The sequence below is a fragment of the Sceloporus occidentalis genome, unplaced genomic scaffold, assembly GCF_023333645.1.
Source record: "Sceloporus occidentalis isolate IW3139 unplaced genomic scaffold, rSceOcc1.0.p SCAF_4, whole genome shotgun sequence".
NCBI classification, from domain to species: domain Eukaryota; kingdom Metazoa; phylum Chordata; class Lepidosauria; order Squamata; family Phrynosomatidae; genus Sceloporus; species Sceloporus occidentalis.
In genome coordinates this window covers 99,056,101-99,177,996 of record NW_028316984.1, presented here as the reverse complement: position 1 = coordinate 99,177,996, position 121,896 = coordinate 99,056,101, and the positions used below count along the sequence as shown (strand labels likewise).

At 39.5% G+C, this 121,896-nt stretch overlaps 3 protein-coding genes across 9 annotated transcripts; 1 reads left to right on the top strand and 2 right to left on the bottom strand.

Annotated features, from left to right (window-relative positions):
* Positions 1-17,090: 17,090 nt before the first annotated feature.
* Positions 17,091-40,286, bottom strand: SAAL1 (serum amyloid A like 1). 3 transcript variants are annotated; one of them, XM_089521041.1, is made up of 13 exons: positions 40,189-40,286; positions 38,499-38,663; positions 37,006-37,122; positions 35,167-35,250; positions 33,402-33,481; positions 30,175-30,234; positions 29,660-29,775; positions 26,034-26,217; positions 23,356-23,441; positions 22,067-22,255; positions 20,720-20,916; positions 19,213-19,305; positions 17,091-18,273 (listed from the first exon to the last, which is right to left on the bottom strand). In XM_089521041.1, exons 2-13 carry the CDS (start codon positions 38,622-38,624, stop codon positions 18,181-18,183), a joined length of 1,425 nt encoding a protein of 474 aa, XP_089377167.1. In that variant the 5' UTR covers positions 38,625-38,663; positions 40,189-40,286; the 3' UTR covers positions 17,091-18,180. The 3 variants fall into 3 exon arrangements, with proteins under 3 accessions (XP_089377167.1, XP_089377164.1, XP_089377166.1); XM_089521038.1 differs by having other exon boundaries at positions 40,112-40,282; XM_089521040.1 differs by lacking the exon at positions 40,189-40,286 and adding an exon at positions 39,890-40,104.
* A 3,890-nt stretch (positions 40,287-44,176) lies between these two features.
* HPS5 (HPS5 biogenesis of lysosomal organelles complex 2 subunit 2) lies at positions 44,177-87,129 on the bottom strand. 3 transcript variants are annotated; one of them, XR_016280922.1, is made up of 24 exons: positions 86,972-87,129; positions 79,234-79,396; positions 77,398-77,508; positions 76,508-76,572; positions 74,138-74,330; positions 73,887-74,020; positions 71,973-72,188; positions 70,126-70,197; positions 68,465-68,553; positions 67,976-68,154; positions 67,327-67,485; positions 66,428-66,587; positions 64,884-65,007; positions 61,925-62,074; positions 60,281-60,352; positions 57,871-58,493; positions 56,454-56,574; positions 54,176-54,331; positions 53,682-53,801; positions 51,574-51,687; positions 50,655-50,761; positions 47,563-47,848; positions 47,087-47,220; positions 44,177-46,918 (listed from the first exon to the last, which is right to left on the bottom strand). XR_016280922.1 is itself a non-coding variant. In XM_089521034.1 (23 exons), exons 2-23 carry the CDS (start codon positions 79,366-79,368, stop codon positions 46,858-46,860), a joined length of 3,447 nt encoding a protein of 1,148 aa, XP_089377160.1. In that variant the 5' UTR covers positions 79,369-79,396; positions 86,607-86,723; the 3' UTR covers positions 44,177-46,857. The 3 variants fall into 3 exon arrangements, 1 of the variants encoding a protein (XP_089377160.1); XR_016280921.1 differs by lacking the exon at positions 86,972-87,129 and adding an exon at positions 86,607-86,723; XM_089521034.1 differs by lacking the exons at positions 47,087-47,220; positions 86,972-87,129 and adding an exon at positions 86,607-86,723.
* On the top strand, positions 86,872-115,020 carry GTF2H1 (general transcription factor IIH subunit 1). Of its 3 annotated transcripts, none has more exons than XM_089521037.1 (16): positions 86,872-86,942; positions 87,078-87,160; positions 94,428-94,596; positions 95,882-96,074; positions 97,650-97,812; positions 99,440-99,533; positions 100,855-101,004; positions 102,134-102,213; positions 103,821-103,951; positions 105,930-106,017; positions 106,119-106,207; positions 108,201-108,318; positions 109,513-109,603; positions 109,932-110,047; positions 110,708-110,800; positions 111,732-115,020. In XM_089521037.1, the coding sequence occupies exons 3-16, from the start codon at positions 94,443-94,445 to the stop codon at positions 111,816-111,818; spliced, it is 1,647 nt and encodes a 548-aa protein (XP_089377163.1). In that variant the 5' UTR covers positions 86,872-86,942; positions 87,078-87,160; positions 94,428-94,442; the 3' UTR covers positions 111,819-115,020. The 3 variants fall into 3 exon arrangements, with proteins under 3 accessions (XP_089377163.1, XP_089377162.1, XP_089377161.1); XM_089521036.1 differs by lacking the exon at positions 87,078-87,160 and adding an exon at positions 87,225-87,456 and having other exon boundaries at positions 86,885-86,942; XM_089521035.1 differs by lacking the exons at positions 86,872-86,942; positions 87,078-87,160 and having other exon boundaries at positions 94,422-94,596.
* The last annotated feature ends 6,876 nt before the right edge of the window (positions 115,021-121,896 follow it).

The window sequence follows — 121,896 nt, the reverse complement described above, 5'->3', positions numbered from 1 at the left end:
CTATGTAAACCCACTGGGTGACCTTGGGCAAGTCACACTCTCTCAGCCTCAGAGGATGGCAATAGCCATGCTTTTCTTAGCAAACTCTTAAAGTTGTGATAAGTCACAAACAACTTGAAGGTACAACAACTATATAGCATTGCAATATATTTTTAAAAAAAATAACTATTATTTATAAACTGATGTAGCTATCACTGATGTTTTATTAGCATTACGAACAGTTTAAAAATAAGTATTGCTACAAATCAGTAAAGTGAGGAAGAATCAGTATCCTAAATAGCTTAAGCACATTTAGGATATAGTATTAATGACAAAATCCATTTATTTTTCAATATCATAGTTTAGGAAAACAAGCAGGCAGAGTTGTGGAAATATTGATTCTTTTCATATTGTATTGGACTAATAAGTATTGTGATCATAGAAATATTCATTGTTTTACATTGCATTTTTATTTATTATAATGGATTTAGTTGTATGTATGTATTTTCTTCAGTCTAGATTTGCAATACCAAGAATTTTTTATTTGGTAACCAGAAAATGGTACTACAACCCAAAATGTAAAAAGCATCATTAAGACACAAGTATGAGAATAGAAGGAAGGGAGATTCTTGTGAGACTTTGACAAAGGTCAGAGTTTGAATATGAACTCATTAATTTTGTTCCATTCTTCTTGCAGTTTTCCTGGCAACAGATGTTAATTTCTTCTTGTGTGATTTAACTTGTCATAAGAGTTAGACAAGCTTTGTAATGGGACAGTTAGCATCAAAGCAAAGCTTCCTCAGATGTGACACATAATACAATCCAGGCAACTAATTAGGGGGATTCTGCTTTTCTTTTCAAGATGGGGAAAATCTGATGTCAGTGAACGCCTGTGTACTCTTTTCAAAGAACAGGCCATGGAGAATGATAGCCTGCTAAGCACAAGGAAAGAAAAGGGCTGAGGCACAAGCAGTGGCGTCATTGGAGAGAGGTTCGGACCACACCAGGTGACATCTCAGAGAAGAGGTGACACCTGGTTGAGCCCGCTTCCCCTTTGATGAAGAAAGGGTGAATGTGCACCCTTCCCAACTGCTCCATTGCCAGACTTTCTCCCTAGGGAAGAAGCCCAGCAATGGAGCAGTAGGAGGGGCGAATGTGCATACTTCCCTGGTGACACCATCCACACCAGGTGACACCTTAGCTAGTGATGCCACTGGGTACAAGGTGAAGTTATTGTCAGGAAGAGGCTGGGTTGCATAAGATTGTACAATGAACTGATTGCACTGAGGCAAAGTTGGGAAGCAAGCATCTATCCAGGTGTTGTTTGACTGCAACTCCCAGAATTCCTCACTATTGTCAATACCAACTAGGACAGACGGGCACTGCAGTCCAAGAGACACAGAATTCCCACTCCTGATCTAAGGCAACCATAGTCAAAATGGTGCTCCAGAGGTTTTGTACTAGAAAGTATACCAGATCCAGCCAACATGACTAATTGTGGGGGACTAGGGGAGTTACAGTCTAAAGCAGTGGTTTTCAAACTTTGGTCCCTCAGATGTTTAGGACCCCAGCTACCAAAATTCCTGATTATTGGCCAACCTGACTAGGGCTTCTGGTTTTTAGGTTAAATGCACAAACTAGGACAATGTGTGAACTGATCCCTAATGTCTCTGCAAAGTGGAACAAATTTCACTTTCTATTCATGTTACAGCTAGGGTACATCCACAACTATAGCAGTTTGCTATTACTTTAACTTCTATGGCTTCAACATATGGAATCCTGGGATCTGTAGTTTGGTGATGGGTACCTAAAAATCTCTGCTGTAGTTCAAGGGAGCGTGCTAGAGTTCTCTAGTGGGAAGTCTCACCAAACTATGACTCCTATCATTCCATAGCAAGGAGCCATGCAATTAAAGTGCTCTAATTGTGGAGTGTGGATACACAACCAGTTACCTATTTTCCTGTCCATAGCAGTATGAAACCAACTCCCTCCCCTGACTCACTGTTCAGCCACCACAGCCCTCCCCAAACATTTACAGTCGGTCCTCCTTATACGCGGATTTGCCATGCGCGGATTTGAGCATACGCGCATGGCAAATCCGGAAGTTGTCACGCGCCGCCATTGGGGACAACTTCCCTCCCTCCCCTCTCCTCCCCCCAACTCTTTCCTTCCCTCCCTCCCTCCCTCCCTCCCTCCTTACCTTTTTGTCGCCGGTGCCGCGTCGCTGCTGCTGCCGCCGCCACCTCAGCCGGAGCCGGGGGGAAGGCCGGGTGGGGGTTTTGGAGGCCAAGAAGCCTCCAGCCTGCCACCCGGCCCTTCTGCGGTGGCGGCAGCAGCGGAGCACCAGCGCCAAAGGCCTCTTCGGCCCCCACTCCGCCACCGCCGCCGCCAGCACCTCTGTACAAGGGCAGGGTGGTGGTCTGGAGGCCTCTTGGTCTCCAGTCCGCCACTCAGCCCCTGCATCGAGGTGCAGGCGCCGGCGGTGGAGAGGGGGCCGAAGAGGCCTCTGGCGCTCGGCCTCCTCCTCCTCCTCTCCACGGCGCCGCCACCGCTGCCAGGAGAAAGGCTCCAGGAACAGCACCCGGCCTTTCCCCTGGCAGTAGCCGCAGAGGGGAGGCCTCTGGCGCTGGAGGAAAGAGTTGGGGGGAGGAGAGGGGAGGGAGGGAAGTTGTCCCCAATGGGACTTGAGCATACGCGGATTTTGGTATACGCGGGGGGGTCCGAAACGGATCCCCCGCGTATACCAAGGACGCACTGTAATAGCTAGTGGAGAGGATTGGAGAAATATCTGGCTATGCTTCCATAGCCAGATGCAAACCAATGACTTCATCTGCTAAGATTTGCTGGGGTCCTCTAGAGGCCTCATTGGCTGACATAATCATTCTGAGTCTGTGCATGGCAATCCACCAGTCACTGAATGGCTGTGGGACTTAGCATTTCACAGTGAAATGGTTTTTCCTGGGTAGGGCTTTGGTTGCTGCAGAGGGAGAAACACTAGTTGTTGAAACAAGCAAGACATATAGGCGGGTTACAGACTGCCATTTAGTACGTAATGAATACGTACTAGGGTTAGGAAGGGGCGGTGCTTCTGCACCCCCCTAACCCTAGTACGTATTCCATACGTACAACATGGCAGCGCCCCTTCCACATGGGGGCCGCCATGTTTACGTATCGGACGCTGTGCGTCCGTACGTGTCGTGGCGTCTATGACGTCGCGAGTCCGTCCCTGGCGCCTTGCGACGTCATAGAGGCGCCGCTTAAAGAAGCTCCATTTTGGAGCTTCTTTTTTGCTCCGCAAGGGAGCCGCGCGGTGTGGCTGCGGCGGCTCCCTTACGGAGCAAACGGCAGCGGCGGCAGACCGCCTCAAAGCAGCAGTCTATAACCCGCCATAGAGGCATATATTAGGCTTATGCTTGTGTGTGCTGCTAACAGGGTGCTGGCCATGTATGTTTGGAGATTTACTGAGCTGGCTTTAATGTGTTCCTGTGCACCATCCTCCACCACTTGTCACACTGCACCTGGACGTCATATTTCCTTCATTATTCCTGCCTGACAGGACAACAAAAAGCCAGGCAGACGTTATTCATAGCTTCTTTGTCATCTCAGAGACACAGGAAAGGGACTCAACTATGCAAGGACAGGCGGGCTTTGTTTGATTTTAATTAACTCTACGCCTTTCAGATGTGAGTAAATCCCAAAGCCAGGGCAGCCAAGCTAATAATATTATGAAAGCTTTCTTTTCCGTACCTAAGGGAAATCAACATTGGGCTATACTGTAACAGACATGTGGCTACCTGCATTCAAAGAGTAATTTCAGGCAAGACTTTTTATCACACCATCATCTTGCTTCATTGACTGGATTTTCCAGGAGTGTCAAATGGTGATGCTCTACTTTTCAACTTCCTTTGTTTTCCCTTTGTATCTTCCATCTTTTACTTACTCAAGAAAATCAGCAAAGGAGGGGGAAAAACACAGAATAGCTCCATGGTGCATTCTAATTATTAGTGAGAGGGGCTCTCCATCTGGAAATACTGTGTTTTAGCAAGCATTGTTACCTTTTACAAACCTCCCAGTCTTAAAATCCCCAGTTTTCTCTCTCACTCCCACCATGATCACAGGCCTATCTTCTGAGGACCTATGAGAGCAGCTTCTTGGTGGCTGCTCCCAGGCTGTGGAATTCCCTTCCATGGGAGACTAGGTTGTCCCCATCTTTGCTCTCCTTATGCCAGCAGGAAAAGACCTTTTTGTAACTGATATTTAATTCATTTCAGATGTCATGCTGGAGAAGAGTGCTGAGGATACTGTGGAAGGCCAAAGAAACCACAAATAGGTCCTCAAACAGATAAAGCCTGAACTCTTCTTGTAGGCTAAGATTATGAAACAGACTGTCATACTTTGGCCACAGCATGAGAAGACAGGACTCACTAGAAAAAACAATAATGCTAGGTGGAAGGTGGTAGGAAGAGAAGAAGAAGACCACATGCCAGATGGTTAGACTAGATCAAGGAGACCATGTCCCTGAGCCTGTAGGGTGGTTGAGGACGGGTGGTGGTGGTGGCAATGTCTCATATGCAGAGTCACCATGGGTTGAAGTCTACTTGTGGGCAGCTAACAACAACAGGAACAATTTAATATTGAATTGTTACAGGGAAGCTTTTTAATGGGAGAAGGGAGGGTTTTTAACTTTACTGTTATATTTTCAAATGATTAAATACATTTAAAATTTTAACAGTGTTTTAATGTGATTACACATTCAGTTGTGTTTTTATCAGGTTTTAGCATATCTTGTTTTTAGCCTTTTCTAAGCCACCTTGGTTCTCATTCTGGAAGATATATATTAAATACACTTGTCCCTCCATATTCGCTAGGGTTAGGGGAACAAGACCCCCGTGAATATGGAAAAACTGCAAATAACAAAAACATGGGTTTTACCTGAGAAGACACCTCTCTAGGAAACTCTAGGTCCTCCAGTGCAACTCTGTGGTCAATGTCCAACATACACTGACCGTAGAATGGCACTGGAGTAGATACAAATGGTCTTTCAGAGCAACTTTTAGTTAAAGTTGACCACAGAGTTGCACTGGAGGACTTAGACAGTCCTAGAGAGAACATATTAATGAAATCTGTGAATAATCAAATCCGCAAATATCAAAGCCGCAAATATGGAGGGATGACTGTAAATATATAAATGAATGGTTTTCATTAATTAGATGTTAGTGTCCCTTAGCTAGTCCATTGGCTAGGCTTTTCATCGATTCCCATACATTTTGACATTAAACCTGCAAGAGGAAATGCTTAATGTCTCTCACCTATCACACTGCCTTTCTGTAGTAGCTCATCTATGTCTCACAAGTGTGTTATGATCCCAAAGTTCTATGCTCTTTCCCCTTCCCTTCCCATCAATTAAGGCTCAAAACAGATGGGCTGAAAAACACGGTTTCCAGCTGTGTAGTGTTTAGATGATGCATGCTCTGAACACAGAGGGAAATAGTGCCAGACCCATATTTTCCTCAAAGAACCAGGCCAAAAAGGAGCGGCAAAATACCACTCCTTTTGCCAGCCTGGTTCAAAACCATGGTGGCAGCCTGGGTCAGGGCTGGGTGCATGTGGTTGCTGCAGCCCCAGCGCAAACCATGCCATGAACCATGTTTTTTGACCCATTTGATCATATTTCATAAATATAATTCTGGCCTTCTAACTATATTAAACCCCAAGATCTTCTGTACCTATTTATTAATCCTAAACCAATATATTTTGGCCTTTCTACAATTCCGTCATAAGTAATCAAAAGTGCTAACATGATTTCTATGCCTCCAGGAAACATTTCTTACACCTTTGTAAATTTTGGCTAATTTTTCTGGGGTTAAGAGTACCATTTGTACGTCCTTTTGTAGAAATTTACTTTCAAATTATAAGAATATGTAAATTTCAAGCCCTTACTCCAAATATATTCCCACTGTTTCAAATAGATACTATAGCCCATATTTCTCACCCAGCTAATCATACTATTTAATTTGCTATCTTTCCATATTAAATCTGAACATTTTCAAATTTTTACCAATTAAATGATTATCATTCACGCATTCTACTTTCTCAAATTCTGACATTTCCCCTTCAGTTAGTCTTAAAAATCCTCCTTCCCTCCCCCTTCTCCTTCTCCATCCTGCCCTACATCATTTTGCCAACTCAGCTCTGCTCCTTCTCCTAGAGCACCCCATGAAGTGCATCCCATGAAATAGGGGAGGGGGTAAATATTCAAAAGTTTTACTTTACATGACAACCTCAGCAAGAATATGTTATGCGCAAAAATGAAAAATATGAGAGATTCCATCAGAAGATGATTGGCTGTACAGACTATACAATGTGTATGAAATGGAGAGATTAACTATCTTCCCATGTGGAAAAAAAAACCCATTGAATTAACATAGAAATGATTGGAAATGTGTATTAAAGATTTGGGGAAAGAAACGGACTATCCATAAGATTAAAGGTCTAAAATATCGATATAGGCGTAATTTTTAAATGGAATGTTTTTTATTTTTTCAATTTTATCTATTTATGTTTACCGTATATACTCAACTATAAGTCAACCTCATGTATAAGTTGAGGTCAAGTTTTGGGGCCAAAATTATGGATTTTGCCATGACCCATGAATAGGTCGAGGGTAAAACTTAGAGTCTCTTTCAGTGTGTGTATGTGTGCATATGGCAAGAGATGCTCTCATTTAGGCTTTTTGCTTCATTGTTTCATCTTTCATTTCAGACACACAGGTAAGAGAAGGACTCTTAAACAAACAGCAATATCAGTAAATCACCAAGGATTCTTTCTGCTTGGCTCCAGAGAGAAATGAACTCCTCTCTGCACCGAATGAGGAAATCTGAAAGAGATGCTATTACCTTACCATACTACCCATAGTGACCCATAAATAAGTTAACCTGGGATTTGGGGGGTCAATTTTGGGCATACATTTTTAGACTTATAGACGAGTATATACGGTACCTTGTGTTTACTCTGTGAATAATAATCTTTATTAGGTTTTACATAATCACTATATAGAAATACATTTTCCATAAATATATATATGCTTGATTCTTCGTTTTTATCTTGTTTCACTTCCTGTCTTCAACAGAATTTCTTTGGGTTCTTCTTGAATCCAACTGTTTCTTGTCCGGTTTCCAATACAATAATAGAAAGAATGAAAAGTAAATACCAAAATTAACATCTATCAATCACTTTCCCTTTCTAATTGTACTCCTACCTGTATTCTCCACAATCTATTTTCATAAACATCTCATAACCTTGATCTCGTTCTACATATATTTTCACAATTCTGGTCTTCACATATCTCCTCTATTTACTTCATGTATTTACTGCAAACCAGCCTTTGTCTAAACACCATCTTTTCTCTAGGAATGTCGTTATTTGTGTCCATTCATTTTCAATCCTATCTCTTTTCTTATCCTCTATAACACATGAGAGTATATCAAGTTTCCTTATTTCATTTAATTTCCATAGCCATTCGTCTACCCTCAGTTTCTCCCTTGATTTTCAATATTTAGCTATAATCAATCTCGCTAATGTTATCATGTATAAGAAGATTCTCCACAATCTACTCTCATCCTCTTTCTTTAAAAAAAAAGTCATATTTAGTAAATATATTTCTGGCTTCTTCTTATAACTTATTCCAAATATTTGTTGTATTATACCATGTATCTCATTCCAATATTCTTTCACCTTTTCACACTTCCACCACATATGTACCATTGATCCTTTTTCTTTTTGACAGTTCCAACATGTATCTGATTCCAATTTCAACATTTTTTTTAATCTGGCAGGTGTATAATACCATCTATTGTGTTTACAAGGCCCCTGTTATACTGGATCACTTTGAGTTTGTTAGTACCGAGGAAGTGGACAAGATCCTTCGAAGTGTTAGGAAGACGACATGCTCTCTCGATCCCTGTCCTTCATGGCTGGCAGCTCGGGGGGAGATGCGGTGTTAACTTTGTTGCACCGCATAATCAATACATCTCTAAGAGAGGGACAGTTTCCATCCAAATTAAAATTAGCAGTGGTTAAACCCCTGCTAAAAAAAACCCTCCTTAGACCCCCTGATTCACAACAACTACCGTCCTATATCGCTGCTGCCTTTTTTGGGGAAGGTGATCGAGAGAGTGGTCGCCTTCCAGCTTCAATTGATCTTGGATGACACTGATTTTCTGGACCCATTTCAAACCGGCTTCCGGGCGGGCTATGGAGTTGAGACTGCCATGGTCGCCTTAGTTGCTGATCTCCGTCTGGGCATGGACAGAGGAAGCGTGTCCCTGTTAGTGCTTTTGGACATCTCAGCGGCTTTCGATACCATTGACCATGGTATCCTTCTGGAACGCCTGAGGGAGTTAGGCATCGGGGGCACTGCGCTCCAGTGGTTCCGATCCTACCTCTCGGGTAGATTCCAGATGGTGCAGCTGGGGGACGTCTGCTCCAATAAGAGGGCCCTTACATCTGGTGTCCCTCAAGGAGCTATTCTGTCCCCCATGCTATTCAACATTTACATGAAACCGCTGGGAGAGATCATACGGAGTAACGGGGCGCGGTCAACAGTCCGAGAGTTCGAAGTTACCAGGGGCGGGAGACAAAGAATGGTCAAGAGATGGTCCGAGGTCAAAAGTGAAAGTGATTTCGATTGCAAGCTAAAGCGAGTGAAGTTCCCTGAAGCAGCTAGCGCAGCAGAAAAAAGGAACTGGGGAGAGAGCAGGAAGGCAGGGGCCTTATAACGGGTGGGCGGAGTTACCGCCAAAAAGTTTCTATATGTTGCAAAGTAAACTTCCAGAAGTTTCTGAACAGCACTGCACAGGCGCAGTGAAACCCATTTGTATGATTCGCAGAGACCACGAAGAAGAATCAACATTTACATGAAACTGCTGGGAGAGATCATCCGGAGACACGGGGCACGGTGTTATCAGTACGCTGATGACACCCAAATCTGCTTCCCTGTGTCTCCGACTGATGCAGTAACTAAGGATGGCATCTCTTCTCTAAATGCCTGCTTGGAGTCGGTAATGGGCTGGATGAGGGAAAACAAACTCAGTGTGAATCCAGGGAAAACGGAAGTACTGGTGATAGGTTCCTCGGTTCCGGGTGGTGAGATCTGTCACCCAGTCCTGAATGGGGTCACGCTCCCTTTGAAGGACTCGGTGCGTAGCTTGGGAGTGCTCCTTGACTTGTCGCTCCAGTTGTCATCTCAGGTGGATGCGACGGTCAGGAGTGCTTGTTATCAGCTCCAACTGATACGCCAGCTGCGTCCCTACCTGGACCATAGGGACCTTGAAACTGTTGTACATGCTCTGGTAACCTCTCGACTGGATTTCTGCAACGTGCTCTACATGGGGCAACCCTTGTACCAAACCCGGAAGCTACAGTTGGTGCAGAATATGACAGCAAGATTGGTCGCTGGTAGCTCCAGGCCTGACCATATAACACCTATTTTGAAAGATCTTCATTGGCTGCCTATTCGCTTCCGGGCTCAATACAAGGTGTTGGTTTTGACCTATAAAGCCCTAAATGGCTTGGGCCCAGGGTACTTGGAGGACCGCCTCTCCCCATACAATCCGCCCCGCACACTCAGAACAACAGGGATGAAACTGTGGGAGGTCCCTAAGACACGCCATGTGAGGACCTCACAGAGGGCTTTTTCTATCGCTGCCCCCAAACTTTGGAACAATCTCCCTGTCGAGCTCCGTTCCACCACGTCCTTAGTTCTTTTCAAAAAGAACTTGAAAACATATTTATTTCTCCAAGCCTTTCCACCATAATCACTTTATTCTTTGCCCCTCTATCAACGACCCTGGATTGTGTACCTCACCTGCCCTTGTACTTCTACTTGATTGTTGTTCTTTTTTAATGCTGTTTTTAACTTTTTATCGATATGCTTTTATCTGTATTGTAAGCCGCCTTGATCAAAATATTGGAAAGGCGGGATATAAATAAAATTTATTATTATTATTATTATTATTATTATTTACTTTTAGAAAATTGCTATTCACTTGATCCAGATTTAACAAGATAACTTTGGACATATAAGAACTCTTAAAAAGAATTTGAGAAGATAATAAAACATCTTTTTTTTTCCTTTTTTTTTAAATGGTAGTAAAACAATGCAATTATACTGGTTTTGAAAGATAAGATAGCAAGCAAACTAGAAAACAAGGATTAACAGTGAAGAGAAAGTAACTTTTAAATATTTGTTCATTTTTTTACTTTTATATTGGTTCCTATGTTGCATGATTATAATTTCTCGTTGTAAATGTTTAAAATGTTTAGTGTATATTTTTATTTATGTTAATAAAATCAAAATGTAGACTAAAACCATCAACTCTGCTCCACCTCAAAGAGCATCCCATGAAGTACACCCCAGGAAGTAGGAAGCAGGTGGAAGCTGGCTCTTATAGGCATTGGGTTGTTGTTGTTGTTGTTGTTGTGTGCTTTCAAGTCATTTCTGACTTATTGTGACCCTAAGGCCATACCCCTATCATGGGTTTTCCTTGGCAAGTTTCTTCAGAAGGGGTTTGCCATTGCCACTTCCAGTCATCTAAGGTCCAAATCACATTGCAGAAATAATCCAATTTGAGACCACTTTAACTGCCCTGCTTCAATGCTAGGGAATTCTGGGAACTGTAGTTTTGTGAGACATTTAGCCTTCTCTGGGAAAGAGCTCTGATGCCACAACAAACAATGGCGTTTTACAGACCACCCAAAAGGGCGGTCTGCCGCCACCCTTGTTTGCTGCGCGAGGGAACCGCAGCAGACAAACCATGCGGTTCCCCGGCGCAGCAAAAAGAAGCCGCAAAAAGCGGCTTCTTTTTCCGGTGCCCTTGTGACACCACAAGGCGCCAATGGCACCCTTGTGGCATCACAAGGGCGCTGAGATGTGCGGACGCTAGGCGTCCATCACGTCAAAATGGCAGTGCCCATCTGTATAGGGCGCCGCCATTTTGATGCCCTCATTACATGCGAGGGGCAAGGCGCATAACGACGGCGCCTGATTGGGGCTGTCTGGAACGCGCCTATAATTCCCAAGATTAGCTAGTACTGAGTCAGGGCAATTAAAGAGGTCTCAAAATGAATTATTTCTGCAGTGTGTTTGGACCTAAAACTCCCTAAAATGCCAGCATCCAAAGGCTTCAGGCAGCCCTGGCTTTCCTTGCTCTGGCAGGTGCTGCTGTCTCAGAGTGAGCAAAAATGGGAAGAATCTGAGGACTTCAGAGGAGGACCAGGCTCTTTCAGAGAAAGCTGAATGTTAGGAGATTCAAAAAAGGCTGAAAGTGTAAAAACCAGGTGATTCACTATGGTGTAGTGATGGCGACCAAATTGAAGGGCTTTAAAAACAGATCAGACATTTGTTGGAGGATATGAATTACTAGCTTGATGGCTACCTCACAGTATCTCCTGCATGGTTGTGCAAGAAAGCTGTTGAATTCATGTTCAACTAGCAGGTTTCATACAGGCATCTAATTAGCCTTTGACTGAACAGGATATGCTTGAGTTTTCTGTGGGATTTTCAGGCTATGTGGCCATGTTCTGGAAGAGTTTATCTCTGATGTTTTGTCTGCATCTGTGGCTGGCATCTTCAGAGGGGTGGTGACATGGAAGTGGTGGGGTATATATTTGTGTGACTCTTGTTTGGGAAGAAATGATTTACATGTTAATCTGTGTGTTGGTCTGTCGCTGAATGGCAAGGCCTCAGGGTGGGAGGATAGCCGAGGTGGAGGTGTACAATCCATTGTCCACAGGGAAACCCCCTGCCCCTGGGTAGTGTTCATTTGCATGTACTGTGTTTTGATTTTGGCGTTCTTCAGGACTGGTAACCAAACTTTGTTTACTTTCAGCATTTCTTCTTTCCTGTTGAAGTTGTCTAGATGCTTGTGGATTTCAATGGCCTCCCTCTGCATTCTGACCTGGAAGTTGTTGACATGGTCCAAAATTTCAGTGTGTTCAAACAGCATTTTATGCCCAGGCTGGTTTATGACGTGTTCTGCTACTGCCGATTTTTCTGGCTGGCTCAGTCTGTAGTCTCTTTTGTGTTCTTTCATTCATGTTTGAACACTGCATTTAGTGGTCCCTATGTAGACCTGCCCACAGTTGCATGGTATGCGGTAAACTCCTGTGGCAGTGAGAGGACACATGGCAGTGAGAAGGATATGCCTTTGGTCTGATCCAGCATTTCTCATCTCATATTCTTTTTTCCCCAGTGGGATGGGGTAGATGGGGCCAGGTTTGATAGTGAAGATGCCAGTTTCCGGAAGCCACAACCCTTCTAATGACCTATGTGCCCAAATCCTCCCTTAGAAATTGATAGCCCTAAAGTTCTTGTCGCAGATCTGCCTGTCTGCCTGCTGAGATTTCTTTAGAAATCATATCCAATGTGATTGTTTCTAAAAGATTCCATGGTGTGAAATGCAGGTGAATTTGACGTCATGAGCTGTTGAAGATTTCACGCAAAGCTGCATCTACAATGTGGAGCAACCTGGACTTCCTTGTACATTTCATTCCCATCCTATTGACAGTAGATACGGAAATTGTTCTAGGATGACAGAATTAATTAAAATAATTGGCAAAAACATTTCCCCTTCAAGGGGGATGGCAGATGGCCCGTTAAACCTACCACTACCTCTCTACATGGGTTGTTAAAAATGGCCTGCATGGCAACAAAAATAATATTGATACAAGCTCATTAGTCAAAGGGCTGCCTGTACCATGATAGAATCACTGCAACAGAAAGCAATTTGCTCACTTGTGGGTTCTTATGAAACTATCTCAGTATAAGCAGAAAATCCTACGCTTTATACACCAGCAAGATGATAAAAATACATAAGAATAAACGCAGGTCTGTGCTATCTAAATGCAATGCAAATAGTCTACTGTTGTGGCAACGTTACTCTTTTTTTTTTTTTTTTTGCACAAGACAGAATGAACCTAACTGTGACTCCAAACCTGTTCCTTGCATGAACTGAAGGGCACCAAAACCCATCCCATAGCTCCACAGGGACTGAATAATTGTATGAAGATACCTTTATCCTACCCTACCAAGTGTATTTAAAATAGCTTGGCCCAGCCACTGAGATTAAATTTAAATGCAACCAAAATTGGATGAAAACATGTGAGGCAGAGAAGCTATGGTGGAGCAAGAGAGCAAAGGGGCTTCTCTTTGCGAATGTCCACAAGATCCAATGGGCCTTCAGCATTTCATTCTCACCAGCTTTGCTCTGGTGCTAGTATACATATTTTCATTGTCCATATTTCTGTCACTGTTTGTAGAAATCATGATACCCATGAGATGGGGAAGGGCTATAACTCAATAATAATAATAATAATAATAATAATAATAATAATAATAATAATAATAGATTTCGCTCAGTAAACCCCATGCTCTGAAGGTCTCCAGTTCAACCGCTTCCATCTCTAGTCAAAATGATCTCAAGTTCCAGGCCTGGGAAAAGTATTTGCTTAAAACCCCCAATGAGCTGCTCAGTAGATAAGATAAGAAATCAGATATTATGAATTCCCAATTCTTTAATTCCAGAGGAAAATGTGGACTCATTCCACTCTCAGGTTAGTTTCAGGCTCCCCCAAATGTTTGCTATTGCTCTATCATTTTCTGATGCTTGATAATGTGAGATTGCAGCCTGAAATAGTGTACAGATAGTTTCGCAATGACAGTTGGACAACTGTTAGAATCCTGTTAGTATTCTACCAGATAGTGTTTGTAGTGTAGTATAGTAGTTGGGGGATGATGGGGCTTTAGCTGCAGTAGAAGAGTAGATAGTGATGGTAGTGCATAGCAGGGCCAGGTGTCTTATCTAGTGGCCTTGAAGGCCTGGCTTTCCGAGCGCTCAGAGCTGGGAATGTGCTTTCACTTCTGTGGGAACCAGGAGGGGCTTCGCTTGGCGGGTTTCTGCTTGGGAGGGGATTTGGCTTTTGGGAATTCTGTTACTTTGTCTTTGGGAGGGTGTGGTCAGTCTCAGCTAAGAAGCTGAGTGAGGCACATGTCTGATTCTGGATCTATCAATAAAGTGCTGTTGATTGTATCAATCAAGCTGACTGGTTGATTGTCTGGGATTCTGGGTGCTAACTCTGACAGACAACCCCAACATATATACTCATACCTCCTGGAGAATGTCTTTTAGGTTAGAAAATACTTTAGAATGCAGAAAAGAAGGATGAACTGAAAAAAATTGACAGCAAAAGTTTATATTTAAACTACTCATATTTCCTTTTTACTTACAGTAACTTTTTAAAATCACACTTTTGAAGAGTGAGTAGCATGCTAGCTAGAGTCTATGCTAGAGCTCATTTTCTTAAAGTTTATTCCTGGATTTTTAAGGAACAGTATTTTACAAAACAGTAAGCTATTTCATTATTAGGATATAAATAGTTTAAATAAATCAGTACATACTTAAGAATGTAAGTATTGGTAATTCTTGTAATTATACTCCATTATCTTTATATTACAGACAGAATAGTCTGTTATCCACTATTCTGTGAAGTGTACTTGGTCTGCAAAAAATTAGCTTTACACTGCAAAAGTAATCTTTATATGGCACTATTTGAAAAGTGTTTGATACCTTTATTATCTTTTTACTTCACAATGACCAGGAAAAGGAGAGTCCTGTTATTTCAATTTTGTATACAAAAACCTAGAGTGTAAGAGGGTGAGTTGTACACCTAGCTGTAGCTATCTTGACCCTAAATGACACTTTGGAGTTAAAAATACTGAAAAAGCTGTGTAAAATTCTTTATGAGAGTAAGAAATATACAAATATAAATGCTTTCTCAGACAGTTTAGATTATTTTGTGCTGACTCTTGACAGCATACACAGGAAAGAAACTTCAGTTCCCTGTGGGCGCATCCTTCTCTCAGGAGACCAATATCATTTTAAACAAAATTATACCATGTCAGTTTTACTTAACTTATGGCTGGTTAGCTCAAAACAAGGTAAAATTCTACCTGACAAGGCCAAGATGCACAGTAACTCAAAGGGTTTTTCAATCCTAATCTTCCAGTTCTTTCTGTGGTCTTGTATTTGAGAATGTGTATCACATCATGGAGAAATGATTCTGACTTCAGGTAAAAAAGCAACCTTCTCTGCCAGTTCAGTCTTGCATGGAAACCACATGATTTTTAAATCATCATCAGCTGAATACACTGGGTGCAATTCTTAGGAAGGCTTTATGCTAACTAGACCAAGGCATAATCTCCCATATATACATGAATATTACTAAAACTTCAATCATGTTCCATTAAAATTAGTTAAGTTATTGTGCCTTTGAATTCTGTAGATTGAATGCATGAGAGTTACAAAGACACAGAAATGACATTCTTGCCAAATACTACTAACTTATCTTGTTTCCAGTTAGCAGTAACTAACTGTGCATATAAATGTTGCCTCACACATTGTAAACCACTTAGAGAATGCTTAGTTCAGTTTGAAGCAGTATAGAAATGTAGCTGCTATTGCTATAGTTTTCCCCACTTTTTTTTCTTTTTAATCTAGCCTTTTGCTGTGGGTAGATATTTTTAATCCATCCTATAAACTTTTCCCCCAATTTGTAGTTCTGTCAGAACGTGAAACATAAAATCCCAATTAACGGAATCAAAAGCTTTCTCCGCATCAATTGGAAACATCCCCAATTGTCTGTCATTATTTTTTTCGTAATATTCTATGCTATTCTGATATTCTCCCTCATTTGTCTTTTTGCCAAGAAGCCTGTCTGATCCTCATGAATTTTGTTAATCAATATTCCTTTCAGTCTAGCTGTCAAGATGGCTGTATAGATTTTATAACCTACATACATGAGGGAAATTGGTCTACAGTTCTCTATTTTGGGGGGATCTTTCCCTTCTTTGGGTATTAGGACTATGTCGGCTTGTTTCCACGTGTCTAGTATACCATCCTTTTGAATGCTGTTGAACACTTCTTTCAAGAAGTGTAATAATATGGTCTCTAATTTCTTACAGTATTCAACTTTTTTTTTTTTCTGGGAAGCTTTTGAAAGCACAGGATGCAAAGTGCATCTTTCTACTGCTGATGCATGACAACCATCTCTGACTTGCCACATTGTGCAGTCAGACACCACTGTAGTATACCAAGGCAGATCCCCTATCCACTAGCAAAGCTTGCTCTTGCAGTTCCATTAAAGATTTACTGGATCTTGAATCTTGGGTTTAATAAAATGTCCATCGAATTGCAAATGCTTTCTATCCATACCACATTGCTTTCAGTAGGACATGTACTTGGACATTTCATTTCCAGAATGGGAGTGGGGATGTGCTGCTCATTTAAAACACACTTCCAATATTAGCAGCAGTATACCTTTGTATATCAATTGCTGTGGAGTGCAATGTAAAGAATGCAGTTGCTCTTATGTCTTATTCACAGGCTTCCTATAGGCAACTGACTAGCTGCTGTGTCAAGAGGATGTTGGACTAAATAAACCTTCAGTCTGATTCAGCATGGCTCTTATGCGCAGTAGCAATGCAGTACAGAAAACGTATGCACTTGAATGCATAGAAGCTTCTTCACCTTGCTGCTCTCATTGAAGTAGAGCATGATTTATGCCATACTGTTTGGCAGTTTCAGTGTCTACGAGGGCCATGTAGCATATCTAATATTTCATGGTTACTTGGTAATGGATCAGTATACTTCCTTTGGCCTCCTCCATTTAGCAAAGTCCCATAAAAGGGGACTCTCTATCCTTGATGACATAATCACATAGCCAAAGTTGAACATGTGATACCATGTTATCATCATGCATTCTACATGATAAATGACAGATTATTTTCCTTGAAGCATATATAGTAGATCAACTGCTGGGAAGGGACAGGGATAAATGTCCTGAAACAAACCAACAGTGGTAGCAGTGCATTTGTGACACCCAGAAAGCTCTTTTCTATCCCAAAAACTCAGCACCATTGTCCCAAAATTCCAACATAAACTCTAAAAGATACTGCCAGATATCCAACCTACATTCAGATGACGTAACTGAAGAACATATTTTTCAACAACAGGCTTTTAGACACAACTATGAATCAACAAGAAAATCCAAATAAATCAAGTAGACAAATGCCAGCTTTTTTCTTTAGTACTACATATTGATACTACAGACTAATACAGCTATATCTTGAATTACATCAACAAGAGAGTTTATCAAATGTGACATAACACAGTTATACAAAATTATTTTATTGTGTTTAATAAAAACTATCATAAAACTAAATATACACACAAAACAGATATCAATACTTGTTTTAGTATTAAAATGCCTGTATGAAATCCAAATTTGTTTCCATTCACATATGGGAGTGACAAAAAAAATCCTTCTACCAGTATCCTATTTTATTATATGTGTCACTTTCCTGAAGGACCCTTTTCATCTTAAAAGGGAGCTTTGGGGGGACGTTCAGGGGGAGAGTTGTAGCATTAACATTCTGTGTACAAATGGAATAGTTGTTCCTAGCTGGATCCTGGTCATGGTATGATATTCTGAGCCCATTAATTTAAATCTCTTTCGCAGCTAAAATTCTATGACTAATGAGGCCTGCAAAAAGCAGCTCTTTGACCAGTTATAATTATAGCCCTTCAGAAAATTAAATACTAGTACACTATTTTGCATAATTCCCATTACCCATAGCCAGTGCTGAGGAATGCTGGGAATTACAATCCAACAACATATGAAGGGCTGTGCTTGGTCCACCAAACAGAGTGTTTGGTTCCCACTCATCTGTCATGTTCTGTCTTCTTTCTATGACAGAAACAAAAACTACTAGATTTCTTAACCAGTATTACTATTTATAGCTAATTCAACACTCTTCAAAAATATATGAAGCTATTTCATTGTTTCAGCAAGAACACTAAGATTCGCAACACTGATGGCTATTAACATATAAAACTATGTTTGTGTTGTCTTTTCATTTAAACTCATTCCATAAAAACAAATATTTCAGGTGCTTATTAGGTTGTCCTTTATGCCATTCTCCATCATTTCCATTCTTGTTTAATGAGGATTCTCATCTTATTTTCCTTGCTAACAATTTTAAGCAACAGAGGATTTAAATTTTTAAAAAAAAGTTTTCACATTACTTTCTTACACAGTAGTAAAAAATTCAAAATCTTCCAGCAAGAAAATATGGTATATGTGCTCCTATGTCTGTATTTTCAAGCTTGGGAAGTTGTTCTCTAAGCTGTCAGCAAGGGCCTGATCAACTTCATGCAGCACTACAAGAAAACTCTTTACCTGGAAATAAAATATTAGTGTCAACCAATTGAATCAGGTGAGACATAGGACTGAATCAAACTAATTAGTTCAACATCTTGAACAGATTAATGAAGCAACAAAACTGACTATTTATACCACTTGAAAAAGGGTAGCTGACTCTGCACTTGTTCATACTATCCATGTTATGGTTATATTTACTGCCTATTACTTTTTATTTCTTATGAAGTGTCCAATACTTTCAAAATGTTCCAGGTTTCTATCTTCACCAGCATCAATGAATACAAGTAATGAAAAACAAAGGCATGCTTCCTAAAATATTATTTTTGTGGCTGCCATGGAAATGTAAATATATACTATTTTAATTATGTAAAGAAAGAAAAAATATTTTCACGGGTTTGAAAACAATGAATACATATTTAAAATAATGTATTTTAAATAATACCTTGACTCTTGTTGCTTCACCAAAACATGCCTCCTGAACACTAAATGTGCTTGGCTTGTACAGGCACTGAAAGCAGTACAACTGAAATTCAAACACCATATAAACACCTTCATGCTGCCTGAACTTTCCTTTCAAAGGCACACAACCTATTTTAGGTACCCACAGAAATTTGGATTAAATTATATTAAACTTACTGTCACTGACTTTCTAGTGTATCTTAACAAGTTCAAGGTGTAGACTGCACTCCTTGCAATCATTCTTTGATAGCAACACTCCAATGCTTCAGCAGACAAAATAATTTAGGAAGCTGTGCACAAAGTGTCAAAGAGTGTACACAGCTTTCAGGAGATGGGAATGGATTTCACACGGTGGCGTTAATTTACCAGCCAAATTTTCAGCCACAGACTTCTGACTTTTCAGATAGTAAAGTATCATATGTATACCAGAGGAATTTCTCTCAGCCTATCTTACAGTAAAGTTAAAACTTAATAACTTATTTCAGAGGAAATACATACCGAAGATAAATACTCAGGGAGGAGGTTTTGAAATACACAGGAACATTTCTCTTCATTCAAATGGCCCTGTTTGAGCCCCTCCAGTATGTTTTCCTGAAAACATCATCAAACCATTAACTCAACAAATATTAGTCCAATAAACATAGCTCAAGTTTGTTTTTGTTTTTTTTTAAAAAAAACATTATTAGTTTACTTAGTACCCAAGTGAATAAAAGACTATGGTCCAAAACACACTGCAGAAATAATCCAGTTTGAGACAGCTTTAACTTTCTTGGCTCAATGTTAGAGAATTCTAGGAACTGTAGTTTTGTGAGACATTTAGCCTTCTCTGTCAGAGAGCTCTAGTGCCGCAATAAACTACAATTCCCAGGATTCCCTAGCACTGAGCCAGGTCAGTTAAAGTGGTCTCAACCTAGATTATTTTTGCAGTGTTTTGGACCTATGTCTATATAGGACTATATACAGGTACAGGTACAGATTGAGTCTTCCTTATGGAAATTCAACATATTCTAAAGTCCAAAATTATCCACATGGATGACTAAGATAGCGACACTTGCTTTCTGAAGATTCAATATACATAAATTTTGGTTCATGCACAAAATTATGAATAATAAAGCTATCTTCATAGTATGTGTATAAAGTGTATGTGAAACATAAATTAATTTTGTGTTTAGACATGGATCCCATCTCCAAGTTATTTCATTATAAACAGGCAAATATTCCAAAATCTTAAAAAATCCAAAATCCAAAACACTTCTAGTCCTAAGCATTTCAGATAAAGGATACTCAACCTGTTATAAAATACTGACAAGTGAGCTCAAGAGTCAGAGGACAAATGCAAACCCATATGCTCCAGTGGAAAGAAAGCTACCTGGAACTTCAAAGCACTAAGCCTAAATGCTTTAATATTAGCAATAATAACTCTGTATCTGAACATCCATACCCAAGTTTCTAATAATGGAGAAAGCCCTGTTTCTCTGTAAGGTTCATGTATGCCTCAACCTCCTCTTGAAAACATTGAAAACTTTGATCAGGCACAGGAGTGTTAAGCAACTGCCTTGTTTGGCCTACAAGATATCTTAGACCAGAATGGAGAAATCAGCATTTAAATATGAGGATAAATATACATTCGCTTTCACTCAAAATAAATTCAAGTATTTAATGAAAAGAATTCAGTCAACAAAGGTATTAACGTTCTGAAGTACCCTGCTGTCTACTACCTATTGTAACTTAACATTCTAATCAGACTCTGGAGTCACTCAGTACAGATTGTGATACTTTAAATACAAGCTGGTCACACACAGAGGACACTGGCCATCATTTTTTTTTTTTTTTTGGTGGCAAAACAATCTTGTGAATTATGCACATCTGATGAACTCCATTTCCCACATCTTTCAAAAAACAACTTTTCTATTATTGAAAATGATTGCAGCAGTCTTTACACTACATAGAAAACCAGTACTGAAACAAAATATTTTCTGCATACACACATTCATATGATTTTTACCTTTGACATTTCCAGAAGCATAGTGGAGAGTAACTCACAACAGATGTCCTTCACGATTTTTAAATGGCAATCTTCCTCAGCTATTCCCAACTTTTCAGGCTCCTCTGATTTGGATTTGTTTAAGTTGACTCCAGATCTCTTTACACATTCATCCATGTTTCGTAAGACTCTTATCAAGCTATCAATCAGAGGCATATCTGACATGAAAATAAGTTTTACAAAAAGTTATGGATGAACATATTTTGAATGATTTTCTCCAGAAGCAAAGAGGTTTTGACATTTAATGGAGAAATAAAATCAATCTTTCCACTGTTTTTGTGGGTTTTTCAGATTATGTGGCCATGTTCTAGAAGAATTTATTCCTGATGTTTCGCCGGCATTTGTGGCTGGCATCTTCAGATCTTTCCACTGTTTAGGCAACTCAAGCAATCATCTGCAGTAAATGATCAGGCCTTGAAAGGCACCCTACAGCAAAGGAACATAACCCACAAAAGGGAGAGAGGAGTCCAGCCAGCATGGAACTTACAAATATATGTAAGTCACAGTTAGGATTCCAACACAGACCTGACTACAAGGAGATTAGCATATTCTATTATTATAATTATGTATTATGTATTATTATTATTATTATGTTTATGTTTATGTTTATTTATATCCCTCCCTTCTCCCAAAGCTGGGACTCAGGGCAGCTTACAACATTAGAAAACACCATATAGTTAAAAACATACAGAAATATTATATTAAAATAGAATATTCTAGGAATGTAACTTATAAATAATTTGATTCACAAAGGAAGCAATGAGTAATTCTAGCAATTACTGCAGAGTTTTCAAAGACTATTCAGTATGAGACTAATTCTGCACATCTGCACAAGGTAGTTCTGCACAGGAAACATAATTTTCTGTGCAAGAAATGTCACTGCTTCTCAAAAAAATAATATTTCTGCAAAGTAGTATTTTCTGTGCAGCAAATGCTGTATCTGGATACCTATTCCGTATGAATTTCACATGTGTATGGGGTGGTATTTGCATATAAAGCATTTTCTACACAGATACCAGCATTTTCTATGTAGAAAATAATATTTCTGCACAAAAATACTATATGTGAATTTTGCAGAGATTATCATCAAGTCCAGGATTCCCCTTGCTAGAGTTTCCCAACACTTGAGAAAAATGTTTTTTACCACTTTTAAAACATTTTAATATTCTTTCTATCTCTAGCATATTCCTCATTTTTCTCATTTATTACTACTGTGACCTATATTATAATTTGAAAAGTTGTTTTCTCTATAAAAATTTTCAGTTATCTGAAAAGTTTCATTCTTTTGATAAGAAAAACCATACTTGCTTTTTTGTATCTTGACAAATTCTTGTTTAGTCTGTGAAGAAAAGATGGCGGATAAAACAGACAATATAGAAGCCAACACAGTCTTCTGTTCTTGAACAATAATTGATGGATCATCTGGCTGGCAGATTTCAGAACAAAACAGATCACACAACAAACTCCAAGTTTCTTTTCCACTATCAGGAGACTGTACTTGAGAAGAAGAAGAAAAAGGAAAAAGTCATTCAATACACAGAACTTCCTAATATTTTGCTGAACAAGCCCTTGGAACTTCATAGAATTGGAAGAGACTACAAGGGCCATCCAGTCCAACCCCCCTACCATGCAGGAACTCTCAATCAAAGCATTCCCGACAAATGGTCATCCACCCTCTCTCTGCTTAAAGACCTCCAAGGAAGGAGACTCCACATTCTCCGAGGGAGTGTGTTCCACTGTCGAACAGCCCTTACTGTCAGGAAGTTCCTCCTAATGTTGAGGTGGAATCTCTTTTCCTGAAGCTCGCATCCATTGTTCTGGGTCCTGTTCTCTGGAGCAGCAGAAAACAAGCTTGCTCCCTCCTCAATATAACATCCCTTCAAATATTTAAACAGGGCTATCATATCACCTCTTAACCTTCTCTTCTCCAGGCTAAACATCCCCAGCTCCCTAAATCATTCCTCACAGGGCATGGTTTCCAGACCCTTCACCATTTTAGTCACCCTCCTTTGGACATACTCCAGTTTCTCAACATCCCTTTTGAATTGTGGTGCCCAGAACTGAACACAGTATTCCAGGTGAGGCCTGACCAAAGCAGAATAGAGTTTTACTATTACTTCCCTTGATCTATACACTATACTTCTATTGATGCAGACTAAAATTGCATTGGCCTTCCTTCTCATCCTTCCTGCTGCTCTCTGAAAATTGACTCTAGAGAGTGGTCTTGGTTGTTGTTGTTGTGTACCTTCAAGCTGTTTCCAATTTATAGCAATCCTAAACTAAACCTATCATGAGGTTTTCTTGGCAAAACTGATTCAGAGAGGGCTTGCCATTGTCTTCCTCTGAGACTGAGAGAGTATGATTTTCTCAAGGTCAGCCAGTGGGGATTTGAACCACTGTCTCCTAGAGTCCTAGTCCTAGTCCAAAACTCAAACAATTACATCACACTGCCTATCAGAGTGAGTTCTAGCCTAGTATAAATGTGTCTGGAAGCACACCGGGTCTACAGTTCTGCTGGATTCTTCTAAACCACCACAAAAGTCCACCACTGGATGTGGGCAATATTGTCACAATAAACTGTATTTCAGAAATCTTACCAATTGCTTGAATGCCTTCATCCACAGTCGTGAGGAGCTGTAGGATATGCATGTAAACATCAAGTCCTTCGGAATGTTTCTCTGACCTGCAGTATAGAATTATTATTATTATTATTATTATTATTATTATTATTTATTTATATAGCACTGTAGATTTACTCAGCGCTGTACATACAAACAATAAAATCGATAAAAATGAAATCTGCCAATTGCGTACATTCCTCAAAATACATATAAAACAATAGATAATAATACAAAATAGAATTAGATAAAAAAGCAGACATCAAATTTAAAAAATCAAATATCAAATCAAATATCAGATCTCAGATAACAATCAGATAAACTATCACACAATGCCTGGGAATGCTTTCCTGAACAATATAGTCTTCAATTCAGTTTTGAAACTGGTTAAAGAAGTGATGACCCTTGCTTGTGGGGGAAGGAGGTTCCAGGAGTGAGAAGAAGCAAGTGAGAAGGGGTGAATCCGGGACGGGGCAGTAGAAATCCTAGGCTGGGACAGCAGACCTTGACTACCAGAATGGAGGATACGAGTGGGAACGTGAGGAGAAAGAAGTTCAGATAAATAAGGAGAGGCCAGCCCATGCAGGGCTTTAAAAGTCAACAACAAGAGCTTATACAGAAGGGGAAGGGAAACCAGTGAAGGGATGATAATAGTGGAGAAATATAGTCAAAGCAGCGGGCAGATGTAATAATGCATGCAGCTGAATGCTGGGCAAAAATCAACAGATGGAAGTGAGAGAGAGGAAGCCCTGCCAGAAAGAGGTTACAATAATGTAATCGTGATACCACTAGGGCATGGACCAGGGTCTTGGCAGTAAAGGCTGAGAGAAATGGATGGATTTTAGAATTATTGTAGAGAAAGAATCTACAGGCCTTGGCTGTGGCCTGGATCTGGGGATACACAACACAGAGGAATAAAAAATAAAACCAAGACTACGGGCACCTGGACTGGTAAAAAAGAAATGTCATCAACAGAAACAGAAAAGAAGTATTGAAGAGTAGACGGGTGGAAAAACAAGAAGCTCTGTTTTTGGACATATTGAGCTTCAAGCGTTGATGCCACATCTACAGAGAGACAGCTGTAAGACAAGATGAAAGTTGCTGTTCAAGTCCTGGAGAAAGGTCAGGGGTGGAAAGATACAGCTGAGTGTCATCGGTGTACAAATGATAGGGAAAGCCAAAAGAACTAATGAGCTTTCCTACAATGTGTAGAGAGAAAACAAAAAGGGACCCAAAACAGAGCCCTGGGGAACTCCAACAGATAACGGAACAGAAGACGAAGCTTGACCATCCATGACCACTGCAAAAGATCTATCTGACAAATAAGTTCTAAACCAGTCAAGAACAGAGTCCGAGAACCTAAGGTCAGAAAGTATATCAACTAGAAGACAGTGATCAACAGTGTCAAAGGCTGTTATAAATGCTGTTTAGAAATGGAGTATTTAAAAAGTATTTATTAAAATATTTCTACCTGATGGGTAGAATGGGCTACATTCAAAAATTGTTCTTAAGGCTTCACTTCCAGTAATATTAAAAGAAGATAGCTTTGTTGGAGCTCTTTTATTTTCTGAACAAATTTCACCTGCCACGTTAAGCACAAGTCTACAGAAAAGAAGCATATTGCTTATATTATTACAAACATCCATTGTACATGGTGTACAATCAGGATGAAGGAAGAATATGGACTTATGATACAATATCATCTAGGCCAGTGGTAGTCTGGTAGCCAGAGCTATTGGCTGCTAGTTTTCAGTAGGATTCAAGGAAAGAAAGAAAGTCTTACAGTCAGTGCGCACAAATATGGTACTGATCCATGGCACACTGGGGGGAAACACCAGATAGTTTAAGAAGCAATAATCAAGTCTATGTTGTGCTATATTCCAAATGGTAGTTCAAGTAGTCCCTATGACAGGAAAACGAGCAGCATTATTTCTTTCTTTACATTACTTGATACTTGAGTAATTTTGCTGTGAGCAGAAAAAACAAGCAAGCAAGAATAGTTTGCCTTCAAGCAGAAAATTCAACAAAGATTAGTCTCCAACTTGGATAGGCAGCTCAAGATTCCTAGAATAGAAAGGAGCTGAAGAACCAATAAGGTAATGAAAGTCACAGCAAGATTTGTTGAGCAGCTCTTTCCAAAGACTAACTTTCCTTTTAAGCTTCTTCAGAAACACTGTTGATACCTGCAAGTATAAGGAGAACCAAATGTCTGCTACTAAAATGATCCTATTATATTTAACAGAACTTTTGTTTTCCTTTCCTAGGAATTGGTATGGTGGGAGCTTCAAATATTGGCTTTTCACAACCACCTTCTCAAAAGGAAAAAAAACACAGTATGATGTTGTTCAATCAGAAAGTACAATCAGAGTGATGCAGGTTAAATCCCCAGTCAGCTATGAGACTTATTAGTCAATCCTGGGCCAGTCAACCTACCTCAAGCTGCAAAAAGGGGAGTCATGTACACTGCTCTGAAATTCTGGGGGAAATGATAGAATTAAAGTATATTATGTGGCAGAAAAGTATGTGAATTAATATTGTTGACCCAATTTTTTTGTTTGATTTTGTTAAAATAAATTAAGATTAGAAGTTACAATACAAAAATCAAGAGCTGCAATACAATGTTGTGTATACACATACATATGAGGATATTTACATACCTAATTTGTTTTGTAGCTTCAAGCAGACAAGGCACAATCTTAATAACTTGATTTTCATTGGACGAATCATCCACAGGCTGTGTCACTGACCACTGAGAACCTTTTTTAATCCAGTCTAACATTAGTTCTTCATCTAAGTCAAACAATTTATCGACCACCTCACCTATTTTCACCAGCAGTTCCACTGCAACAAAGATTAACCATAATTTAAGTATTTATGAATTTACAAATTCATTCCTTCTAACTTTTTAAAAATTAAACAACATAAACCTCAGAACTGGATCACGGAGTCCGTGGCCAATTCCCAAGCAAGTTATGCAGCCGCAAATCCATTGATGATGATGTTACCAGCATTGGTGCCTTAAAATCCTAAATGTGGATGACTTTTCTTTTGATGATCCTATGCAGAGTGCCTGATGGGATACCTGACACAGAGTTCTCCATCACTGCAAGACGGACAGGTCATGTAGGCTATTGAAACATAGATCAAAGAGGCCCAGATAGGAGTTGCCAACAGAAAAGGGTCATTCACACCTTTGAGGCAGATTTATGGCCAGGATGCTTTGCCAAGCCAGAACCATTCTCACCTTGAAGACTTCTATAGATCAAGCAATCTTTAATATGTAGATTTGGCTTTGCTTTGAAATGTGGAAACAACTCTTTGCCTGAGGCAAGATTTTGCCTATTTAAGGTCCCTCAAATCTTTTGTCTATGTTCTGTCTTAGAGTCCAGGCAGACTTCATGTTGGTCTGAGTTCTGATATAGTTCCAATCCACTCCCCCTCCATTTTGTTGGACATTGTTAACTTCATTGCACTACCTCATTCATCGACAGCTTGGACTATCATTCTCATTTCTTGACAGTCTAATGTACATTGGTGCATTAGTTTTTATCCTCCAAACTTGGCTACAATAGTCATAAGATGGTTTATGCTCTCTTTCATTTGTTTTGAATATTGGCATCACCAATATTGCTGTTTCTGCCATTGTATATTTTTCATGTTCTGTTCGCTTTCATTTGCTGAAATGTATATTGCATACATTCTCATGACAACCATTGCTTAATGTACATGTATTCAGGGTGATTGTATGTGTGAATGAGTTCCAGAGAAGTTTAGTACTGGCCTTCTAAGTAAAATACTCACCTAATGTCATAACCCTTCCTCTAATATTGTCACCCCAAAATTTTACAGACAAAGGTTTAATTGAAATAGCTTCGTTCTCACAGAGACTGTTCGAACTGCGTATTTCAAAAGGGGGGGGGGGAGAAATGATAGGCATTGATCTACACCTTTTTAATATATCTAAATAATAATCTCTGACCTGCATGTTGATATCAAAAAGTGCATCTTGACTTGAATAGCTATATGGCCCTCGCATGTGATCTAAAAGAACAGGTTCCCACTGAAACAAGGGGAAGCCATGAGTTTTGATATGTAAACAAATTTCCTTTCCCAGCTTTGATGAGATCATGCAAGGAGCTGCTAAGTGCTATCAGGGAAGTGTCTTAAGGAAATGTCTCTCTTTGTGATTGAGGGGGAACCATTTGAATCAAAGGAATGGCATTTGCATAGCCATTTGGGACCCTACTCTGGCAGAAACATTTGGGTTAGATCAAAACATTTGGTTAAGATGTGAAATACACTTCAAACAGTTTCCTTTGATTGCCCTTTGTCTAGAGACCCTTAAAAAAGTCTCCTAAATTTAGGAATGTGCTGCTACCAGCCACTGGCTGCTGCCAGCCACATTCGCTGCTACTAGCCACTCTCACTGCTGGCAGCCAACAGCTATGTCAGTTTGAAGTCAGAGTCTCTCTCTATGACTTGTCTGCTAAACCTTACATATTACGCAGACCTTCAGACCCACACAAAAATTGGACTTCCCAAGATAGAACCTCTACATCAGGTGAGTATTTCCATTAGAAAGCCTAATATCTATCCCACATTTACTACGTTATTTCCTGAGTCTGGTATGAATGTATGTGTGTATGTGCTTGTGTGTTTGAATCCCTGTTTCCAATAAAAAAGACATTGATTGTACTTAGAGCTTCTGCCTCATTTCTGGATTTCTAGTACCTGGTATACAGATCAAAGGGGCGATCCCTGAGGTGTAGTAACAGGCCTCCTCTCCTGACCTTGAGCTAATTAAATTCCCCATTGATAATTTGGTCACTGTTCACTGTTAAAATGATGATGATGATGATGATTATACACTCCCTAGCACCCACACCCCTAAATATAGTATGACAATGTTCCCAATATTGGGTCTCCAGCTGCTGTGAGAGTTCAAGTCTCCTAATAGTTACAGATGATGGGATTTGCAGTCTCAACATCTGGGGAGCCACATCTGGGAACCACTGCTGTATGGTGAGCTAGGTCAAATTAAGCATAATAAAGTTCTGGTAACTTCCATCTTGAATGCTGAAGCCTATAACATAAGCTTTAATGAAGATTTTTAAGATACAGATGTTCAGATGTCATCAGAAAGTAAATTTTAAGATATCCTGCATATACTATGGATTCTTTAAAATAAATAGGGAGAGGGAGAGAATTGGGATTGCAAAGCACTAGTGTATGTTCATCTTTATGTTGGGCTGGCTGCATCATTTCACAAATTTAGTATAATGCATGTACACTGGGCCCTTGGTATCTGCTGGGGCTTGATTCCGGGACCCACTGTAGATACTAAAATCCATGGATGCTCAAGTCCCATTAAATACAATGGACAGTAAAATGGTGTCCCTTATATTCAATGCAAAATCATGGTTTGTTTTTCAGAATTTATATATTTTTAAAATATTTTTAAGCCATGAATGCTTGAATCCGTGGATATGGAGGGCTGACTGTATATCCTCCAAATGTAAATAAAAGTAAGCCCACAAATCCAGATTTGTGGTACCTATTAGGTTTACACAGAATGTGATCCTATTAGCGCAACATAGAGGAATCCCCATTGGTTTAACAGTAACCTGTCTCAAATCTCCCACATCTTTAGTACCCAAACACAGGTGTCATGCCGTATAAGGAAAAAAAACAGATCTTAGCTAAACTTTACTGACATTCCTCCATATGCAGGTTCTATGCCTGTGTACAGTTGGCTCTTATGATACACGGGCTTTCCATCCACAGACTAGAGCATCCATGGACAGACCTGCCTCATTCTCCCCAATGGCAGCAAGTGCACGCAATCCTGTTGGCATGGCTGCATGCCTGGTCCGACATCATTATAGACAATGGGACTTGAGATCCTGCCGTTTATGGCATCCGTGGAGGGAGAGTCAAGAACAGAAACCCCCAGACACTCATGGATACAACAGGCTGGCTGTACATATCAAAAAGAGGATCAATCATAATGACGGTGGGCGGGGGGCAACATAAAGACAGTTGCAATTGTTGCAATGTCTCCAAAGTGTTCTGAATCACTTTCATCATGGGGATTTTTTATATATTCCTTTTAAAAAAGCTTGGTACAAAATGTTGTTAAAAATATTTTCAAAATTCCTCTGATACAGACCATTTCACAGATACTGGGAAATCACTGGAACCTCTATTTTGAGAAACAATTGTACCTCTTTCCTTATATTCCTAAGACTGACAAGATTGTAACTTAAGCTGTTTGACAGCCTACCATTTGTAGAACTAGACATAATAAAGCAGGTACAATCATACACCAATGGATTTTCTCGAATTCTTTTCACCCAAATATCAGCCACTTCAGATTGGCAGAGGCAAGTCAGCAGTAACCTAAAGAGAAAATGGAAGTAAACACATAAGTTAAAATAAAAGTAAATTAGACTGCCAATTATATAGAATTAAGAATAAATACTACTGTAGTAAACATATGTCTGGGAGGATGTATGCAAGATTGCACTATTATTTTTCTACACAGAAATGAAGAATAAGCATATTAGAAACACAATGAAAATAAAAATCTGGCACATAAAGATTCAATTTAATTCAAATATGAAATTTAAATAATGGCAAAGAACCTTCAGAATTACATCATACTGAATTCAATAATATTTTCTTCCAAAAACATAATCACATGCTGCTCTAACGTCTTGTCTTCATATGCATTAACACACTACACAGAATAGTATTTTATTTCCAAACATTTTAGTTGCTGATGAAAAACAAGCTTACCTGCTTGTTTCTAGCAGGGTTGGAGAATCAGAATCACATAAACGCTGCAGCACCATCTGTCTGGAAAAGCAACAGTACACTGTAGAGGTCAGCCACAAACTTACGAACATTGAGTCACCATGGATTAATTTCCAATCATGATTTCTGAATCTTTGTCCAACCACATACCATCATCTCCTGAATAGCTATCTGAACTTTACAATGAAAAAATACTATATCAAGCAAGTACAGTAGTGGACCATTTGTTACTACAATCACTAAAGTCAATTGTAATTCATAGATAAGGAATACCAACCTAGAACTCTGATTCCAAGCTCCTGGTTGTGCACAGATTTGCTATACAGTCGGCCCTTCTTATACACGGATTTTTTATACACGGATTCAAGCATACACGGTTTGAAAATGTTCCCAAAAAGTATAAATTTACCTTGATGTTCCATTTTTTATTAGGGACACCATTTTGCTATGTCATTATATTTAATGGGACTTGAGCATACACGGATTTTGTTATACACGGGGGATCTTGGAACCAAACCCCAGCGTATAACAAGGGTCCACTGTATAACTTTTGCTGACAGCACTAAGTACAGAATGCCTACATTCATTTGTAAGAAGAGCCTGAATGAGAGTAGATGTTTTGCCACTACTTTCTAATTCTACACCAACAACTAGCTGGAGAATAGCAATTACAAGTTTGTTGCCTGTTTCAAGTCTGTACTGGATACATGAGTCAAAATCTGCCTCAAAAAGAGGCACATTTTTGACTGTGCAGTAAATAGGGGGAGAGAGACATTTGAACTCCACAGTGCTGAAGAAGGCAGTCAGTTAGTGACTGTCAATGGCCTACAATGCCTCTGAAAGACTATATCTGAAAGACATAAGAAGGTGTCGTAAACAGTGTTAGACCACTGGACCATCCAGAGCATGGTTGCGTAAGTGTGTGAGCCAATATTCTGTTCCAAGATCCCTTCAGGAACCACACTGACCATAAAAAAAAAACCCAAATACTCCCTAAAAGTGACAAAAATGTCTACTTCTCATTTTGAAAAATTGCTTTATTTTTTGCTGTCGAGTAACACAGTGTGTCCCTGCAATCTGTTTAAAAGATCAGTTGGTGCTCCTGGGTACATCAAGGGAGGCAATTCAATTTTTTTTCTCTAACAGAAAAGGAACAATCCAGGTAGCATGGAGGGGTTGAGGGCTGCAAAAACAGTCTGAGAGGGCCACATACAGTCCCAGGGCCATACTTTGTGTGTTCCAATCTAGAGCTATACTGTCAACACTGTCTGGCAGCAGCTCTCCGGGTTTTACACAGCAGTCTTTTCCAGCCCCATATAGAGATGCTGAAGACTGAACCTGGGGCTTTCTGCAAAGCATGAGATCTGCCACTAAGCTACTGTTCAGGATGGAAGGGAAGTGCTTTAAGATGAGATATTAGAGAGACAACTGGAAACAATTCCAATGAGATAGAAAAGGGGGTTGCACTAGATGGCTGTTGGAATCCCAACTCTATGATTATACCTTAATATTACTATATTAAACATATAATACAATCAACATTTAACTACCTCACGACTGAAAAATCTCAGCTTTCGGCTAATATTTAAAGGTTATCACCTTTAAGCCCTACATGGCTTGGGCCTGAGTTACTTGCGGGAACACCTCTCCCTACATAATCTGCCCGGCACTTTCAGAAAGAATGTGTTAGAACATCAATCAACCAGGCTTATATCGAACTCCCAGAGAGCCTTTACAGCAGCTGCTCCGAAACTGTGGAATGGTCTTCCGGAAGAGATCCGTCTTGTTACCTCCTTGGAGGCATTTAAGAGAGCACTTAAAATGGATCTCTTCCAGCAAGCTTACCCACCTGACCTTATATAAGAGATATTTCCCATCCCCCGATTGTTGTATAACTCTATTGTACTGCCACTTGATGATGAGTTAGTTTTAATATTAATTGTTATTCTATTTTATCGATTTGTTTTATGTATATTTTAGTGAACTGTAATGCCGCCTTGATCCATCTCGGAAAGGTGGAAAATATAAATAAACTATTATTATATTAATAATATCCACCTTAATCTTGCACTATAACATGAGTTATCCACTCATATGGAAACCCAAAAATCATGCAATTTCTTCTTTACTTAAGAATTTATAAATACCTCTTTTTTGCCTTCCATATACCCTCTTGGTATTCCTTCAAATATTAACTTTATATAAGCTACTTGGACATTTTCTCCCAGTCCTGCCCCATCTCCTCCCTCCATCTTACTATATTCTTCTTCTCTTCCTTCTTTTTAAACTTGAATCCTATTTTCCCCTCATTGCTCTCTTGTCCTCCTTCAGACAAACACTTTTAAACAATTCATTATTTCTTCACTACTTAAGAAATTCTCTCAGTGTCTCTTAGTTCTTCCTACTTCCTTTTGTCCCTGTCCCAAATGTTTTATAATACAAGATCTAGAGCGTGTCCAGAGGAAGGCAACCAAAATGGTGAAGGATCTGGAAACCATGCCTTATAAGAGACTTAGGGAGCTGGGTATGTTTAGCCTGAAGAAGAGACAGTTAAGAGGTGATATGATAGCCCTGTTTAAGTATTTGAAGGCGTGTCATATTGAGGGTGGAGCAAGCATGTTTTCTGCTGCTCCAAAGAATAGGACCTGGAGTAATGGATTCAAACTACAGGAAAAGAGATTCCACCTAAATATTAGGAAGAACTTCCTGACAGTAAATGTTGTTCGCCAGTGGAACACACTCCCTCGGAGTGTGGTGGAGTCTCCTTCTTTGCAGATCTTTAAACAGAGTCTGGATGGCCATCTGTTGAGGATGCTTTGATTGACAGTTCCTGCATGGCAGGGGTTGGACTAGATGGCCCTTGAGGTCTCTTCCAACATGATTCTATTATTCTAGATTTATCTATTATTTTTTTCAATTACTCTCAACTGCTTACATTCTGGCACTGAGCTCAGAAACACCAACGAAACTGTTCAAACTTAAACCAAACCCCTCCCCTTGTTACTTTGCCTCTCCTTGTCTGGTTTTTACCCTAACACAGAGGTCATGTGCATCAGTAGCACCTTAATAGCAGAAAGAGTTGATGCTGGGGACTGGAAGAGCTGCAATGTTTAATCCACATTTATTATTTCGTATGTCATTTTTATTTTATTTTATTTTATTTATTTTTTGTAAATAACAAGAATCCAGGAACAGAATGTATCACTTACCCAAGGTTCTCATCATTACTAATAGACATGCATACTTCTTGGCAACAGGCCATGTTACCCAATATTCCAACACAGATTTCCTGAAACACCAAATATAGTATAGTTATTAAATACATTAAATACATAATAAAGCTGCTTAAAATCAGCACAAAATTGTGTAGGATGGCGAAAAAAGGACAGTGAAAACAAAATATTATCCCTAGTGATATAATGAATTCCCTGGGTTCCTGATGTTCTGGGGAACTTTTCAGCAGCCAGAGTCAGTAAGATGGTTGACAATGTTTATTACATTGGTTATGAATATAGTCTGAATCTCCCGATTCAGATGTTAATGGAAATACAGAGCTGGTTAGCATCAGCATGCTAATAATACCTTGCTCAAATCAACTAATGACTGGTCTGAACTGTTTTGTATAGACTTTAAATACCGTGGAGAAAAGAATACCCAATGGCACCCTACTATTCAACTCTCAGGAGACCAAGTCAGAGGCATTGAATGTTATTCTCTGAATCTCACAGTGTAAGTGAAAGGCAAATGACCACAGATTGGTACTCCTAGATCCTGAACACAGTCCAGGAAGATACAGTGATCAATGCTATCAAAAGACAATTAGAAATGAAACAGAATTAACAAAGTCACACTCCTGTTCATCTCTTAAAGAAGAACATCCACTAGCAGCAACTAAGGCGAATTGTCTCCCAAAGGTGGACCTAAAGCCAGTCTTGGAATGAGTCAAGATAATCAGTTTCAACCAAGAATGGCTAAAGCTGAATCATCAGCACTCTCTTGACCAACCTGCCTCAAAAAGAACATTTTTGACTGTGTAGTTAATAGGAAGAGAGAGACATTTGAACTCCACTGTGCTGAAGAAGGCAGTCAGTAGTGACTGTCAGTGGCCTACCATGACTCTAAAAGACTGTATCTGAAAGACATACAAACCTGCAAGGGTCGTAAGATCTATAGAGGAAGGTGTTCTCTCAGTCCTGCCACCATCACATGCTCGCTTGGTTGAGGACAGAAGAGAGAGCCTTCTCTGTGGCTGCTCCTTCCCTCCAGAAAGCCCTTCCACAGAAAACTAGCATAGCACCTTTCCTTGCACTGGCAGGCAAAGTTGTTTTTATTAAAGCAGGCTTTTAACATATCATCATGGCTTTTATACAGGGGATGTGCTCTAGTTATGTTTTTAACTTTTGTATTTTTAATTTAATTTTATATTGTTTTTAGCTAGATGGTTTTAATTTTTATATTTTTATTGCTAAAATTTTTAAATGATTTTATCTGTGAACCATTTTGGGTCCCTTTCTGAAAGAAGGGCAGCACAGAAATGAAATAAATAAAATAAAAAATGCCTCATCCCGGTACAGTTGGACTATGGCCAACAAATGTTATTGAAACTTCAGAAATACAGGCGCCTCTCCTAACTTGTGGGTCTGAGATCCGTGACCTTAAATATCCGCAGAGGGGCAACCTGCACTATTTCTAATGGTGTGCGCACCCAGCACATGCACCCGGGCCGCACGCATGGGATGCACCTCATTCAAGCCTATGAGGCTTGAATAAGCGCGAGCCTCCATTTTTGCAAGGGTTCTGGAATGGATCAAACTCTATTAGATCCTAATGATATACTTTCATTTCATGTTTTTTCCCAGCATAGCAAAATCCTAGCACCTTAATTATCAAATTTTTCCATTCTGACTTGTATCTCAAAGAACAAAGCACAAAGCATTATTAACAAATAGGGTATCTATTCATAACAATACTTACAGTAAGTCGAGGACACTTAGACTTGGCAAATACACCCATAAATATATCAGGGGCGTTAAACTCTTGTAGAAATAAAGCCACATCCTGAAAACAGGAAAGTTTTATGTATTAATGATAATTGTAGAAGAAAGGGGAAATAAGAGTGTTTGGGTTTTTTTAATAGCTTTTTTGTTCAGATTCAAGTAACATCTGAATTTATAGTATGCATTTTTTCCATTCTTATTTATCTAGTAGAGAATAAAACTTGTCATTTCAGGGTTTGTTTGCTTGCATTGCTTGCTACATCTTTACTTCTCAAGTGAATGATTGCTGACAACTAAGTACAAGTTTCCATGATAAAAAACATTTCATTCAGTTTTCATGTACTGTATATACTCAACTATAAGTCAACCTCATGTATAAATTGAGGGCAAGTTTTGGAGCCAAAACTATGGATTTTGACATGACCCATGGATAGGTCGAGTGTAAAACTTGGAGGCTCCTTCAGTGTGTGTATGTGAGCAGCAAGAGGGAAGCAGTAATCAATACAAGGCTTCAGTGTTTCAGCCTTCACTCCTGAGACAGCGAAGCGAGGGAGTGGGAGAGGGACTGTTAAACAAATAGCAATCAATCAAACAAGCACCAAGGACTCTATCTGCTTGGCTCAGGACAAAAAGAAACTGCATGGGGAAATCTGAATGAGCTGCTATCACATTACCATACTGACCCATAAATAAGTTGACCTAGGATTTTGGGGTCAAATTTGGGTAATGCATTTTTAGACTTATAGATCTGTATATATGGTAAATTGTTGCAAGATGTAAGATATTATGAAAGTGTGAGGGCCTAAAAAGCTTAAAGACATCACATCCTATCTGATCTTCATGGGCTCTTCACAACTTGACAAGTGACTTGAAGGCATATACACATACATGTCCCTTCAGGACTCCTGTCACATTATGACAACCCCCTGAATTTTTCATAGGGTTTTTTAGACAATGAATACTTAGAAATGGTTTTTCTAATGTTCAGTGCATAACTTAGACCACCAGATATTTCTTGGCAGTCTCCCAACCAAGTACTAACCATGGCTGACCCTGCTTAGCTTCCAAGATTGGACAGAATACGATACCTTTAGGGCAGTGGTTCCCAAACTTTGGTCCTCCACATATTTTGGACTTCAGCTCCCACAATTCCTGACTGTTCACCAAGCTAGCTGGGGCTACTGGAAGCCGGAGTCCAAAACACCTGGAGGACCAAAGTCTGAGAATCACTGATTTAGGGTATTTAGCCTGTTGAAGGCACATGAACACATTAAGAAAGCGTAAGATATCCAATACGATTCTAGACATTCTCATAAAAATCCCACCTGCTGTGAAATGGCTCCATAATTCACAAGTGATTTCTGGCAGATAAAATATTTTCTCATAAAATAATAATAATAATAATAATAATAATAATAATAATAGGTTTTATTTATATACCGCCCAATCACTGGGAATCCGAGCGGTATATAATGACTCATGATATGAACTCTCCATTACTAAAATAATTGCAATAATTCTTCTAACATATCAAACTGAAGTATATCAAATTCAGCATATCATAGTCAATATCCAAAATTCTTCACCTGGCCTTTTTTTCTAAAAATAGAGTATCAAAAATTCAAGTCACTTTAGTGTGACAGCATTACCAAAGACTAACAAGAAAGTGATAACGAGAGTACCATAACACAGATTATACATTTTAGCAACTGAGCTCTCTTTGTAGCAACCATATAACTATGTATGATTCTTCTCTTTGACAAGCTTATTTCTAGGTAATTTCAACATTTTACAAAAACAGCAAAATGGGTAATACCTTATCCATTGACATATCCCATACTTTGCAAATGACATTCTCCATATCTTTTTCTAACTCTACCTCTTCTTCCACGTTGTTTAACTCAGAAGCATCATCCTTCTGGGGAGTGAGAAACTTGGAGAGAAGTAAAAATACAAATTGATAAAGGAACCAAAGTAAACTAATGGCATTAATGTTGTGATCCTATGAACTTTTATGAGGAAACAAACCCTATTGAACTCAATAAGACATTTTACAATAGCAAGAGCAACAATAGTTTGGGACTGGGGAAAAGAAGTCTTAACCCTGTTCTAGCTGGCCCATTCAAAATAACACGAAAAGAACTTTGCTCCCAATGGGATATTAAGTACTATTTCCATCCCAGTATTAACTAGTACTGGCAAAATGCCCCTTTGTTTTATTGCACTTATAACCCACAATCAGGTTATTACTAAATTTAAAAAATTAAACCAAGCACACATTAAAGCAGGGGTGGGACTTTGGCCCTGTGCAGCCCCTACTTTTGTTACCCCTAGCCCCTGAGGAGACCCTCAAAGACCCAGCCACCCATTTATTAAAAATCAGGTGGAAAATCACCTCCTAAAGTACCACGATTTGCTTCTCACTAACACAAGCCACCAAAACCAGCTGATTTTAAACAGAAACTAAATGAAGAATAATATTACATCACTTGTAAGTAAACTAAAATGTATCCTTGAGACCCAGCAGGAGAATCATGGGGTGAAAACTAATTCATGTAGCAGCTGTCCACCATTCATCACAGTGTACAGAAAGCATACATAAAGCAATATAACACACAAGACATTTCTATATTTTCAGCTGCATTTATATCAGCATGGCCCAACCGAGAAACCCCCTGTACAGCTCAATAATCCCATTTACAGACTTACTCACAAATTAATATACCTAGGATTGCAACATTTAATAACTACAAACTACAGCAAGAAATTAGTGGCATGGACAAGCATAGTACATATTTGAAAATGTAGCCTTCAACACCATAATAAAGCAAATTCAAAATCAGGAATGCAAACATAGGAAAAATTTACCTTCTGAGAAAACATTATTTTTTTCCATGCCTTGCATTTACATTTTATATATTTTACACATGCACACAGAATTGTTTGAATAGCATCTAAAACTGCCAAAGGGAATCACAATAATATACTGTTTGGCAATATATTATTAGCCATCCTCACGTCTACTTTGGCACTGCTGAGTTTCATGTCACAAAATTCCCATCAGCTCTACACAGTATGTAGGGAGATCATGCAACACCTTTGAGACTGAGAGAAAGAAGTTGGCAGCATGAGCTTTTTGCCTATGAGGAAGTAGACTGAAGACTAGGAAAGCTCATGGTGCCAACTTCTTTCTTTCAGTTAGTCTCAAAGGTGCTGCAAGATCTCTCTACATATTGATTCTACAGACTAACACGCCTATATCTTTGAATTCTGCTCTACACAGGCAGACAACCAATGCATGTAGCTTACTTCAATTAGTTTTGTAAGGACACTGAACAGCCAGTGCTTGCTATAAACGGTATTTCCAATGGAATCTCCAGCAACTATTGCCTCTTCTTCTGAATCACTGGAAGGGGGTGATGGATTCCTGTCCATAGCTGAGTAATCTACTCCAATTGTCCGACCACTGGATTCCTAAAATCAGAACAAGAACTGATAATTTAGATTACTAAAGGCACATCCCCACCACTGCTTCTTCCTCAAAAACAGCCTGTTTATAAAATGGGATGACTTTAGTTTAGTTGCCAACAGATGCAGACATGTGGTCCAAAACACACTGCAGAAATAACCCAGTTTGAGACTGCTTTACCTGCCCTGGCTCAATGCTAGAGAATTTGGGGAACTGGTTTGTGAGACATTTAGCCTCCTCTGACAGACAGCTCTAGTGCCACAATAAACTGCAATTCCCAGGATTCCCTAGCACTGAGCCAGGGCAAGTTGAAGCAGTGTCAAACTGGATTATTTCTGTAGTGTGTTTTGGACCCTATGTCTGCATCTGTTGGCAACTAAACTAAAGCAAGACTTTAAGCCAGTGGTCCTCAAGCTGAGCTCTTTAAGGGGCTTTGGAGTTCAGCTCCCAGAATCCCAGACTCATGGCCAACATGGCTGAGGCTTCTGGGGGCTGAAGTCCAAAATCTCTTAAAGGGCACAGTTTGGGGAGCACTGCTTTACCCCCTTTGCAGGATAATTCTTCGCAGGGTTGTTTCATTCAGTCAGATATGAGAACATAGGAATGTCAAAGCAAGTTGTGGGAAAAACTGTATGTGATAAAGCAAACCTATGGTCATTTGGGGGATTTAGAACGCCAGATTCCTATAAAACACTTCAATACATTTTAAACTGATTCAAGTTGTAATCCATTACACTATAGTTTTTAAAAGGCGAAAGATTTATACGATCCGAAGAGAAACCTTTTAAAAGGATTAGACTTGGTTAAGCTACGGGAGTTCAAATTAGCGAAGAAGAAGTAGTCTAGGTAGACAACATACTTGCAAACAAAGGCTAGCAAGGAGAGCAAAGGTAATGGGTTCGAGAAAAGGTAATATAAGTATGAAGATAAGACACTGAGGAGAATGACAAGCAAAAGTACGCGTTTCCTATAAATATTGTGATGTAAGGAAGTATCTCAAGGGGGTTATGGAAACAAAACAGACAGACGAAGCTACTATATAGCAATGCTGTTGCTTCTTACTGTATGGAATTTATGCCATTAATAAATATTATTTGACATATTTATATATATATATAATTTAAAAAGGTTTGCAGAACCCTCAGTTTTGCAGGGCTAGGAAAACAGCAGTAAGATCAGGAGTATAGAAGACGCATTGGGTCTACACTTTGAGTTTAAGCAGAAACTTCACTTTTGAATATGAATATCAAAGTGCCGCCGCCCAATGCAAGGGGGTCCTGGGATCTGTAGTTCTGAGACACTCAGCCTTCTCTCCCAGGAAGCCCACAAACTACAGCCTGTTTTGTTTTATATCCCGCCTTTCTCCCAAAGTGGGGCCCAAGGCGGGTAGCAACATATATAAAAACACAACGATTAAAACTGTCAAAAACATCGACGTATTTAGAAAAACTACAAATATGATGAACTCTGAAGCCTGCGAAGCTCCCCGGGATCCCCAGCGCAGCCAGGGCAGTTAAAGCGGCCTCAAACCGGGTTATGTCTGCAGCAGTGCGGAAGCAGAGGGTGGAGTCCGGCAGGGCCCTTCTCGCCGCTTCCTGCTTCCTGGAGAGGCGGCCCCGCTCCCGCTCCCGCTCTGGCCTAGGAAGGGGCGGCCTCGCCTGGTCACAGCGCCTCCCAGGCAGCCCTTTCCAAGCGGAGAGAGAGAGGGAGGGAGAGGAAATCCCGGGCCACGCAGCGCCTCCAGCGGAAGCCGCCGCCATTGCAGCCCCTCAGAGGCGCCCTCAGCAGGCCTCGCCCCAAGGCGGCCTCCATGGGCACAGGCACCCTGCCTGGAGGAGGAGGAGGAGGAGGGTGTTGTTGTTGTTGGCTATGGGTCTTCACAGTAGTATCCCTTGCCTATATATGCCTTCAGGATACACACACATATATAAATGTATATATACAGACACCTTCACTATATGTATGTATGTGTGTGTGTATACACACACACACACACACACATATATAAACACTATATGTACACTCATCCCACCATATTTGCGACTTTGATATTTGTGGATTTGATTATTCACGGATTTTATTAATATGTTCTCTCTAGGAATATCTAGGTCCTCCAGTGCAATTCTATGGTCAACTTTTACCAATAATTGCACTGAAAGACCTAGAGATTCCTAGAGAGACTACTCTACTAGGGCTTTGTAGCTCCTCCAGTGCAGTTCTATGGTCAGTGTCTGTCGGACATTGACCACAGAATTGCCCTGGAGGACCTAGAGATTCCTAGAGAGGGATCCTCTAAGGTAAAAATATGGTGTTTTTGTTATTTGAGGTTTTTTCATATTCTCGGGGGTCTTGTGCCACTAACCCTAGCGAATATGGAGGGACAAGTGCATACACACACACACACACACACATATATATATATACAGACACTCCTATACTATATATGTGTGTGTGTATACATCCACAAATATAGACATATGTATACGCACACACATATACAGACATTTTCACTATATATGTCTATACACACACACACATATAAACACTTCACTATATATATGCATACACATACAAACATATATAGACACAACTTCACTATATGTATATACACACACAAACATATATACTGACACACCTGTATATACGTATGTATATATATATATATATATATATGTATATACACACACACAAACAGACTCAACTTCACACAAATATACACACACAAACATATGGACACAACTTCACTATATGTAAACACACACATAAACATATATACAGATACACCTTCACTATGTGTTTGTGTGTATATATACAAACATACATAGGCACAACTTCACTATATGTATACACACACACCTTCACTATATATGTGTGTGCGCACATATATAGACAAATATCCACATGCACACTTTCAGGATACACACACGCCTATGCGTAAACACGCGCTTTCACCATATATATATATTTTATTTATATTTCCCGCTTCTCCCAAGGATCGAAGCAGGATTACATCATTAAAAATACAATACTAATACAAATGTGACTATAAAATACTAATACTGAATTACAACATTCCTATTAGTTCCTTAAAGTATCTAATCATAAAATAATCCTATAATCATTGTCAAGGGTGGAGCATTTATCATAGTCTTATATAGAATCAGGTGGATCCATCTTAAGTGCCTTCTTAAAAGCATCTAAGGTGGTAATAAGACATGTAATACATACACACACACCACATACACACACATATGTACAGGGTGACCAGATGTCCTAACCTCAAGGGAGGACAAAGCACCACAAAATGTAGGACATGACCAAACAAAGGCTAAAAATAATCATATAAATGCAAATTTAAGCTTTTGAGTCCTGCTCAAAATGGAGAAATTCCTCCTGGGCGGAAGGATGAAATGTAGGACATGTCCTTGAAAAGTTGGACATCACACACACTTCATAGGGTTTTCATAGGCAAGGTAGTTAATGGGAGAGGAAAACCCTATGAAATTCATGAGGTCTCCAATGTGTGTGTACACACTTAGCATTTGTGTGTTTACAGATTATACAAATGTCTCTGGGAGAGCATTTAATATATAAAAAGAGGGTAAGTGAGCAACCAGGATAGAAAATGAGGGATTCTTTGTTCATGTATTTTAGAATGATTAAATGAAATGGCCATTTAAAAAGCAGTCTTCTATTTATAAGGCTAATGAGGGTGTTTCGGAGCGGGCATGCACGTCCTTCTCCCTGCGACTGCGTGTCCTTACGCAAGAGGTCCCATGCCAGTGAGCCTCAATCGGTACGTAGATTTGGGTTCAAAACCGGTCTGTGTGGTCTACATTGTTGCCTCTTTTCCTCTCACCTTTTCTGAGAACGACTCTAGCAGTACCTTGTCAGAAACATTCACAATCCCCTCTCCAGGCTGGCTCTGCAACTCCAAACCCTTGGCCTCCTCTCACTCCCCTTGCTCCTTTCCCCCTCAAGATCCCTCACTGGGTCAGGTACTTGGGCCTCAAGGTGACCCCTATGTGGGAACCTCAGTGGCTACACTTCCACTACGTGGAAGTACTTTGCAAAATCAGGTGGCCTTTAGGTCATTTTTCTGCATGTCACAGAATAGTAATTCACTGTCCTATACTATATCACTGAGTGAGAAAAATACACATACACAAGTCATTCCATTTTCAATGTAGTTCTTTAAAACGTCACAAAAAGTGCATCAGTCTGGGAATGTAAATTTCAGTAGGAAAAATGTTTTGCATTTTCCGAACAAAACAAACCGAAGGGTTCTAACAAAAAATGTAAATAGCCAGGATAAATAGAAGAATAACTGAACCCTGGAGCAAAAAAACAAACAATATTATTTCTAAAAGGGTATAAATACCCCACTGAGAAGTCTGAAAATGCAAAGGCTCAATATATAATACTAAAAATTTCAAAATTCAAAGCCAGAGTAACTAAACCCTGGAAGAAAAAAGCCAGTAAAATATCAAAAATGGGTACAAACAGACCCCTTTAAAATTATGCAAATGCAGAAAATAAACTGCTAAACAATGTGACTGCACTCAATTCAAATGTAGCAATTTGTGAGTGCAGTCACATTGTGTGAACTGAGGAGGTGATATATTAGTTATATTTTGAATGTTGGCAGGCCACTGAGGAAGACGATAGTCGAAACGTGCCTGGCCTTGAGTTTTTAATACTACAGCAGTATTATTCCAGGGTTTCGTTACTCTGGCTTTGAATTTTGAAATGTTTAGTATCATTATATATTGAGTCTTTGCATTTTCAGACTTCTCAGTGGGGTATTTATACCCTTTTAGAAATAATTTTAAAGGGGTCTGTTTGTACCCATTTTTGATATTTTACTGGCTTTTTTCTTCCAGGGTTTAGTTACTCTGGCTTTGAATTTTGAAATTTTTAGTATTATATATTGAGCCTTTGCATTTTCAGACTTCTCAGTGGGGTATTTATACCCTTTTAGAAATAATATTGTTTGTGTTTTTGCTCCAGGGTTCAGTTATTCTTCTATTTATCCTGGCTATTTACATTTTTTGTTAGAACCCTTTGGTTTGGTTTGTTTTAGTTTTATATCTTGTGGTTTTTTGGTTTGTAGGGACTTCGGTTGGTTTGTTGCATTTTCTGAACTTCGTCTGGATTCACACTATTCTGAATAACAGTTTTGTTCACTATGCAAGTGATCAAGAATGCAGAGTTTTTAGAGCACAGCCTATAATCTTAGACTTGATGCTACAGTCTCCTTAGCAGCAGAAACTCTGCAATAAAAGCAGCAAATCAAGTCTGGTAAAATATTTCTCTCTCTCAATCTATATTTGAGGCAGCGGCAATTGTCTAAGTCTCTTTGGGAAAATATTTGGGGGGCAAGGGATGTTGGACGCATATTTGAAAATAGTGGTTTTAGTTTCAAAAATTCTCACAGCACAGATAGAACTTACTTTGTTTTGTCTGTCATATACTAACACAAATACACTATATTATTAAAAAAATCAAACAAGCGATGGGTAATATATATTAACTTTATTTAATATCAGGTTAGTGAAAACTATAACCAAAGGTATTTGGTTACAGGCAATATTTTAAAGCTACTTTTTAATATGAACAGTGTCTACAAAAGCATATTATTTGCACAGAAATCAATTAAAGATGTAGCAAAATACAAAAGAAAACTTTTAACTGTTCCACATCTGCACAAAATTATATACCACATCCTGTTTGAAAAATATTCCATGAACTTAGTTTGTACATTTCTATCAGTCCTAAACTGCAAGACTTTCTCTCAAAACAAGTGTGAGGTAGTAAGCAATCATTTACACAACAGAGCCCAGATTCAAGAAACAATATGATGAGTCTACTCACAGTACGATTTCTGAAACCCCCGTTTCTGGAAATAGCCTGCAGAATGTCAATGAAACCCATTCTATATGGCAGATAGGACTCTTTGGATGTTAGCTTAGAAAAATGAGACCTCAAAAAGAAGGCAAATAATCCAATGCTTTGCAAAGCATGAAAAATTAGAACTTCTAAGTACCCTTCTAATAAAACAGTTAACCTGAGGATACAAGAGCATGTAAAATGAAGAGAGGAAGAAATGGAAGCCAGAAGTTGTTATACCCAGTTGTTTTTGGAGGAACTGAGGTTATGGGGGCTCCCTGGTCCTCTCCAAACCCAAACCTTCCTAGAAGCATCCAGGAGTCAGAGCTTTGTCATCCCCAATTGTAGCTGGTGCTGGAGGGGACATCAGACTCCCAAAAAGAGATAGGAAGCAGTCTACAGGTCCTATTTTATTCACCTCACTTTAAATGAAAAGCTCTACTTAATAAGCACAATGGTGAATGATTTATCACACACACCCCAAAGACACTAGTAACCACTCTTTACGGTCCCTGAAAAGCTGGGGCCTTCCAACCTATTAAGTGGAGCTTTTTGAAAAAGACACTGGGGCCTGCTTCCAGAAGGAAGAACAGAGAAGCGACTTTACAAGCACAGAAATAATCTGTACCTTCTTCACACCCAAGCCATTATTAAAAGTAAAATCTCAATTAAAAAATCCTACAGACTGAAAACCAAATCATATAATATTCTGATTTCAACAGCCAATGATAACCTTAACAGAGTCTTAAGTGGGCTTCAAAAGTACATAATGGCCAAAGGAAACAAAAATTGTGTAATGCAACTATAAAACGAGAAGACAGCACCAGCATGAAAGCAGTAGCATTCGAGTCTGAGACTGCAATGCTATCCCTGCAAGCAATCCTATGTAGTTTGAGACTGCAATCCTTTGCATGCATAGTTTGGGCATCAGCACCACTGAACAGTAGAACCCACTCTTGAGTAATTGTGCAGAGAATAATACTGTCATTTTAGCAGGACATAAACAAGACATAAAGCAAAAGATTCCGTACTCTCACCCACACCAAATGCTTTACGATGTTTTTAGTGGATTGTTTATGTAATGGGGTAGGGAATTAATCTGCTGTAACACACAAAAATGGTACCAACCGTTTAGAATGCTAAAAAGTTCGTTTCTAATATATGCAAATACAGACAGCTCTTCGTATCCAGGGGACTTCTGTTCTGGATCCCCCTGTATCAAAATCCGCAGGACCTCATGTCCCATAGATCCCAATGGCAGTACAGCAATAAGCATGTGCCACCCCTGGGGAGAACGGAGCGGGCCCATTTGCATACTCCAATCTGCAGATGGCAAGCCTGCAGAAGAGGAGAGCCATCTGTACTGCCTGTATCTGTATTAAACTACTGACATAATCATTTCAGATTCTGAAGTGCTGTGTGTCATTGGAGGGCTGTGTATACATCTGTCCATCTGTTTGTGCATCTGAATGTGGAAGATTAGATATTTAACATCCTTCCATGGTTAACTGAATGAACAATGCATCAAATCAACAGCTAATGTTACCAGTCTTCAATTTAATTTAAAATGCAGTCCTTTTCAGTCTATGTAATGTAAATGTAAAGGCTTATGCAGTTACATACATTCATCTCTGTATAATAAATGGTGAATTGCTTAAAAGCTGGCAGAGGTTTTCCATATTTTTGATGATCATCAGAATTTCAAATGTCTCCATTCCAGATCTCCCACTCGCCTGTGTGGTTGGCAAAATTCGCAGGACCTCAAATCACATTCTTCCCAATGGCAGTGCAGCCCCATGCACATGCCTTCATTGAGAAGAACAGCATAGGGCCATCTGTGGATACTCCAATCCCCAGATGGCAACCCCACAGGACAGGAGAGCCAACCAACTGTAGCAGTAACCCTACTAAACTGGCAGCAATATCATTTAGCATTTTTAATAATGTATGTCAGAATTCAATGGTGTCATTTTGCAAACCTCTGCACTGCCCAAAAATGTGCTTCAGATGGTTTCCCAGTTCTACACAGCTGATCTCGAAGGTGCATAGGGAGGTAGGCAGAATCTTCCTTTTGAGTTTCCTTGATAGTACTGCTTTCATTTATGGAAGTACGGCACTGGTGCCAATGGCCTCCTGATTTCAGTGGCATACATCCTAACAATATATATCTGGTAGAAAAAGGAATTTTATTGCTTTCGGTTTTGAAAGTCTGACACAATTCACCTTTTACTAGAAAGAAAGGACCTTTCTTGGGAATGGTCCAGTACAGGAAGAACATAGTTTTTTATTAGTGTATTCCAGAACTGTTTGCTATGCTTGCTGAGACCATAAGAATCGGTCACATCTTTCCAGCATGGACTGAATCAGGGCTCTGCAACAGAAGTGAAGGAAAGAACAGAAGGGAAGAGGTAAATAAATAAATATACTGAAAACATACAGAGTTAAACTTTAATAGCACATCATTTCAACAAGCTGACTGACTTGTATTCATGACAAATTTGTCTGCAGATTATCGTTTGTCAGTTCATTAGATGTGTACCTGTCTGCTCCTTTAATGCAGTGAGTTAGAAGGAACAGGTGCACTGCAGTGTGAATTATTCCAACGCACTGAGGTGAAGTAATTGTCTCCCTGTGCTGCCCCCAAGGATCTGTACTTCATCCTGATTTCTGACCCTGATTACAGTAAACAATGACTTGTACAAATCACCAAAATTTAAATGAAATGTGGATGCAGAATATAACTTACCATTAACTACAATTAGAAACTTAATCACAAGGGGAAAAGTATGCAAGTCTGAAATTCATATCTGATTATGCATGTTAAATCATGGCTTAGTATTGGAATGGGAATGATGCAGCTCTCAAGATGCTTGATTGTAATGTTTCATTTAGTTATATGGCTAAGGCTGCTGGGACTTGCAGCCCAACAACAATTGTAAGGTTACACGAATCCCATTCCTGGCTTAATATTATGTCTAGAGACAGCCAAGGAGAGATCCTTCCCACAAGACTTACCTCTGCCTCTTTTCAGCCATTCTTAGTATCTCACAGATCTTGGCAAATCTTTCAGATAATTCATCCATCAGGCCACATTCTTGCAAGAGCTGCAAAGCACTATCTGGGCCACTTAATCTGGCCAACAGGAGAGCCACATTTTCAACAGTAACAGAAGTTGACCAGTCTGGAGTACCGCTGTTAGAAGTGCCACCATTTTGCATAACAGGCTGGAAGACACTACTGTGGTGATTCTTTATAAGGCAAAGAAGGAACTTCCATTCTTCCACTGTCTCTGGAATTGCCCCTAAATATAGGAATAAGTGATAAAGAGTACCATTAACAGTTTAAAAAATCCGATTATACATTATCAAGACATTTTTATGCTATGAACGTTAAAGTAACTTGATTGCCACATTTATAGGTACCATTAGCGTTCTGAATAACATGATTCTCTCTTTCTATGTTCTGACCTACTTAACAGATTAAACAGATTTTAGTAAATTTTATACTTTCAAGGCAGAATTTGTAGTCACCCTGCTGTACACAGTACTATAGCTATGTATAAATACTAATCATGAACTTTTATTGCACACTAGAGACTACCCCCTCCCCAAAAAGAGAGAGGGGGAGCTGTCTAGCACAAGCATGCTTGCAGAGCTGGCTTCAGTCTATGGACTACACTGTAAAACCCTGAGCTGGGATGTTAAAACTCTTAATGAGATTATACATGAGAGTTTGAGACTGTATAGATTTTTTTTTTTTACTAGTCAAGCATAGTTTGATACTAGTAGACTTTGTTGCTCATTCTGGGTGCTTTCTTTAGCTACTTGTGATATGACCTCCCTTAGTCACGGAAACCTGAGCAATTAAGGCTGTAGTATTATAAATACTGAGTTCAATGACAAATAGATCTGACTAACTCAACAGGATTTACTTCTGAACAAACCTAACAAAAATAATTGAAGATATTCTGGTTAACACAAACAAGCAAACACTACAAGAACTAAAGCAAAAGAAATACTCACTGCATATATTTAAAATTAGTTGAAATGTTCCCAGTACTGCCCAGTAGTTACTATCCCAAAAGGGATTCCTTCATGTTTCCTGTTTTCTTGCTCCCCTTCCCCACTTTTTAAATCTCAGCAATCTCACCAGCAGTACTTCAGAGAGACCTCTCCAGTTTCTACATCTATCATTTACTTCATGCATCTTAGGAAGAACATCTTAGCCTTTTCCTGTTGCCTTATCATTTCTCATGGCTCAAGAATCTTAGGAGTGGTGCCTGCAAGAACAGGCTCCTGTTTTCTCACCCTTTTAAAAATAATTTTTGATTAATCATGGCACACACACACACCTTTTTTTGTTTTGTTTCTAGGAAGCTCCATTTTTGGTATTTTGATTTCAAACTGGGCACCAACAAAAACATGGTCAAATTCTAACATATCTACTGCAATGTTCCAATGAATTATGGCTGTCACAGAAGTGTTACTATAGCTCTCATATTTTGATCACATTAATCCCTTGTCAATACTTGCTTCTCTGTCAAAACCTTACATTTTGAATGTACTCTTCTTACATTACACTGTGTCTGAGGAAGTGACAGTTCATAATGAATGTATCTGAAAGAACACAAATCACATATAGGGAAGGGTATAATGGAAAGTAGCCAGCATTTAACGCAGACAGATGGAGAGGGAACAGTAGAGCAAGACCACATTTTGGGTTAAAAATAACACATAAATGCACTGGAAGTGTGTAAATGTGAGATAATGGGGAGGACAAAAAAAGCTTACATCAATAGTATGCATTAAAATGCTCTGTTGTGGTGGTGGTGGTGGTGAGCCTTTAAATCATTTCTGATGTATGGTGACCTTAAGGTGAACCTATCACAGGGTTTTCTTGGCATGATTTCTTCAGAGGTGTTTTGCCATTGCCTCCCTCTGAGGCTGAGACAGTGTGACTTGCCCAAGGTCTCTGAGAGTCTTAGTCCAACACACAAACTACACCATGCTGGCTCTCTTGGGTCTGACTCACAGCAAAACTCTCTCTTAGATACACTGGGAAACACAAATCTTTGAAAAAATTGATATTTGTTTAAGGAAGAAATCTTGTGTTCTGTGGGAGGGCTACTAAGGAGACATGGGCTAATGTAGATCTCTGTTCCTGCCACAGGGTTCTGCATGTGGAGATCCTCCCTAAATAACTATGGTGGTACTGCTGTGATCCTGCCAGTAGCATGGCCAAAAGTATGTGGATTCTTTGGTCTCCTTGTTTCCATGGCAAGCAGAATGTGAGAACTTGATACCCTAAAAACTAGTGCAATAAATATCTCCCATTAAAGACGATGGGTGAAGAAAAGAAAAATACAATTTCTGGCCATTTCCTGTTGGGGGGGGGGGGGGGGAGACTCTACTTGGCCTAAAATGGCACAGGGTACTAAAACCATGGCAAAAATGCCACCCACTGTCCTCAGAGGGCATTGAGGGACGTTTAGGGGGAAAAAAGAAAGAAAGAAAGAAAGAAAGAAAGAAAGAAAGAAAGAAAGAAAGAAGCTTTCCCCCCCCAGTGGCATTGCATGTAAGGGTTCAGACCCACAAGATCTCGGGGGGGGGGGGGATATGCAGCCAACTTGCTTCTCACAATTGTCTATCCCTGCCATAGATGTTAAAATCCTAGCCAAAACTGCACATTTTATTGTTTGCAGTGCAGTGGGCCCTTTGCTTTTTGGAATTTATATATTTTTAAAAACATTTTCAATCTGTGAATGCTTGAATCCACGGATAAAAAAATCTGTGGCTACAGAGGGCAAACTGTATTTATGTACAGCATTATTACATTTAAGTGTTGTTACAGAAAAACATGACCAGTAAATTATAATTTGTTTAGTTTTGTATATTTAACTACTACCAGAAATGGTAGTAGTCAATATCTACAATATCTACAATGAATATCTACATTATAAATCACTGGATTATATTTATCATTACAATAGGATTTTCTTTATGTTTAACTATTTTATGATGATAGAAATATTTAAAAAGTACATACCAAAACTAGTTTTTCCTAACAAAGTGGAATTCCACTCAAGAATGAAGTCAAGCTATACTAACCATGTTCTCTATCCAATAGGTTCATATCATCCAAATGCACAATATTAGTAAGTGCTTCAGTTCTTCTATTCAGTTCCAAACAGAGAGACAGATATCCAGACCAGAAACTACAACAAGATTGTAAGAGATATCCACAAATCAAAATGAACATATAAATATATTTTGCGTAACTACAGCCTTGTCCACATTTCAGAGTGCCACAAATTTCATGGGGGGGGGGGACCACTTCCTCTTAGATTCTTGTATACTCATTCAGAATTCATATCAGAGAGCATGCCCTATTATAAATTGCCAAGTGCAGGGGAGTACCAAAGTACAGAAAGGGTGTGTCACTAATTTCTGATTCTCAAATGCATGTCACCAAACACTAAAGTGTGTCAAGAGCCTCCAACCACGTTATGTTAAAAAATTAGTTTAAATTTCTTATAAGCCATCTTAGGACCCATGTCAGGAGAAAGATAGGTTATAATATAGATTGGTATCTTAGCAGTAATCAGGTTCCACAGTACTTCCAAGTGGGTCAAGGCTGCAATTCTAACAATGACTAACTTAACGTTATACTGGGGACAAGGACACTGCCTATGAAGATGGGGTGCAGAAAGAGGGGGTGCATAAGCTTTCAAAACAACAACAGTGACTGTAGCTTCAACACTATTCATTATTGCTACTAAATCATATAAATTCCAGCATATGAGAGAGAAAATCTGAAATCTCTGAGGCATATTAAGTATGTACTCCACTGAGCAATCCACTGGCAGTTGAAACACATAAAAACAGAGCATATTTATTTTGTGTAGCTGAACTACGTATATGATCAGACTAGACTACTGCAAACAGAAACAAACAAAGAAGAAAATATGCCTTTGCAATAATGAAATTTTAGCAAAAACAGCTCTTTTACTTAGAATTTTTACATTACCCATAACTTTTGCATATGTCAGATATCTTCTCTTTTGTTATAATGTCAGTTGGAAGTTTAAGTAACAATAAAATCAGTTGGTTATATCCCCAAGTAAATAAATGTGAACGTGGCCTGAAAAAATTAAAGACAAAGGTTAGAGAAATTAATTTTTAAGCCTTGCCTCAAGAAAGTTTTATCAACAGTGTAGGTCTATTTCAATTTTAATCCAACCCACCACTGAAATTATTAAAGATATTTCATACAATAATACCCAAATTAAGTAACCAAAATATAATAATAATATAATAATAATAATAATAATAATAATAATAATAATTTTTATTTCTATCTTCCCGCTTCTCCCAATGGATCGAAGCGGGATTACAACAAGGTTAAAATTACAATTACAATGCAGCAGCATTAGTTATTGCACCATTAAAACCACAGTAAAAAATAAAAACATAAAAGCATAAGAATCTAAAAACATTAACATCAATCAATCAAGGGGTCAGCTGATCTCGTTCCATAGTAGTGATCTTCATAGGAGGTCAGGAGGATAAGCATGGCGGAAAAGCTCTGTCTTTACCACCTTCTTAAAGGTTTCTAAAGATGTAACAAGGCGGGTCTCCTCTGGGAGTCCATTCCAAAGTCTAGGGGCAGCTATGCTGAATGCCTTTAGGGAAGTAGAAACATGTTTGGATGATGGCATCTCCAACAAATTCTTCCCACTTGTTCCCACTTGTTCTTATCTGAAGTGGGATAAGTGACAAAGCCAGTAAGATTGAGAAGGACAAAAAGGAAGTTTTCAAAAGAAAATCATGAAATAATTGTTTTTTAAAAAGCAAGTTGGTGAATTACCCACCAAAGCTATCCTAATCAATTACAGAATGAGTTCCAGTTTGCATCTTCAAGAGGCTTCTGACCCAACTGAGAACACTGCTAACAGAACAGAAGAACAGATTCTCTGTTCTCTTGCAGCCCCTTATAGCTCCCCTCTAAATTTGCTCCAGAGGGTTGAGGTACCCTCCAGAACAGCTGGGGCATTTTAGCACTAAACACTGTAGAGGGAGGGGGAAATCAGTGAAAATGACCCCCTTTCTAACAAATAGGGATATTCTGAAACAACACTGCATAGCAAATTCCCCCTTCAAGAATGAAAATGTGGAAGCCAACTTTAAGCTGCAGTTATCCTTAGCAACCAAAAAAAGGAATTCATGTATTCATGCTTTCCATTCTTAGTCAAGATCACCATCAACTGCTGTTCAAGTGTTTACTGCAGTTTATAACACCTTGCACTTCATGTAGTTTTGACCAATGTGTAACAGTTTTGTACCAAGATGAGAAGGAAGGAAGTGGATTCCAAACAAAAATAGGAAAAACTGGCAAGCATGGAAAGGGAGTCATGATCAGGGCAAAGAGTAGGCATCAAGGTCTTGCGAGTTCTTAAAGAGGAACTGCAGGACAATATCTCACTGCCAAGAATGTAGTCTCAAGCCATCACTAGTGTGGAGTTCCATTCAGCAGACATACTCCACTCTAATGGGGCAGCAAGATTTTCACTGGCTATTAAACTTCCTAAGATAACAGGACGGCACCAGTTAACATGTGGTTATGGGATCTGTGACAGATTCCGTCACTGGAGGGTAGCCTGCTTTCTTAGAGCTCTAATAGTAGCAAAAGTACAGCCTGCTTACTCAAACATGTAAAAAAATATTTTAGTTGGCCTTTAAAAATTACCCACTGAACTATTCTGTTTTAACTGCTGCACTATTTTATAACTACCATTATTATTGCTATTGTAAATGTAGGAAGCTACTATGGAACTTTGGTGAATAATGGTATAGAAATATTTTAAAATAAAATTGTTGTTTAAAACATACCCCCAAATTTAGACTGTATGCCAGTCAGCACAGCTGCCAATTTGCATATAACATAAAGCTATGGATAACTGTGGCTTCTGGTGGATTTTCCCACTAATTGAAAGAGGAGAATGAAGCAACAACAAAAAGAGGCTGCAAGAACCTTGTGTATTATTCTAGTTTAGTCAAACTAAGCCACTCACAAATTAAGAAATCTTCAGGAGTAGACATACAGTTAGAAACAAGTCTGGGTAATGCAATTCATACCATGGATTTCCTTGGCTATCCATTGTACTTGCTTTCTGTGGAGCATCATGAGAAACTGCTAAACATAACCAATCTAATTGTAATGATTCAGGATGCAGAAGAGATCTAAGGAAAGACAACCTAGGAAGAGATTATTTCCAGATGTTACAAATCTGAAATGCATGTGAAATGGCAGAAAAAAACAGATGCAAAACACACAGCTGAGATTAATTTTGGTTTACATCTAACAAAATATAGCATATATGAATATAATCTAAGCAGTGCTTTATCTAATGTAATTCTAATCAAAAAGTAGGAAACAAAACAGAGACAAATGTTGGATGTCTACTTATATATCTGTAAAATTGTTATAGAGTTGCTAATGAGCTAGTCCACAAGCTATTTCTTGGTAAAAATGTAACATAACATTTAATTAGGAAGGGGCAAATAAACATCTTTATTCTGCATCCCTCCCTTCACCACCCTTCTCCAGAGTAAGAGAGCAAAATATGTACCTTTCATCTTCTGGCTTTGATTTGACTAGACTATCTAAATAAGCTAGAAAATGTTCAGGCTTGTTTTTACAAATTTGCTTGATGTCTGAAGGCAAAATAGAGGGATAGAACTTGATCAGAGGCCTCAGAGCAGTTTCTCCAAATTTTTCATAAAGCCTATACAGAACAGCAGATGACAGAGAAAACACAAATGTTTAAAACACAATTCTTCTCGTATCCACTTCATTTTATTTATGTATTTATTAATTAAAATATTTATATCCTACCCTTTATCCAAAGATCTCAGGGTGGCTTATAATAAAATACACTTAAAACAATAATTACAAACTTTTATATGACTAAAATATATTAAATAGTTTTTTCAATTTAAAAACAAGCATCTTAAAACAAAATAAAACAATCTTGAATAATATGACTATAAAACACATGCAGCTTGGATAAAATCAGTTTGGCCTGAAATCTTTCATAAACTAAGGTTTTAACTTGGTGCCAAAATGATTCTAATGTTAGGGCCAATCAGGCCTCCACAAGGAGGGAATTCCACAACTGGGGAGCCATCACAGAAAAGGCCCTCTTCCATGTCTTCCAACCATGTGATTTCCCCACAGATGAAACATGGAATAGGGCTACATCAGAAGATATCAATTCTTGGACAGGCAAAGAGAGAGGCACTCCCTCAAGTATTGGGCTCCCAGGCCATTTAGGGCTTTACATATTACCACCAGCACCTTGAATCCAGACAGAAAATGTATTGGCAGCCAGTGCAAGTCCTTCAAAAGAGGTATTATATAGTATGTGAATGGAATCAGTAAGCAGTCTAGCTGCTGCTTTTTGCACTGGGTGCAATTTTCAAGATCTTCAAGGGCAAACCCATGTACAATGCATTGCAGTAATCTAATCAGGTTACCAATACAAGGACTACTGTGGCTATGTTATCGCTGTTGAGGAAGGGCCACAGCAGGAAGACCACTGAAACCTGGCTCCAAGCACTCTGAACAACCAAGTCTATCTAGACCTCCAAGTGATAGGGCAGTAGTTGTCAAATGCCTCTGGATCCAAAGAAGTCCTCTTTATGAGAGGCTGCACTACAACCTCCTTCATGGCAGCAGGCATCTCCTCCTGACACAGTGAGGCATTTACCACCCCTTGCACCCACCTAATCAATCCATGTCTGTTAGATCTTAAGATCTATGGGATCTACAGCCCTGGATTAGAATCTTAGGAGTGAATGCATAACTAGCTCTTTCCAGTTCATCATTCCATAGTGAGACCGAGGCCTCAACAGACTCATCAGACCTGTCTACAAGTAGATCCCCCAGAACATTCAGGAATATTTCAGATTCCATAAGTCTGTGGGGGTGGACTATCTTAAGCAGTTCTCTATCCCTGCAGGGAAGGTCTGATAATGCCAAACCAAATGTTAGAAGGAAGTGACATGACCATGAAAATTGCGTTGTTGTACACCCACCACCAAAAACAGATCATCCTCCATCCACCCAACAGCAAAAAAATAAGTCTAAGGTATATCCTGCCACATGTCAGACCTAGGATGTACTGAGACAGCTCCATGGTTGTCATGGTAGCCATGAAATCCTGAGCAGGTCATGTCAGAATAACCTCAGCATGAACTCCAACACCACCTCCAAGATCATCTCAGCCAGATCAGACAGGAATGTTACTGGGCAGCGGGTGGGGAGTAAACCAGCAGTATCCCCATTCTATCTCTTTGGCCCAGCATAAGCTACAAATACTCAAAGTCAGTACTAGAACAGATAGACTTCCTGCTGACAGAAGAGTGAGAGAATCATTATGGGTGACAGCAATCTGCCCCCTCCCAATCTGGGCTGATGTTGCACTGTGTACCCAGGTGGACAAAGCTGGAACAAGCTGAAACCATCAAGCTCAACCACTCAGGTCTCTCTAATGTATGCTATTTCCAAATATACTATCAATTCACACAGTAAAATGAAATTAATTGCACTAATATAATAGCAAAGTTTATTACAGCAACAGTGAGGCTTGTTTGAATCTAAATACTATGAGAATTGAAAAAAAATGGTGTGCTGGTGAAGACATTCATTCCTATGCATTCAACACAAACAAAGATAGAAAACTTGCAGCTCTGTGCAAGTGAGCCTAGAAAACAAATAAAGAATCCCCTTATAGACACTGCTATGCATGTGCAAGGTAAAAATGTTATAGTGGGATGGGATTTTTTTCCTAACTCAATTGTCTAAAACGAAATACAATGTATTCAAATAGATCAGAAGATATATACCTTTGGGCATGTGCCAGCAATACAGGAGCATCCCAGGGGCCCAGATCAACTACCAATTTCAGTGTTTTAAACATATCTCCATTTTCCAGTGACATAGTGACTGGGCTAGTCAGAGTCAGTTCTGAAACCAATAACTGCATGTCACAAACCACTGTCTTTAAAAATAGCATTAAACAAACAAGAAAAATGTTACACCAATTTAAGACACCAAACTGCAAGGGTCCTAAGGGGAAGGCTTTCTCGCGGTCCCGCCACATCACAGCCTCGCTTGGTGAGGACACGAGAGTGCCTTCTCAATGGCTGCTCCCCCGCACTGGAATGCCCTTCCACAGGAAGCTGTGCTACACTGCCCCCTTCCCTGCTTGCCTTTTGCCAGCAGGCAAAGACAGGCTTTTAACGTATAATCATGCTAGGGAGGCTTTTATACAGGGTGCTTTAGTTATGTGAAGTCAAAGGCTTTCATGGCCGGCATACATAGTTTTCTGTGGTTTTGGGGGGCTATGTGACCATGTTCTAGAAGAGTTTATTCCTGATGTTTCGCCTGCATCTGTGGCTGGCATCTTCAGAGAACATTTTAGTTATGTTTTTATAAGTTTTGTATGTTTTTGTAATTTTATCCTGTTTTTTAGCTAGTTTATTTTAATTACCTTTTACATTTTTGTTGTGAGGTTTTTAAATGGTTTTATTTGTGAGCTGCCTTGGGTCCCTTTCTGGGAGAAAGGCAGCATAGAAATGAAATAAATGTAACAAGACGTAAACTGAGAAATTTAGTTCAAAACCAGATGGTATTCATCAAAAAAATGAAAGTCTGCCAGTAAATTAATAGTTTATATAAATTTGATTTAATTTTTACTTATTTTTATGCACTGGAATTAGATAAACTGTTTTAGCTGCACCAACATTCTAACTGGGAGCAAGAACCAGATTTTAAATCTATACAACCATGTATCCATTTTAAGATGCTGTCTTAACGTGTTTCAAGAGACTAAAAAGATAGTTTTGATTCAGTGCTTAGAAATCTCTTTAGTCATCTATTTTGTAGAAAGCATATGAAAACATCCAGTAATCCAATCTGTATCTCTATTGTACCATTTGGAACAATCACAGTTTTCCCCAAAGAACTGTGAATTTTATTCTTAATGGATAAGAGTTCAATGTGAAAAGTTGTAAGCCATGACTGGAAACTATATTTTCTAGAACTCCCTGAATACTGAATGTTAAAAACTAGTTTACAATTAGAGATGTTTCTCTCTGGAAATATTGTTGGAAAATGAACAGTTACTTTGCATGTTGCTTTAAAGCATGCCCTGCATTCCAAGATAATTTATAGAATCTTCTGAATATTCTCAATGATTTTTTCCTTCAAAAACACCTGTAGCACTTCATTAAGTTTAAAGATGAACAATAAATTCCTTGCCTTTTAGCCCTTCCATATATGTTTCCCAAACTTTGGGATGCTCACTGTGACAGGTTAAAATACAGTTCTTCAGCCTTTCCAAATCCAGAAGAAAAAAATAATCTTTTATGAACCTACAAGCCAACACACAGGAAGCTTCTGGCTGCACACACTGTTCATCAATTATTTGTGAGCTCTCATACAGGTTTAATTCAAAACATAAGGTTGTAAGTTCTACCAGATCTTTCTGAATGTTTTGAGCAATGAAGCATGGGGAAGAAATCTTAAAAAACTGGTTGAACGCCATCTCTGACCCAGTAGTTTCTTCACATAGTATTCCATCAGTCTGAGTGCTACTAACTGGCTCAGCATTTTCTTCCAAAATCTCTCCCAGTTCTTTAGGTACATCATTGGTTTCATAGTTTGTTCCTGAGAGCTGTTCCTGCTCCTGATCTACACGTTCATTACAGTGATTTGATTCTTTAACTTGCAAAGGCACCTCTCTGTGTATTTTTGATGAGCCATTATCTAAAATGGTAGCTGCATTGAATCTAAACGCTTCTTCTAAAAATGGAATCCACTCCAGCAGAACTGCCCTCAAGAAATGTGGTTGTAGCAAGACCAATGGATCTTGGAGTCTGATTCTGTTTGAAGGGGAAAAAAACAAGTTCAATATCAGAACAAAGGTACCAACAATGCATAAGCATAAGATATAGAGGTGAAGCAGAATGGCAGCCAGGAGCAATCGCCGACTGCTCCAGCCACGATCAGTCTGCAATTGCCAGGGACTACAGCAACTGGAAGGCCCACTCTCAAAGCAGGCTGCCACAATGGCCCCAAACGGGCTTCTGGCAAGAAGTGGATTTTTGCCACTCCTTTTGCGGGTGGCCTTGGGCCACCTTAGGCAGCCTTGGAGAAGCTTCTGGCCGTGTCAGGGGCATGTGTCATCTGCACACCATGTTCCTGAGGTGGCTGGAAGCTGCTCCTTTTGGCCTGTCTGTTTCGGGCCTGAGTTAACAGTACAGCTTTCCATAAACTTTTAGCTCAACTAAAGACAACTGTCATTCAAGGCTCAATATTCTTTCTTATGCAGGCTTTTTGAATATTTATGCAATTTTATGCTACTTGCTGATGTGGAACTTCAGTACATGTGCTCCTAGGACTGCAATCCTTAATTACTTTTATTAATCTTTTGGGTAGAATCCTGCCTACCAGTGGCACATGACCAATGCATAGTGGATTCCTATAGATTGCTTTGCTTTCTTTCTAAATAAATGAAAGGAGTGCTGTTTGGAAGAAAGGATGGGTTACACAAGGATGGACATCTTATCTAGGTGTGGGGACTGCACATTACCTTAATTGGTTTTAATTTTTTTTTATTTACTGAATAATCTCCCATGCATTTTCTATGGGATATGGGGGGGGGGGGGGTTGCAAGGTACGTGACCTCTAGCCTGTTTTCAACCAAGGAGATAACCTTTTTTTCCTGAATGAAATCACTTATGGTTTTGAAGAAAGCACTCCCACGTCTCAAAGAATTTTTGGAGGTAACCATTCCAGTAAAATAGCCACCAGAACATCTAGAGTTAAATGGGCAACTGCAACAGGTCTGAGGAACAACTCTATGGCCCTGGAATACTCCCAGAGGCATAATTCCCCCCCCCCCTCAAAATTCTGCTTAAAACAATGCTGGAAGTGGCTGGAAAATTTGTTTCCTGTTTTGAAGAATTGGTAGTATTAATGTGAAAAAAGTGTCCAACATGACTGGAAGAGAGGATTTTTCAGAAAAATGTTTTAAGAATTGGAAAACATGAACTATATAGAAGAAGCTGGGTGTCTGCATGTGACTGCTTGGCCAAACTTTGCTCACCTGTCATCTATGTTAATCCTCATACCCCCATCACATCAAAGTACAACAGTGCCTCATAGTCCACAACTATGACTTCCAAAAAAAAACTGTTTTAAAATCTATTACAGTGACATCTGGAAATGGCTGCACAGTATTACCCAGTAGAAAAATGTACTAAAAAGGGAACCCAGCATTTCTACCCAAGTAACACTGTTGGTGGAGGACAGAATACAAGAGTTGCTGAGTCCTCCTTCTAGTACAACTATTTGCCACAAAAAATGTCTACTCTATAGGACTGTGAAACCAACTGATATAGGGGGTGAAGGATGTTTGGGGCAGACCAGTGAAAACTACACCTTCTCCACACACTTCTCCAAAGAGAGCCTCATCTGGATCAGGACCCCTTCTGCAAATGGAAGGGAATGTCCCAGTATATTCTACAAACCCCAATATATCTGCAGCCCTATTTATGACAAACATTTTGCCCTCCCTCAAACCTGCTCCACCTGACATGGTTTTCCCCTCCCTAATCTCTTCATTTTATCCACAGAATATGTGAAATCTTACTGAAGTTTTACTTACAGAGTCTCTGCTGTTATTGCCTTCAGGTCTTTAAGCAGTTCTTCATCTGATGGCAGATTCTGCAGTTCAACTCTTAAAAGGTACAATGTTAATTTTAGTGAACAATGGGTAGACTGAAACAAAAACTTACAGGAAACTTCTGTAGAATCAAAAATATTCTACACATTAAACCAGGGAACCTCTTCTGTTCTCTCTCATTTTGCAGGCTTTACTCACTGAATTTTTAGCACCAGAAATATAGACTTTTGTAATCTCATCACAAAAACTAAGACTCTGAAATCTAAATAATGAGTTTGTAATTCTGTGTAATCATATTTCATTGCACCATTTGTCGATGGCCCAGTCACAGTCTTTTTGCTGTTGGTTTAAATTTGGTGCTACACACAATGTATTGTTGTGCATCCTGTATTCCAGTATCATTTCTAACAGGTTATTCAAGTGTCTCCGTTCCGTAAGTCACTCTTGCTGCTATTTCTGAACAATGTTTAAGACATGTATATGTACATAGTGGTTTTAAGATAACCAGGTTTGGAAAACTTGTTTTAAAAAATTGGATATATTTGTGAAATTTCGTAACAGGCAAGCGTTCCAAGGGCTGTAAGTGTAACTGTTCTTATATACTGTATATGGTGGAGTTTGTCTCCACGACATCTCATCAATACCAAAATCCATGGATGCACATGTCCCATTAAATACAGTGACACAGTAAAATGGTGTTCCTTACATAAAATGGCAAAATCAAGGATTGCTTTTTAGAATTTATATATATATATTTAAACTTTTCAAGCCAAGGGTGGTTGACTCTGTAGATACAGAATCCATGGATATAGAGGGCTGACTGTACTGTTATATTTTTCTAATAAACTATGTATCTTTGTTGTCCCTTTTTTTAAAAAAAAAATGTTCTTTGACAACTTTGAGTAAGCTAAAACATGATGGGCTTGCAGAACTACAGTATTGAGACACATCATTTTCTTTCAGGACTGTTTGCTGGATGCCTTGCAGTTAGTGATGTTTGATGCCTCTCAGCCAAGAAGGCTGTCAAGACTCTGACAGATCCTGCCATGAAAATAGCTGGTTTATATGCTGTTTGATTATTTATTTCTGGTTGCTGTTATATTACTGTGTATATTGTTATTGTCAATGTCCTATACAATTGTATACACATGGAAGCAGGGTTTTGCTGATAAAGTGAATGGGATTTGTGGTGCATGTGCAAAATGAAATAATGACAAAACTAAATAATAAACAGGTGTGTACAGGAAGCTAGTAGCGCCAGCATCCACCAAGGCCAGCGGTATGAGCAGCTTGAAACGGCTTAGGAGAGATGTGTGGGGAAAAGTTAGGAGGTGAATGGCTGTAAAAATGTTTTTGTCTGTGAACAAATGGGGGGAAAGGCACATTACTATGGGGCGGGCACATTACTATGTGGGTATCTAATTATTATGGTAGTTCTGTTTGCAGAAGTCATACTGCTAACTTCTTTGGTCACTGAAATAAAACTTGCTGTTAAAATACAGAAGACTGATTTACTTCCTGAAGGGAATGGGCAGTTGTTGACAAAGACACAGAATATGTTTCCTACCTCACCCTCCTACTGTAAGAAAAGGGTCTTAGCACAAGCTAAAATGAGCTTATACTCACTCTTCTTCCTGTGGCTGTGCTAGTATATTAACAGTCACTTCCGGCATTGCTTCTTCTTCATCCTTAATATCCTGTCTGATTCTATCTGGATTCACATGAGTACCAATCTTTTCAATCTTCTCTGTTGTCTTACGCACAAAACTAGAAACACTAAAAGTCAAATATAACAAGTATATGATCACCAGTAAGGACTAAATGTTATGCTGAGGCAGAAAAGGGTACTGTGTGAGACAAATTTGGATACATACAACAGACTGACAAGGTGGAAGACATGTACAATATGCAGAAAAATATACGGCATTATTCTCTTGGTAAGCACAAGCAGGTATTTTAGTGTAAGAGCAGTATCAATTTTAATTTCTGAAATCACAGCAAAACTGAAAAAGGTATAAATGTTCTATGGTTAAATGGTTTTGTACTCTTCATTAATGAATTGCTACATTTAAACACCTACAGCATAAATTGGAAAATTTGAATACTATTTATGATTTGTTACCTACTACCATAGCTGATAAAACAAAGCTCCAATCTTGAATGCATTACTTGAAAGTATATCCCATCAGTTCCAATGCAATTTCTTTCAATAGAATCAATAAACAATCAGAGTCATTCAATGTTAGATGCATTGCTTGTATACTGTTGTTATCAACATGTTAGACTTCTTAAAATTACAGTTGAACACACTATAATATTTAAATTCTCCCAAAAATGTCATAGCTATTGATCTCAGTGGGCAAAGTATGACCTGGGGTATATGCTGCCCAAAAGAATTTTTGGGTCCCTCATTTCCTTCAGACAGTTCTTTTTCTGGCAAAAATAAAAAATCAATTGTCTATTCTAGAAACCTCTAGGAGTAAAATGGATAGAAGCACCATTTTACTAAGGCCTTTTGAGGTTGCACACACACCCTGCACTGTTTAACATAATAAAATGCTATTTTTTTCCAATCAAGAAATGACCCAACTTCTGTTCACAGTTTTCATATTTTTTGGCAAACCATGTGGCCCAAGGCCCCTGCAACATAAATTGATTCACTATAGAATAATTAAAAATATTGTAGCACCTTTATTATGACTGACTGAAATGTCACAAAGAGTGAGCTTTCAAGTACTCAGAAGTAAATTTGGGATTTGCTGTTCAGTTAAAAGGGGAGGAAAGAAAAGGAATGAAATACCCCAACATCTGTACTTTGTAAGAGCTTCATAATGACATGTAGGGAGAAATCACTACACTATACTCTGCAGAGTGTCAGTTGCATGAAGTACTACAGGACCAAAAAAGAAATGGCTGTACCCCTTTTTAAAAATAACCAACAGTTATTTAGATCAGTATTCAGTTCAAATATCCAAATAACTGCTAACACATGTATTACCAATAACGAAACAGCCATTACTTTTCATCAGAGCAGCTGTTCTAGCTTTCTATTGAACAGGAACTGAAAAGGAATGATAATGTAGTATGTGTTAGACTGAACACTTACCTAAAGGCCACAGACTGTATATATACAAACAGAAATAGCCAATCATTGTTTTTACTTAGCTAGCTAGGGCTAAACATAGACCAGGGTGGAAGATGTAGGGCCTATGGACTTCAGGTGGCTCTTTGCAGAGCCCACTGCAATCCTTGGAACCCCCAACCATTACCTAAATTCTACAGTACCCCCTTAAAAGTTTTTTCAGTAACCACCCCCCAATTCATCCTCAGCAAAACAAACAAACAAAAAACTACATGATCCTGCTTCAAGGGCACTCCAAAACAGCAACTCCCAAAAGTCACCAGGAGTGATGCAATATCAGTTCCAGTTGCCCAAAATGGAGACCACAATGACATGGCCCTTTGGAGGAGTTCAGAGTGACATGATATGGTCCTCTGAGCCCACCCAATGCAAACCTACATATGAGATTAAACAATCTTCAGTTTATATAAGGCCACTCTTTTCTTATAGAAATCTAAGCTATTTCTGTCAATGCACACAAAGTGCTCCAGCCCTCACAATAGAACTCAAAATAACTATTGTGACCTCCATTGTGATGTTTCCCATTCTTTAGTTTTGAAATGCAGCATCCTTAGTGGCCTCAAAAGCAATTAAATTTTGTGTGCAAAATCTATATCTAAGTTCTTTATGTGGTATATCCATGTTATTTCAATATTGATTCTTTCTTGCCAAATGAGCAGGAATGACTTAAAGCTGGGTTGGGCAACAGTCAGGGACTGAGGGCTGAATTGGTCCCCTATGAGACCTTGGAGGGACTCCACAATGTCAATTTCTGGGTCATTTCCAGTTTTTAAAAAGGCATCTCTTGGGCCTTAAACAGCCCAGGGAGGCCTAAAAACATGGTAGAATTGCCCTCATGCACCACAGGAAGACATGGAGAACAAAAAAAAAAAAGGGGGGGGCTGTTCTTTGGGTCCTTCCATTTATGCCATTTCAAAACTGAATCTAGCATCCACCCCCCCCCCCCCCATGGCTTAAATATGAGAGTTGCTGCTCGGTTCTTTACTCAACAGTAAGTTTCCACTGGATTTAAAAATCATGTTTCAAGATACTCTTTTGACCCATGGCCCAAGAAATGTCTCCTGACTAGATAGCGCCATATACTTTCTTCCTTTCATTATCTATTCACCCTTCTTAAATTAGCAACATCTGGGGTTATATGGTCTTATGCTGATAACATATAGCATTACACAGAAGGTTAAATGAAGGTACACATTCTTTGCAGGTGCACTATCCAGATTTTAAAATTAGTGGCAAATAATAGGGGCCACGGGCAAAACTTATACTAGAGAAGATGACTTCTCATGCTGTTCTAACATGATGAGATTTCAGCCTCCTGCTAGTTAACTAGCTTCAAAGAGTGAAAGCTGGCTGAGGAAAACTTGGGGTGGATTAAAACCTCATGTGTTATGACTGGACAAAGGAGGTGGATGTAATGGATAAGGAATTCACACATGGTTTTACCTGTCCTTGACAGCCTGAAGAGAGACGAGAGGAGATGGGGAACGGAATGACAATGGAATACTGAATGGAAGAAAAGTCTCATTCCGATCAGTGTCGACCACCACAGAAGCATGAGATACATTGTCTAACAAATAAAATTAAAATTTTACAAAGTCATAACATGTAATGGTCTGACAAAAAAATGTTTAGAAATGGTCAGATGCCATGCTCTCCACTATATGCTTCTTTGCCCCCTGCAGGTTGAAAACCATGCAGCTGCAACTGCCAAAGACCAAGCAGTCCTAATTGCCACCTTCTCCAAACCACGAAGGAAGAGGATATATGTTCTGCACTCCATTGCTAAGGTGGCTAAGCAGTTTAGGAAAAATATCTGATTTTTCTTTTAGTTTATTTGTTTCAAAGCACCTAACAAAATGCAATATAGAAAACACTGCTCATAAACTGAATGCATACCTTTCATTTGAGGCTTAAGCAGCAATTAGGTAAGGTGCAAAATCTGAGAGCTTTTCAAAGGTAAATATAGTACAAAACAAGATATATTTTTGACTGATATCCTCATTATCATTAATAGTTTAGACTGAGCAACAGACCATTTCAATGATGAGTTAAGTGACAAGTCAAAAGTGAAAATGACGTACTTAAAATACACAAAGCTAATGTCAAGGTGTTGGTGGAATAAAAACATGGACAGAAAAACATTTGTATCTTTAAGCTATTGCTTCACTGTTGCAAAAGAACATATAAATGGAAGTGTGTTCTAAATTCATTCTTGGTCGTAAGCATATAGAATTGTATTCTTTCCACCAAACCATCCTTGAAGCCTACAATTTATTCAAACTGGAGACCTCAAGGGAAAAGATCAGGTTTGCAGAGAGACTTGTATTCTGTTGAAGAGGAAAATGATACCAATTTAAAAATGTTTGCTATGTATGTTAATAATAATAATAATAATAATAATAATATGTTTTATTTATAGACCGCTATTCCGAAATGATCATAAAAACAAAAGGGCTAATTCAAAGAAGAGAAGGGGCTATTCATTTTAAATGATAGCAGAAAGTAGGGCAAAATGAAGAGTACACGTCAAGTCACATATAGAGAAACGTGGAATACCAGACAGTTTGGTAACCCTCAGGCAAGGACTCTCTCTTTCAAATCATTAAATAAGGTACATATAAAATGAACTTTCTCTCCCTCACTGTCAATACCTACAAGTCTGCAGTGTGTTAGTAACTCAAGTACAAGAATAAGCTGCCCTCTTAAGGTCCAAAACACCATTACCATGCTACCATGGCAAGTCCGGAGATGTATTTCTAATTGTTGCTTGCCTGACTTAGCCTGAGAGGATCTGCTTGGCCAGGACTAAAGGGTGAACGCTGTTCTAAACTGAACTTGGGTTAAAAATAGGAAAAAATGTATACACTGATAGGAATATAACCTGAATGACAAAAAGGTAATTTTGACGACAACACAGAACATTAATGCATGCAAAAAATCAGGCATGTCAGCTCTTTACTAGGCCCATAGAAAAACATTTATATTACCTGGTTCCAAGTGCTCTTCCTCTTGGTGTGTGTGAAATTCTTTCAATCTTTCCTCTTCTGATAGGGTTTGGCTATGTAAGGAGCAAGTATCCTCATCAGACTGGCTGCCTCTTCGACTAATAACACGATAAATACCAGAATCTAATATGTTGAAACTTTCCTATTAAGAAATTAGAATGAAATCTTTGAAAGCCTTTCCTTTTAAACTCCTGTTTAACATGCAGTGTAAACCAAAAGCCTAAATCCAATTGTTATTCCGTTATACTCACTGAATCAACAGGATTTTCCTAAGTGTTGATTTGCCATCTAGTAAACTGATTTAGTGGGTCTAGCTATTGGCTTTAGGCCTTATGTTGTGAGTTAACCACTTTCAAGATTCACTGCATTCAGTAGAGTAGAATAAATGGGAATATTACACAGGTTAATAAATAGGAACTGTTTAGCAGCAAGAGCCACAGCATAGCCTTTGTAATTTCCACAACTTAAAAGTATGATGATACTCCAATATACATGTAATAGGAAAACAGGAGTGGATAAATGGAGAAGTTTAACCGCATGTCTTTTAGCTATATTTTTCAAATAGAATCCAATTTGCCAAGAGAAACCTCAGATTCCCAAATGATTTTAACTATAGGCAAAACATTTATTGTATTATGTCTCTCTGTAAACCAGTTATTGTGGCATCTAATCTGGATCGCATTAAAAGCATCCTGGAACAGACATTACAGTTCAAGTTAACAGCTTCCACTAGAAATAAATCTAATGCATTTAACAACCTTGAAACAAATGAACTACTGAAGCAGAGTCAGAAGATAGAACACTTTACCAAACAGATGAATAATGAAAATTTAGTCAATTCATTACCTTGCATTTAAGGGCTCATATAGAAATATGCTTACATGTGAAGAAATACTGCTCCTCCTACTACTGCATGCAGAATCTAGTGGCTCAAGTTTTGAGATCAGTTCTTCAAGCTGAGCAATGATATCACTTTGTGTTGAAAGATCCAACTGTGATTTCAAGTGTTCTAGCTTATCTACAGGAAGAGCTTTTCTTGCCTATTAATAAACAAAATGAAAGTTTGAAAATTACTAGGCTTCTAGTGTGTTAAAGCTATAGAAGAACATTAAATCAAACAAAAGCAGTTAGTTGTGATACCATGAGCCACAACAGTTGGCTCCAAAGATTAATTTAAAGAGACATATATAAAGAAAACCTCACTTCCACTTTTCTCCTTGCAGCTTTGCTGAACAATGTAGGATAGGTTGTCAAAGGCTACTGGGAAAAGGAAAACTGTGGCATTAAGGTGACTGCAACTCTACTTCACAGCACCCTGAACCCACCATATTGTTTCAAAAAGGCTCCTCAACCCACTATAGAGGTTCTCAGGGCTTGGGAGGAAGAAGGGAACTTAATTCTGTGAATTTCCTTCAGGTAAATTAACTTAGGATACGGATACATTTACATCATCAGATTAGTTCTTAGAACATGCTTTTGAGACAACTATTTAAACGGAAAAAAATAAAATTAAATATTAGTTTTGGTTACCCGACATAAGACAACAGTATTCTGGAAGAGACAGCAGATTCTCGCTGCAAGACTCCAGCAGCTTCGTCTAAGTAAACGTTCTATGCATTTTTCAACTGGCAGAAGAGAAAGGTGGGAGACTTTTCCACTGGTGTGCAAACAGAAGAGTTCATTTTTATGTATTGCAATATCTTGAACATCTAGATAAAACAGATGATCATTGATATAAGTCTGGATACAGATTCCAAACACAGCATATGATGCGTAATGTTTCATCAAAAAAGAAGTCCCAAATATTGCACGCTAGATTAGCGCAAGATTTTTCTGTACACATTTGTTGGACTGCATCCTTACAATCTGTAATAATTTTCAATTAAAATCAGTTTGAAATTTTTTCAGTTTTTCATTTTTCTCACATACCTACCTGATTATTAGTAATTTACCTAGCATTTCAAGACCATATAAAGCCAAATTTTAAGAGCAGACTTCTTTAGGTAAAATATGCTTTACCTTTAATTTCACTCCAGAGCAAAACTTGGACATTCTGGGGAAGAAAAATATATATGCCTCTTTCTGTCCATGTCACTACACAGTGATCACTGTAAAGAAAAATATCAGATAGAAAGATTACTTGAGGATCAAGAATGGTTTTGGATTTCTCATCTAACAAACTAATAGAGTAAAGAGATAGTGGTAAATTAATTTTAAATATATTTTTTCCAACAAACCTACAAAAATTTAAACTACCAAATCAAAAAGTCAAAGGGAGATCAACAGTCAAAATTATTGACTTTTTGGGTTGGTGGAATTTAATTGGTTGGGAAAAAAATCTTTTGAATTTATTTACAAAACGTTATCTTTACTTATTTCCTGACTCTGTTAGTTGTCACTTCCTTGAGTTAGGACTTTTATTTTCTTCTCTCTTCTTTTTTAGGGTTTAGCATGGTCAAACATAGTCTTTGGTTCTGAATACTAAAACAAAATGGAAAGACTCCCCATGCCGAAGAGAAGCCAGAGTTTCCCCTAAGGAAAGTTACAGGTGTGTAATGTGAGAACCAACCCTTACGTTTTCAGCCAAAACAGCATAGTCATATGATCATTTACCTTCTTATACGAATCATTACTCAGGCAAGAAATCATGTTTAATTGCCATCAAAGGATCACAATTTTCTGAAATTCTAACCAAAGTTAACAAAAATAGTTCTGTAATTAATGCCAGCATCACAAAGTCATCATAAGGACACTTGCATTCAAATCCCAGCCTAACTATGAAAGAGACAGCCCCAAAGTGACAGCTTATAGCCGCCCCTGAGAAAGCCGGGTGGGGGCCGCAGCAACTTCACTCCGCAGCCTCAATCCAACCAGCTTCTTCCCCCAATAGGAGTGAAAAAATCCACTCCTATTTGGGATGGAAAAAAGCTGCCACTTCGCTTCTGGAGCCGGCTTTTCACCACCTCCAGGGAGGCCATGCCCTCAAGTCATCCAGAAGCTGGCCAGCGTGTAAACACCAGCACAGCTTCCAGCCTAGCCAGCTACAAGCCGACTTTACCAGGCTGTCTGCCTAAGTAAATTTGGGCCAGTTGTTGCCACTGAGCCTAACCACCCTCACAGAGTTGTTGTGAAAATAAAAATCAAAGGGCCAAGACAGACCGCCTGAAAATGGAGGTCTGTGGGAGCCCTGTTTTAACTCTGGAGAGATGCTGCAGCCACCAAACTGTGCGATGTCCCACCAGAGTAAAAAGAACCCGGTTCTCCTGGATTCTTTTGGCAGCGCCCTAGTTACGTCGCAAGTGTGCCACTGGTGCACTCATGACATAAACGACGTACAGTGACATGCGGACACTGCACATCGTTTGCATAAAGATGGCGGCCTCCGTGTGGATAGGAGGCCGCCATTAGGCCGCCTCCCACACATACTAGGGTTCTGAAGTGTGCAGTTGCCACACGCTCCAGAACCCTAGTTTTGGCGGCAAGATGGCGCTTTTGGCCCTTCTGCCTCAGCCCAAAGACAAGAGAAATATGTATGCCTCCTTAAGATGCCTGGAAGGAAAGTGGAAAATAAGCATTATTATTTACTAAGTTTTGAATTAAACATGATTTGATACCCTGTCAATATTTTCAACTTCTATGTACATATTGTTGAACTAAAACATTTTTTTTTTCATATTTACCTCAAATAAAGCAGCCTGGGGAAAGCCAATGACTGAGGGGAACAGGCAGAAACAGTATACTCCAGATCCTCCCTTTAAAAAAAGAATTATTTTATAGGTGAATTAGGTTGGTTATTTTATGTATTAAATAAAACAATACTTGAGCTTTTTTAATTTAACTTATTAGTTTGAGTATTTGATAGTGTTTAATGCTTTGTATAGTTTCATTTTCAAACTCCTTGAGGGAGTGGAGAATATGTAGCATTCCAATTGCTGAATTTCAATTTCCATCAGTCCTAGCCAGCACAACTAGTGGTGATGAGTGCTGCAATTCACAGGCTCTCCAACTTATGGCATGAGAAGCACTGCTCCAATCTATGTGATGTGGGAGACTGACACTTTTTTTCGTAAATGCCAGATGGCTACAGCTGTTTCTTCATATCCTGAAAAGGTACTCTGGATGGCCAGCCAATGGCCCACAGACCAGTACCAGTCTAAGGACCACTAATTTGAGTAGCACTGTTGTATATCACAGCCCAATGGATTTTTAAAATCATCTTTTGTTTGTCAAAGAACATAAAAATATTTGTTTCCCACCCTTAAAACAGTTAAAATATGTTTCTCTAGTTAAGCACAGTGATTGTAACAGGAGCTTTATGATTTCATCTGTAAAAGAAATGCAATTTTCCATGAAACCTCATATAAAGATTTTATATGTAAGAGAAAGATTATGCACATATGTTTGTAAGCATCTGCAGAGCTCAGCATTAGAGTTAGGCCTGAAACACACGGGCAAAATCAAGTGCTTTCCAGGTGCTATGATAGTGTGGCATTCAAACAACGCAGACCCCAAAACACCCAGAAATTGCTCCAAGGCCCCCTATAGCAGTCTGAAGCTAGCTTGAAAAGGAGCAGCAAAAACCTGCTCCATGCAACATTTTTTCACTCTAACTGGTAGAGGAACCCAATCTCTGCATGTCTTCAAAGATATAGCCATACTAGTCTGTATGAGTATGCAAAAGAATCCTATAGCACCTTTTCAAACTTACTGAATGAAAGGAGTCTGCAGCATAAGCTTTTGTAGACCAAGTCTATTTCATCAAATGCAAGATACAAAACCTTATACAGTAGTCAGTCTCAAAGGTGCTACAAGATCACTTTCTGTACCTATCTGTATCTGTGCAATCTCATAGTTGTGAAAAAGAATGCCAACAGAAATAGAACTGACTCAGATCATATACACACCATCCTTCAGGAGACAAGAGTGTGAGAGAATGAATAGTTTCCGTATATACTCCACTATAAATTGACCTCTTGTATAAGTTGAGAGTAGGAGTTTTATGTGAACCGTGGATACATCAAGGGTAGAACTTAAGGGCATGTAAAAAAGGATGTAAAGGAGGCAGCCAGGTTGGGAAGAGGCTCAGGGGGGTGGGAGTGTGGGAGGAGAACACTACCCCTCCCTCCCTTCCCAGACTGACTGTCCCCCTCAGGAGGCAGCCAGACTGGGAAGACACCTGAGGAACAAGTCTATTACCGTATTGACCTGAGTATAATTTGAGCCAGGTTTTTTAGGTCAATTTTTGATATAATTTTTTTATTTATACATGAATATATATGGAATGTGTGATAGCTATGCTATTTGCTAATCAGAGTGCACTAACTAGGCTGCAGGCTTTCATGCACATTTGGCCCAAGTCCTCTTCTCCCACATATACACACACATAGCAGGAAAGGTTTCTTTTTCCCATAAGAAGAATCAGAAATGAGTTGAAAATTAATATGCAATAACTGATGTTAATTATTAACATTATATAATCAATTTGCTAGCCAGTAGAGCCAATTCCCTAGACAGCATAACCAAATACCTTAGAGTAACAATAGGGAGAGGTGGTGACGAAAGAAGCTGCTTGAACTGATGTGTACTTAGCACTTCCCCTTCGAAATTCACCTCCCACATCCGTGAACTGGGACGTGCACAATATATCAGTGACTGCTGGTTCCCACAAGTTCTTCCAACAGGGAAAAAACATGCTCCATATTCACCATCTCTCTCCTTATTTCCAATTTTCCAAAACTTTTCCCTGTTTAACAACAACAAAAATCAACATTTAACCTTATGAAACAAGCTGGATGAAGCTTTAAAAGATCTTCAAGTCTGCACAGAAAGAATACACAATTTAGCATAAATATACTGGACAGAACTATGGCATCATATTTCCTCATAAAATACCAAGTATGGGATTCAGGGACAGATAAGCAGAACTCTAACAAAATGAGATATTCCTGATTCCTCTCCCTCCCACCCCCGATAAAATTCTGCACACCCATGAATCACTCATGAAGATCCAAGAACCCACTGAACAACAAAGGGGGGGGGGGGCAGTCTGTGTTGAGGGGACAATAAGAAATCCGGTAGCGTTCCTGACTGATTTCAAACTGAGTCAAAGTGTGAGGGCCAAAGCAGGTTTTTTATAGAATCTTGAGGGAGCTGGGTGGATTTTCCATGAATTCAAGAAACAATGGGATCTCCACCTGGCTGATGGTTTTAGCTTCAGCGTTACAAAAGGAATATTTTTGGTTAATGTCAGTGACATTGATTTAATCAAGCAGTAATAAGTACAGGACAACCACAGGGAGCTTGGGATAGGATCACATTTGGGGAAGTACAATGGGGGTTAGCAGATTGGCTTAATGCTTTAGGCTGACAAACCTTTGTCTGTGACCTTCAAGAGGAAATGCACATGTCAGCGGGAGGAAAGCCATAAAGTTACAAGGGTCTTTTCCACATGCCCTCAGGTCTATGACCAGTCAGATGTTCACTTAAAAGGCACCTGACCATTCAAGATTCATGCTTATGGCCTCCCTCTAACTGCTATTATAATAAAATATAACAAAATATTTGTACGCCAAAATAATTCAGTGTATGCAGGATATGTTAACAAATTAATGTTGGCAACTGAAAAATGGCAGGTTCAAAGTAAGCAAACATTTATTCAGAAGCACCTACTATTTTTCTTCAAAAAGTGGTGACAATGAAAGCAACAAATTGGGGACAAGCATCTATTTTTTGGCATCAGTATCTTGAAATGGGGAAAACAATAAACTTACCTTTACCTATTAAAAGTTATATGATGTGACAGTTACAATATATGACAAGAAGCTCAGGAAAACCACTTTTTTGAGATCTAACGAATTGGAGGGGGAATTGAGGTAGTAAAACTTGTATTTTAAAACACTATAGAAAAATTTTGATGGCCTGGCTACCAAAAGGCAAGATACAATTTAATGCAGAATTGACCAATGTCAAAGAATGATGTGACAGAATTAGTACTATTTAAGATACAAAGAATTATAAAGCAGTCTTGCAGATGGTTTGTTTAATGTCTCCAGGTCTGTGGGGCATGCACACTCAATAATTTTTTCACTTTTTTTCTGCCATCCTCTGGCTCCAAGGAGTTGAAGGAGTCAGTTTGACCATGTGTGGAGAACAACTGGCTTGTTTTGATTCCCAGGAAAAGCCTTTTTTGCCAAACAAGAAGTGACCAGAAGTTAATTCCAATTTTGGGAAAAGCATCCCACATCAGTTGAAAACAGACTGGGGACAGCACTCAGACAAGACCAAACTGACCCCTAAAGGCCAGAGGAGGAGATTTTTATTTCAGTAAAAATGTTGATAGCCTTTTTTTTAACAGAAATAAAACTGATGTTGGGCGGGCATCACCTACCTACAGGGCATTAAAGTTATATATCAGACACTAGTACAATTATGTATTAATTACCTCTCAGTGTCGCATAAGTAACAGCGAGTAAGGGAAGAGATAAGCAACCTGCCATCCAAATAATCAAGCTGAACCACACGAGAGTCAACAGTGGTTATAATCTGAACAGGGAACATCACAAATGTGGTAGTGGCCTATAGAAAAAGTACAGAAGAAATGCACACTAGATTATTTCAGCAATATCAGAACATTCATTTAAAACACAGAAGCAAAATATATTACTTTTTTTCCAGATCTCTCAGAACATGTACCTTTCCTTGCTTAGATGTATTAATCTTGATAGCAGATACTTTCCCCACATGATCACCAACAAAAACACGGAGTGCATTAGTATCCCAACATAAAGCTGTCACTTTTTTGCCTTTGTGCTCAGAGGAAACATAAACTCTCTCTGGCTTCCCACGACGTTCCTGATTCAATTCCCAGACTACAATGAGGCCTTGACTGTAAAAATAAAGAACACATAAGTTTTTTATTTTAAACATTTTATATCACCCTTCAACCAACATATTCTACAATAGTGAACACTGAATATATAGTGAACACTGAATGTAGTAGTTTGAGTGTTTGACTATGACTCTGGAGACCAGGGGTCAAATCCCAGCTCAGCCATGAAATGGCTTAGTGACCCTGGGCAAGCCACACTCTCTCAGTCTCAGAGGATGACAATGGAAAGCCCTTCATGAAAAAACCTGTTGAGAAAATCCCATGCTAAGTTCTCCTTAGGGTCATCATAAATCGGAAATGACTTAAGGCATACAACAACAACAAGCATGAAATCAAACCAGTGCTAATGATAAAATAATACAATCCTGCAGGTTTTGCTTTGACTTTTAAAAAAAAACCACTCATTTACAAAAGGACAAAGCAACTAACCTACTAGGCTTGAATCTAAAATTCCCATGAGCAGAACTTTGTTAATGGAATGTTCCGCCTGGCAAAATGGAGAATGACTGGAGAAATAAGGGCAAGCTAATGGTGAGAAGTACACTCATCCCACCATATTTGCGACTTTGATATTTGTGGATTTGATTATTCACGGATTTTATTAATATGTTCTCTCTAGGAATATCTAGGTCCTCCAGTGCAATTCTATGGTCAACTTTTACCAATAATTGCACTGAAAGACCTAGAGATTCCTAGAGAGACTACTCTACTAGGGCTTTGTAGCTCCTCCAGTGCAGTTCTATGGTCAGTGTCTGTCGGACATTGACCACAGAATTGCCCTGGAGGACCTAGAGATTCCTAGAGAGGGATCCTCTAAGGTAAAAATATGGTGTTTTTGTTATTTGAGGTTTTTTCATATTCTCGGGGGTCTTGTGCCACTAACCCTAGCGAATATGGAGGGACAAGTGTATAGGGAGGACCAGCAAAAATTAGGTCTTCCCACTTTCTCCAGTAGGAGTATCAAATAGATATTAATATGAGTCCTTCAGTGGAAGAAAAGATAAAGTTGGCCTGCAGACCTGCGCTCATGCAGAAGGTAAGCCTCAACAAAAATAATGGGGTGCGCACCCATGGTGTGTGCCCAACAATGCACCAGAGCACGCCCCATTATATTTAATGGGATTTGAGCATATGCTCATTTCCCCTTATGTAGGGTATGTGTATCTGGAACAGATCCCCCCACGTAAGGGGCAGGTTGACTGTACAATCAAAAGCTTTTAACAATTTTTAAATCCTATTTTAATTTAGAGTATTTCTACCCCACTCTTCAGCCACAAAGGCTCTCAGAGTGGCTTACAAATTGTTAATTTGACAGTTCCCTGACCTCACGCTTAAAAATCTAAAAAGACATGATACAAAAAGAGAAGGGAATGGCAGTGGGGAAGGGAATCAGGTCCAGCAGAAACTGCCAGTTCTTCTCTCCCTTCAAGTACAAGGGGGCGGCATTTGGAATGGAAGGAGATACAGTACCTTCATCTGCCTTTAGGGCTAGGCATGGTGGTGCTGGGCATGCCTCTTCTCTCCATCCAAGCCCAGGATGATGGCAATATATTTACAAATATTATGCTTGAAAACTAGGCAAATAGGCAAACTGCCATATCACACCCATGTCTCTCTCTGATCCTTAGAGCCTGGTAAACCTCTAGCCCCAGGGAATTTTAGTCTACAAGTCCCACCACACTGATATTACCATAGCAAAGGGTACAAGTTTATGGGAGATGTATGATAACTTATGGAGAGGGCCAAAGGTTCCACACCTCTGGCCTAGAGAAAATGTGTACACTGGCACACCTCCAATGTAGTGACAAATTATGGTTTGTTGCCAAAAGAATGAGCCACACAATTGGTTCATGCATTCCTTCCTCTTCTTTTCCCTCTGTTGTATAGAAGAGAAGGTGACACACTTTCACTATCAGTTTGCTGCATTTTAATGTGGCAAATGTTAGCTTGTGGAAACCAGTTTATTCTCAATCCAGAACTCGAAGCAGCAGTTTGCACAAATCACAGCTTGTCAAATTTGTATCTAAGGGAAAACTGAAGTGGAAATGTCTCCTTTTATGGCATAGTATATTTTATTTATTTATTTAATACCTTTAATGTACATGAACCCATACAAAAATAAAATCATTACTATAACCTAAGAACAATAAACTGACTTTTCAAAATGTTCCCACCTGGTAGCTACAGCAACATAGTCCTCATCATATACGCCAAAGGCAATGCGGGAAATGGCACCCTCCTATTGAAATAAAAAAAAATTAAATGGTCAGATTTCTTCTGTTAAGATTCACTGCATCACCCATGGCTCCAAACTGGAATACAAGTCTTCTGTATTAATTTTCCACCTTTAAATCTTTTTTAAAATATACTTTTAATGACTCACTGGCTTTTTTGATGCAAAATTCTAGTTCCCATTAATGCATTAATCACTTTTAATCTCTTGAAAGCATTTCCCAAATAAACAAATTAATGAAAAAGTAATTGCAAAGGCTGGGCTTTACCACCAGAACAAACAGTATTTAATTAAACAGTACTGATGTTTTTAAGTGAAAGTTCATTGTTGGAGGTTTTAATGAAGCCATCTTATCAGTTTTTCCATGTTATCGCATATACTCATCTATAAATTGAGAAATTTATGCCCCAAAATTGACCCCAAAATCCCAGGTCAACTTATTTATGGGTCAATATGGTAATATGACAGCAGCTCTTTCAGATTTCCCCATGCGGTTGGCAGAACACTTTATTTTTCTCTTGCGCCAAGTAGAAAGAGTCCTGGGTGACTGATTGATTTTAAACAAACAAAATCCCTCTCCTACCCACTGTCTGGGGAGTGAAGGACAAAACAAAAGCTGAAACGATGAAGTAAAAAGCCTCAATTAGAGAACGCACACATTCACACACTGAAGGAGCCTCCATGTTTTACCCTTGACCTATCCACCTGTCATGGCAAAATCCATAATTTTGTCCCCAAAACCTGTCCTTGATTTATATATACATGAGTCCAGTATATATGGTATATTTTATTCTCAGTCTGAGATTCCTTAAAATTTTCATTCAATCTTACCTTATGAGTGAGAAAAAGCCTCTGTTTCCAACTTTCCCTGTTGATAAGGTTCAGACCTCCACCCGAACTACCTAGTGCCAACCATTTCCGAGAAACCGATATACATGTGCACTTAAAGAAAAGAGAGAGGCGGTTAATAACAAATATTGTATATGGGAATATGGAAATAATCAAAACTGGTTTTCTTTGCACTTTCAAGAACAAAGTAAACTTGGAAGCAAATTATGATGCGTTTATTCTTACTACTGAGGTATTATACCAGATTGTGGGGCGAAAAAGACAGCACCAAAGATGCCGCACCTGAGAGACGCAGATTGGGGCCGCGGCAACAGCACACAATGGCCCCAATCCAGCTAGCTTCCGCTCCAAATAGGAACAGAAAAAGGAGTGGAAAAAAGCCACCCCTTTGCCTCTACCGGTGCAGCTTCCAGGCACCTCAGGGCCATGACATGCCTAAATGCCACACCCCTAAGCCGGCTAGAAGCCAGCTTTACCAGGCCGTCTGTTTCGGCCCAATGACAACATTGTTGCTACTGGCTACTTAGTACAACAGCAAAAAAGACATTGTCTCTTATTTTGAAGAAATGGCCTAGTTCATGTTTAATGTTCAACTATATTTTAATGTAATGAAGAATACCCATAATGATCCCTTATGACTTATGTCTATTTCTAGTGTGGCTGTGAATTTGGAAAAAATTGGTGCTGTTTTAGATTAACCCTAATTTTATGAAATGCTAACTATGTACATATAATAAATAACCAAATGAAAGAAAAATTTCCCAATTTTTTTGAGGAGATGGTTGAGAAATGTAACATATATTTGCAGGGCAAAAGAGCTATCTTTTCCAACTTTTCAGACAAAATTTTCCAATGCCTGGTACATTTGGATTGTGACTCTGATTAATATTTCTGGTGAAATTGCTGAGCATTGCTATTCTCCCCCCAAAAAGTTTTTATAGCTTCTAATTTTGTTCTCTTTCCTCTTCTATACAAACATTATTACACGCACACTCACTCTCTCTGCAGACACACATGTACGGGGGCAATTGTAGGTCTTTACTTTACTGGGCTTTTTTTCCACTGTAATCCTCATTCCTTTTAAAAGGGATTTCCCCCTATTTTATTTAGTTTTCAGTTTTTGTAAAACAGCAGTCCCCATCTCCCACATTTTAATCAGAGGAATCATTTACCTGGAAATACCTAAGAATCCTGAATTCTGCATCAGATAGCTAACTGCTGAACTTTTCTCAGCTTTACAGTCAAAGCCAGCCTCATTAACATTAAACAAGCTTCTTTACCTCCTCTGCATGATGACCAATGACACAGAGTGCCCCAATTACTTCCTGAAACCAGTACTACCAACTGTCACATTGTTCCTTCCACTTCATTAAGTAATTTGTAAACTACAGACAATATCCTTTCCTCAAAAATAAGATAATTAGAAAAACCATTTGCCATCAAGATTTCTGCCCATTTCCTCAACAGCATTTTCCATATCATTTTTGTTTAACTCTTTTCTTCACTTGAGTACAGAAAGCTGTAAGTGTTTATATAAAATGTAGTCAACTAGTTGCCCTCCAGATGCTGCAGGACTATGCCTGCTATGATCTCTTACTGTTCTGCTGGTTAGAGATCATTTGAATTGTAGTCCAAGATCACCTGGATGGGCACAGCTGTCTACTCATTTTACACCAATTGAACTCTAATGCTATCTTCTGCTTCTAGAATACATTAAGAAAGCACCACACCCCAAACCAATGTACCCCATATTAACTGCCATGATATACATGAGATTCCTAAATGCTGCAGAAGTCCTGGACAGTGACTTGAACGCACCTTCAAACGACTAGAATCCAGTCTGAGAACAGAAAGCAGAGGACCAAGATATTCAAACTCTGCCAATACATGACTGTAAGATTCAGGTATCCCTGGCAGAGACATCACTGGCACATAAGGAACACTGAGGTACATTTGTTACTGCTTCATTTTCCAGCTTCACCTGTAAGAATGAAATGGGATGCACTGTTTATCTAATATCTGACTCTTTAAACATTTATTTTTCCTTTTCAGCCTCTAGATCTAACATTCTTGAAACATCAATAAGACATTTCTTACTTTTACAGCTGATACTCTTACCTATGCCCACCTGGAGAAGCCTCATTTATCAGCAATCTGATGGAAGAACAGTGTGACAGCAGGACCCATCTATCTAGTTTAGTTTTATTTTGGGGGAGAGGGGGGGGCGTTCTGGAAGGGATTGCTTTTTTGCTAAGGCCCAGACAGAAAGAACCGATGTCACCAAGAGAGAGGATCAACTTCACTGAGCTCATTTGTGTGATAACTGCAAATAGAATAGCCACCCTATCAGAATTGTGCAATATGTACAATTCTGTTTTCTTAGCCTGGATAATATCTAATTCCTTCCTAAACTATGACCAGGACTGGCCAGGAGATGGTTTCTATGCTTTTCAAGACAGGCAGAATCTGTTTAGATATGAGAGTTCCTTTGTTCAAAATGAAAGATCCAAATGTGAAAGTTTACTCTTGCCTAAATGGTAAACATTATGTTTGTAAGCTTTTTTTATTATGTACAGTCAGCCCTTGGTATCCACAGACTTGCCATCCACAGATTCAAGCATCCGCAGACAGCAAGCTCCTGTTGTCCCCAATGGCAGGGCAGCCATGTTCACATGCCACCTCTGGGGACAACATAGGCTGTCCCTAATGGCGGCGTGGTCATGTGCACGTGCCGCCATTGAAGTCCCGCTATCCCTAATGGTGGTGTGGCCACATGCACACACAGCCACTGGGGACAAGAGAACTTGAGCATATGTGGATTTTGGTATCCGGGGGGGGGGGGGGGGGGGACAGATCCCTCACAGATACTGAGGGCCAACTGTAAACCATTTCGAGATCATTTAATAAATATTCTCAATAAGCAGATACATTTTGTTGTGATGTGATCCATACTCAATATATGGTTATAGTGAGCTACAATAGTTATACATTGGTTACAATATGCAAGTCTTCCTGATCCACAAAAATATTTTTTTAAATGTATATGCTTTAACAGAAGAAATTCCAGATACTGTAAAGAAACAAAAAGCCATCAGCCTAATTTAAAAAATCTAAGCAAGAATGAGGCACAGTATACTCATAAGGTCTGAACCTCTGCTACATTATTTAGTGCAAAATGACATTTGAGAAGAGTAGCTCATTCTGACAAAAGACTGGGTAAAAGTTTATCATATATCAATTAGGTAACAGCTAATAAGACACTGCATCTAGAGCATACTAAACTCATAACCTTCTATAGCTGCAAACTCTTGTGCACACATACTTCCAAGTGCAAACATACTTCCATGTATGTGTATGTGGTGAATGGAACAAGATTATGTGATCTTCTCAGGATGTGACTTTTCAAAAGTCTCCTCTGTTTAATTCAGAATGTCCTTTCTATGAACAAAACTCCCTTACTCTTCTGGTAAAGTCAGCTGATGGTATGCATCATTCAGCTGATTTAGTCCAAAAATGCTCTTCACGTGCTCCAATCAGGAGAGTAACGTAATTATGTTCAATGGCTTTTTTGTGCTTTCTAACATCAACTAACCTGTCAAAAGTAAGCAACTTATTTTTCTTCCTCTCTTAGTTCTGCTCCAGTCTACATTCTGCTTCCTTTCACCTTCCAAACTGTAAGAACTTGTAACCTCTAAAACGCCTTCTGCACTCAGGCATAGTAACAACTTATTGTATGCCTTTCTAACAGGAGAAGACTTATCTTGGCAACTGACCTAGCCAAGAATGCTGTATTTTCAGGTAACCCTAATTATTTCCTCTTCCACAACATTGTTGAACAAAGATGTAGATCTTGGCCTCCTATTTCCAGAGCTACTGAGATACACCACAACAAATCTTAGCAATTTGATTTAGATCAGGGTGTTCAAAGTGAAGAATGGATGGCCACATGCGGCCCCTGAATCCCACTTCTGTGGCCCCTGAATCTCCCAGCCTCACATTCTGGTCACCATTTTGGGAAGGACACCAACCAAAACAGAGTTATTTAGAAGTGCTGTTGGTGGGATGTGCAGCTTGCAGGGGGGTAAGGGGGGAATTGGTTCCTGGTCCCCAGGCAGTTGCACACATGTGAATGAGATGATCTCAATGAAGCCATGAGCTAGTGGTTGATTTTCCAAGAAACTGAGTTTCCTCATCAAAGGGGAAACCACAACTGGAAACAGATTTCCAATTCTGGTTTGAAGAGCAAGTGCCACCTCTAGTTTAACAAAGTGAATGCTAGGGAGAGGGATGTAAATGCTTGTTCATCTCATTCTCATTTGAAAGAACAAATGAGAGAATATTTTCCTGGTCATCAGCAAAATGGTGAGTTATTTTCTGTTGTTCTCGATAGATGTTTTTCATTTGTGAGACCAATTAATGAGCAAATTACAGAGGTAAATATGATACACACTGCTTTGCTGAAAGTGGTTTTAAAAAGGGGGGGGGGGGGAACCAGTGGACTGTTTGTATTGCTAGTTCTTCTGAGTTTACTATAGATGGGTTCTTTGCTGCACAACAGGAAATTACATAGTTTGCATACATACATTCTATGCAAATTGCAGAAAAAACAAAAAAAGTACCAGCTGTATTATCTTTGCCGCAGACAAGAAATCTTGCAAGACTTAAAATTCTCAAAATATTCATTTCAACAGTACAAGACACCTTTACTTGTCCAAGGATTTTAACATCCCTAATCACAGTAAACTGTGGCAAATGTGGCTGAACCGCAAAGTAAGCACAGCCACAACACAGAAAGCCTGAAGAGGAAAGAGTAGTCCATATATCAATGAGATGTAGAAGATAAATTGTTACATGGAGGTTTTCCAGGATATCATGTGAAAAATAATCTAAAACAAGCTACTCTCAGTTCTATCACAAGGCTTCAGTTGGAACTGGGAAATGAAGACCTAATTTCACAAGAAATAGAGGCAGATTAAATAAACTCAAAACTGAACACTTCTGTTTTCTGAATTAAAGAGTTGTGCACCCTACGAAGTACTAATACTAATGATAAACCCAAAGCTATTTTACATAAGGCATTTGCACATGAGGCTCTTATGCTATTTAAATTTTAGTGTCAGCTTGTGGAACTGATATCAGTTGGAAGGTGAACCTGCCCTAAGAGTCTGTCTGAACTCTAAAAAATTCAACATTTTTGACAACTGAATATGGACTAAACGTGAAGCAGATATAATAATAATAATAATTTGTATTCTGCTTTTTCACAAGGGAATCAAAGCAGATTCCAAAAGTATAAATAAAACATTAAAAATTACAATTTAAAAATCCTGAAACCCTACCCCTACCCCAATCATAAAAACAGTGATCAACCCCTAAAAAAGATTAAACATCATAAAATTTAAAACTGTCCAACATGAATACACTAAAATTTCTGGCAGATTAGCACTAGAAATGAGTCTTCCTCTAGAGGAGGGGGGATGGGGGCGATGGTATCAATCAATTTTGAAATCAGTATCAATGGAGGGGGAGGCAAGTCTAATGGAGCTAATGGATCTAGTCTAGTCTAGAAAGGTAGAAAGGCCTGCCGGAAGAGATTTGTCTTAATAGCCTTTTTAAAGGCTTCCAAGGTGGTAATATGGCGGATCTCATCCGGCAGGTTGGCTGATGAGAAGGTCCTCTGGGTCACTGCTGAAACTCTGGTCTTCTTAGGTTGTACAGATTCTTCCCAGAGGACTGAAGTGTGCAGGGAGGATTGCATGGAAGTAGGCGCTCAGGACCCAAGCCATGTAGGACTTTAAAGGTTAGAACCAACACCTTGTACCTTGCCCAGAAACTGATGGCAGCCAACAGAGACATTTTAGAACCAGTGTAATATGGGCAGTTCTGGATGTGCCTGTGACCAGCTTGGCTGCCATATTTTGTACCAACTGAAATTTCAGAACTTGGCACAAGGATAGTCCCATGTAGAGTGCATTGCAGAAGTCAAGTCGAGAGGTTACCAGCGCATGTACTACTGTTTCTAGGTCTTCCCGCTCCAGGAAGGGTTGCAGCTGGCGTATAAGCCGAAGCTGATAGCAAGTGCCCCTGACAGTCGCATCCACCTGAGCCATCAGTTGAAGCAATGAGTCCAGGAACACCCCCATGCTGCGGACAGAGTCCTTCAGGGGAAGTGTGACCCCATCCAGAACTGGCTGGCATAACTCCATTCCCAGATTAGGGGTCCCTATTACAAGTACCTCCATCTTACCTGGATTCAATTTGAGTTTGTTTTCCCTCATCCAGTCCATTACCGCATTAAAACAGGCATCCAGAGGAGAGACACCATCCTTAGTTAGTGCATCAGTCTGAGACATAGAGAAATAGATTTGGGTGTCATCAGTGTACTGATAACACCCCACCCCATGTCTCCAGAAGATCTCACCCAGCAGCTTCATGTGAATGTTGAACAGTATTGGGAACAGAATCGCGCCTTGAGGGACGCCCGACTTGAGCTCCCTCTTGGCCGAACAACTGTCCCCAAGCGACACCATCTGGAATCTGCCCGAGAGCGCAGTGCCCCCAATACCCAACTCTCCCAGGGGTTCCAGAAGGATACCCTGGTCAATGGTATTGAAGGCCGCCGGGAGGTCCAAGAGCACTAACAGGGTCACACTTCCCCTGTCAGTACCCAGACAGAGATCACTGACGAAGGCGACCATGGCAGTCTCAACTCCATAATCCGTCCTAAATCCAGTTTGAGATGGATCTAGAAAAGCTGTTTCTTCCAAGACTACTTACAGTTGAATGGCGACTGCCCTCTCGGTTACTTTGTCTAAGAATGGTAAAAGCAAAAGTGGCCTGTAATTGTTTCTGTCCAGGGGGCCAAGGGGAAGGTTGTTTAGAAGTGGTTTAACCACTGCCCACTGACCCTGGGTCCACCAGTCATCATTGTTATATTTCTTCTTCTTCTTCATAGAGATACTCCCATACAAAGCTCAAGTTGGTGGAAAGGGAAGATATGTGAATTAATTCCTTCATTCAGTTCATTTCTACATCTCATGCTGAATAATGAACTTAAACCCGAAGGCAAGAAGTTTTTGCCTGCTACCATACTGGGCTCTCCTCCAAAGAGAAGGCATTAATCCAAGGCAGAGCAAAATGGCAAGGGCAAAACTACAGGTTTGTGTATTCCTTCTGCATTCTTCAGCCACCATTGGCAGTCAGCATATCAAAACACATAACATATGTCTGATAAAGATTTGTTACAATTCCAAGCAAATCATATCTGTGACATGATAAACCTCTTGTTGATTTTATAGTCAGAACAGACTTGTCTTGCAAGTTGGAAAAAGAGAGAGCAACTATTGTCCCAAAAGAGAGAAACTTTGCCACTGCATATAAAGCAAACACCACTCAAGAGACAGAAACGTGGTTCCTAGTTCCTCACGCTGTTACTACTTCCCTATCCTACTCACAGGCACAGATGAAGCCTTGAAAAAGCAGTTAGGTTGTAAACACAGCTACAGCACAAAGGACACATCTGAGCCACAGAGTGCAGCTTTGTAGCAGCACATCTGATGCAAAGCACTCCTAAAAGGACTATCCCAGAACCACTACTGGTTACCTATGAATAAGGAAGCAGCCTCTATGCTCTCAAAATTAGCCCATGTTTAGGACACCTCAGTACTGTAAAGATCATCTTAGCAGATTTTCAAAGCCAACAGCATAGAGCAATTTGGGAAGAGCTAAATGCCTAAACAATTAAAGATGATAAATTATGTTTTCTATTTCAGCTGCACATGATTTTGAATATTTCACTGGCATGGCTAATCCTCCCTATGTTAGATAAATAAAAAGAAATCATATTATCGTTGGCCAAGTCTACAAAAGCTTACCCTGCAGCCTCTTCCACACAGTCTCAAAGGTGCTGCAAGAGCCTCTTGGATAATGATATTGCAGATCAGCATAGCTAAGACTCTTGAGTTATTATTGTCATTTATAGTGTATAGTGCCATCGCATAGCAAACATATGCTGCATAATGGAAAGTGCTGAAGAGTCTCAAAAGACAATGAGGCTGTGCTTTATAGACTATAGCAAAGCAAAGTATAGGTCACTAGAAACTATGGGTCACCCTTAAGGAAATGGGTGTGCCACAAGATGTGATAGTCCTTTGAATATTTCACCTGCATGGCTAACCCACTCTAAATTAGGTGCTGCAGGAAGCCTTTGGATAATGATATTCCAGATTAGCCTGGCTGTGTCTCTGAGTAATTCGTGTCATAACCTGAACTCAGGACAGGAGGCTGCTGTCAGGACAGAATAAAGAGAAACAAAACAGTTGGCAAAAGGTTCAGGCAAGACTGCATGCTACTGCTATTATGTCCATTGAGCATCTATTTAGTCTATTTAACCAAGAACTTCATATGAAAAGCGAGACTAGACCTAGAGAAGGGAAAGTGTGAAAACTGGAGGAAGGAACATCAACAGCCAACGATGATCAATCAACAATATGCAAATCACGCTATGTTACTATCAGAAGACAGCCAAGACTGGCCCAACTGCTGAAGAAGATCAAGGAAGGAAGCGCAAAGGCAGGTGTACGCTGAGCATGAAGGAAAGCAGAAATGATGGCAAATGGCAGTCAAGGAACCAGAAGACTAGGCAACAGCTGTGAAGGACTCCAGCAGATCCTGAGCTGAAACCTTTATGCATAACTTTATGCCATGCTTCGTCTAACACACTGCTTTAACTGTCACATGTTTAACTGCCCCTCTGAGGGGGGTGGGGAGACCGGGCTGTTACACTGCGCACTGCGGGGATTCTAAATTGTATGCCGCTCCGGTTGGTTTCATAACAGAAAATTAGGTATTATCATTACTATGATTATTATTATTATTATTATATATCATGAATAGCAAAGGTCAGGATCGTCTGCACCACCGTTGGTACTTCACACTGTGGCTGTATGCGCACACCGGAATGGATGCAACCTGGCACCACTGTCAACTGCGTGGCTCAGTGCTGTGGAATTCTGGGAACTGCCTGAGCGCTGCGACAGGAGGAGAGAAAGCGGGATGTCTCGCAAAACTACAGTTCCTATAATTCCAAAGCACTGAACCGAGGCAGTTGAGGGAGGCGTCAACTTGCATTAATTTCTGCGGTGGGTGAGGATGCAGCGGGCATAATGAATGAACGAGGCGGGAGAACCTACCTCTGAGGATTGTGTTTCCCTGGGAAGAGGTCCCTGAGGAGGGATGGCAGCCCCTGAAGAAGACGTCTCTGGGCCTCTCTCTGCCTCAATACTAACGCCGCCGCGTGACCGCCCTGCCCCGCCCCCTCCGAAATACGTCACCAGAGCCCGCGCGCCCCGCCCCCGTCACGTGACACGAGAGCGCGCGAGACAGGCCCCGCGCACGCGCACTCCCTCCCTTCTCCCCCCTCCCCTTCGGGCCGTTGCTCGCCCAAGGTCTCCCCTCCCCCTCCTCCTCCTCCTCCTCAGCGCGGCGGCGGAGACGACGACTTGGAACCGACCCGGATCCGACAAAAGGTAAAAGGAAACGATTCGCCCGACCTGACCTCACTCTTTGTCAGGCCTGTAGAGACGGAGGCGGGGTGGGAGGGCCGAGCGTGTTATGGTCTCGTCACCCTTTCCCCCTCCCTTTTTTATGCCCCCCTCCCTCAGGGGACTGTCATGGCGGCGGCGAGGAGGAGGAGGAGCCATCACGTGACCAGGACGGCGCTCAAAGGTTTCGTCACGTGAGCGGGGTAAGCATCATGGCGGCGTCACGTGACGCGGTTCTTTCCCCCTCCCTTCCGTGTGTGTATATAGGAGCGAGAGAAAGTGCTGTGCTTCCGGTCACGTGTCCGTCCTCGGCCGAGCTCCGGCCGCCCGATGGCCCAGGGGCAGGCGGTCCTGCGAGCGGGAGACAGCCTGGCTGCCGGTTAGCCCCCTCCGCCTTTCTCTCCGCCTCTGCCAGGCAGCGCTCCTCCGCTTGCCGGCCGGGAAGGAAGGAAGGAAGGGCCGCGGGTGACAGGCCCGGCCCTCAGAGGCTGATCTCACGGTAAGGAGCCGGACAAGAGCGGCGGGGGTGAACCGACGCAGGCTGCATCCACACTGAAGACATCGCCCGGATTGGCCCCGCTTTCACTCGTTGCCTCGCTCGAGTTTGCTGTGGGCCCCGAGCGGAGCCATAGCCATGAGCCAGGCAACGAGTTAGAGCGGGACCAAAGCGAGCTATGTCTCCCGTGCGGATGCCTTCTGGCTCTTCCCTCTCTCTCTCCATGGTTCCCCCTTCTTTCCGCCTTTATTCTGGTCCCAGGGGGAGAGTTGTAAAACTGTGGCACAAGTTCAGGAGAAGGGCTTTCTGCTGGCTTGGGAAGGGGCCAGGGCTTGGAAATGGTTTTTAGCATGCTTAACTTCCAAACCGACCGTGCCATTCTACGCAAGGGCTGCCACTTCGCAGCACCACTGCTTTCATTATGAAACCAAACTTGAGGGGATGCCAAGGCCAGACACTTAGACAATCAATCAGGCAAAGCGTGCTTCCTTATGGAATTGTGTTTTCTCTAAATCCTGTTTTCACAAATTCCCAAAGGTCCACTCTGTAGGTCAGGTTCCTTAAAGGAAGATGCGGTGTTCCCTCCATAGCCATGGATCTGCCATCCACAGCTTCAGAATATGTAAAAACAAATGTATAAAGTCTAAAAAGCAAACCTTGATTTTGCCATTTTACTACACCATTGCATTTAATGGGACTTGTGCATCCCTGTATTTTGGTCTCCGCAGCAGGGTCCTTGAAGCAAACCTCAGGGGACACCAAGGGCCCAGTATATCTGCTTCATTCCGCAGACTCCAGTAGCCATCCTGCTTTAGGGTCCCTCTGGAAGTGAGCATTACAGCACTGCCGCTCCTGCCCTTCCTCCCCACACATACATGCGTATAGCCATCTTAATGGTGTTTGCAAGTAAACAGTAAAGTGGCTCTTCAGATAGGCCCAAAGTGACATGTAGCCCACCCATCTGTGTTGAGATATTTGTGACCTAAACTGATAATGTTTGTCCAGTTTTGTGCGCAGACGTAGGCTAGTGGCTTTCTGCCATTTTTCAGTAGAATCCTTACATAAACTCTTGTGTGGATTTGCCATACACAGTCCGCCTTCCGTATCTGCAGATTCAACCATCCAAGGCTTGAAAATGTTTTTTAAAATACAAACTTGTATAAATATAAATTCCAAAAAGTAATAGAAAAAAATCAAAGCTTGATTTTACCATTTTATATGAGGGGAACCATGTTGCTATCCCATCATTTATAATGGAGAAAGAGAACGAAGTAAAAGGGGATCTGGAGTTAACCCACGGTGGGTATAAAATAAATACTGGGCAGTAGCAGTAGTGCTGCCAACCCTAAGGCAAAACTATCATGGTGTTTCCTTGGCAAGATTTGATCAGAGGAGGTTTGCCATGGCTTCCCCCTGAGGCTGAGAGCATGTGACTTGCCCAAGGTCACCTAGTAGGTTTCATGGCCAAGCTGGGAATTGAACCCTGGTCTCAAACCACTGTACCACACTGGTTCTTTAAAAGGACACATACAGAGAACTAAAAGAGCAAAACAGAGGATAAGTGCAAATAGAGCTATGGACAAGGGCACTACAGTAATAACAAAATGGGAAGCCATGAAGCACAAATATTCAGCAATGGGAAAAGGTCTGTAGCAGTGCCACCCATGTTATAGGTACAGGGATTGTGAGAAACATGAGCAAAGATAAAGTCAGACAGTAAGGTTTCAGGGACAGCCAGTAAACATAACCTTAATATAAGTATATGTATCTGCAGAGGCATAGGAAGAAGAAATTGATACTTCCTGTATTCCATCATATAAACTAACTGACGACCTGCCAAAACAGGACTGCTTGGCAGTCATAGGCAGCTGAAATGTAGACCAGATCAAAGATAGGTAGGAGACATGGGCTGGGTTCAAGTAACAAAGCTGGGCCGCAGCTGATGGAGTTTTGTGAGGCCAACAATCTATTCATCGCAAACACCTTCATACAACTGGAGAGCAGATTGTACACATGGACATCACCGAATGGTCAAGACAAAACCGAAATAGATTACATAATAGGTAACAGAAGATGGAGAAGCTCCTTTTTGCAGCAGAAACAAGACCAGGTGCAGACTGCCACACAGACCATGAACTTTTAATATCCAAAATTAGAATAAAGTTGAAGAAGAACACTAAAACAATCACATGGCAAAATACTATCTGAAGAACATCCCAACAGAGTTTATAGATAGTGTGAGAAATAGATTCATATTATTGAGCCTAGTTAACCAAGGACCAGAGGATTTATGGACACAAGTTAGAGACATAGTCAAAGAGGAATGTAAAAAGACAATACAAGTGCCAGAAAGAAGGAGAACAAACAATGGATGTCAAATGAAATGCTTCAAGCAGTTAAGGAAAGATGAAAAGGAAAGGGAGACAGGAATAGAGACGTAGGGGCTTGACAGACCACCCCTAAGGGGCGCCCTGCAGCAGCCTCTTTTAGCACTGGGTTGGGGCCACTGCCAAGATCTGGCCTTTCTGCAGCACAAAAAACGGGTCTTTTTTGTGCTGTGGAAAGGGCACCATAGCCACCGGCGCCATGGCTTATCAATGCTCCTTTGGCGCTGTGTCATCTGGACGCTGCCCGCTGTGTGGTGAGGTGTCATGTTGGCATGGGGATGGAATTGGGGTGTGTATCGTGTGGAGGCACACCCCCAGGCTGGCCTTTATCACAGGTCTGTACACTGGAATTCAAAGAGGAATATAAAAAGACAATACAGTACCAGTGCCAGAAAGAAGAGAACAAACGATGGATGTCAGATGAAGTGCTTCAAGCAGTTAAAGAAAGATGAAAAACAAAAGGAAAGAGACAGGAATATAACCAGAATACTACTGTCCAGCGGTTAGTGTGTAAGGATAAAGAGAATGACAGTCCGCCCTCCCCATGTGTGAGGGATCCGTTCCAGACACACACATATGGGGAAAGGAGTGAATGCTCAAGCCCCATTGAAAATAATGGGGGGGCGCAGGGCACGCAAGTCATGTACGTGCCCCATTACTTCTGCCGGGGCTTGCCTTCCGTGTAAGCTCAACACTGCAGAAGGCAAGCCTGGCTATGGAGCGGGCTGACTGTACTACAGCAATCAATACGAAGAAACAGATCCTGGCAATAATAAAGGAAGATCAAGAGACCTTTTCTACAAAATCTGTTAATTCAAAGAGAAATTCAAGAAGTATTAGTGCCTTTTTAATGCCTTAAACTTCCAGTTGCTTACAAAAATGCTATCCATTGTATGCTATTCATTTGGGACAAAGCAAACATGAAAGGTGTTTTGTTGAAGAGTTGCTTTAACTAACCATATTTTTAAAAAAATATAACTATTATGGTAATGATTATGTTCTGCACTATCACTTTCCTTACTTAGAGCATGGGTGGAAAATGTTTAGCGCTACAGACCAGCATAATCAATGATGAAGGTGCAGTCTACCCACATTTGGAGAGCTGCACAGTTTCCATTCCTACTTTAAAGAAAAGGTGGTGAGGTTTTGGGAGGGGTTGTTGTTTTGATTTTTGGGCAAAGGAGAAGATTGCCATCTAGGAAACCTCCAAAGGGCCATGAGCCAGCAGTGAATCTGGCCAGCATATTGACCCTTGTCACTGTTGAAACAGGAAGATTTTCTCAGCTTTGAATGTGGAGAAAACATCACACCTGGGAGGGAGTGAAAAAGACATGCCCAATTTCTATCAGGCCTAACTGAATTACTGTAAATGACGTCGCTCTCTTTTACTGTATTGTATTGTATTTATTTTTTGTATTTTTTTTATTGTATTCTCTATATTTTTTATTGTTGTAACCTGCCCAGATTCCTTGTGATTGGGCGGGCTATAAATAAATCATCATTATTATATTATTTCTGATGAGCAAGTGATCAAAGCTTTTCTCTGCTTAAGGAGAGGGAGCAGAGCCTGAGGAATGGTCAATAGACAACCCCATAGGCTGTAGCCAGTGCATGAGCCACTGGTTCTCCCTGCCTGTTTTTACTGCCCTTTGGCCCAACAGAAGCAGTGAATAACAAAGCAGAAATTCAGACGTGTTACGTGTTGTTATAACACCAGAACATGGTATTTTAGAACGCAAGCATGTATGCCCACTTTTTGACACGGGTTTTTTTTTTCTTCACACACTTAAATTATTCAGGAGATTGGAAAAGTGATGGGAGTCCAGCTGTCCAATGCTGCCTTCCAACCCCTGATCATTGCCTGCCCTGATCAAAATTCCTATTATGCCCAGAAACATATCATAGTCTTTTCTGCCACAACATCCTTATTTGTTACTAGCTAATATTGTGCTTTTTGCTTGATTTATTCACTGATCCCTTCCAGAAAGTAAAGTTGGTGTAAGTTCGTTATGTATCAAGCATTACAACAAATATTGTGGAATATTTTCACAGTCTCATACAAAATCTGCCTACAACTTCCATCCAGAATTGTAATTATGTTTGCGTAAGTCCAGCAGTATTTGAACACTTATTAACACAACATTTTGGACTGCATAAAATATATTTAAATTTTAAAAAAAAACTAATAGTGGGAATTAAGGCTGCATCCACACTGCAGAAATAATCCAGTTTGGCACTAGTTTAACTGCTATGGCTCAATGCTATAGAATTCTGGGAATTGTAGTTTGTTGTTGTCTCTGATAAAGACTAGCTTACAAAACTATAATTCCCAGAATTCCATAGCATTGAGCAATGGCTGTTAAAGTGATGTCTAACTGAGTTATTTGTCCAGTGCAGACACAGCCTGAAGAGTAGTCTGCAGTGGCCAAATACTGTAAAGCAGTTTCTAGTCACCTTGAAGCCTGGCTGTTTAGACAATGCACGAGGCAAATGCAGGTGGACAGTGAAATGAAGCCATGTTCCAGGGCTAAAAAATGTTGTAAAAATAAGCTGGGACACTCCTATTCAAGACAGAAAATGTGCATCATTGCACCGGCATATAAACAGCCTGGCACCAGTACAGGTGTGGCAAAGCAAAAACGCAATCCTCAATAATGCAATGGATGTAATTCAATACACATAATACAGTCAAACGGGGGGCATGAGGTGAAGGGGGGCATGTATGGGGGGGGTCTCCATGTTTGTGCGTTGCCAGTGTGTCACTGGGCACACTGATGCACTGTAGAGGTGGGCAGGCGTCCAATGAAATGGCAGCTGAGAAGGAAGAGTAAGGTAGTTGGAGGTCACAGGTGGTGTGTTTGTGTGATGGTAAGCATGCATGGTGAGGAGGTGACCCCCCAAAAAAACCCCACATAGTGCAGCTTGAAACCACGTGGGGCAGACAGCCCATGGGTGTTCAGCCTTAGGAACGGGCTGTGCAGACTGCAGGGTTTTGACCCGCTTTCAGAAAAACCAGGGTCGAGCCACTTTTTTCTGCTCCAGCCCCATGAGGTCTTCCAGCTCAGACTCCTTCCATTCATCATATTAGCTGATCTGGATACTGTTATGGGGGCCTTGTGACTTCCACTCCTCTTTTAAACTGTCTTGGCTGCTGATAGGTCAACGCTATGGTTAAGATGTTCCTAGGAAAATCCTCGAAAATGAACGGAATACTGTGGATGTCATGATAAACTATGCCTTACAGTGTTATCCAAACTTACCCATGCACTTCTGGTGTTTAGGCTGTTTAACCTAGAGAAAATGGAAATGAGATAAGACATGATAGAGATATGACAAATTATGTGTGGAGAACGTGGATGGAAAATAAGCTTTTCTTATTCTCCCCTAGTACTAGAACCCAGGATCATTTACTAAATGGTGAAGATTCAAACGGAATTACTACACTTCACACAGCTCATGGTTAAACTGTAGAATTTATTATCACATGATAGAGTAATGGTTTAGAACCATGCCCTTGGAAACAACTCCAGAACATAAAAGATGCTACATCAGAACCAAATATATTAAAATGCCATGATGTTAACAGCTTTCAAGTTGACCTCAACTAATGTGGATGAGACATCTCCAAGACTTCCTGTCCTCCACTGCTCTGTTTTAAGTATTGTAGACTCATGCCCATGACCTTCCGAATTGAATCTAGCTATCTGCTGTGCTGTCTTCTCTTTCTCACTACTTTCCTAGTATTATTGTCTTCTCTAATGATAGGCCTTCTCATGATGTGTCAAAAGTGCAACAGCCTTGGTTTGATCATCTTAGCTTCCAGGGAGATTTTAGGCTTACTCTATTCACGGACCCATTTGTTTGTATTTTTGATTGTCCACTGTATCCTCACCACTCTTCTCCAGCACCACCAAATTTATTTTCTTCTTATCTACTTTCTTCACTAGCTAGCTCTCAAAATCCAACAATAATAAAATTGTCAACTACAATAACTCAGCATAATAGCTATAAAATCTATGTGGTTCAAAAAACTGGACTCTAACTATAATATGTTTATATACATATTTTCTATTTTACAGTTAGAGTCCTTATGTACAGATCAATGGGATTTCATGATATTCTTACTTTGAATTTCTGACTATTGTGGAATGCATGATTGCACTCGCTGTGATGACATAAGGAGCCTGAGCTGGAGGAAAATGAGGTCCCTTATAGATCTTGGAAAACAGTCAAAATGCAAAGGGAAAAAATAAATTGAGGGAGAACAGGGTCTCTACAGAGCTAATGAATAAATTAGAGACGTGTTATTTTGTAGGGTATGTCAGTAATCTAAGCTACTATCTTTTTTGTGGGGGGGAAAGAGGCAGAGAGCTATCATCTGCCACCATGCAAGAATTGTTTGATGAAACATACTCTACAGGCAAGCGGTTCAGTCTCCTGTATGGAGAAGATATTTAGATGAGGCTCCCAAAACAAAAGGGGCAGGGGCTGGAAGCCAGGATGGGACTCAGTTACTAGTTATATATTGGATGGACACTCTGTCTATGAAGAACAAATACCAAAAAATTATTATTATTTCTAATGCAGTGCTCTATAGCCATCATGGCAACATCATCTGAAGAAGTGTTACTAATAGTAAAGAAGGTGCGTCAAAAGAAACAGGATGGGGCTCTTTACCTTATGGCTGAAAGAATAGCCTGGGCACCTGAGGGAAAAGACCGATTCACAATCAGCCATATGTATGCAGATATTAAATGTAAGTAACAATTCTATTAAATACCTCACACTTGTCTGAGCATGCAGCTTTTATTGATAGAATCATGCAAATCCTTTTAAATACAATGCTAACTTCTCACCTAACAAGTACAAGAAACAGGAGCTAAATTTTTTAAAAATTTAAATCTTTAATTTGTATTCTCAGTCCAGAGGAAATGGAAAATTAACTTAAGACAAATATAAGAAGCTGAACAAATAACAAAGGATTGTAACAATATTCTGTACAAAAGAGATAAAAACACTGGAGGAAAATATTTCTGGGATGGAGAGTAAGGAAAGGATTTGAGTTGAATCAGGAGCTATGAAGGGGAAATTGTAGGAGCCATTTAATGTTAGCTACAAACAATAGATGTCCCCCTAAGCATTCTCTCTGCATCTTGAACACCAGCTAACAAAAATACTAAGGCAAAGAAGCACAGAAGATTCTATCAAAAACTTCTGACAAAAATCAGTATGCAAAGAGATCTTGTAGCATCTCTGAGACTAAGTGAAAGAAAGAAGTTGTTAGCATGACCTTTCATTGACTTGAGCCTACTTTCTCAGATGCATGTAGGTAATAGGTTCAAGTCTACAAAAGCTCATCCTAACTATTTATTTCACTTAGGCCTGTTACAGACTGCCAAAATAAAGCTGCTTCAGGTCTCTTTGGAGGTATGCTATTTAAATGATGCATGGGTCCTAAGAGTCCGGAGGTTGCGCCAAAGCCACATTCCATTCCTAAGCACTGGAGTGCAGCTTTGGTTCAGCTTCCGGATTCTTAGGATGCATGCATCATTTAAACAGCATGCCTCCAAAGAGACCCGAAGCAGCTTTATTTTGGCAGTCTGTAACAGGCCTTAGTCTCAAAGGTGCTAGAAGATCCCTTTGTATACTGATTTTTCAGACTTACACAGCTGTGTCTTTGAATTCGGACAATATGTTCCTTACGATTAGAATGTGTACCTGTCATTCATTCAACCCATTTGTTGTGCCTACTCCACCCTGAGTTTTTTTCAGAGCATCAATACTTTAGACACTAATTTTAGAGGCAGACTTCTGTTTTTCTGAATTCCCCATACATTGTGTGAGGTATATTTTAAATATGTGTATTTCTGAAGGAAACCCATTTCATCAGCTGAACTGGTTCAAAGAAGCTTGATTGAGCTTTGGTTTCAGCTGAATCTTGTGCTCATACAACCCTGATTATAGGACAGTTTCTTTGTTGTTATACGCAAATGAATGGGCAGAGAGATTTCTGTTAAGTAATTTATTTTCTTTAACTATAGGTCAGAAAATCAGTCCTGAAGGAAAAGCTAAGATACAGCTTCAGTTGGTACTTCATGCGGGAGACACAACCAACTTCCATTTTTCTAATGAAAGTACAGCAGTAAAAGAGAGAGATGCAGTGAAGGATCTTCTTCAGCAGCTGTTACCCAAGTTCAAGAGGAAAGCAAATAAAGAACTTGAAGAAAAAAACAGGTGACAATGGCTATATAATAAGAGAGCCCACTGTGCCTTTGATATACCAGCCTCCCTTTTAATTCTGTGCGGCTGAAGCCTTGAGAGATGCCTAGCCAATTTGTAAAAGAAGCATTGCTTGCTTTTTTTAATAATGCAAAGTTGTGGGGACAGTACAATTGTTACTTTTATAGAGTGTAATGTATTTGGAATTGGCATATATAGTTTAGTTTGAAATCATTGACAATATATATGTAGAAGGCCAAGGGAACAGTGAATGATTGCCTTCATTATTAAAATACACTCTGGGTCCATTCACACTACGAAATAGCTTGGTGAGGAAACCGGTTATCTCGGGGTCATTCACACTGACACCAAGTAGACTCGGGGGGGGGGGGGGGGGGGGGCTAGCAAAAAAAAACATTTAACCCAGTTCTTTTGGAGCCAAGGATTTTACCACATCTTTTCAAAAGAACTGGAGTTTTTTTAACCAGTCGCAAATGGTAACCTGCTATTGATTCAATTCAGAGCACAGGAAGGGAAAGGTTAATGTGCAGGGGGCAGATCAAGCAGGTGCCATTGTTTTCCCTTTCGGCACTCAATTATGGGAGTGAAAAAAGCAGCTCCAGAAATGAAGTGGATTCAAACTTCCTGTGATTTCTAAAGTGGTCTCTTTAAAGCGCAGCCCAGTTTTTTTTTTTCTCTTCTGCAATCCCCCTATATCTGCACCGATGGCTGATTGCCAGAGCTCACCAAAGCCAGGGAGTGGGATCTCCTAAGAATATCATTAGATGGTGTGTTTTTTAAAAAATAAATATATATTTTTATAGCTTATGCACATTTCCTATTGCGTGGCCACAGTAGACAGTAGTTTAAATACTGACACCATCGGTATGTCAAAGGTGTGCATGATTTGATTGACTTTTTTTTTTAAACTGTCAATGGAGATGGGGGTTAGAGGTTGTTTCCTCTTTCCTAAGAAATAAAACCATAGCAGACTCCACTTCCAGGTTGGTGCAAATAAAGCTCTTCCACACATACTATATTGCATTTATACCCCGCGCTTAAACCTGTGGGGTTTCTTGGCTGAGAGAGTGTGACTTCCCCCAAGGCAAACCTGTCCCAGGGGTTACTTGGCAAGGGTTGTTCAGCGGAGCTTTCCATCACCATCCTCTGAGGCTGAAAGAGGGGGGGATTCTCCCAAACATTGTAACGTAGATGCGCATCATTTGACAGTTTTTTTAAAAACGAGAGAACAGTAGAAAAATCAGCTTCATTTTAAATTGATACAAATGGTAATGTGAACGATGTTAACAGAATTACCTGGACAGCTTCGATCATGGCAAACATAGTGAACTTTGATTCGGTATCACATCGATCATACGATCTGGATATATTCAGCTCACAAATGTAAGTGTGAATGACCCCTGTGACATACAGCTTTACCATGTTTTTCAAAGGTTATAACTTCTGAAGTCCTTACTTGCAAAATATTGTTGCTTTAAAAATATATTCATTTCTAACATGCACATAAAATCTAGTTCCTATACTCGAAGAAACATAACATTCAAATAGCTTTAAATCTTCTCTTACCAGAATGCTGCAAGAAGATCCTGTTTTGTTTCAACTTTATAAAGACCTTGTTGTGAGTCAGGTGATCAGTGCTGAAGAATTCTGGGCCAATCGTTTAAGCATGAATGCCATGGATAATTCTGTAGCATCTAATAAGCAGGATGTGGGCATTTCTGCTGCTTTTCTGGTATGTTCACTGAGTTGTGTATATACTATTTATTTAACAGAAAACAATTTTCATCTGGTATTTACTGTAAGCTCTGGTTGAGATAGAATCTAAACCATAGTTGTCAATATTCTGAAACACGTCTACTGTAGTAATTATTGTCTCTTCTAAAGTGAATTACAATAAAAATTCTGCCATGTTTTAATAGGTATTGATATTTAAATAGATGTTTAATGCCTTTCAATGTTGTTCAACTGTTGGTGCTTGTTAGGTACTCTGGAGGACTGCAAAAACCTTTAAAATGTATTTTTGGTTCTGCGGAGGTCTGCAGAGTATAGAAAAATCCATATTCTGCTGGAATTTGAGACTGAACTATACCGTTTGATCTGACCCTATGATTTCAGTTATAGTTTCTCATACTTCATAGGAGGGCACTCCAGAAGGTTCCAATATTTCTGTCATACACAAAATTTCATTGACAAAGAGAGAAGATTCACCTTCAGCCTCTGCACCCCACCCAATTATAGTCAGCCCTCTGCATAGGCGGGCTTGCCTTCCACGGCTTTGAGCTTACGCAGAAGGCAAGGCCCATTAAAAGTAATGAGGCACATACCCGTGCCATGTGCCCTGCGCACCACTGCATACACATGCCTAATTATTTCCTATGGGGCTTGAGCATACGCTCTTTTCTCCATACATGGGGGAGTCCAGAACGGATCCCCCGCATATAGGGAGGGCAGGCTGTATATCGTACCATTTCCCAGCTCTTATTTCTAATGTCTATCTATTGTCAAAGAACCTGTGTTTAGTAATATAATTGCAGCACCCAAAAACTATTTTACGAACCTGTACCTAAGACAACATATCCAAGGCTAATTCACTGATCTAATGTGGTATGTCTCCTTCTAATAAATTACTCTCCTAATTGTTTATAAAATGGTAGTGATGGAAATGGTTATGATGATTACAATTACGATTACTAGCTATATTTTACACCCTGCCTTTTTCCCAAATTGGGACTCAGTGCAACTTACAAATTAAAATGATTACAAGTCATATTAGTACTTTGCAGTGGTCTTTGCCAGCTTTGACTTCTGTAGGAGAAAGTGGCTGGCCACATTTTTTGTGCCCTGACAACAGCCCAGCTAGATTACTGAATGTGTGAGGTTGAGACTTCCTTTTAAAGAGCATCACAAAAATCAGCTGATTCAGAATGCAACAATCAGAAGACTGAGTTTGAGTATTAGGAACACATAATGTGTCTTTCACCAGCTCCTGTTTTTTCCCATGTTCCATACACACATTGTCTTTGAAAGTACCAAAAAACGTAGAATACCTTTGTATCACATAAGACGAGACTAAAGTTGAAAGAAGAACATCAAATATAAAAAATGTGCGAACATATGTAAACAGATGAAGAAGACATTGGATATTATGGTTTCACTATGAGATGTTTATTCATTTTTCTGCTATATCTATGCATTTTGTCTTTAACAGTATTAAAATGTAATTTGTGTTTACATCAAAAGAATAGTTAAGATGTGTCAAGAACCATACTCCGCTGTGACAAATAGCATGTACATAGTGTGTTTCACATGACTGACACAACAGTCTCTTTTTTAACATTCTCTGTGTTTTAATTTTGCAGGCTGATGTTCGACCTCAAACAGATGGATGCAATGGCCTAAGATATAATTTGACATCAGATATAATTGAATCTATATTTAGGACTTATCCTGCTGGTACGTGATCTATTTAATACAGAGTTATATGTCATACTTTCCTCTGCACTTTAGATGCTTGCTAGAAGATATTTTCCCTTCCAGTTTCCGTTCCAGTTCTTCTCTGAGGTCATTAATCCAGGATTAACCAGTGTGAAGAAATAAAAAATATTGCTGCATTGTTTCAGAAGTAAAATTGCTGAGTTAATGATTGCAGCTGTCTTATACTTGATTCTTTCTTATTTCTCTTATTTCTCCCCATTACATTTCTTTACTCCTCTTTACTATTTCTTATGACTAGGAAAGTTGTATCTTGGCCTACGCAGGGGATCCGTTCCAGAACATTCCCCCCCCCCCCACATATAAGGGGAAAAATGAAAACAGTGGGACACATGCATGCAGTGTGGGTGTGCATGCCATTGTTTTTCCCACTCCATGGCTTCAGCATAAACTGAAAGCTGCATATGGCGTGGGTGCACTTTAGTTAAGTCACCACAGATGCAGGTCAGCCTGACAAATTAATCAAACTCCTTTTACTGGTCAGAGATTAACCAAGCTATGAACAAAAGTCTAGTATGCTAATAGGAGATTTAGAACTTGTTGAATGATTCTTCCTGTGTTTTTTCCAGGACTAACTCTACCATTAGAGTGAGGCAGCTTTCTCGGGTAGATGATGCTAGGGAAGTAAATTTTCAGTGGCAGCACCCTATTCTCACTATTGTCATTGTCCTCAGCCAGTATCATAACAGCTATTGCTGATCTGACTAGTTGTTTGCCTAGTTGCCCTCTCTAAATATATCACAAATAAGAATGTTGGGAAAGACTTTTGACTGAACAAAAGCAGGCACAGATGTGACCAGACTCAACACATACATCAGATGGGTTTACATTGTTTTATGGCTGTGATCCATGCTGAAAACACCCATCACATTGCATGTAGGGTACAAGTACATACCAGGCAGAACAGTGAATAAGCAACATTAAGGTGTTGAAGCACAAAGTTGTGTGTGCAATACAGCTTGTCCTGCACACCTTAAATGAGCTTACTCTAATTGTGGGAAATACTGCCCCAACACCAGTACTGAAGTTAGACTCCTTGCTCAACTACACTTTTTTATACAAGTATTGAGATGATGTATTATTTTTCGCCGCATTCAACAGCAAATCTAGGTTCAGCATTAGTTTATTCCTATTGAATAATGATTTTTATCACACACTAACATGTATTCCTTGTATGCTGTACTTCACTCTAAACTCAAATTATCTGCATATAAATGTTTTCAATAAATATTGAAATTTCATATTCTATAGCTTCTAATTTTTATATTTGTCATGTTTACAGTAAAACTGAAATATGCAGAAAATGTTCCTCACAAAATGACAGAGAAAGAATTCTGGACACGATTCTTTCAATCTCACTATTTCCATAGGGATAGGTTGAATGCAGGATCGAAAGACCTTTTTGCAGAATGTGCCAAAATGGATGAAAAGGGTATGTTCTTAATACTTGTTCTCTAAACAGGAGAAATTGATTTCTAGACAAATTTGTCAGCTTTTGTAATTATAAAACAGAGATAACAACAGTTAAATATTATCCCTATAATGAACTTCTATTGAGATTACTAAAATATTTGCTGCCAAATTATTTAACTTTCAATTTCTCTCTCAGTATGCATGCCTGTGCACATACACCAATTCTTGGTATTTAGAAATATTGAACTTGAACATAAGCACTGAGTCAACGTTGAGTTTTTTAAAATGTTATATCTAATTTTATTAGAAATTTAAATGTTCTAAGTTTGGGCATGTTTAAGTACTGTATGCTATTAGAAACAAGTGATTTTCTGAGTGTGCTGGCAGTCTTGGTTTAACAATTTGTGGCCCTGATCTGAACTAGAACTCTGTTCAATCACAGTTAAAGTATTCAGGGGTCTTGCCAGGTTTGGCAGGCTCTGTACATTGTGGGATCCGCTTAATATAAATTTATAGGGAGTGGAGAAAGTGATAGGTAAATCATACTCAGCTACCATCAGGAATTGCTGAGCAAAGTGATTGCAGCAGTTGCCTTCAGATAAACAAGTGGTTCTCTAAGATAGTCTTCCCAGGATATCATGGAACACCCACCGACAAGCTCAGCATTGAAGAAATTAGCTTCTTAGGAACTGGCAGCTTTCTTTCCAGATGGTGACTCCCTTCTCTTTCTTACACCTGTCACCTGTGCACAGCCTAGAAAAAAGTGCATTATCAGCTGAAACAGACCGGCTCAAAATGCCAGCTTCCCAGAAGCTTAGGGACATGGGATGTGGGCTGCCCACATGTGGGCTGGCTTCATGGCGCTCTGGCGGCACGGCATTTACATGCCACTAGAGCACTGTAAAGCCATGACAGGAAGGGAAAAGCTGGCTTTTTACTGGCTCAAAAAGGAGCGGCATTTTGCTACTTCTTTTTGGGCAGGCAAAAAGCCGGATTGGGCTGCTGTGGCCCCAACCTGGCTTTCTCAGGGATGGCTTCAAGCTGCCCCTTTGGGGCAGTCGGTTTCACCCCTAAGGCAGAATAACTGTGTAGTGAAACAAGAAGACTCAGACCATGTCCTTAAAAATAAACATGTTTTATTCATCTAGGTTTAAAAACTATGGTGTCTCAAGGAGTGAAAAATCCTTTATTAGATTTAACAGCCTTGGAAGATAAATCATTGGATGAAGTAAGTACAACTGATTTAAAACTGTAAAAAAAAGCATAATATATCAAGAGTAAAAAGAAAGTGTATTACCAGGGTTTATGCCATGGAAAATGTGCTGCATTCTGGCAAACATGCCAAGCCCCAGCTTTCAACATTGCGGAGGTGGATGGTATTGGCCCTGCATTTCTGTAGTGATCTTCATCCTTTCTCCAGCTCCAGGGTGCAACTGGTTAAGTCCCTATCTCTTTATTTTATCCTCTTGTCAGCTGTATTAGTCCCTAACTTCCAGCTTCTGTCAGAACTGTTTCTCTTCTCTACCCACTTCACTATAAGCTCCCTTCAAAACTTTCAATTGAATCTCTTTGATCAAATAATTTTATAGGCTGAGCCCTGAAGAGAACAAACTCATTTCCTTTTTTAAAAATAAATTTTATCAACATAAAATTTATTGTACTTGCATTTCTGAAATCATTATAGAATTATTATTAATTTGAACATTTCCATACATAACTTCCTTAACATTTCATCTTCAACATAGAATAGTTTTATTTCTCTAATAACCAAACCCCAATATCTGATTAGTATATAGTAAATCTATGTATGAATCTTGTCTTTTAAGTAATACTAGCTTTATGATTTATAAATCGTGAGCCTAAACTCAGTAATAAAGATATCTTTTTATTCCATTTATGTAAGGGGGGGGGGGGTTTGTGTGTGAGTGTCTTAATGTTTATCCTTTAAGTTATTCATCCAATTATATATAGCAAACACCTTTCCTGTGTTTCAATTAGGAAAGATGCAGGGGCCTTTTGACCACAGGATTTTAGTGTGGTTGTCAAAGCCTGTCAGAGTGTGGACCTCCCTGAATTGTAATCTACAGTTGGTTAATGCAGTAGACCATTAACAAATGTTTGGTGAATTCTTAATGCTGCTTTTCTTGGAAAGAACACTACAATATGTGTGTTGGTCTCATCTTCCAAAGCACATATTCTAAGGCAAAAGTGTATATTTGATTCACTTCTCAGTTCAGTTAATTGCCAGGAGATCTTGAGTGTATGTTATTGCTTTGTAAAACATGGTAGTCTCAGGGAAATATAGAGTATATGCAAAAGACAAGTTCACAGTAATGTAGAACTAGCTCTTGTCTGAATAATGATAGATGAGCCTTTTTCATGTTTCAGGAAAAACGTGTGTGTACATTTTCCACTAATTTCGTTGAGTATCAGGGAAGTATCATGACTGAACGTCAGTTTCATCCATCAAAATAATGCTTGTCATTGAACAATTATGATTTGGGCACTACTGTAGTAGCATGATATTTGGAAAGCATGGGCTAATTGTACACACCTTGATAAGCACTACAAGATTTAACATGTGGAATCTGATTCACCAGTAGTGATCCTTTGCAGAATTCTGTTATATTGAAGCAGTGAAATATTACTGTGTAAATGGCTTCATGTTGGTCAGTCAGACACAGAAAAGTGAATCTTCTTAAGAACTTTTGTCATGACATCTACTCTATACAACATTGCAAAGCTAATAGTTCAGTTATTCTGACTTGAAATCTTTCCCCATATCCCATGATACAGAACATCTTGCTCAACATCTCATAATTGCTTTCTTTGCAGGGTTATGGTGTTTCCTTGGCACCTTCCACATCCAGCTCTACCAAATCAATAAAGGAGAGTAGCAATGCTGCCATTATAAAACGCTTTAACCATCACAGTGCCATGGTTCTTGCAGCTGGGCTCCGAAAACAGTAAGTTAGGCACAGAGCAATTCCCAGACTAAATGTAAGAGCTGTAGTGCTGGAAGCAACCTCCTAGTCAGCCAATTCCCAAAGTATTCAGAAATGAAGTGGGCAGGGTCCATCATCTTGAAATACTTCTGATCATTTCCCCAAGTTTATAGTATATTGAAAGCAAATAATAAAAGAAACCTGATGCCTGAAAAACTGTGCGAATACCATACTGACATTGCATATATTAGCCACTAAGAAGCAGAGGAAAGTTCCACACTTCAGTATTATGGGTTTTCTTAGATAATTATTTAATTAAGACATAGTGCCAACCCATGCTTTGGCAACCGAGGAGTGCTAAGTAGTGTTCTGAAGTATTTAATTCCTTTTCATGCATGGTTTTCCTTCATTCATCACTTCTTAGTTTTTGCTGACCAGAGTTTGCTGTGGCATCATAATTGGCAAAGTATATTTACTGCCTTTCTTCTAAATCATGGTTCACAAATTAATTTTTGTGATGGTGACACTTGGCTTGATGCAAACCACTATATTTTTGCCCGTCAAGTCATCACGACAAACCATGGGCAACAAATTCCTGGAAGAAGAAAAAAGTAGAAGAAAGGAATGGATACTCATCCCTTACCTTATAGAGCTTCTTGATCAAAACAAAAACCCAGCGTATGAGGTACTGTTCATAGAGTATATTTGAGATTTTGAGTAAAGGGTTGTGTAGTTAACACCCCTTGCTCAAAATTCCTCTGCATAGAAAATGTCTGAAAGAATGCTAAACTAGCTTCATTCTCAGTGACACCAAGCTTTCTAAATCTATCAGTTATTTTATGTGTGGGAACATGCAAACATGCAGTCCCTACCTGCAGCTTGAAACAGAGTCAAGGACCAATATTACCTTACATTATGCTGGTCTGTGACCGTAATAAATTTATCTAGCTATATTATCTTACTAGAAGCTTTGGTTGTTAGTACAATTTTCTCCCATTCAAGACCGGCTAATTGGTTCTCAGATTGTCTACCATCCAAGCATTGTTCGTACCTAAACTTGCTTGGTTTCAGCAAAATGGTTTCTTCATGTGTCCTCATTGTTTAGATATTGACTCGCTTGGAATTTTTGTTTTATATTTGCTGAAGGGCAGAAGTACAGCTCAATGGGATATAAAGTTTTTGCATGTAGTTAGGTGTTGGCTTTGTGAGAAGGGTCCTGAAGACTTTGCTGCAGACAGTCTATGGTATGTTTTGGATTGTTTTTTAAAAAAATTAAAGTATGATAATGGTAGGAGGAGGGTCTTCAGATATAGGTGTTTAAAGCCCTATATAACAGCATAATGTAGTTCAAACTGCATATGGTACACCCTTGTACTTATGGAAAATAGAGGGTTGTTAGTGGGAAGGAATCCCTGAAATGAATGTAGTAGTGGTGGTAAGGAATAACTCACAGTCCCTCTTCTTGCTACATGTTGTCCCCTTTACTGTTTTGTTCCTTTCTACCCTCTTGTTATCTGGGTGATGCAGAGAACCAATCCACAATCCTGTGGAGAGAAATAACAAGAGACAGATGGGTTCTTCAAATAGTAACCAACATCCTCTTCTCTCTTGCCTGAAGAGCCCATCTGTCTTTTGTTATTTCTCTCCACAAGATTGTGAATTCCTCCTCTAAACATCCAAGAACGACTGTTCATAGTGTGTACCAGCAGCTTGTCCTCTGCATGTTTACTTCTGTATTCCAGTGTTTGTCATGCAGGCATTAACTTCAATGTGTTATAAGGAGCTTTTCAGACACCCTCATACCACAAGGCTCCTTCCCAAAGATTATCCTCTAGTAGAGGATCCCATGGATTCAGGAGGAGATGTTCTTCTTACATGTGCACAGGGAATGCACTTGTAAATAGTCAAGTAATGACACCCATCATGCGTGTAAATCTATATGAACTTTCGTTGAATAATTCGAGAGAATCTAATAAAAAACTTAACTCATGGTTTTCAGAGAAGCACAAGGTGATCATTACAGTGAGACCAGCAGTATAGATGGAAACTCCAGGGATTCAGATTTCTTTCAGCCACCAGTAAAAAAGGTAAGGCTATGAGTTCACTTTCTAAAAGAAGACTACGACATGACACAGTTCCTGCTTTGTTGAAGAGTTTTGTAGAGCAGTGACAGTATTTTATCTTTCAGGTAAAGCTGCAAGAATCCATTGAATATGAAGATTTAGAAAACAACAACAGCATTAAAACTATTGCACTAAACCTAAAGAAATCAGATAGGTATGTTCTGCTGGCAAAATTAAATGTTTTGATTGTTTTAATCACAACTGTTCCAAAATGTAGTTGCTCATTGTCCCCACTGGCCTATCCTCAGACAAATACAAGTATTTTTTAAACAAAATAATCATACTTAAGAATTCAGAGAAAGTGGCAGGGGGAGGAGGGTGCAGTATCTTTTAGTTGGATCTCCATATGGAAAACAGAGCACTTCAGAACACTGTGAGAAAAATGAAACTAAATCCAGAGACTCCTCTGCTTGTGAGCGAATAAAAACATGTGAATGCTATAGAACTAATATATTTCTGCTCAAACGATTCTGTATATCATTTTACAAGCACCTGTAGAAATGTACTTGTCGGTGTTTTCCTTCCACAACAGTCTTGGGGTGAATCCTTCTTTATTTACTAAAATTATTTTCCTCATTCCTCACCTACAATTAATTGCAGTTAATTATAGTTTCCTCACTTTTCTGATTTTTTAAAATAGTTTTCTGAACATTTAATTGTTTTAGTCTCCCATCCAAATACTAACTAGAGCTGATCCTGGTTAGCTTCCAAGTTCAGATGGGTCCTGGTGACTGTAGATTATTTAGGCAGAGCAGATTACAGATTAATGAAAAAAAGAGAGAATCCCTTCATTCAGATTTAGAATGTAAGAAACACTCCCCCCGCCCCAAAAAAAGTGAGGAGTATGAGGAGGGAGTAATGAACAAACAAAATTGAGTTCTTAGAACAACCAGCTGGGATGGAAACAGTTTGAGGAGTCTAGGGAGCCCATCCTTTTGGGGCCATGAACCTGTTTATTTCTTTAAATGTGCTGTAGCAAAACCACAAAAAGATGTGGCATCTTCCCCACAGAGACTGCATCAAACAGAGAAAAGAAGCAAAATAGGAAAGAAATTAATGCAGAAGGGGAAGAGGAAGCATATATACTAGCGAAATTGAGAGAGATGGGAAAAAATTGGAAAAGGGAAAGCAAACATGAAAACTTGGGTCAGAAGATCCATGGAAATAGAAATGCAGGAAGAGATAAACAGTCTCTCCCCAACACCCCTTTCTAGGCAGTAGGGCTCCCCCCTCCCAATATTTAAGTGAATAAAACTGAAATTCCATTAATTTGAGTAGGCAAAAGTAGCTCAGCAGCTGCATCCCTAAAAGTATTCAAAATCCCAGAGGTAGCCTGGTCCAGTCATGCTGTGGCTGATAATAGGAGAGACAAAGGCAGCTGATCTTTCTCCAGAGCCAAACAAGTCTATACCTACCTCCCTTCTCCCACTATGTTTCTGATCTGTTCTAGCTTCCTTTTTCAAAAAATCTATGTTGGTTACTATATCAGAGTTTCAAACCTTCAAAAGGTGCTTCAGTTGAGATGATGGCATAAGTAACTGTAGGGCTTGTGCTGCTGATAGTCTATCAAATAAATCACCTAGTCAAGTACTGGGTGTTTCCACATCTACCCTGAAGTGAAACCTGATGCTAGCATACTTCATCATGGGACTTTATTCTAACAGTAGATCCCCAGGTCAGAATTATTTTTGTACTTTTTTTCTCCCTTCATTCAGCCAAATGAAGAATCTTAGAGGACTCAGAATCTTAGGTGTTTATGATATTTTAGTAAACTAACATAGGTATTATCCAATCCTGGTTTTTGATTTTCCTTTTCTACCATATCACTGTGTTTCTATTTTTAATCTAATCAAGCGTAAATCCAAATTCTGAGTTTAAGTACACTGTGGCTGAATGTTGGCAAAACAGTAGTATTCAAAACTGAAATACAGCTTGTAAAAATGGATGTGACCTCTACATTGAAGATTTCTTAGAGCCATCAGTGGTTTTTGAGAGGAAAACAGATGGGATGATTACAACATTTACCTCACTGATGCCTTACAATGAAAGACAACAACAGGCTACTAAAGCCTGAAAAGTATTATTTAAACACAAAGAACTGAAGTTTTATTCTCAAATGTTTTATTCTGAACTCTTCTCATCAACAGGTACTATCATGGTCCAACACCAATTCAATCACAGCAATATGCAACTAGCCAAGATATTATTAATTCTTTGTATAGTATTAGAGAAGAGATGGAAGTATATGTACCCAAATTAACTCAGGTAGGATATGTATGTTTGCTTCATTTAAAACTGGAAGCTGAGTCCAAACTCCTTGATGCTTAACTGTGTATTACACTAGCATAGTGTACTTTTTGCTAGGGTATACAGTGGAAGTGATGGGAAATCAGAGAAAGCCATCACCATCAGGAGAAAAGGCTGCCTTGGTAGCCCCCAAGCTGTTCTCCCACCCCATCCCCATGCTCACCAGCCACCATTTTCCTTCTCTTGCTGTAATGTCAGCTGTGTAATTACACTGGCCAACAGAATCTCAGCTTCATTGTGGTTTACATGTGTAATAAACTGTTTGCATCCATATTCTTGTGGAAAGAATTTCATATTCTCATTACGTATTGAGAAATTGTTATTGAATTATTTTTTAACAAGCATTGAAAATTTAGCTTCTATATTAATTTTAGGAAACAATTTTGGATTGTCATTGTTTTACATATTTTCATAGCAGTTGTTGGGACACTTGCCCATGGAGACAGCCATGTGTGTAATCCAATTTATGTGGATAGATTTATGCAATATTAGTGTGCTCGATGTTTTTCAGGAGAGAATTGGATAGACCCCCCTGCCCTTAAAATGTTTACAATTTAAAACTCAATATAAGTAGGGAGGAGAAGGTGGGAATAAATAAAGAAGGAGTAGGAATGTACATTTAATTGATTGTGTATTCCTGAATGGCAGTAGGTTGGACTGGATGGCCCTTGTGGTCTCTTCCAACTATGATTCTGTGATTTACTGAAGTTGTGTGTACTTGAAAGCTGTTCTTCATCAGGTCAGTCCACTGGTTCATCTAACTCCTAACTAAACTGCCTGGCAAGAGCTCTTTAGAGTTTGCCAGTGCCTGCAGAGATTAACATATTTCATTGCTTCCAGGATAAACTCAGATCTTCAATGGAGGGAATTCATAATTGCAGAACGTTAACCATCCTAATGATTGTGATATGGTATAGATGACCTTTTAAATATAATGGGACCATCCCATTTTGATAGTGCAAGGGGTCTGTCCATATAATAAATGCCCACTTGGTTTTCTAACATAAGCTGACACTTTAATATATAACTAAGTAATATCTATTCTAGCCCAAAAAGACATAGCAAATAGCTGATCTAAGTCCTTTAACTCATGCTACAGTGTCTTTGTTTGTGTTATTAAAGTGAATTAAATAAATTCTTCTGTTTTTCAAGGTTCTTTCAAGCGGTGCTGCAAGTAGTACTATCACAGCCCTGTCACCTGGAGGAGCACTTATGCAGGGTGGAACACAGCAAGCCATAAATCGTAAGTATTTGATGATTTGCTTGGTCATACTTTATTAAATATGCAAAGTGGTCTCAATTGGCCATGTAAACATTGTACATAAATTATACTTTTAATTGAGATGGAAAAAAATTAAGATATCTTGTTGACTGTAAATTCCAACTTATGACAGAATTCATTTCTTGTCCAACTCAGTTAAACACTGGAGTTGATTTGCTGACAGACCCTCTCATTTCAGAGTCATGGCAGATTTATATGTTCACTGCCCAATACCATCATTTAAAGTGAACTGCGATTTCACACATTTCGTTATAAATGTAACTTGCCATATTTTTTTTCTTAACTGTAGAGATGGTGCCAAATGATGTTCAGTCTGAACTGAAGCACTTGTATGTGGCAGTTGGAGAACTGTTACGACACTTCTGGTCCTGCTTTCCTGTTAACACACCATTCCTAGAAGAAAAGGTAGGCAGGGTCTGCAGTAAGACTTCACTTAACAGCATAAGAAATTAGCAAAGCCACCTCTGATTATTCCCTGGATAAGAAAACTGTATGAAATTAATGATGTCACCATGAGTTGATAGTCAACTTCAACACACACACATAAACACATCATAATGGACATTGCAGCATTATATGCTGGAAACACTTACTAACAGTAGAACTGCTTTTTCTAATGAATTAAATATCACATGTAAAAGTTCTGTTGGTGAATAGAAGGAAAACTTTCATGCAGGGATGTTTATAGAGTAGACAGAGAACTTAACAGTTGGAATAAATTTAGTACTGCCTGATGTGGTTTTCTAATCCAGCATTTTTTTAGATTTCAAAAGGCGATACTTGCTACTTGGATTTTAAAAGGTGTTTTAAAAATGTAGAAAATCATGGAATACAATGTCAAAATAGTTTCAGCATGTGTTTTGCTCTAGACAGGCATACTGTTTAAAGTTGTCATGCAACTTTTCAAAAACACTTCTAAAAATCTTAACAAGAAAATAATACATAACTCCATTTTAGTAAAAGATTTAGTATTTACAATAAATACATGAAATCACATATAAGCTTGAAGAGATGTACATAAAGCAGATGAGCCTTATTTAATCATTTGATATTTTCTCCTTTCAGGTTGTGAAAATGAGGAGTAATTTGGAAAGATTTCAAGTTACAAAACTTTGTCCATTCCAAGACAAAATTCGAAGACAGTATTTAAGCACAAATGTAAGATATGAAGTCCCATCCTTTTATTTTATATACCGTAAGAATTTAAGGTAGTACATTTTATTGCCCCTATAATTCAAATGGCCTTTAAAAATTAAGAAAGAATATTGGCAAAATGAATGAGCCTGTGGAGGCTGAAGTCCCAACAACAACAAAGGGGGTCTAGGAAATGCAGGCGAACACTAGTTGCAGAAAATTATAAAGAGCCTGCTTATTTTTGTGAAAGTCCAACAACACTCAGAGCCAGAAAACACACATTCTTATGAGTTAGAACACTTGTTGCAAGTAGCTCCAAAAAAAGAGAGACGAAAAGTCTTAAATAAGACATTTGTCTGGGAGGTTTTAAGGTGCATGAGAGGTGGCTGAAACTCAGGGGCATTGTTTAATGACAGCCTTGTTTTTGTGGTGAAGTGTCTAATGCCTACCTTGAAGATTTGTTTCTGGTTGAATTCTGCACAAAATGTGGCATGAGGGAGGGGGCTTAAACTATCCTGTCTGTCTTGGTTAATACAGTGTTAACTTTATGGGTCACTATCGTGTCTGTTGCATCTCTAAACTGTACCATCATACTTGGGCTAAATCTATGTATTCCCATTTAATCAGGGGAACCTACAAGCCAATTTAAGAATTTGGTTGCCCTTTTTGTGCAAGTTCTTTAAAATGCCTTGTTTTTCATTTCATGCTGCAGATGGGCTGTGGTGCATATGGACTAATAAAAATAGTTACATAGTTGAAACATTTTTTAAAAAAATAGTCTTAAAATGAAATCTTTGATCCTAGTTTATAGGTTCATTATGTCTAATACCACTAAACTCTTTTCTGTTTAAACACATTTTTGCTTTTTCCTACCATCACAGTTGGAATATTGGTCTTGAATACTGATGAACAGTATTTTTCCTGATAACTGTAACAGCTGTTGTGTCTCTTTCAGCTGGTAAGTCATATAGAAGAGATGCTGCAAACAGCCTATAATAAATTCCACACATGGCAATCTCGCCGTATGCTGAAGAAAACGTGAAGGCCCAGTGATGACAAAGTTTCTGCGTGGGAAAAAGTTTGCAATACCTGTACGAACACAGCTACCCAGTGTGTAGCTCTTACAGACATTGCAGGGAAATACAGCATCATGTGGACTCCTGAAAATGATGCTAACTGTAATTGCACACTTTTGGAGAAAGGAACAGAGAACAAACTTGAAAACTAGGGAATTAAAAGGAACCAAACCAGAGAAGAGTTAAGTGACAAATACATACATATATATATTTTAAAACACACTGTTTACTGCAGTTACTCAGGAACTGCTTGTGATTTTCATAAAAAGCTGCTTTCGGAAATAAAAACTTTAAAAAAGGGTGTATTAATAAAATCCAAGATTGTTTGTCTAGTTTTTTTTTTTAAGTGTATTGCACAGGGTAGTGGTTAACATTTCTTTCGTCACTATAACCCGACATTTTATTGTATTCTGTTTGTACTTCTAGAAGCAAGTTTAAATTTTTAATTATAGTTGAGACTTTTGCCTCAAATTCCTAAGGAGATACTAGTAGATCATTTTTTTTCCTATTCTCCCCTACAGATCAGCAGCCAATGCACTGGAAAATGTTTGGTGTTCAAAGCTGGCACTTAGCAGAAAGAGTGCACAAATTTATGCAGGATTTTTACCAGCTATTGTTTGCATGTTTTCTTTGAGTGTGAGTGCGTGCTGCTGCATTTTTTTAAGTCTGACTTGTTTGGAGGTGAAGAAAAATCATTTTTAAAGTAAGTTTAAGAAACTTACAGAAATAATAACTTTTTATAACTTTAAGGAAAAAAAACTATCTTAAATGTGCTTTTCTCAGTTCTCTGCTTATGACTGTTACCGCTACATCTGGCGACTAGATAATCACTACAGAGTGAATATATGAGCTATTTGGAATTTGTACCAATTCTGGTCTAAACACGAGGCAATTCACTCTTACGTAAGATGTACCTGCCATGTATTAAATACTTGACTTATTAAAACAGAGTATATTTGTTTTATATAGTCCTTGGAGTCAGACTCCTTATATTTCATTGTCTTAATGTCTTCCTTGTTAACAATTTATCCTAGGACCAAACAAATAGCTTACCTAATATGTAATGGGGTTTCTTGGGATATTTCATGAACCAGTCAGCTCTTGGAAAGTAGGAAATTTATCATATTCAAAACAATTCATGCCCACAAAGAACTGGAATTATATTACCAATTTACAGTGTTTTGCCATGGGAAATTTCTGCCCATCATGAATTATTATGCACTTAGCACTGGCTAGTTTTGTGAGCCACAAGGGTTTGTCTTTATGTAAGAATACATGCTTACACAACATGTTTCAGTGATCTGATATTCTGCAACAACCAGAACAAAGCAGGTTTAGTCTATCTATACTGAAATAATATGGAGTAAGTTAAGGCACTGTTTTTAAACTTGCCACTGCTTGCCTTTTCATAGATGGCTGCATATTATGTACTACAAAGTGATTCTGCTGTAAACCAAACAAAAGTATTTTTCTACTGTTGAATGGTGAAAAGCTGGAATTAACCATGAATAATAAAAACTGATGCTGCTATAGGAATATAATCTTGCTTGAATTTTGGTTCTGATAGTAAGTATATTTATATACCTTGTATATTTGGATAAGCCTCTAAAGTAGTTAAATGCTTTGGTCAGGCTTGAATGATGGGTTGACATGCACACTCCAATTGATCCTGTAACTGAAAGTATGATATAATATACATTTGCACTGACATTTCTTTAAGCAATAAATAGCTTATCTGAATTTACAAAGGTGGATTACAACAGAACTGTTATTCGTGCTAGATTAAATATGAATTTGGGCAAAATATTTTCTCTTTTCTTCCTGGTATTTTATGTCTTTATAGACGTACCAGCATTTGCAGTAAAAAAAAAATTATAGAAATAGCTCAAAATGCAACTAAGTTTGGATATAATTTTCAGTTATTTGATAAAAATGTATAAGGAGACTTCTGCCAGAAGAGGGCAATAGCAACTGTCATGGACGTTTCCTTAAGACATTTCTTCCCCATTTTTGCTATCTGATTGATGCTGATTCCAGTCCTACTGCGCATGGTCCAAAACTGCCGACTGACTTAATTTATTAACTGTGAATTGTCTTTCACTAACCATACAGTCATTGGAATCTGAAGATGAACTTGTATTTAGTGGAAACGCATATAACCTGTATCACTGGCATTGATAAAAAAAAAAGCTGTAGAATAAACCTGAATTATGTAGATATGTATTTTCTGATATTTTAGGTTGTCTGTTTTGTGATTTTTCTCAAACTTAGAACAAATACAAACATTAGTATTCAAGAAACAAATATTCTTAGACACACTATTCTGTTACTGATTTTGAAGTTTTGGTGCCCTCATCCAGTCCATTACTGTCAACAGGCACTAGTTTAGAACTGAAAACAGATTCCTTGGATTAAGAGCGAAAAGAAAGATCAAAATTGGGAGTCATTAGCATACTAATTGACCCATGGATAAGTCTACTCAGGTTTTTGGGGTCAATTCTTTGGCCTAAATTTTTAGACTTGTACATGAGTATATACAGTAACTCACTCCTCCTGGCCATAACATCTTACCTAATTTTGGGGCTTTTATGTTTCCTCCTCCATATCCCCTCTTTTGTACCACCTAGACTGTAGCTCCACTGCAGAATTAATGCAGTTTGACACTGCTCTATCTGCCATGGCTCAAACTGGGATTTGTAGTTTCGTGAGATATTTAGCCTCTGTTAGAGAGCTGTGGTGCCACAACAAACTACAAATCCTAAGATTCAGTAGAATGGAGCCAAGACAATTAAAGTGATGTCAAACTGCATTAATTCTGCAGTAGTCAAGCAGCCCCAGCCTGAGGAAGAGTTCTGTAGAAGTCAAACACTCACATACTTCAGAATCATTTTTTTGTTCTGATAAGCACTGATCAACTGTCATTAGGATATGAGAGAGAAGGGTGTGTGCTATATTTTTATCCTTATTGTAATGTTTCTAAATGATTTTATACTTTGTTAATTGTGTTTTTAATATATCTTGTTTAATTGTGTTCCAACGTTTTGGTTATCAGGTCTTTATTTTCTTTCATTTTGTTGTAAGCCATCTTGGGTTCCGTGTCAAAATAAAGGCAGGACACAAATGAAATCAATCACAATTACTATCTCCTGCCTCCGCAAAAAAAAGAAAGCTCCAAGTATTGTCTTTTTCTTTCTTCTTCCAGCAGACTAACATAATCCCTTCTCTGAGATGTAATGTTATTGCATATTCCCATGGTGCTGGGATATATGCTGAATCTCTGGTGACCATATCCTATGACCCTGGGTTTTGTAGGGAACAGAGAAGAAAAGGTTAAGACTATTCACATGCTGATGGAGAACTCAGTCAAAAGCTATTCAGTGTGTCTTTGTTAGTAATGCTATTTTGGAATCTGCCCTGTGAAAAGTTGCAGTTCTGCACAGGGAAAGTTCTGATGCAGTAGTACCAACTGTGTACTTTTCTAATACCTGTAGTGTGATGCAGATAAATCTGATTGTCTCAACAATCAGCGATTTCAACAATCTCCTTGTGCAGGATTTGGTCCATAAATGAACCACTCCTCACTTTTTTGCCAGTTTCCCCTTTTCCCCCCAATAAATGGATGAGAACCACCAAAGGTTTCCTGTCTTTTGCTGTTAAATGGAATTGGCAACATGCACTGAACTGGGTGAAGCTTTCTTTATAGCTGCTGCTTTCCAGCTATTTACACTAAGGCACCCTAAATAACAAGTTCACTGTTGTTAACATGATTACCATTTCTGAAGCAGTAAGAAGTTCCAGGGTCAGCACTGGCTGGATCTGGTTTCTTTTTCACAGTACATTTTCTCTACAAATTTTCAAGCAGAGCATAAATCAACAAGACACTGCTGCAAGACAAAACAGCTGGGGGCAATGTCAGCTTTCGTAGACATTGTCCATTTTATCAAATGCAAGAAGTGGTATTCAATCTGGCAAATGAATATACACAGGCCAAGGGGAGAAACAGGTCAAAAAGAACTGAAGTACAGAAAGTACAGAAATGAGAAATAACTGGCCACTGACAACATGGATGATAATGCAGGCCCAGATACAAGCTGTGGCCCCATATCCACCCTGGCAGCACTTTGACAGGGCCCAAATAATAAATTGTTCACAATGCATTGTACTGATAATGTGTTGTGTGATATATTACCTTTCTTCTTCGTGGTCTCTGCGAATCACACAAATGGGTTTATTCTGAGCCTGCGCAGCAATCCTCGGAAACTTCTAGAATCTCCAGGCAGAAAGCAATGTATCTTTCTGCAACTTTTTGGCGGTAGCCCCGCCCACCCATATATAAGGCCCCTGGTGGCCCACTCCTCTTCAGTTCCTTCATTCCGCCACGCTAAGCAGCTCGAGGAACTTCGCTAGCATTTCACTTGCTCTTACATTGGAATCTCTTTGTCCATTCGTTTGGACTCTCCTGAAATAGACATAGATCACTTCATGAATCAGTCAGCAATTTTACATCATGTTCCTTTGTTCTAGCATGGTTACTTGAAGGTCATCAACAGTCTTCAGGGAAGATGGAAGTGTTACTACCTGATTCTGGATTCTGAAATTCTGATTCTGGAATACAGATGTATGTATGTATCCCATATTTTTCCTGGCATGGGGTTCAACATTCTGAAATTAGATTTGTATTTGACTTGTGCTATATAAAATGCTGCAGTGCATTGCTGGCAAATGATGGCCCATATCAAGTTGGAAGATGAGCAGGTACACGGACTCCAGATATTTTGTATAATAGAATCAGGCATCTGGATCTGCCTGTCTTATCAGTCAGCAGTGTTTTGTGAATGGCCTTTGCTAAAGTACTGCACTTCCTACATTTCATTTTCCCCCAACCTTCCTTTTCACAGGAAGTATATAATTTGTATTTTGCATATTTGCCAACTCAAGGTTAATACAGCATGCATTTGATGGAAGTGTGTAGTGCCACTAAAAATCATGCATAATAAATGTGTTAGTACTTGAGGCACCACAAGACTCTCTTCATTCTGTAGTGTAGAAGAGTAAAAGGATTAATAATTCCTTCATGGCAATAGATTTGTTAAGCTTCCTCACATGGGGCTTGTATCCTATAATACTTCTCTTATAGCAAAAGGGCTCCTTTTTTTCCATTCCCTTACCTGAGAGGCAGGAAAGCTGCTGCCTGTCAATAAGGTGCAGATAGCCTAACTTGGTTTAAGGTAGTTTCTTATGTTGCTTTCTTGCAGAATCTGGTAAAGTGCAACAAAATAAAGAGATAGAATCTGACTCACAAAGCCAGTCAAAAGCAAACAGAGTAAGGCAATACATAAATATGTAGAGAGACCTTGTAGCACCTTTGAGACTAACTAAAGAAAGAAGTTGGCAGCATGAGCTTTCATAGACTTTACTTTCTCAGATGCATTTGGCAGAAAAATCTATGAAAGTAGACTTAAGTCTACAAAAGCTGATGCTGCCAACTTTTTTCTTTAGTTGGGTGGGTTATAGACCGCCAAAAAATACATATTGAATACGTATTAGGGTTAGGAAGGGGCGGTGCTTCCGCACCCCCCTAACCCTAATACGTATTCAATATGTACAATATGGCAGCGGCCGTTCCACACGGCCGCCGCCATATTGACATAACGGACGCTCTGCGTCCGCACGTGGCGCACCAGAAGTGACGCCGCGAGTGCGCCCTTTGGCACTTGCGGTGCCTCTTCCAGGGCCCGAGAAGGAGCGCGATTTCTGCGCTCCTTCCTCTGAACGTCCGGGAGCCCCGTGGTGTGGCAGCTGCGGCTCCCAGACGCTGCAAGCGGCGGCGGCGGGACAGAGCTGTTTCTCGGCGGTATGTAACCCGCCATAGTCTCAAAGGTGCTGCAAGGTCTCTCTACATACTGATTCTAAAGAATAGCACCATTATAAATGAATAGCTATATAATAAGCAAATATTAAAAAGCCAAATAATCAATAATCCCTGTACAAATACTTAAATTCTTATAGTCTTCCCATTCTTCTGGCCAGACAACCACATTAGTATAAAATCCCTCAGAAATATGGTTCTTGCCTTCTCTACCCACAGCCTCTGCATTCTGTCCACTGAATATTGGCCAATGAAGAAGACAGTGTCAAAATGCATCTGACCCTTGTTCGATTGAACACTGGTTAAGATCTGTGATCATCAATCTTATGTGTGTTGTGTGCCGTCATTTCTGACTTACAGCAACTCTAAAATAAAATCATGGTGTTTTCTCGGCAAGATTTGTTCAGAGGAGGTTTGCTCATTGCTTTCTCTTGAGGCTGAGAAGGTATGACTTGCCTATTGTCCCCCATTGGGTTTCATTGCCAAGCTGGGAATCGAATCCTGCTCTTCAGAGTCATAGTCCAACACATAAACCACTACACTACACAGTCTTCCTCCAGTCAAAGATTCATGTCCAACTGAACTTCACAGCAATTATTACAGAATTGTTTGAAGTATATTTTAATGTATGGACTATTGTTTGATTGAGATATAACTTATTAATGATTGTTTTTAATATATGTACGTATATATATATTCATTTATTTATTTCCTGCTATTTATTTACTTTTTGTGTTAACAGAACTTCCCCCAGTTTGTAGGCCTCATCTGTGTAGTTGAATTGCTCATTAAAGCAACATCTACATTAATAAAGAGACACTGACTTTTTTGAATTAAAGCCTCAGCTTCTAGCAGGCACCATTTGAAAACCTAATACACAGAACAAACCCCACAAACAAAAAGCCCACTCACCATAATCAAATCTTTCATGGCACCAGTCTTGATACAGCAATGCTAATTAGGGTTGCCATAAGTCAGGACCTCCAAACCAGGACATATGTAGGACAACATTTTCAAATGTAGGACACATTGTTTAAAATTGGAGGACACGCAAAAAATGAGGTTTTTTTTTTAAATGTTAATATAAATGCATGTTTTTTAGGCATGATCAAAATGGAGGACATTTTTGCATCATTCCTAGACAGATGGCAGAAATGGACTTGCCCTCGGGTTCAACTGTACTTCTCAGAAGTGTGTACTTGGTCAAGGGACTGTGGTTTTTCTTCACTGCGCATGAGTTTGTAAAAATCACAGCAAGTTACATTGGCCATACCTCAGAGGCTTGTTGATATCAATATCACCATCATCATCATCATCATCATCATCATCATCATCATCATCATCACTATAATTGTCCAAGAAAGGCAGACTTGTTAGCATTCAAAGCGCCATAAATACACAGAAAATACACTTGCATATATTTAATAATAAAAAATAATGGGAAAAAAATAAAAAACAAGGCAGGAATATATATATATTTAATAATAAAAATTAATGTAATAAAATAAAAATAAGCAATAATAAAAATTAATAAAATAAAAACAAGCAATAATAAAAATAAATGAAATAAAATAAAATAAAAACAAGCAATAATAAAAATAAATGAAATAAAATAAAATAAAAACAAGCAATAATAAAAATAAATGAAATAAAATAAAAAGCAGTAATAAAAATTAATAAAATAAAAAAACAAAAAATAAGTATTGTATATTTTTAAAAATTAATTTAAAAAAAACCCAAGGCAGACCTGAAATGGCCACTGACTCACCTTTCCACCTCCTCCTCCTCTTCATCCTCCTCCTCTTCGGCGCAAGGGCTCCTTGGGAAGCCCCGCGCAAGGGCACGCATGTGGAGGATGCGTGCACACGCTGCCACTGACCTATGCTGCGGCCGGGGCGGCGCGCGCAAGGGAAGAGGAGCCCGTCCCCTTTGGCCAGCTGGCCAATGGCTGGCTGGCCCAAGGGGACGAGCTCCTCTGTCCTAGCCCCGTGCGCAGGCAGGAAAGCCCCGCTGCGGGTGGTGCGACCGCGGCGGCAGTGCTGGCGAGGAGGAGGAAGGCGGCGCTGCCCAAGAAGAGGAGGAGGAGGCGGTGGGTTGGCGGACAGCTGCATTAGTGGCTGCGGCAATGGCCGCATGAGCGGGGCCAGCCCGGAGGCATGACAAAGGCCAGGGTTGGGGGGGAACTGGACCGGGGCAGGCAGGGGGGCCCCAAAAGCGGAATTGTCCCGGGGGCCACTGGGATATGGCATCCCTATGCTAACAACACTAAATACCTGTTGATGTTTTGCTCATTCAGTGAGGATTCTACATCCTTCCACCCATTCTTATCAAAGGAGAACACGGAAACCTTTGTTTCTTGGGAATGATCAACAGCTAATGTGCTAAGATATCTCTCTCTGGCCATAAAAATGGCCATTGTCATGAGATGGAGGACTGTGATGATTTAAAAGCACAGGTGTGGGAGTTGGCTCCCATGGAGAAACTGGTTTATAATCTGAGATAAATACAGGACATTAACATAATAGACAGCTTTTTTGGAGTGTTTGGTGACCATTTATTGACTATGCTAATAATGAACTATTATTAAGGTGGGTATGTTGGGTGGTAGTGGTTGTCATTCCACCTTTTTCTTCAACTGGGACTCAAGGCAGCTTACAAAAGTTTAAACATATACAAAAAGGTGTTACAGTCTGGCTACTAGATACAGATATTGAACACTTTACAAACAGTCCACCAGAACTGGAGTGAATAGTTTGTCTCCTGCAGTGAACATTGGTGACTTCAAGCATGTGTGATATGTCAGCAGTTATTATGGTAACCTTTGGTCAAAAAAATGTAGTGTTCAAAGTTCTGACAATCATGCTGTAATTATGGCATTTCCATGCATATACATTCTGGCCACTTGCTCGTTGGGGCTATTTTTTTTCCTGGCTTCCAGATAACAACTCACCCTTGGAATGAAAAGAATGGCAAGGGAAATAACAATCATTATAACAATCATTCATACTTTTGAATTTATGTACCTAGCTGGAAATCAGCATGTAAATCCTCTCAGCTTGGTACCCTCTTTTTCATGGCTGACTATTATTCCATTAGGCCGCTTCTGCTGCCACTCCAAATGGTAATAAACACAAGTCAATTGCTGGCTCTTCCAACACAGTCTGGGTAACTATTCAATTTTCTCTCTTTATGCCTTCCTACCCATTAATGTCATGATCGGTGCCTTCCTCTAGTAGAGGCCACTTTACCATAAGCAAACATTGTTAATAAGCCATTTAATCTGGGCCAGACATAAGGAGGTAGCAGACACAAAGCAACAGACTACATAGTGGTTTTCTGATTAACAGCGTATCACAGTGTGATAATTCTCTAGCAATATATCTTAAATTGTTGGTGCCCCTTCCCCCAAATTTCATACCTTCTCTGTGTCTAATCCTGCTTTCCCATATGAGCTGTTTTATGAATAAATTAAATCCACAAAACAGTGATACCTTCTTTGGTCTAACCAAAATGCACAAAATACATGTTGCAAGCTTCAAAAGCTGGCATCATGTATTTTGTGCATTTTGGTTGGCCCAAAAAAAGTATTGCTGTTTGGTGGATTTTGGATGTTATTTTACTTTGAATCATCCATGTCATGGTATTTTTGATTATTGTGTAGGCTTTGAAAGTTGGACAATTAAGAAAGCACAGAAATGCTGGGGAGAGTTTTCCAGATACCATGATCTACCAAAAAGACAAATGAATGGGTCTGGGAGTGAATCAACTCAGAACTCTCCCTAGAAACTAAGCCCCAGTACAGACCGCCCCTTTGGGGTGGCCTGCACCTGCCCCTTTTCGATCCAGGTTGGGGGCAGGGCAGCCTCACCAGCAGCCCTGTGGCCCCAATCCGGAGTCTTTCCAGATCACGCAGACGTGGCAAAATACAGCTTCTCCATGGCGCGGAAAAGGGGTTTCCTTGGGGCTTCATGCCCCTGGACACCCCAGGAGCCAGAACCATGGGAGAAAGAAGCCACTCGGCCCCTTTCTCCTCGACATCATTCCCGCAGCCATTTGGTGGCTGCGGGAATGAAGCATGCGCCCAAAAGAAGCTCCTTTTTGGAGCTCCTCCTTGTGCCGCAGCCAAGCTGTCATAAGCAGCATGGGGTGACGCAAAGACGTTTGGACATGGCACG

Bases quoted from the DNA above. Each gene is read 5' to 3' on its own strand.
- SAAL1 (XM_089521041.1), bottom strand. From the start codon at position 38,624: ATGGACAGGAATCCATCACCCCCTTCCAGTGATTCAGAAGAAGAGGCA. The intron at 35,251-37,005 runs GTATTACCCATT...TCCTGTTTTCAG, and splicing joins GGGATATGTCAATGGATAAG to GATGTGGCTTTATTTCTACA. The intron at 30,235-33,401 runs GTAAGTGATACA...TTGCTTTTCCAG, and splicing joins AGTAATGATGAGAACCTTGG to ACAGATGGTGCTGCAGCGTT.
- HPS5 (XM_089521034.1), bottom strand. From the start codon at position 79,368: ATGTACCTCAGTGTTCCTTATGTGCCAGTGATGTCTCTGCCAGGGATA. The intron at 74,331-76,507 runs GTGGGAACATTT...TTATTTTTACAG, and splicing joins TATGTTGCTGTAGCTACCAG to TCAAGGCCTCATTGTAGTCT. The intron at 50,762-51,573 runs GTAATGTAAAAA...ATCTTGTTGTAG, and splicing joins GACATATGCAAAAGTTATGG to TTTCTGGTCTGGATATCTGT.
- GTF2H1 (XM_089521035.1), top strand. From the start codon at position 94,422: ATGCAGTGCTCTATAGCCATCATGGCAACATCATCTGAAGAAGTGTTA. The intron at 102,214-103,820 runs GTAAGTACAACT...CTTTCTTTGCAG, and splicing joins AAGATAAATCATTGGATGAA to GGTTATGGTGTTTCCTTGGC. The intron at 103,952-105,929 runs GTAAGTTAGGCA...CATGGTTTTCAG, and splicing joins GCAGCTGGGCTCCGAAAACA to AGAAGCACAAGGTGATCATT.